This window comes from Chelon labrosus (assembly GCF_963514085.1).
Source record: "Chelon labrosus genome assembly, chromosome: 10".
In the NCBI taxonomy this organism is placed as follows: domain Eukaryota; kingdom Metazoa; phylum Chordata; class Actinopteri; order Mugiliformes; family Mugilidae; genus Chelon; species Chelon labrosus.
The window spans coordinates 8,480,950-8,625,128 of NC_140360.1; the positions used below are offsets into that span (position 1 = coordinate 8,480,950).

At 40.5% G+C, this 144,179-nt stretch overlaps 11 protein-coding genes across 13 annotated transcripts; 2 read left to right on the plus strand and 9 right to left on the minus strand.

Moving 5' to 3' along the window:
• Window positions 1–3,018: 3,018 nt before the first annotated feature.
• LOC311493783 (taste receptor type 1 member 1-like) lies at window positions 3,019–6,724 on the minus strand (the record flags this gene model as incomplete). Its single annotated transcript, XM_084552567.1, has 6 exons — window positions 3,019–4,111; window positions 4,459–4,579; window positions 4,839–5,045; window positions 5,260–5,985; window positions 6,151–6,506; window positions 6,694–6,724. The coding sequence occupies 6 exons, from the start codon at window positions 6,722–6,724 to the stop codon at window positions 3,183–3,185; spliced, it is 2,370 nt and encodes a 789-aa protein (XP_084408693.1). The 3' UTR covers window positions 3,019–3,182.
• Window positions 6,725–8,657: 1,933 nt separating this feature from the next.
• LOC311494352 (taste receptor type 1 member 1-like) lies at window positions 8,658–13,200 on the minus strand (the record flags this gene model as incomplete). The annotated part of the gene is made up of 6 exons (XM_084553351.1): window positions 12,354–13,200; window positions 11,400–11,715; window positions 10,522–11,247; window positions 10,003–10,209; window positions 9,714–9,834; window positions 8,658–9,586 (listed from the first exon to the last, which is right to left on the minus strand). The coding sequence occupies exons 1-6, from the start codon at window positions 12,548–12,550 to the stop codon at window positions 8,658–8,660; spliced, it is 2,496 nt and encodes an 831-aa protein (XP_084409477.1). The 5' UTR covers window positions 12,551–13,200.
• Window positions 13,201–14,721: 1,521 nt separating this feature from the next.
• On the minus strand, window positions 14,722–17,684 carry LOC311493784 (taste receptor type 1 member 1-like; the record flags this gene model as incomplete). Its single annotated transcript, XM_084552568.1, has 5 exons — window positions 14,722–15,652; window positions 15,797–15,917; window positions 16,119–16,325; window positions 16,452–17,177; window positions 17,340–17,684. Coding segments are annotated over 5 exons (2,328 nt in total), but the record flags the coding sequence as incomplete, so codon positions are not given.
• Window positions 17,685–21,812: 4,128 nt separating this feature from the next.
• On the minus strand, window positions 21,813–24,128 carry LOC311493785 (taste receptor type 1 member 1-like; the record flags this gene model as incomplete). Its single annotated transcript, XM_084552569.1, has 2 exons — window positions 21,813–23,045; window positions 23,972–24,128. The coding sequence occupies 2 exons, from the start codon at window positions 24,126–24,128 to the stop codon at window positions 22,117–22,119; spliced, it is 1,086 nt and encodes a 361-aa protein (XP_084408695.1). The 3' UTR covers window positions 21,813–22,116.
• An 18-nt stretch (window positions 24,129–24,146) lies between these two features.
• LOC311493786 (taste receptor type 1 member 1-like) lies at window positions 24,147–26,385 on the minus strand (the record flags this gene model as incomplete). Its single annotated transcript, XM_084552570.1, has 4 exons — window positions 24,147–24,456; window positions 24,902–25,627; window positions 25,757–26,054; window positions 26,204–26,385. The coding sequence occupies 4 exons, from the start codon at window positions 26,383–26,385 to the stop codon at window positions 24,202–24,204; spliced, it is 1,461 nt and encodes a 486-aa protein (XP_084408696.1). The 3' UTR covers window positions 24,147–24,201.
• A 3,960-nt stretch (window positions 26,386–30,345) lies between these two features.
• On the minus strand, window positions 30,346–36,121 carry LOC311493787 (taste receptor type 1 member 1-like). Its single transcript, XM_084552571.1, has 5 exons — window positions 34,376–36,121; window positions 33,527–34,252; window positions 32,484–32,690; window positions 32,282–32,402; window positions 30,346–31,364 (listed from the first exon to the last, which is right to left on the minus strand). Exons 1-5 carry the CDS (start codon window positions 34,748–34,750, stop codon window positions 30,436–30,438), a joined length of 2,358 nt encoding a protein of 785 aa, XP_084408697.1. The 5' UTR covers window positions 34,751–36,121; the 3' UTR covers window positions 30,346–30,435.
• A 178-nt stretch (window positions 36,122–36,299) lies between these two features.
• On the minus strand, window positions 36,300–42,067 carry rer1 (retention in endoplasmic reticulum sorting receptor 1). 2 transcript variants are annotated; one of them, XM_084552655.1, is made up of 8 exons: window positions 41,923–42,067; window positions 40,454–40,535; window positions 40,217–40,321; window positions 39,694–39,790; window positions 39,239–39,317; window positions 38,528–38,663; window positions 38,120–38,174; window positions 36,300–36,819 (listed from the first exon to the last, which is right to left on the minus strand). In XM_084552655.1, exons 2-8 carry the CDS (start codon window positions 40,532–40,534, stop codon window positions 36,809–36,811), a joined length of 564 nt encoding a protein of 187 aa, XP_084408781.1. In that variant the 5' UTR covers window position 40,535; window positions 41,923–42,067; the 3' UTR covers window positions 36,300–36,808. The 2 variants fall into 2 exon arrangements, with proteins under 2 accessions (XP_084408781.1, XP_084408780.1); XM_084552654.1 differs by lacking the exon at window positions 36,300–36,819 and having other exon boundaries at window positions 37,850–38,174.
• A 163-nt stretch (window positions 42,068–42,230) lies between these two features.
• Window positions 42,231–57,026, minus strand: tp73 (tumor protein p73; the record flags this gene model as incomplete). Of its 2 annotated transcripts, XM_084554053.1 has the most annotated exons (12): window positions 56,409–57,026; window positions 55,186–55,434; window positions 48,845–49,031; window positions 48,632–48,747; window positions 47,896–48,005; window positions 47,197–47,339; window positions 46,974–47,062; window positions 46,687–46,814; window positions 46,004–46,158; window positions 45,748–45,880; window positions 44,324–44,417; window positions 42,231–44,130 (listed from the first exon to the last, which is right to left on the minus strand). In XM_084554053.1, the coding sequence occupies exons 1-12, from the start codon at window positions 56,427–56,429 to the stop codon at window positions 43,729–43,731; spliced, it is 1,827 nt and encodes a 608-aa protein (XP_084410179.1). In that variant the 5' UTR covers window positions 56,430–57,026. The 2 variants fall into 2 exon arrangements, with proteins under 2 accessions (XP_084410179.1, XP_084410180.1); XM_084554054.1 differs by lacking the exons at window positions 42,231–44,130; window positions 44,324–44,417; window positions 45,748–45,880; window positions 46,004–46,158 and having other exon boundaries at window positions 46,683–46,814.
• An 8,349-nt stretch (window positions 57,027–65,375) lies between these two features.
• On the plus strand, window positions 65,376–79,226 carry wrap73 (WD repeat containing, antisense to TP73). The gene is made up of 13 exons (XM_084554056.1): window positions 65,376–65,486; window positions 66,057–66,149; window positions 66,311–66,463; window positions 67,432–67,548; window positions 74,444–74,516; window positions 75,453–75,556; window positions 76,096–76,182; window positions 76,502–76,636; window positions 77,313–77,390; window positions 77,465–77,567; window positions 77,646–77,771; window positions 77,918–78,109; window positions 78,770–79,226. The coding sequence occupies exons 2-13, from the start codon at window positions 66,081–66,083 to the stop codon at window positions 78,880–78,882; spliced, it is 1,350 nt and encodes a 449-aa protein (XP_084410182.1). The 5' UTR covers window positions 65,376–65,486; window positions 66,057–66,080; the 3' UTR covers window positions 78,883–79,226.
• Window positions 79,227–81,400: 2,174 nt separating this feature from the next.
• On the minus strand, window positions 81,401–84,409 carry tprg1l (tumor protein p63 regulated 1-like). Its single transcript, XM_084554057.1, has 6 exons — window positions 83,997–84,409; window positions 83,754–83,845; window positions 83,489–83,539; window positions 83,251–83,376; window positions 82,177–82,330; window positions 81,401–81,668 (listed from the first exon to the last, which is right to left on the minus strand). The coding sequence occupies exons 1-6, from the start codon at window positions 84,222–84,224 to the stop codon at window positions 81,474–81,476; spliced, it is 846 nt and encodes a 281-aa protein (XP_084410183.1). The 5' UTR covers window positions 84,225–84,409; the 3' UTR covers window positions 81,401–81,473.
• Window positions 84,410–122,140: 37,731 nt separating this feature from the next.
• Window positions 122,141–126,158, plus strand: LOC311493847 (complement C1q-like protein 4). The gene is made up of 5 exons (XM_084552633.1): window positions 122,141–122,555; window positions 122,634–122,705; window positions 125,302–125,385; window positions 125,478–125,609; window positions 125,716–126,158. The coding sequence occupies exons 1-5, from the start codon at window positions 122,333–122,335 to the stop codon at window positions 125,997–125,999; spliced, it is 795 nt and encodes a 264-aa protein (XP_084408759.1). The 5' UTR covers window positions 122,141–122,332; the 3' UTR covers window positions 126,000–126,158.
• Window positions 126,159–144,179: the final 18,021 nt, after the last annotated feature.

The window sequence follows — 144,179 nt, forward strand, 5'->3', positions numbered from 1 at the left end:
ACAATTATATTAGGACTAACATATAAATGATTCAGTTGTGGCAAAAACCTGTTTTGTATGGACACAGTGACCTCACCAAAATCTAATCAGGTCATCTTTGAGTCCAAATGACTTGCCTTTGATTTACCTTTCATTTAATATATACCACAACCTGGATAACTGAACTTTTTCACAGACATTTTATATCAGTTTTGAAAAATTTCCCTCAAAGCGTTCTCTGCTGGATGGTATTCAAGAACCTCTTTGAGGGCAACAGAATTGTTTAGCATGACCTCTCCAAACTTCACCCATGTTCTGGATTTTGCTTCTGCAGCCGCTGCTGCCTCTGCCTTTTTTGCCTGCTAGTACTTCTATCTATTGAGGAGTCAGGAGTACTCAGAGCATGACCTCCTGCTAGTCCTGTCTCTTTTTAAAATTAAGGATTCCAGTGGGGTCTTTTTCAACTGCATGTCCCATTCACCCCCCCAGAATATGAGAGTTCCTACAAGGGTGAAGTGAAAGACATTCGGAACAGCGACTTCTGCCAATCTTTCCCAGTATGAGTGATTGGGTCTACTGATGGAGTTTGGTACTCTGCTCATATTGGTTTGTAGAAAATTGGGTATGAAGAGTTCCTACACACCTTATCTTTGTCTTGAAAAGATATTTATTGAGTAATTCATTCTGAGTTTAACCCCAACTCATCATTGAATATAGCCTTATCATACAGCTGTTACACCATCTGCCGTACCACCCAAATCACTGTCAATTTTCTTTTGCATCTGTTTTTTTTTTTTTTTTCAATTCCCACCAACACTAGTGGGTTCAAGTGGCTGGTTAGTTTCCTCTGTATGGGGCCTGGGCTCAGACTTAGAGATGGGATGAGTGAGGTTGGCGTAGAACTGTTGCTCCCTTGCGTTGAAAGGCGCCAGTTAACATTTGGGCATCTGATGAGTTGGAGCTTGGGAGTTTACTAGAAAGACCAGCTGGGAGTAGACCCAAAGGTAGACCCAGAATTAGTTGGAGGACTGGTTGGGTAAAAACTTGGGGTTCTTCACAAGGAACTAGGATGTGTTGCAAGGGAGAGGGACGTCTGGATTTCTATGCTTAGCTGGCTTTAGATAAGCGGAGGAAAATGGCTGGATGGATGGACAGGTGGGCTGTCAACAAACCATGTTCCTTCAACACCTCATGCACATGATAGGTACTTAGTACGTATAAACGTGTTTTTTATGAGATCGAACGTGATAAAGTGACAAGCAAACAAATGCAAATGAAGTTAACCCAGAATGATTGGTTTGTGGTGAAAGGCCATCTCCTTTCACAAATGATCCCTGCACAATTTAACATTGGACCACAAAGGCTATTTGAAAGAATAGAATTTGCAATCAGCAAATGAAAGTGATAAACGTCATAGACTGTCACCTGTATTTGAATTCAGGTAACCACCTGGTGGAAGGGCGGTACTCCTTGTTTGGCTTGGTAGGAAGGGATAGGCACGCACCGAGTGAGACAGTGAACTCAATAAAAACCTTATAGTCATTGATAAAAATATAAAATAATATGCACATTAATAAAATGTACATACATATTAAAGGATAAGTATGAAAGACTGAGTTACTATAAAAGAGTAATGTACAATAAGTTGACTAATGCAGCTTACAACTGTGTTTAGGCAGTCATGGCTATGATATGTTCACACTATAACCTCAGTTACTGTGATATTTCATTATCCTATGATATGATTTCATTTCATTTTCTTTAACTTCCTAGCTCATAGTCTGTTTTCATCGGTTGATTTTCTCCCACTTATCCACCTGAAGGCTGTGATAGCTGTAGGTCCTACAAGGCATTGCCGATTGACAAGCAGCTACCCACTCGATATTTAGAAGCATTTTCAAGCCAGTTCAGATAAATAATCTCTTCCCTGTGTGTCCTTCCAAAATTGATGCAGCCAGTATCTGGCCTTAACTGGCTCTAGTACAATCCATCACTGGAACATAAGTCGAATTATAAAGGACTACTCAGATTCAGGACTAGGTTATTCCTAGATTAAATCCCTCCATGTAGCCCCATTTTTGCCCACCTGTTCATTTCACCCAGGAAATTATGTAGTTGTGTTGTAGAACACTTTTTCAGGACCAATGCACTCCAAGAAGGAGTTTCATCTGAGCCAACCTGTCCAGGTTGTACCCCACCCCTTGCCCAATGACAGCTGGGATAGGCTGCCCTCCGGAGGACAAGTGGTTACAGAAAATGAATGAATGAATCTGTAACAAAGCTGTGTGTTTCAACCTACATTTCGATGTGTACTCTTTTGCATTGCAGTATCAGACTCTGTTGATAATGCTAAACACTGATATTAAGTAAACTTAAGTCATGCAAGTACACAATTTTGGGTGCTCATGTTAGATCAGTTTTATAAGTCTAAACATCATGTTTCATGTTTTTATTGATTGCTTACAGTTATATATATTTAAACATTTGCCACAGAACTCTTAACTATATGCTTTATTATTTTTGATTCAGCAAGATTACAAACGAAATATAACACAAGATATTAACATGCCCTTTCAAAGTATAGTTTACAGTCATTTGTATTTTAACTATGTACTTAAAGCATTACATGCACAAATTCTCCATTCATAAGCCGATATATTTTCCATAGTACAAAAAAAGACATGTTTTTAATGAACATTTTGTCATGTCAGTGTTTACATGGTTGGGTGACACTGTGGATCAATAGTTTATAAAGATGTATTAACCCTCCATGACATTTTCCATAAGCTTTCTGAAGAGCGGCTTTGATTGTCAGTGTGGTGGTCAATGAATTAGCTGTAGAGACCTAAACTTTATTTTGGTGCAGGCTTTAAACTGTTTATTTCGTATTCACGTATTTAGCCTCAAGTGGCAGTTTCAGGAACTGTGGTTTTGGTACTGGCATGTTGGCTTCATTTGTCAGTACTTTGTAATAGAAACCCTGAGTGCTTTTATAAACTCAACACTCACCTTACTCCTTAGTCTACACTTATTCCTTAAGTTACGTTCACACTACAAGTGACGGAAGTTACAATACAGCTAAGCACGGCTAGCTGCACTGCTGGTGAGTTGCTAAGTTGATGAGCACTTGCTGGTGTGTCAAGTGAGATCTTCCGTTTAGACTCTGGGCTCAGTCAATAGAGAAATATAACTAGTGAAGGCAGCTACTGGCTAATTGTTTTGGTATAACTCTGAATGAGACCTTGGAAGTACTGCTGTGTGTTTTTGTGGGGTTGAAAGGCGATAATGTAACATTTTGGTAGGAAATACCACAAGAGGAAGGAGTAGAGACTGGATAGTACTGCCAGAGCATTAAGAATCTGGATGTACTTTCCACGGTAAAGGATGTACTCTGTGGCAAAGACAATCCAGGTGAAAATCAGCAGGAGGAGGCAGAAGGTTATTGTTTTAGCCTCATTGTAATTTTTTGGAAGATCTTTTCCCATGTAGGAGAAAACAAAGCATAGTGAGCACAGCAATAAAAGTAAAATGACAGAACAAGATGCTGATTTAAGATTGAAGTCACAACCAAGAATGATTTTGTCTGGGTACCACAGAGTTTCATTGTAGGGCTTGGGGGGTCCACAAGAATAGCTAATAAGAAGTAGAAAGCCCTGAATGACAAATGCAGCAGAGATGATCAGCCATTGTCCGTGATATTTCATCCACCAAATGTGGAGCTTGGGGATCTTGGCAGCTATTTTGAAAATGCAAACAATTTGAAAAGAGCGCACAACAAAACATGCTAGGCAAACAGTGTAGAACAAAAGAAAGGGAAAGTACCTTAAGACACAAAAAGCATCTGTTGGTGTACCAAAGTAAAAGAACACACTAAGACTACACAGACTGAGGCAGCCTAAAATCAGGAAGCACATTGGTCCCCCAGCAGATCTGACAACAGGTGTCTTGTAGTTGATGGCAAAAAGAAAGGATACAGCTGCTGTGAGGCCCACCAAGGCCCAGGCCCCCACCATGATCACTATGGCCTCAATGTCTGTGAACTGTATGTACTCCACCACCCGAAGATTGCATGATGTACTTCCTTCTGTGGCCCACTCTGTCTCCTTGCAGTTGATGCATGTGTAGGGATCCACTGTTGAGAGAAGGACACATCATCAGATGGTTATCTTTGATTGATAAAGCTTTTATATTGTATGTTCTCTGAAGCTCAATTTTGTTCATTTAAAACTTGCTTTAATTCCTCATAAGATTAACTACCTTAGACGCAATTGAACCAAGATGGCAGTAGTATTGCATGATGTAGATAAACGTGTATAATGTGCAGTTGAAGATAAGAAAATATTTAACAACAGACTGATTTCATTGTATTTTTATTCAGTAAGCTACATATTTCCTTAGTATGTATTTCGGTTATGGTGGAAACCATAAAAGCTTAATAAGTCTCTTCCCTTCAGCTTCTTTTCATGAGTAATAATTTACCTGTGGTGTTGACGTAGGTTCCGTTCGGACAGACTTCACAAATGAAGCAGCATTTGTGGCTTCCAGTTTGCTTTTTAGCATATCCTGCAGAACATTCTGGGGAACACAGTGAAGCCGGCGCCTGCACGAAAACAATTATTCAGCAACACATCATATATCTGTGACTGAAAAATAATATTTTGGAGGATGGAATAAAAGAGGGAACTGGTTGCATTTAAGATTGTGCCACTCGCCTGAGAAATTACACCGACTGAACGGAAACTTGATTTTGTGTCTGCCACTCTTACTAAACACACATGCATGCACCAAAACATAACAAGTCACGTATTTATCACACAGACATAAAGTAGAGTAATATTAGGTGGAAAAAAAATACTTACATCTCCATTTGTGAACCATTTAATTTTGCTGCTGTTGATGAAGGCATTGACTGCTGGGTGAAATTCATAAAAGCCAATTTCTTCTGCGTCACCACTATGATTCCAGAAAACTATAGAAAAGGATCCAAACTTGGGGTCGCCATTCTCATCAAACTGAATACTCTGGTTTAAAAGCGTAAAGTTTGACTTCATGAGTTCTTCTAGAACCTGATGTGGGTACACAAAATTGAAATGACCATTTTCAGCATTACTATTTGTGATGCCCCCCCTAAGAGGTTTAAGGTTGTGGTTTATCAGACTGTAGACTTGAAGCATCCCTTGCAACCAAGGCAAAATGTTATCACGGTATTCACTCCATAAACTTAACTGAAATGTCTAATGCAAACCCTGATTTAAAAAAATTATCACAATGCATACTTACCATGTATGGGTGCACTGTAATATTATTATTACATCTGCCTGTTCCACATTGTAAGGTTTTATGTAAGGCATGAGCGATGGCGTAAACGGCAGAATAAACCGAAAAAGAGAAAGATGGGTCCGCAGCATTGATTTGCTCAGCTCTCAGGCTGCTGCAGTTGCAGTCCTGATTGCAAAACATCTGCTGTGCTACTTCTCCACAACGAGGCTGGCTTTTGATCGAATGGATAAAATCATTGAAGCCAGGTATTGTATTCACTGGCTGAGACACCCCAAGTATAGTTCCAATATTTCTGATTCCTTTCATCTTGGGGAGCTTTTTGTTTAAAGACCATCCGTCATCTGCTATCCACACCTTGTTGGTGACATTCAGCCTTATCGCTGACTCAATGAGAGCCTCGGCATTTATGTTTAGAGCAAAAACAATAACAGCATTTATCCTCTGTGCCTCTATCTGTTTGAGCAATAAAGAGTAATTTGTTTTGTTATTGAGGCCTTTGGTGTACGCCAGGCAGATCTCTGTATTCTTAATCCTATTCCTGAACAACTCCAGGCCATCACTGCCAAAATCATTATCACTGTAAAGGAAAGCAACCCAGCGCCAGTTGAAGTTTTGCACAATGTAAAAAATTACATCTATGGTGTCTTTGTTCTGAGGGACTGTACGTAGGAAACTGGGATATTTAAATTTATTTGATAAGACAGAACTAGTTGCTCCATAATTGACCTGTTAAAAGAGCAACAGAGATATTCATTAATTTCAGTGTCAAATGTAACATTAAAAAACAAAAAACTGTTTAAATAAGGCAGTCACATTGCTAATAGCGCATACAGTAAGAGATTGGTATGTTTGGTTAAATAAAAAGGATTAACACAGCATTGGTAAATTTACCATTGGAATGAGATCCACTGTGAACAGTGGGGCCACTGTCAGAGACTGAGTGCTTGTTATAGGACCAACCACTGCTATCATTGTGGAATTACTGGATGTTTTTTCTTGTAGTTTATGTGATTCACTCCAAGGCTGAATCAAGCCATTGACTGAGAAGATTTTGAAAATTCCAGGTAAGTTATCTGTATCTGAGCAGTGGTCAAATATTTCATAGCCGAGAGACACATTTGGCAGCAGGTCGGTGGAGTTGTTGATTTGCTCTACAGAGAATCTCATCAACTGAAACATCCGATAGTTTGGGAGAAGGAATGGTTTACTGAGGATGGAGAAAAGACAGCAAGGAAGTGAGTTTAGTTCTTGTAATATATTGTAATAATTAACAACGTGACTTCAGAAACATCTATTTGCAACAACGATTTAATCCTTTAAGTGTTACTATTTGTGAAAACTCAGCTAGAAATACCATTCATCCCCAGATACAGATGTTTCACAACAATCAAAATTCAACATCACATGCAACATATTTGATAATGAAGCACTCACCTGGAGCAGTCAATGGCTTCGGGTCTGTCATGATAAAAAGGCTCACTGACATAATGGATACTGAAAAATCCTCCTATCAAATAATCTCCTTTCAGATGAAATTCTGAGGCTGGGATGGTGCATTGAGTTAAAGCATGTAGAAAGGTTCTCAGCAGACACAGAAAAACAAGAAAATGTTTCATTTTTTTGTGATTAGCATTTACCAATCTGACATCAACTCTTATGGGCTTTGCCTTACATAAGTTGTGAGACACTTATGACTATCGAGCCTCATCATTTCCATTCACAAATCAGTATGCAAAAAGCACAAAAGCAGCCGGGGTCCACGGTCCGTGAGATGCAAGGCTTCACCGTGCATAAACCCTATTAACCTATTCGTCGCGGGAGATTCCTAAATTAATCCAGTTCATATCTGTTATAAAAACTCAAATGGTGCCGTTTTTTGAAGGTTATTTGTCACATACTGTAGATCATTGCACAAACAGTGTGTAGTGAAACAATGTCACTGCTATGGACTAAGACTGTGCAGGTTATTTATTTATTTAAACATCTTATGTAAAAGGCTGATATAATAAAGAATGCACAAAATGCAGAAAAACAAAACTAAACAAAAACATTAATTTATCGCTGTGAAATGTTTGTATTGTACAGAAACAGAGCCTAAATTTGATTTATTCATCAGGTAACATTTTACCAGTACACTGAGATTACATCTGCATTTTTAAGGATAGCCCACCTAACAATGATTTTTTGTATTTACCAGTCTGATGTGAGCTCTAGTGACAACAAACCCTGCTTTTACTGAGTGATGCAATCCACCAATGTTCATTTCCATCCATTTGGGCATGCATGACTTCAGACAGTAAATGATATTCTTGTAAATGGTTGAAGGACAATTCACAAATCAGTATGCAAAAAGCAACTGAGCTGCACAACACTCTCTTTGCTGACTTCACAAGTATATCGAGTCCTTCAGTCAAAAATGTATCTGCCGTTCTTATTTTTAAGATCAATTAGTGTTTTTGACCAGTACAGATGTACAAGCTTAAGGTGCGGACACATCAAACTGGCGTCTTGTAACACAGTGTGCATAGGAAAGAGGAGAATACATGATCTCTGTCAGTTTATGTACAATGCAGGCTTCAGTTTTCCATGTCACATTTAGTGAATATAAGTTATTTGTTAGCTTCCAAACTATTCGCGATCGAGTGTAGTGGTATCAAAGATTCTGCAAATTGATCCTTCTAAGAAGAGCTTTGGCCAGAACATAATTTTGAGTTTAGGAGGACTTTAAGCCATATACATTCAAAGTCTTTCATTCAAATCAACTGTGTATGTTGAGATCATTGTGACAACACAAAACACACACACACACATTTCATTTTATTCTTTATTTAATGAGATCTTTCTGAAATTACTATGAGATTTGCAATGTAATCTTATACATTCATTAATACACAAGATTAGATGTTACAATCCCTTGTGCCAAAATCCCAGGCAAAACACATTTAGAGGCCCTGTCCAACTGAGAAACCCTAACAAACCTACAGTCATGCAATATGACGCTTAACCTACAATCTAAATAAATGTAAGTAAATGCTGCTGGCTTGTATGGCCCGCTCAGCAGCAGAGATTTTTTGTTTTTTTATATATATATAAGATTACAATGTAATCTTATATAAAAATATATCAGTGAAAGTGTCCATTTATGGTTTACATTTGATTATACGGTTATATGTTTAATCAACAACAGGAAAAAAAAAAATACACACTGTAGCTTAATATTTGGCAGACAAACATTGTCATTGCATATATCATTGCATATCATATCAAAATGCAAACTCATTACCAAATATCCCAAACACAGATTTAAATTACAAAGGACTCAAAAAGTTTGCAGAACACCTGAAACACATCAGTGTCTCTACAGAGTCTGTCTGTAGAGACATTATTAGTGGAGGCAGCTACTGGCTAATTGTTTTGGTATAACTCTGAATGAGACCTTGGAAGTACTGCTGTGTGTTTTTGTGTGGTTGAAAGACAATAATGTAACATTTTGGTAGGAAATACCACAACAGGAAAGAGTAGAGGCTGGAGAGTACTGCCATAGCATTGAGAATTTGGATGTACTTTCCACGATAAAGCATGTACACAGTGGCAAAGACAATCCAGGTGAAAATCAGCAGGAGGAGGCAAAAGGTTATTGCTTTGGCCTCATTGTAATTTTTTGGGAGATCTTTCCCCATGTAGGAGAAAACAAAGCATAGTGAGCACAGCAATAAAAGTAAAACCACAGAACCCAAGGTTGCCTTCAGATTGAAGTCACAACTAAGAATGATTTTGTCTGGGTACCACAGAGTTTCATTGTAGGGTGTGGGAGGTTCACAAGAATAGCCAATTACAAGTAGAAGGCCCTGAATGACAAATGCTGCAGTGATGATTAGCCATTGTCCGTGATATTTCATCCACCAACTATGGAGCTTGGGGATCTTGGCAGCTATTTTAAAAATGCAAACAATTTGAAAAGAGCGCACAACAAAACATGCTAGACAAACAGTGTAGAACAAAAGAAATGGAAGGAACCTTAAGACACAAAAAGCATCTGTTGGTGTACCAAAGTAAAAGAACACACTGAGACTACACAGACTGAGGCAGCCTAAAATCAGGAAACACATTGGCCCTCCAGCAGATCTGACAATAGGTGTGTTGTAGTTAATGGCAAAAAGAACAGATACAGCTACTGTGAGTCCCACAAAGGCCCAGGTCATGACCATGATCACTATGGCCCCACTGTCTGTGAATGGTATGTACTCCACCACCTGCAGATTGCATGATGTGCTGCCATCTTCAGACCATTCTGTCTCCTTGCAGTTGATGCATGTGTAGGGATCCTCTGTTTCACACAACACAGAGATAGATTGTCATAAAATGAACTTTAAAAGATTTTTTAGTTCCAGCTGGCGACTATAATGGCAGTACTGTTTTCATTCATTCCCTCCCTCTCACACATACGTACTCACCTGTGCTGTTGACATATGTTCCTTTTTGACAGATTTCACATTTGAAGCAACATCTTTGGATTCCATCTTGTTTTTTCTTGTATCCTGTGGGACATTCTGGGGAACATCGTGAAATAGGCACCTGCAAGACAATTATTCAGCAACGAAGTACTGGAAAGACGGAAACAGGCCTCAAAAAGTTGGACAGGTTTTATAAAATGCTAACATATTTATTTAACATTATAGAATCAGTGTCGCAATGCCATATCTTTTAGCACACCGCATAACATTCTTAGAAAAAGCTACTTACCTCTCCCTCTGTGAACCATTTGATTTTGCTGCTGCTGATGTTGAAATAGGCTGATGGGTGAAATTTATAAAAGCCAACCTCTTCTGCATCACCACTCTGGTTCCAGAAAACTATGGAAAAGGATCCAAACTTGGGGTCGCCATTCTCATCAAACTGAATTCTTTGGTTTAAAAGTGTAAAGTTCGACTTCTTCACCTCTGCTAGAACCTGATGTGGAGATACAAAGTCAAGATGACAAGCGAAAAGAGAGAAATTGATCCTTTTAAGCCAGTTATTTCTCTTTCACTAGACTTTTGCTGACTGGAATACTGGATCTGTATTCAGCAACATATATAAGCTTCACTTGTATAAGATGAAAGATGCAGAAGATGCGAAGTTTTATATAATATGCTGTGCTGTGTTCTATATGTTATCTGCAGTATGTGATTAGAAAACACCTACTGAACAAGTATTTGGACAAGTTGAATCTGCCAGAAAATTCACAGTTAAATGAAATGATTTGTGTATTTGTATACTTACTAAGTGTGGGTGTGCTGTAATGTCGCCATTGCATTTAACAACTCCGCACTGCAAGACATTGTGCAAGGCATGCGCAGTAGCATATACAGCAGAATACACGGGGAAGGAGAACGATGACTCTATAGAAATGACATCCTCAGCACTCAGGCTACTGCAGTTGCAAACCTGATTACAAAACATATTCTCTTCTGCACTTTCACAAAGTGTCTGGCTCTTGGTAGAATAGATAAAATCACTGAAGCCAGGTATTTTTATCACTGTCTGAGACACTCCAAGCACAGTTCCAATGTTTCTGATTCCTTCCATCTTGGAGAGCTTTTTGTTTAAGGACCAGGTGTCCCCTGCTATCCACACCTTGTTGCTGATATTCAGTTGTATTGCCAACTCAATGAGAGTTTCTGCAATCACTTTTGGAGCAAAAACAATAATGACATTTATCCTCTGTGCCTTTATGTCTTGGAACATTAGGAAGTAATTTGTGTTATATCTGAGGCCTTTGGTGTATGCCAGGCAGATCTCTGTATCCTCAATCCTTCTTTGGAATAATTCCAGTCCATCAATGCCATAATCGTTATCGCTGTAAAGGAAAGCAACCCAGCGCCAGTTGAAATGCTTTATGATCTTATAAATCACATATATGATCCCTTGATTGGGAAGCACTGTCCGTAGGAAAGAGGGAAAGCTTGCTTTCTTTGAAAGGACAGAGCTCGCAGCTCCATAACCGACCTGTTGAAATAGAAACAGAGACATTGCCACTAATTTCAGTCACAATAAACTTCATTTATAATTTTTTCACTTTTTGTAAAAATAAAACACTAGTTAATATTTAAAACATATTTTCTTGTCTATCAGGGAAAAAGGTAAAATGGTGAACTTACCACAGGAATGAGATCCATCATGAATAGTGGGGCTATGGTCAGGGTGTCAGTGCTGGAGAAAGGGCCCACCACTGCTATCAGTTTGTTCACTTGGTTGATTTTAGTCCGATTTTTGTTTGGATCCCCCCAAGGTTGGATCAAGCCGTTGACTGAGATGAGATTCAAAACTCCTGGAAAACTATGTATATCTGAGCACTGGTCAAATATGTCATAGCCAAGAGAGACATTTGGCAGCAGGTTGGTAGAGTTATTGATTTGCTCTACAGCGAATCTCATCAACTGAAATCTCTGATAGCTTGACAGACTGAAGGGTTGACTGTGAATGGAGAACATCAGAAGGATTAAAATAAATTCATACTATCAATATAATTATTAATTAAATCTCAAGGTCTCTATGGAGATGTAAATTTTGCATGAGGATTAATATGCATTTTGCAAAATTGCAACTTTTGATAATGGAGCAGTTCCATGAACTTTCAGACAAGTCAAAAGTCAAAATAGACAAAAAGAACCTAATCAAAAACATAAAAGAGACTTATTATACTTGTGCATTTATTTATTCAAGAAAATTAATCATATGTACGTATCTGTGAGTTGATAAAGTGAACCCTTGTTTTCGGTATGTGGTGTAACCTCCTAGGACAGCAATAACAGCAATTAAACATTTTTGGTAACTTCTGATCAGTTGTCTACAGCAGCTTGGAGAACTTTTAGCCCATTTCTCAGTTCAGTACTGGCTCTGTTGGTGGGTTTCCTCACATGATGTGCTAGCTTATCGTCTTTCCACAACATTTCTATTGGATGAAGATCAGGTCTTTGACTTGGTCATTCCAAAACATCAAATTTATTCTCCTTTAACCGTTCTGTTGTAGAACGACTTGTGTGCTTGGTGGTTATGTTTGTGTGTGTGGTTTATATATGCATGTGTGTGTGTCTATATGTATATAAACTAACCTGGAGCAGTCGATGGCTTCTGGTCTGTTGAGATGAAAAGGTTCGCTAACATAATGAATATCGAAAAGTCCTCCCATCAGATAATCTCCTTCCAGATGAAATTCTGAGCCTGGGACGCTACATGTAGCCAAGAGATGTAAAAAAGTTTCCAGAAGAAACAGTGAAGCAGGAAAATGCCTCATTGTTGTAGTTACCATTAACCAGTCTATTGTGAGCTCTGATGACAACAACCTGTGTTTTTATTTAAGTGATGTGACCCACCAGTGTTCATTTCCATACATTCGGGGATGCATGACTTCAGATAATAAATGGTGTCCCTGTAAATGGTTGGAGGACCATTCACAAATCAGTATGCAAAAATCAACTAAGCTGTCAAACACTCAATGTTTGATGACTTCACAGGTAAATGGAGTGCTTCAGTCAAATTTGAATCTGCTGTTCTTATTTTAAGATCAGTTGCAGGGTTTTTGGTCAATACAAACATATAAGTTTAAAGTATTGACACACCAAGCCACCATCAAAGAAAATGCCAGCAATGAAGGTTGGCCGTAACATTGCCTCATATCACTTTTGTGTGGACTATTAAATCTATTAAGTCTTGAACACACTGAAGGCAATGGCCAACTGGCAGATATTACATGTTTTGCACCTGTGTAAAAGGAAATAACCCTTGATAGCAGTGTTTGGCAGTAGTCTTTTGTATTTGAATGGAGAGAGCCGATAAAGATGTGCAAACTAAACAGCCTCCTGTGTGTGCGCTTTGAACTTCTTGTTGTAGTTTGCTTTCTCTTGTTCTGGTTTGCAAAGCTGGACTGCCAGTCAGAACGATCTCTCAGACGGACTTGTTCCACTGCTGATTGCTCATGCTGAACCAACAAGAGCCGACTGTGCAGGACACACCACCAAACCTAGGGTCTAAACCTCTCCGACATAGGTCAATGGCCAACCGACTTGGTGCTTGGTGTGTCACTGCCTTTAGATAGAAAGCCATTGCCATTACTGCACAGAACTGCAAGATTGGCAGCACATACTTTGATCAGATGAAACAATAATCAGTCAGATGGTGACCACCTTGTTTTGCATGAACTTTGCTATAGTACTACCTAACCAGACCCACCATCCGTTTTTTAGGTACGTTTTACTTGGAAGCTACGAACCCAGTTGGTAGTTTTTTACCTAATAACTATCTCTCAAACATGAAACAAAGCAATTCACAGAGCTTTCAATACTAGTTAATTTGCCAAAAAAAGTTACCTCATCAGACATGACCACACAATGAAGTCAATAAAAATAATAAATCATCTATTAAATTTAAGAATTCTGCATTAAGAGGAAATCAAGTCGATCTTTGTCACATTCTGCAGATCGTTTTATGTTGTGTGCAGTGATACACTGCCATTGCTATGGACTTGGATTAAAAGTTATTTACAAAATGAAGGCATATATCCTGAGTAAAAGGCTCATTTAACACCGAAAAGAATACATTTTAAATAAAAGCATATTAATTTATGGATGTGAACTGTTTACACTCTTAATTCTAGGATTTAAATGTTCTGAACGTATTTCAACTCTATATAGAAACACAGAAAACAGCTGACTTAGAATTAATTTACATCCCACAGATACTTGATCAGTTTGGGATATAGTGAATTTGGAGGCCAGGTCAACACCTTGTGCTGTTCTTCATGTTTCTTTGAGTTGTTCCTAAAGCATTTTTGTGTGTGTGCCTTTGTCAGGCTGCATCCTGCTGGGGATGGCTGCTGCCATCAAGGAGTGGTGGGGGTGCCTGCTCTACTCCAGGTGTGTGGTACATGTCTAAGTAACATCCACATGAATGCCATGTCCAAAAGTTTCCCAGCAGAACATTGAATTGTCACAAGATAGTCAATGTTAGTTACTTCTTCTGTCAGTGGTTTTAATGTTGTGGCTGATCGGTGTATATTCTAGACAGTACCACAGGAAAGTGTTGCCCTCATGTGGTGAGATGAGCGTTACAACAAAAAAAAAAATATTGAATGTGCTTTTTTCCCATCGACTAAGTTCTTAACAATTTAATCTTATGAGCATGCAAACAGTGTATAAGATTTCCAAGTGTACATTTAAACCATAGTGTACATATATAGATATAGATTTATGTTTTAATCACCAACAGTGAACATACAAGCTGTAGCTTAATGTTTAACACATAGTTATTGTCTCATTCATCATCTAAACATCTGAAAGGTATAGCATGAAAAAAAAAAAAAAGCATAAGAGGTATTAGTCCCAAAATGCAGACTAATTTCTAAACATCCTAAAAATAGATTTGTATGACAATGTCCCAAACCTGAAACACATCAGTTCTGCTGTCTATGTAATTAGTAAAAGCAGCTACTGGCTAATTGTTTTGGTATAACTCTGAATGAGCCCTTGGAAGTACTGCTGTGTATTTTTGTGGGGTTGAAAAATAATGATGTAACATTTTGGTAGGAAATACCACAACAGGAAAGAGTAGAGGCTGGAGAGTACTGCCATAGCATTGAGAATTTGGATGTACTTTCCGCGATAAAGCATGTACACAGTGGCAAAGACAATCCAGGTGAGGATCAGCAGGAGGAGGCAGAAAGTTATTGCTTTGGCCTCATTGTAATTTTTTGGGAGATCTTTCCCCATGTAGGAGAAAACAAAGCATAGTGAGCACAGCAATAAAAGTAAAACCATAGAACTCAAGGTTGCTTTAAGATTGAAGTCACAACTAAGAACAATTTTGTCTGGGTACCAGAGAGTTTCATTGTAGGGTGTGGGAGGTCCACAAGAATAGCCAATTACAAGTAGAAGGCTTTGAATGACAAATGCTACAGTGATGATCAGCCATTGTCCGTGATATTTCATCCACCAAATGTGGAGCTTGGGGATCTTGGCAGCTATTTTGAAAATGCAAACAATTTGGAAAGAGCGCACAACAAAACATGCTAGACAAACAGTGTAGAACAAAAGAAATGGAAGGAACCTTAAGACACAAAAAGCAACTGTTGGTGTACCAAAGTAAAAGAACACACTAAGACTACACAGATTGAGGCAGACAAAAATCAGGAAGCACATTGGTCCCCCAGCAGATCTGACAATAGGTGTGTTGTAGTTGACGGCAAAGAGAACAGACATGGCTACTGTGAGGCCCACCAAGACAGAGGCCATGACCATGATCACTATGGCCCCACTGTCTGTGAATGGTACGTACTCCACCACCCGCAGATTGCATGATGTGCTGCCATCTTCAGACCATTCTGTCTTTTTGCAGTTGATGCATGTGTAGGGATCCTCTGTTTTACACAACGCAGAAATAGATTGTCATAAAATGCACTTTAAAAGATTTGCTGTCGAGCTAATTCATTTTTTAGTTCCAGCTTGCAGCTGTAATGACAGCACTGTTTTCATTCATTCCCTACCCCTACGCAAGTACTCACCTGTGCTGTTGACGTACGTTCCGTTCGGACAGATTTCACATTTGAAGCAACATTTGTGGATTCCATCTTGTTTTTTCTTATATCCTAAAGGACATTCTGGGGAACACAGAGAAGTAGGCACCTGTACAAGACAATTATTCAGCAACAAAGTAAGAGATTAGAAAGAAACAACTGAGAGACCACAGCTTTGGACAGCTAAATTCTATATATTAGTATATACTGAGTGTATTTTCAAATATGATGAAGCGCGAAGAAGCTAAATATTTTGAACCATAGAGAGTGTTTGATATACAGCATAACATGATTACAAAAAGCTACTTACGTCTCCATTTGTGAACCATTTAATTTTGCTGCTGTTGATGTTGAAATCGACTGCGGGGTGAAATTTATAAAAGCCGATATCTTCTGCATCACCACTCTGGTTCCAGAAAACTATGGCAAACGATCCAAACTTGGGGTCGCCATTCTCATCAAACTGAATTCTTTGGTTTAAAAGCGTAAAGTTTGACTTCTTCACCTCTGCTAGTACCTGATGTGGTGATACAAAGTCAATTATTACTTTTTATTTTACACTGATTAAAATATTGCTGTGATCACAGTTATAACTCCTGTTAGGCACTTTTTCTCTAAAAAAAATTTAAATAATTTTACTTACTAAGTGTGGGTGTGCTGTAATGTTGCCATTGCATTTAACAACTCCGCACTGCAAGACATTGTGCAAGGCATGCGCAGTAGCATATACAGCAGAATACACAGAAAAGGAAAACAGTGACTCTATAGAAATGATGTCCTCAGCACTCAGGCTACTGCAGTTGCAAACCTGATTACAAAACATATTCTCTTCTGCACTTTCACAAAGTGGCTGGCTCTTGGTAGAATAGATAAAATCACTGAAGCCAGGTATTTTCATCACTGTCTGAGACACCCCAAGCACAGTTCCAATGTTTCTGATTCCTTCCATCTTGGAGAGCTTTTTGTTTAAGGACCAGGTGTCCCCTGCTATCCACACCTTGTTGCTGATATTCAGTTGTATTGCCGACTCAATGAGAGCTTCTGCCATCACTTTTAGACCAATAACAATAATGACATTTATCCTCTGTGCCTCTATCTCGCGGAATGTTAGGAAGTAATTTGTGTCATATCTGAGGCCTTTGGTGTAAGCCAGGCAGATCTCTGTATCCTTTATCCTATTTTGGAATAATTCCAGTCCATCAATGCCAAAATCATTATCGCTGTAAAGGAAAGAAACCCAGTGCCAGTTGAAGTGCTGTAAGATGTTAAAAATCACATCTATGATCCTTTTATTGGGAAGCACTGTACGTAGAAAAGAGGGAAAGGTCTTTTTCTCCGAAAGCAGAGAGCTAGCAGCTCCATAACTGATCTGTTGAAACATTAACAGAGAATTTGTTCAGTCACAGTTTCACTCAAAGATGATCTAAACGTTTAAATGATTATTTATTAATATAATTCAATACTTAGGAATTGGTTTCGTAATTTTTGTCTTTCCAGACGGAAAAGTTAAAACAGAGGGTGGTGAACTTACCACAGGAATGAGATCCATCATGAATAGTGGGGCCACGGTCAGAGCGTCAGTGCTAGTGTAAGGGCCCACCACTGCTATCACTTTGATAGCATTGCCATTGACTGAGATGAGATTCAAAATTCCTGGAAAACTATGTATATCGGAGCACTGGTCAAATATTTCATAACCAAGAGAGACATTTGGTAGCAGGTTGGTAGAGTTATTGATTTGCTCTACAGCGAATCTCATCACCTGAAATCTGTGATAGCTTGACAGACTGAAGGGTTGACTGAGAATAGAGATGGAAAAGCAGAAAGATTTAATTAAACCGTAGTCTTTAGATCTCTGTGCAGACGTGAAACAATGTTAACTGAATAGGGGTAAATGTGAGATGAGGACGAATTCTTCAAAATTACATAAAAGAGTAAAGCTCTTACATTACAGGTTTCAATTAGTCACCAACCCATTATTAAAAACTCACCTGGAGCAGTTGATGGCTTCGGGTCTGTTGAGATGAAAAGGTTCATTGACATAATGAATATCAAAAAGTCCACCCATCAGATAATCTCCTTCCAGATGAAATTCTGAGCCTGGGACACCACATGTAGACAAGGCATGTAAAAAAGTTTCGAGAAGAAACAGTGAGGAAAGAAAATGCCTCATTGTTGTAGCTACCATTAACCAGTCTGTTGTGAGCGCTTAAGAGAGTAAATGCTTGCAATAAGAATTGCCTGTTGCCAGTAAAGGCAACCATCCAGTGTTCATTTCAATCTGTCTGAGGATGCATGACTTTAGATAATACATTATGGTCTTGTAAATGGTTGGAGGACAATTCACAAATCAGTATGCAAAAAGCATCGAAACTGTCCAACACTCCAACACTGCTTGATGACTTCACATGTAAAACTCTTAGTCAAAGTAATAATCCTTTCACTCAAAAAGAAATCCGCCGTTCTTATTTTAAGATTAGTTGCAGGGTTTTGGGGCATACATACAATAAGTACGAATGCACTAGTTTGGACAGAAACCCATTGCCGTATTGAAGAAAATTGTAACCATAGCAGCACATACTTTGGTCTGATAAAACCAAAATAAAGATGGTGACCACCATGTTTTGCATGGACCTGGCTACAGCAACCTAACCACACCTGCCACATTATTGGTTTTGTTACACAAAACATTCTGGGAAGACTTTCCTGGAAATCATTTGTATCGTGCAGGCACATTCAAAACAACACTTGACACCATTTGTCGCTGTCTATCACTGGCCACAATCAGCAAGCCACAGTCTGAGGAGCTTTGAGAGTTACCAGTCAGTTAGTGGGCATGTCGGTGGTTAATTGTTGACTTCTGTGTAAGGCAGACTGCTGTCAATGCCTAAAACACATGTGTAGCTTCTAATAGTTCTTCATAGGATGCTGAATTGTCGGACCATTGTGGTGTAGCCGCAAGGGCATACCGTAAAGCCTGGCAAGATGTACTGTCGTGTGATCTTGTGAAAAAACCATAAACTCAGAGCATGCAGAGAAAAAGTATTGTGTGATGTTTGTGTAGCACTGGGATTTCAGTGTAGGGTTTTGCTGTTCACGGTACTTACTTCATGTGATTAGGTCCCTTGTCTCTTGCACAGAATACCTCAGTAGACAACACGTGTCAAGGTTCTCCTGGCTAAATGGAGAAGATGCCAAGAGCCAACTTGTCGCCCTCTAATGCCCGGTTTATACCTGTGACTCAGACCCTAATGCCATAGGTGATGCAGACCACAAGCACTGTGATTGGTGCGCTTGGTAGTATCATATTTCCTCTTAAGTATTTCCAGTTGCTTTTCTATCTCTGCAATTTTCAAATTGATTGCTTTAGATCAACAAACATGGAACACATCGAGGAAAGGTTAACTGAGGAGGTTCAGAGATACAAACATTAATATGACTCGTCTTCGGCAAACATTTCCATTTCCATTTTTGAAAGTGAAGCAGGAAGTAGAAACAAATATTAACCAGACTGGCAAAAAAGACACAGCGCCGACTAATGTTTGGGTGGCATTTTTACAGAGCGAGCCAGACTGACTATCGCACAAGCATAAATGGCTCGCACCAGTGTAGGCTACGTTCATAGGTTACGCTGTCTATAAACTGCGCTTAAGGGTCTGCATTGTAATGTTTTTGTCTGCGTTCTTTCTGCCTTGAGTGTGCGGAATAGAGCAGCGGCTGTTTATTAGGCTGGGTCTGGGCTGCTGTGTCACCTGCATCTCATCATCTCACGACTTAAAGACTTTCTACTCTTTCACTCATCGCCAGTTCTTCAGTTAACTCTGTGGTAGTTTCCTGTGAATTAGCTATTGACATTTTTTCAATTTTTCAATTCTTCTGGTCTAAAGTGATGAACGCTGCTACTACAATGATGAATATCAAAAGTCCACCTATCAGATCTCCTTCCAGCCGAAACTCTCAGTGAGTCATGGCGAAAAGAAAAAAAATCCCATGAAACACACAATTAAACTTGTCACTGCCTTTTTGTAAGTTGTGAGACACTGGTAGTGCCCAAGCCTCAGTGATAATATCCAGGCAACTGGAAATTTGAGGTGTGATAATGGCTGGATGAGAATTTACAAATCCGCATGCAAAACTCCCGGAAGTTCGTAGGATGTAAACAGACAATCCATGAATTAAATACCCAATTATTGTGCTTTCAAGCCACTTCCACACTGGTTTCACTTTTCCCAAAACAAAATCGAAGACCCAATTTATCCATTTGCTTTAGTAAAATCCCTCAGTCTCTCAATTTGCTGACTAAAATGCTACACCATTTTACAAATGAGCGCTGCATGACATAATCCTTGGCCACATAGGTAATTTGAAATACGAAAATGTACAACCACTCTGTGGATGACCGTGACAGATGGCTGTGTCACCACCGTATCTGAGGTTTAGGGGCCTTCAGCTTCCTGTGATATAGTGGTTACTAAAGGGCAGCCAGGATGTAGATAACCTACTTTACAAGATGTTGGATGGTGCTGTGAAATATTTCTGTTAAAAAAACATGTGCTCACAGGCAAACTTTAAAAGAGATTACTTGCTAATAGGTAGTGTGGGTTGTACTGTGGCATCTGATGCCTTTTGTATGTTAGTTTGACTTTCAAGAAGTAGGCATCTTTTCTCTACGGTTTTAGACCATCTCAGTCTTAGATTTCACTCCACCAATGGAACATTTTTCTGAAGTTCAAGTTCATGCTCAGAGAAGTCAAATAAATGTGGTTGATGCTTTTGTGAAAGCATAATTACAGTCTCTTCAGCATCACTAGTTGTTATGTTGACTACTACTCAAGAAATTCAGGTCACGGACCCATGTGTAGGAGTTCAGCCTTAAAAAACTTGAGTTTAATTTATTAAGTGGCACGGACCATCAATAGAAAGGGAAGCAAACTGCTGAAACTGGCTGGCAAACACTGGTTGGAGCAAGGGTAGCAAAGAGGAAAGACAGAAGAAGGAATCTGCTACCCCAAGATAGACAAAAGATTAATGGCTGGCTCACAAGTAGGTACCACAGAGGTAAACTACAGAACCGGCAACGAGTGGGAAAATAGCAGGTCCTTAAAAACAACTTCGGGCTTGATTGAATGATTGAACACAAGTGACTCATCAACTCAACCCCAGTGTAATACCCAGCAGCCGCATCTCCAAACACAGAGAAGACAAAGAACACAACAAAGCAGGTCAGCAGAGGGCGACAAGTCTCCTCTTGACAAAAATAGCCCCTGTATACCGATCAGCCACAGCATTATGACCACTACCAGGAGAAGTAAATGACATTTACCATCTTGTGACAATTCAGTGTTCTGCTGGGAAACTTTTGGACCTGGCATTCATGTGGATGTTACTTAGACATGTACCATGCACCTAGACGAAACCAGGCACCCCCACACCACAGCAATGACACTCCTTGATGGCCTATATGTTCGAAAAGAATGCTCATTTGAGATGTGAAAGTTAACCAGTTAGTGTGGAATGGCAAATTGAACCTGTTCTATTGGGTTCAAAAATCTATCTATCTATCTATCTATCTATCTGTCTATCTGTCTGTCTAAATATCTATCCTGGACATCCATCCACTAGTTCCAGTGTTAACACATCAACTTACAGTTTACAGCGATGTATCAACCTAAAATACTGAACAGAAAGCAAAACACACACAGTTCATTTTATGATTTAATCATTTTTATGGTTCTAAAAACTTAGTGCAGGTTAACTATACATGCATATTACTAAATGTTCTGAGGCTGCTAAATAACATATCATCTAGTAACATTTATGACTGTATGTTTAAAGCATAATTTATGTTGAATTTTACTGTTTTCAATCAAAATGAATTTTTATTAATTTAGTTATGCAAGTGCAAAAATACAAGTCAACACAACAAATAAAAACAACTTTCGAAGCGTACTTTTGAGAGGTTGTAGTGTTCATAAAATGATGAGATCAGCATTGTAGAAGCTATAATCTACCCCAAAAGTTAATATTAACTAGCTTGTATGTACACAGTTTTAAAATCAATTTACTGAACTTCACAAATGAATGTAAATCCCTTCAAGTTTATTTTGCCACCATCCCAAATCTGATTATAAAGGAAGAAACAAAGGTCACTGAGTCCATGAAATGAAGTTACTTTCTACAATAATCAGTACATCAGCTACATGTATAAATGTTACTTAAAAATATTACATTTATTATCTGAGTTTAAGTTGAAGATTTTTTCCAAAGAGAAAAATCACACAGGAACTGGATCCACCTAATGAAGGCAGCTACTGGCAAATTGTTTTGGTATAATTCTGAATGAGACCTTGGAAGTATTGCTGTGTGTTTTTTTGGGGTTGGAAAATAATGATGTAACATTTTGGAAGAAAATACCAAAACAGGAAAGAGTAGAGACTGGAGAGTACTGCCAGAGCGTTAATAGTTTGGATGTACTTTCCACGGTAAAGGATGTGCACTGTGGCAAAGACAATCCAGGTGAGGATCAGCAGGAGGAGGCAGAAGGTGATTGCTTTGGCTTCATTGTAATTTTTGGGAAGGTCTTTTGCCATGTAGGAGAAAACAAAGCAAAGGCTGCACAAAAACGTGAGTAACACCACAGCACCTGAGAAGGCTTTGAGACTGATGTCACAGTTGAGAATAATTCTGTCTGGGTATAGAGCTGTGTCATTATAAGGTTTGGTTGGAGTACTGGAATAGCCAATAAGAAGTAAGAGTGCCTGGATGACTAATGCTGCAGTGATGATTAGCCATTGTCCATAGTATTTCCTCCACCAAGTCTGGAGCTTTGGGATTGCGGCAGCTATTTTGAAGATGCAAACAATTTGAAAAGAGCGCACAACAAAACATGCTAGACAAACAGCGTAGAACAAAAGAAATGGCAAATATCTCAGGATACAAGAGGCAACTGTTGGTGTACCAAAGTAGAAGAACACACTAACACTACACAGAATGAGGCAGCCTAATATCAGGAAGCACATTGGTCCTCCAGCAGATTTAACAACAGGCGTGTTGTAGTTGATGGCAAAGAGAACAGATACAGCTGCTGTGAGGCCCACCAAAAGCAAGGTCGCGACCATGATCACTATAGCATCAGCTCCTGTGTATGGTATGTAATCCACCACCCGCTGGCTGCATGACGTACTTCCATCTTTAGACCATTCTGTCTCCTTGCAGTCGATGCATGTGTAGGGATCCGCTGTTTTACAGACAGTCAACAAAGTTAGTCAGACAGGGTTTAATCTGTGCTACTCTATGGTATCCTATGGGAGCTTTAAATCCTTTTTAAACATTAGACTAATTAACTGCTCTGGTGTGTGCAATGGTCAAAATGAAAATGCTTTATGCACATAAAAGTTGCAGATAAAACACAGATTTTAGCAACTAGTTTTGGAATTCCTTCCAAAACTAGTTGCATTTTTCACTATGTAGTGTGAGACATAGTGAAAAATGTAAGAGGTAAGTTCAGTACACAAACTAAACAGCACATCAGCAAAAAATAAATACTATATATCAAGGCTTTGGAAAGGTCCAGTCATGAATGAAGAGGACTGTGCACGGGAGAGGCCCTTGCAATTTGACTGATTTGGAATGTTTATGGAATGAAGAGTGGGAAAATATTCCCAATTCCTGATGTGCCTAACTGAGAGAATCTTATCCAGTCAGACTGAGTGCTGGAATGAAGATTTATGCAGCTGGGTTATCCCAAGTTTCACACTTTTTTTTCTGAAATATGTTGATTTGGTTTTCAGTGGATTTACACCCCACAGCACCTCCACTGGCCTTGCAGTGGTAGTGCATGTGTGTTTGGCTTGTGCATGTGCTTACTAATCAGCCACACAGAGACTTCAATTTACATTGCGACCCTCGAGCAACATCATAACAAGCATCATTACATATAATTATTACATTCAGTTGGCAAAGCTTCCGATATGATTTACTTTATCTATTTATCTTTCATTTTCTTTCTTCACAAATACCTGCTGTTTAACAGGGATGTGTCCAGTCAATGTGAAATTTGGGTGAAATTGTCTTTGCTCAATAACATTATGACATTACCTACCATGAAGTCAAGAATGACATTTTACCCTTTTTCTTCCTCTCATATACTGTGTAATTATTTACCTGTGCTGTTGATATAAGTTCCGTTTGAACAGATGTGACAAGTGAAGCAGCATCTGTGGATTCCATCTGGTTTCTTCTTGTGTCCTTCAAGACATTCTGGGGAACAGCGCGAAGTAGGCACCTGTACAGAGCGGTTATTTAGCAGAAAAAAACTCATTGGTTTGCACAGTTATTACTAAACAAATGTATCGTTGTGTGGATCTGTGCAGAATTGGGAAAACCAAAGTCTTTCAATCAACATGTATCGACCAAAAAAAAAAATAAATAAATCTACTTACTTTACCATCTAAGAACCATTTAATGTCGCTGTCATTGATGGAGAAACGAAACGATGGGTGAAAATGATAAACACCAACCTCCTGAGCATCACCACAGTCATTCCAAAAAACTATCGAGTAGGATCCAAAATTGGGGTCACCGTTCTCATCAAACTGAATGCTGTGGTTTAAAAGTGTGAAGTTTGACTTCTTCAGCTCTGCCAGAACCTGGTATTGACACACAAAGTTCAGATTACTTGCATGTGTTCCCAACTGGGGCGTAAGAGACATTGATTAAACAGGTTAACACTCTAGGTGGCCTTATTGAGCACACTTAACCTTCGTGATGCTGGAAGAAAAAGTAAACAGACCCATGTATTTAATAATGTGACAAACTTTCTTTGGCAGTAATGATGTCAAACGGGAAGTTTGGGCTGTTGCATTTTAGCCAACGAGGCAAAACTAAAGTAACTCAGGGCTGATTGAAAACATCTCAGATGGTGTTTCATTGATTCAATTGCAGGCTTGCTAACCCTAACCCTAATCCTAACTCCTTACAACAATTAGCCTGGGATCTGATATGCCTTTTCCAAACTACACCATGAATGTCTGATTGCTTTATTCAGAATTTCAAACAGTGTTAAATAATAAGATTAATCATTTGCATACTTACCATGTGTGGGTGTACTGTAATACTGGTATTACACCTGCCACCTCCACATTGCAAGGCATTGTGTAAGGCATGAGCGATGGCGTATACAGCAGAATAAACGGGGAAAGAGAAAGATGGGTCCGCAGCAAGGATTTTGTCAGCAGTCTGGCTACTGCAGTTGCAGATCTGATTGCAAAACATCTTTTCTTCTACATTTTCACAATGAGCCTGTGTTTTGGTTGAATAGATAAAATCACTGAAACCAGGTATGGTCATTGTTGGCTCAGAAACCCCAAGTACAGTTCCTATATTTTTGATTCCTTCCGTCTTAGGGAGCTTTTTGTTTAAAGACCATGCATCCCCTGCTATCCACACCTTGTTGGTGATATTTTGTTCAATTGCAGAACCAATGAGAGCTTCAGCAATCCATTCAGCTGCAAACACAATAATAATGCCTATCTTCTGTGTCTCTATTTGTTTTAATACAGGCCTGTAATATGTGAAAGTATTAAGGCCTTTGGTGTATGCTAGGCAGATCTCTGTGTCCTTTATCTTCCTTATAAACAATTCCAGTCCATCTTTGCCATAATCATCATCACTGTAAAGGAAAGAAACCCAGCGCCAATCAAAGTGCTTCAACATACTAACAATCACGTCTATGACGTCTTTATTTGGGTGCACCGTACGCAGGAAAGATGGAAACTGCTGTTTTCTTGAAAAGACGGAACTAGCAGCCCCATAACTGACCTGTTAAGGATAACAAAGAAAATGTTTTTCTTTCAGCAGAAATATGTTCTCAAATTTCAAGTTTAAAGTTGTATTGAAATATGCAGTACATATGTGGTAAAAATGTACCAAACAAACAGGCAGATTTACCATAGGAATGAGATCCTTCATGAAGAGTGGGGCTACAGTCAGTGTTGCAGTGCTTGTATAAATGCCCACCACTGCTACCAGTTTGGACAGATTCCTGGTTTGTTCACTCCAAGGTTGGATCAAGCCATTAACAGAAATGAGTTTCAAAACACCTGGGAAACTCTCCGTGTCTGAGCAGTGGTCAAATATTTCATAGCCGAGTGACACACCTGGCAGCAGGTCGGTCGAGTTGTTGATTTGCGCGACAGAGAATCTCATCATCTGAAATCTCCGGTAGCTTGATTCAGTTAAGTTTTGACTGTGGAGGAAGAACAGCAATACAGAATTCACACTGATCAAATGTAACTTTATATTACAAGGAATGAGATCAGTAATGTGGAAAAAGTTTTGAATGAATAATAATTCTATTTTGTTTCATGCAACAAGATTTATTTAAATGGAACTTACTCTGCGCAGTCAACGGCTTCTGGTCTAACATGATTAACGCGGTCACTGAAATGATGAATATCAAAAAGTCCACCTATCAGATAATCTCCTTCCAGCCGAAACTCTGAGACCGGGACAGTGCATTGAGTCAAAGCACGTAGAAAAGTCCCTAGCAGACAACAAAAAGCAAGAACGCGTTCCATGGCTGTAGTCAGTGTGAACTCTAATGGAGTCTTCTTCTGCCTTTTGTAACTTGTGAGACACTGGTGATGCCTGGGCCTCTGTGATCATTTCCATGCAATGGGAATGTGAGGTGTGATAATATATGGCTGTAAATGGTTGGAAGAGAATTCGCAAATCAGTATGCAAAAACCATCTAAACTGCTGATGCAGAGTTCCTGTGATGTAAACACACAATGCGTGCAAGCAAGTTTAGTGCCCTTACTGTGAACTAAAATGGAAATCCTGGAGAACTCAATGCCCTGTTTTTGCTAAATCAAGCCCTCAAGCTTTTGCTTTATAATGTGCAGCAGGTATGATAAAAACTACCAATAAAGGGGAATAATTATATATGTCTCCTTCATGGCATCCAACAGTGTGTTGTGTTTGAAAGAAACAATAAGAAGGAATAATAGCGTGTACTGACTAGACTTACAGTATAAAAGATGGACATAGACACAATGATGATTAGTTTGTGGAGTGCTGTTTTGTAGCCTCTTTTTGCCATCTTGTTTTTAAATGAAGCCAGAAGTGACCATATTTGGATCTTCAACTGTGGTAAAGTCAGAGGTTATGATCATGCATCACTCCAAAACCGATATCAACCCAGACACACTTGGGCATGTTATCTACTTAATGATAGCATAATTTCCATAAGGTTAAACAGCACCACTGAAGAGAATTTAGCTAAAGACCTTGCAGTGACAGAGTATTTCACGAGGGAAGTTGACAGTTCTTAAAGTCTACTAGAGCCACAGAGTTTTTGGAGCGAGCAACTGTTGACCATCACCTGCTGCTATATTTACATGGAAAGTAATTATTAGTATTCCATTAATAATCAGAATAATACCCACCACAATCACAATAAAAAGGGCCTGTGTCACCCCCTAAGTAGGAAGAGTGGTGGTGTACACCTTTGAAATCTGTTCCGAATGTGTTCCAATAGGAAAATATTGGTGCTTAATAACCATGAATAGATGGAACAACGAGGTGTTGCATTAAGATCTGATTTGGGCTATGCGACTGCAAGTGACCAGCTTTAGGTACATGTGTTCAGACCTAGCCTTAAACATGCGTCTCCAAATGCGTCTCCAGATCCGACCTCAGTTTCGCACATTGTGTACAAACAAACCCCGGCATCATCTGGGGTCCAGTAGAATATTTTAACAGCCAATGTCTCTAATGGATCGCTACCCCTGTCCTGGACGTGTTCACACCTGTCTTTTACATGATCAGATCTCCCCAATCGAATCTTAATGCAAAGTCTGAACAGGCCCTTGGTCAATTCTTCTATTGAGTGAACTCAATATTGTCAACATAAATTCATATTGTGCCGTTACCTTAGACTTAGACTTAATCATCCACAAGGGAAATTGCTTGGTCACAATTGCTTGGTTTCACATAAAAGAAACTTGAGAAACCCCCTCTGTAGTCTTTTTTTTTTATTATTATTATTTTTTTATTTAGAAAAACAAGCTAGGTGCTTACAAGACAAGGACAAAAACAGTGTAGAACATTGAACAAAATAAACTGTGCTAGTTGTACGTGTTGTGTTGTGTGGGTGGGTGGGTGAAGAGAAAAAAAAAATAAATAAAAATATTTAAAAAAAAAAAGAAAGAAAGAGGAAAAACAAACTAAATAAATAAATTGCAATACTAGTAAACAAAGAGTGGAGAGGGTGACAAGAATTCAATGCTATCTGTTACATTATGTTTTGCTTAATTATAATAAGATGAATAATATCTTCCATGATAAGAATTATACAGAACCTTTATCTATTAAATAGAAAGAAAAAAAAGGGGGAATAAATTAATCAATAAATAACAGTTTAGGAAAAAAACCCACAAAAAAAAAAAAAAAAGAACACGCAACAGAAGTAACAACAAATGGCTCAGTTATTCATATGTGGGGTGCTGGCGGGGTTTTGGGGAACATCCGGGACACTATAGACCCCTAAGCACATGGTTTGGAGTTGTGACCAGTATGTATAAAATGAGTCAGTCTGATTGTGTTTTATTGCTATTTGTTTTTCTGTTTCGATGTGGTCGGATAATAGGAGTAGCCACTGAGATATTGTGATTTTTGTTCTGTCCTTCCAGTTTAGGAGGATAGTCTTTTTAGCGACTGTTAAAGCGATCAATATTGGTTGTTCATACTTCAGTGGCGGTTCAACTACAGAGAGGTCTCCTAGCAGACATATAGTTGGGGAGGCTGGAATACTGCGACCTATAGCTATTGAAAGTGTATTAATAACGTTTGTCCAAAGTTTCTGAATTGGTGGGCAGAGCCAGATGGCGTGAAAGTAATCATCTATAGTGTTTGTTGTACAGTGTAAACAGATGTTATTTTCTACCATTCCCATTTTGTATAACATGTTTTGGGTGAAGTGTACTCTGTGCAAAATTTTGTATTGTATAAATTGTAGTTTGGAATTTTGTGACATTGAGAAGGTGTTATTGTAAATGCGTATCAGGTTGTGATATCATTGGTGGTTCCAAGGTCCCTTTCCCAGTCTTTTATGGTTGGCGGGAGGTTATTGTCTATGTGTATTAGGTGTTTGTATATTTTTGAAAATGTTTTCTTCTGGGTGGATAGTAATTTTATTTGATTTAACAATGGGGGTATTTGCAAAGTGTTGTTTATTATATTAATTTTCTCTTTTAGACAGCATTTTAGTTGTGAATATTGTAAAAAACGGTTACTGCCAATGTTATAATGTTGTTTTAGTATGTCATGGGGTATGAGTGTGTTGTGATCAAATATATGCTCCAAATGTGTTATTCCTGCGGTTATCCATGATTGAAAACGTAATGGCTTGTTTGTAATTTGAAAATCCGGATTGTGCCACAGTGGAGTGAGTTTATTGGGGGATATGGGATTTCCACCAAGCTGTCAGAGTCACTGCTATATATGGGTTTTTGAAACAGTTGTGTTTTTTGACTGATTGTGTAAGAAAGGGGAGATCTGATATTGATATTTCTTGACAGTCGTATTGTTCTATGTCTACCCAGGGTTGATGTGATAGCTGTGGATATTGTAACCATTTGGGTATATATTGTAGATGATTTGATAGGTGATATAATTTGAAATTTGGGGCAGCCAGTCCTCCATGGTCTCTTTGGTTTCTGCAGAGTGGAGAGTTTGATTCGTGTTTTTTTGTATTTCCAGTAGAATTTATTTATGACAGAGTCTATTGCATTAAACCATTGAGATGTGGGTTGGACTGGGGTCATTGCAAAAAGGTAGTTTATTTTAGGTAAAATGGACATTTTTACTGCTGCTATTCTTCCTATTAATGAGATGGGTAGATTGTTCCAGCGAGCAATGTCTTCTTCTATACTTTTAAGTAGTGGTGTGAAATTCAGGGAGAACAACTCTGACAGCTTGGTGGAAACGTTGATGCCAAGATACCTGATGTTACCTGTATCTGTAGTCTGGTGTAGTGGATGTGACAGATTGTCCATGATGGAGAACGGTTTGTTCAGTGTCCTCCTGTCCCTCACTGAGACAAAATGTCTCCAACTCTGTGCCGATCACATGTCAAGTCCAATTTGTCAATCCTACTGATGTCCTTTTTGCTGGTGCTGCTCCCCCAACCAACCACAGCAAAGTACAAGGCACTCGCAACAGCAGACTGGTAAAAAGTCTCCAGCAACATGCTGCAAACATTGAAAGACCTGAGCTTCCTCAGGGAGAGTCTACTCAGGCCCTTCTTGTACACAGAATCGCTGTTGTCCCTCCAGTCCAATCTGTTGTTCACATGGACAACAGACAGAGCAGTTATAAAATTAATTTACTGAACTTCACAAATGAATGTAAATCCCTCCAGGTTTATTTTGCCACCATCCCAAATCTGATTACAAGAGAAGAAACGAAGGCCACTGACTCCATGAAATGAAGTTACTTTCTACAATAATCAGTACATTAGCTACATGTCTAAATATTACTTAATTAAAAGTATTGCATTTTTCCAAAGAGACAAGTCATTATTAAAGCTTGAGTCCACAGCAACTGTATCCATCTAATGAAGGCAGCTACTGGCTAAGTGTTATGGTATAATTCTGAATGAGACCTTGGAAGTATTGCTGTGTGTTTTTATGGGGTTGGAAAATAATGATGTAACATTTTGGCAGAAAATACCAAAACAGAAAAGAGTAGATACTGGAGAGTACTGCCAGAGCGTTAATAATTTGGATGTACTTTCTACGGTAAAGGATGTGCACTGTGGCAAAGACAATCCAGGTGAGGATCAGCAGGAGGAGGCAGAAGGTGATTGCTTTGGCTTCATTGTAATTTTTGGGAAGGTCTTTTCCCATGTAGGAGAAAACGAAGCAAAGGCTGCACAAAAACGTGAATAACACCACAACACCTGAGAAGGCTTTGAGACTGATGTCACAGTTGAGAATGATTCTGTCTGGGTATAGAACTGTTTCATTATAAGGTTTGGTTGGAGTACTGGAATAGCCAATAAGAAGCAAGAGTGCCTGGATGACAAATGCTGCAGAGATGATTAGCCATTGTCCATAGTATTTCCTCCACCAAGTCTGGAGCTTTGGGATCTTGGCAGCTATTTTGAAGATGCAAACAATTTGAAAAGAGCGCACAAGAAAACATGCTAGACAAACAGCATAAAACAAAGGAAATGGAAAATATCTCAGGATACAAGAGGCAACTGTTGGTGTACCAAAGTAGAAGAACACACTAACACTACACAGAATGAGGCAGCCTAAAATCAGGAAGCACATTGGTCCTCCAGCAGATCTGACAACAGGCGTGTTGTAGTTGATGGCGAAGAGAATAGATACAGCTGCTGTGAGGCCCATCAAGAGCAAGGTCACGACCATGATCACTATAGCAGCAGCGTCTGTGTATGGTATGTAATCCACCACCCGTGGTCTGCATGACGTATTTCCACCTTCAGACCATTCTGTCTTCTTGCAGCTGATGCATGAGTAGGGATCCGCTGTTTTACAGACAGTCAACAAAGTTAGTCAGACAGGGTTTAATCTGTGCTACTCTATGGTATCCTATAGGAGCTTTAAATCCTTTTTAAACATTAGACTAATTAACTGCTCTGGTGTGTGCACTGGTCAAAATCAAAAGGCTTTATGCACATACAAGTTGCAGATAAAACACAGATTTTCACAACTAGTTTTGGAATTCCTTCCAAAACTGACGACATTTTTCACTATGCAGTGTCAGACATAGTGAAAAATGTAAGAGGTAAGTTCGGTACACAAACTAAACAGCACATCAGCAAAAAAATACTATATATGAAGGTTTTGGAAAAGTCCAGTCATGAATCAAGAGGACTGTGCACGGGAGATGCCCTTGCAATTTGACTGATTTCGAACGATTTTGAGAGTGGGAAAATATTCCCAATTGCTGATGTGCCTAACTGAGAGAATCTTATCCAGTCAGACTGAGTGCTGTTAGAAGATCCATTTAATATAGTTTCGGTGGTATGAACTTTTATGCAGCTAGGTTTTCCCAAGTTTCACACTTTTTCACTCTTTTTTTCTGAAATATGTTGATTTGGTTTTCAGCGGATTCACACCCCACAGCACCTCCACTGGCCTGCAGTGGTAGTGCACGTGTGTTTGGCTTGTGCATGTGCTTACTTAGCCTAATCAGCCACCCAGACTACAATTTACATTGCGACCCTCGAGCAACGTCATAAGAATGGCTTCTGCATATAATTATTACATTTAGTGTGCAAAGCTTCCTTTCTTTCATTTTCTTTACATCGCAAATATCTGCTGTTTAACAGGGATGTGTCCAGTCAATGTGAAATATGGGTGAAATTGACATTGGCTACCATGAAGTCCAAACTGATATTTTACCCCTTTTCTTCCTCTCATATACTGTGTAATTATTTACCTGTGCTGTTGATATAAGTTCCATTTTCACAGATGTGACAAGTGAAGCAGCATCTGTGGATTCCCTGTTGTTCCTTCTTGTATCCTTCAGGACATTCTGGGGAACAGCGTGAAGTAGGCACCTGTATAGGGCATTTATTTAGCAAAACCAAAGTCTTTCAATCACCATGTATCGACCAAAAAAAATAAAAAAATCTACTTACTTTACCATCTGGGGACCATTTAATGTCGCTATCATTGATGGAGAAACGGAACGATGGGTGAAAATCATAAACGCCGACCACCTGAGCATCACCACTGTCGTTCCAAAAAACTATTGAGTAGGATCCATAATTGGGGTCACCATTTTCATCAAACTGAATGCTGTGGTTTAAAAGGGTAAAGTTTGACTTCTTCAGCTCTGCCAGAACCTGGTATTGACACACAAAGTTCAGATTATTTGCATGTGTTCCCAACTGGGGCGTAAGAGGCATTGATTAAATAGGTCAACACTGGCGTTATTGAGCACACTCATCCTTCATGATGCTGGAAGAAAAAGTAAACAGACCCTTGTATTTAATAATGTGACAAACTTTCTTTGGCAGTAATGATGTCAAACGGGAAGTTTGGGCTGTTGCATTTTAGCCAGCGAGGCAAAAATAACTCCAGTGTTTCGTATGGCAAAATGTATGTTTCTGTCAATGGAGTATTGTGGCTTTGGACACAGACAAAATGGTTCTAAATGTAGCGTACTCTTAAACTATTTTGTGCCTTAGGCTAGCTGGATAAAAATGAATTCACTGTTTTGCTTTTTATGCCCATGTTTGGGTCTTCAAAGCACAGGCCTGCCCTATACCATCTACTGTACAGAGGTTCCGGAAGAACTTTCTGAAAGATACCTTGAATATCTTAAATTTAATTTCAACATTGGTCATTTTATTGTTTTATTTATTAAATTATTGATGGTGGGGAACTATCTGGGCCCAGAGGCAACACAACTTTTTTGTTTTCCTACTTTTTATCCTGCTATTGACATTGTGCTCCATTAAACCAAGCACTACAACTGGCATATTTTTTGATTAATGAAAAGAGACTCTCTGGGGTTATTCAGTTGCAGTTTTACTAACCCTAACCCTAACCCTAACTCCTGACAACAATTAGCCTGGGATCTGATATACCTTTTCCCAACTACACCATGAATGTCTGAATGGTTTATTCAGAATTTCAAACAGTGTTAAATGATAAGATTAATCATTTGCATACTTACCATGTGTGGGTGTACTGTAATACTGGTATTACACCTGCCACCTCCACATTGCAAGGCATTGTGTAAGGCATGAGCGATGGCGTATACAGCAGAATAAACTGGGAAAGAGAAAGATGGGTCCGCAGCAAGGATTTTGTCAGCAGTCTGGTTACTGCAGTTGCAAATCTGATTGCAAAACATCTTTTCTTCTGCATTTTCACAATGAGCCTGTGTTTTGGTTGAATAAATAAAATCACTGAAACCAGGTATGGTCATTGTTGGCTCAGAAACCCCAAGTACAGTTCCTATATTTTTGATTCCTTCCATCTTGGGTAGCTTTTTGTTTAAGGACCATGCATCCACTGCTATCCACACCTTGTTGGTGATATTTTGTTCAATTGCAGAACCAATGAGATCTTCAGCAATCCATTCAGCTGCAAACACAATAATAATGTGTATCCCCTGTGTCTGTATTTGTTTGAATACAGGCCTGTAATATGTGAAAGTATTAAGGCCTTTGGAGTATGCTAGGCAGATCTCTGTGTCCTCTATCTTCCTCATAAACAATTCCAGTCCATCTTTGCCATAATCATCATCACTGTGAAGGAAAGAAACCCAGCGCCAATCAAAATGCTTCAACATACTAACAATCACATCTATGACGTCTTTATTTGGGTGCGCCGTACGCAGGAAAGATGGAAAATTCTGTTTTCTTGAAAAGACGGAACTGGAAGCCCCATAACTGACCTGTTAAGGATAACAAAGAAAATGTTTTTCTTTCAGCAGTAAAATGTTCAAATTTCAAGTTTAAAGTTGTATTGAAATATGCAGTACATATGTGGTAACAATGTACCAAACAGGCAGATTTACCATAGGAATGAGATCCTTCATGAAGAGTGGGGCTACAGTCATTGTTGCAGTGCTTGTATAAATGCCCACCACTGCTACCAGTTTGGACAGATTCCTGGTTTGTTCACTCCAAGGTTGGATCAAGCCATTAACAGAAATGAGTTTCAAAACACCTGGGAAATTCTCCGTGTCTGAGCAGTGGTCAAATATTTCATAGCCGAGTGACACACCTGGCAGCAGGTCGGTCGAGTTGTTGATTTGCGCGACAGAGAATCTCATCATCTGAAATCTCCGGTAGCTTGATTCAGTTAAGTTTTGACTATGGAGGAAGAACAGCAATACAGAATTCACACTGATCAAATGTAACTTTATGTTACAAGGAATGAGATTAGTCATGTGGAAAAAGTTTTGAATGAATAATAATTCTATTTTCTTTCATGCAATAAGATTTATTTAAATGGAACTTACTCTGCGCAGTCAATGGCTTCTGGTCTAACACGATCAACGCGGCCACTGAAATGATGAATATCAAAAAGTCCACCTATCAGATAATCTCCTTCCAGCCGAAACTCTGAGACCGGGACAGTGAATTGAGTCAAAGCACGTAGAAAAGTCCCTAGTAGACACCAAAAAGCAAGAACGCGTTCCATGGCTGTAGTCAGTGTGAACTCTAATGGAGTCTTCTTCTGCCTTTTGTAACTTGTGAGACACTGGTGATACCTGGGCCTCTGTGATCATTTCCACACAACTGTAATGTGAGGCGTAATAATACATGGCTGTAAATGGTTGGAAGAGAATTCGCAAATCAGTATGCAAAAACCATCTATACTGCTGTTTAATGATTAATGTTTAATGCCCCTACTGTGAACTAAAATGGAAATCCTGGAGAACTCAATGCCCTGTTTTTGCTAAATCAAGCCCTCAAGCTTTTGATTTATAATGTGTAGCAGGTATGATTAAAAACTACCAATAAAGGGGAATAATTATATATGTCTCCTTCATGGCATCCAACAGTGTGTTTGAAAGAAACAATAAGAAGGACTACTACTGACTAGACTTACAGTATAAAAGATGGACATAGACACAGTGATGATTAGTTTGTGGAGTGCTGTTTTGTAGCCTCTTGTTGCCATCTTGTTTTTAATGAAGCCAGAAGTGACCATATTTGGATCTTCAACTGTTGTAAAGTCAGAGATTATGATCATGCATCACTCCAAAACAGATATCAACCCAGACAAACTCATGCATGTTATTTACTTAATGATAGCATAATTTCCATAAGGAACAACAGCACCACTGAAGAGAATTTAGCCAATGACCTTGCAGTGATGAGGGAAGTTGACCATTTTTAAATGGGAGTCTCTAACTCTGCAGATCACATGTCCAGCCTTTCGGATCAATTTGTCAATCCTACTGATGTTCTTTTTGCTGGTGCTGCTCCCCCAACAAACCACAGTTTGTCCAGGGTCTACCCTGCCTCTCACTCTCTGGACAGGTTGCCAGTCTATCGCAGGGCTAACACAGAGAGAAAGACAACCATTCACACTCACATGCACACCTACGGCCAATTTATAATCACCAATTCGAACCTGGGACCTTCGCACTGTGAGGCATCAGTGCTAACCACCTCGCCACTGTGCTGCCCACTGAACATCTCAACAGATTGTTTTCTGCTGGGTCCAAGAAAACCAATTCGCAGGGATCTGATTAGAATCATTTTAACTGGGTTTAAGAAATTGTGTTATTGTGCTTTTAAGCCTCATTCAGATTGGCATCTGTTTTCACACCCAGTGGCTGCATTCATCTTTCATAATGTAGTGTATATGGTCTAACTGGAGTAAATAGAAACATATAGGACACCATATTTTTTTATTTATTTATTCATTTTAATTTTTATTTTCAGTCAGATTCAGATTCTCCCCCATGAATAACTACAAAACATGAAGCCAACACACGGATGTACTGTTCGAAGGGACGAGCCTCTTTAATAGCATTTGGAGTGAAAAAATTACACTTAAGTTATTAAAATCAAGTTTTTGTTTATAACTGTAGCACAAGAAAATAATGACATGCAACGTAAAACATATATTTCATCAGATCTAGAACCCAATTAACCAGGTTTGCTTTCATTAAATTTCAAATGAAATGAATTTAAATACTTGGAAACAGTATGGTGGTTGGATGAAAACAAAATAATCTAAAAAAAAAAAAATTATATTTAAAATATATATATATAATATATACACACAAATCTAGACAACCCTTTGAGACTCACTTTTTTTTTCTTTACAGGACAATGGTTTGATCCCTTACTACAGAGCTGATCAATTTAGTAACGACAGATTCCCAGCATTCTGATAGAAAACAAAAATCAACAGGTTCATAGAAAAGAATGTGTGATCTCCACCCACTTCATCCATTTGTTATAATAAAAGCTCTCAATCTCTGTTTTTCTTATGTTTCCTCTGCAAAAGAAAGAGAACAACAGTTTGCGTGGAATGACTATATTTATCAGAACTTTTTTCAAAGCAAACACAGATCATAAAAGGACGACAACAGCTAGTCTACACAAATCAAACGGACCTTAAGTCTCTGAAACACGGATGGGTAGATGTTTCAAAGAGAAAAGGCGGTCGGGGTAAACTCGCTCTGCCTGACCGTTATCTCAGATAATGTTGTGAGCTGAAACTTGAATACTGGCTGTGCTCTTTAAAGACACAATATGTCCACGTTAAATGATGAAAAACAAAATCTGAGGTAAAGAAAATCCTGTCACTTTGAGCTAAATACCCAACCCTCCCCCCACACCCAACATGATTTTAAAAATTTCGTCTATAGAGGTGGTCAGCAACACAGAACCCCATTTGTTAAACCCTTTTAGACATCAGACTACAGGAGTAGACTAAATTAGTTGAGGTAAGCGGCATCCTCCTTGATTTATGCATTCAATTAGGTTGGTTCAAATGATAATCAGATAATACAAATACATTAGTAGCCAATTTAAGAGAAACAATCAAACATCATTTCTGATGAGAGTAGCCATTTAATTCTGACAGGATGTTTTTCTGCCCGTCATGAATGCATCTTCAAGTGAAATGTGACCAGTTTCTCGTCTAGTACAGAGGACAACTGCCTGAGACACTTCTAAGTCGGCACATTTTTATCACAACAAATGATTCAACTTGAAGACGTTCGTCAGATTTCCCCTTCCGTCTAATCATGTCCTTTCGTTACTAACTTTCCTGTCTTACAATATGTAACTGGTTACAAATAAGAGCAAACAATATATTAATCAAAAGTAGGCAGACATGGGAGAGGAAGATGTCGTGGAATCACATTCATTGAAAAAAAATAATAAAAAAAAAAATCACAATTTTCACTTCCATGTGGTTCTTGGATGACTTTATACTTACCCAATGGCGTTAAAAAGGCAAAACTGAGTCTAATACTAAATAAACACAAACCAATCCTCGAAGAAAAAAGAAAAAAAAAAAAAAAAAAAAAAGGACAAAGGCAATATTCCCAGACTAATTTGATCCGTGCTGCTTAAGCCCTCATCCAACACCGTGAACCATGGATCAAAACTTGTATTTTTTTCTTTCATGTTACGTTTTAATGTTACTGTCCAGCTTACAAAAAAAGAAAAATAAATCTCTAACCCTCGTCACTCCCCATTAGCTGTGACCAATCAATTTTCAATGAGACGGAGAGGAAGGGCAAGTGTGAGTTTTTAACTAGCAAAAGGTTTCCCTGTGTCTTCCTTGCCTTTGTATGTCCTCTTCCCGTGTGTGAAGGGTAGGTATCTGTACTTGATCATATGCTAGAGGAGGTGGGGAAGAAAAAGAAAAAGAAAATTAGGAACAGGTTTTTCTTGAGTTTGTGCAAACTATATAAAAAAAAAGAACCCATACGATTAAGTTCTACAGCGAAAGATTATCAGTGTGCTCTTAGAACAAGGTATTTGGCATTTGGATTTCAAAATAAAACGTGTACAACAGATAAAGGCAGAACACAATTACAGTAAATATGTAAATACATGCAGAGAGGAACAGGAACTTTTTAAAGGGTTTTGTGTGACAAAACGCTTTTGGATGGAGTGCAGTGTTTGCGAGATAACAAGCACAGCTACAGTGTCAATGAATGCAGTGCACGTGTAGATCTGTCCGGGTTTACCTTAATCTGCCTCTTCATGGTGATGCAAAAGAGCATGATGAAGTACATTACAAGTATAGGCCAGAACACTGGCACGTTGAAGGCATCGAAAAATGTGCAAATCATGGCGATGACGATGCCTTTTGTCGCCGAGTGCCTGAAAAGAAAAAAAATAACACAACCTCAGTTATGACACTGTAGAATAATTCACATCTCTAACTCTGTCATTTCCTCAGTTTGTCATGTACAATATTCTCTGGCTGTATTATATACTCAGTAGACAGCTCATTAGGTACAGTTATGAAAACTAAGGCACTGTAATATAACCGTCATGCACTGACAGAGATGTTGCTCCAACTGTGGTTTCCTTTTGTACGCTGTGGTTTATAGTACTACTAAATCTTCTTGTGCTGTTTCAACATAAACTGAACATTAGAACAGTCATGAAGGGGGATGTAGTGCAGGACTGTTATTTTAGAATGAATTCATTTCCATCAGTTTACCTAATGTTTTGTCGGTGGAGTGCAAGATCATGTCGGGTAACAAACAAATGCACAAGGATTAATTTAACCCAATGTCTTTGTTTTATGCTAAAACGCATCATCCTTTTTCCAAATAAGCGCTGCATGACTGCATTAATCTTTGGCCACACGGGTCGCATGAAAGAACAGCATTTGCAATCACTCTATGGATGTGGGTGACACAAGGTGAGACCATGAGCTAGACTCTCACCAGAATTTGAATTCAGGCAACCTCCTGATGAAAGGGCGGAACTCCTCGTTCTGCTTGGTTGGAAGGGATGGGCCCTCATCTGCAGAAACAGGTCAAAGCGTGATATTTACGTTTTTCATATTCACATAAGGAAGACTTATTTAGGTCACATGTAAAAACCTATTCTATCTCAGTGTAAAGTTGCACACTTTCAACCACATGGCTTTTTTTAAAGGTCAACTCCATTTTGAAATACATAAATGTACAGCATTGTTCAGATAACTTGACAAAGAGATAACAAGTTGATGACTACCAGTGTTGTAAAAGCCTGCTTCATGACAACCAGTTTTACTTTGAGCTTTGATGGAGTTGATATTGAACACAGTTGTAATTAATCAAAAGCCTAAAGGACCAGGGCGAGTGCATCGACATAAAGAAAACAAACAAAAATAAAACACTGTTCTGAGTCAACTTGCCTTCGTCAAGCAGTGAGGGATCCACTTTTGGCGATAGAAAAGCAATGAACAGGTTGAGATGGTAGATTCCCAAAGCATATGTTACTATATACCAACCCTAAAAAGCAGCAAATAAAAAATAATAATGTTAAAAGACATTCTCGAAAGCCAGAAAACACGAGTTAATCTTTGTTAGTGCATAAACGTTCAGTGCATGCATAAATTAGACAAAAGTAATCACACAAAAGACAGATAAGCCACATATATGAACCATGTTATTCAAACACCTAAACCACGGAGTATCACCCCCTTCAAAACCAATCAACAAAGATGTACAGTCCTCTTGGGGTGTCCACTAAGCCAATCTTTCACCTTGGATAAAAAAAATCAGCAAAATCCAAAAACAACGATGCATAAATATAATACAATCCAGTTCATCAACAGTATTACTTGTGTTATAGCCATTTAAAAACTCTTGCTGGTTATAATTTTTTGGACCTGGCTGAGGAATATAATGAAAAAGAAAGCTGAATTAAACAATTACCTGTAGTATGTACACTCTGATCATGTAGATAGCAGTAAGTAGTAGAGTGGCCGCCCATCGCACTGCATAGAATGGTGTCGACTTGTCTAGCCATGACTGATAGACCTGTTTGGGAAAATACAAAAGAGACGAGGCCATCAGAGGAAGAGACCGTCGCTCATAAGCAAACAAGACGAACTGCAGAGATTGTTTCACTTTCAGTCCATGCCTACTACTAAGATTACTGGAAAGCTTTACCTGTCCGATCCTCGTGAAAAAGGCAGCAACTACAGATGGTTTCCCATGGATTGAATCCCCAACACTGTCCCCTTCTGACATTCTGAAAATTGAGACAAGAAGTGTAGTTAAGCATGACTAAAACTGACTTTATCAGGAAGCATAAGATGGGACGCATCGTCCAATCTAGCATCCCCCACCCTCCCACTACTACAAAAGGAGTATTACAATAGTCTGCTCCAGCTTTTTATTTATTTATTTATTTTTAACGAAGGTACTAAAAAATAACCCACCTAATAAGATTAATTGTGTGAGACTGTGACTAATTGTGGAATGTGCCCTGTACAAGAAACTAGCCATACCTAAGGGTTAAGAGCTGATTCCGGGTTCATTTTCTGTGTTATGTACTCTTTAAACAGCGATGAAGTAAGTCTAGATAAATAGCTGCCCAACGATAACCGCGTTAGGCTGGTAAAATAAGGAAATCTGTGCAAGAAACGGCTCTGAATGAAATCCACGTAGCTGGATAACCGATGTGGTGGAAATGGTCTTAATAACAAAAAATCAACAATGCTTCTCATATAATAAGCTACCCAGGTATTTTGGTGATCTAAATCTAGAAACGGGTCCAGGATAAGTCTATTTATTCTTAGGCCGGTTGCCCACCCAAACTAAAATGCTGCCGATTGAAGCTTAGGGGGTCCAGTTTTTGATCGCCGATCACCAAGCCGTGTCGCCGCAGCGAACAACAGCACGTTTAACGATGACTTTTGATGTGTGATCGTTGCTTTAAAAAACGAAAGATCGCATAGAACTGTTAGTGGTTGTAACTAGCTAACATTAGCTGAACAACTAAGACTGAGGCAGTCAGGAAGGCATCCAGCGCGTCATATATATAAGAAAACGGGTAGATTTGTAAACTAGAACATGGCTACAATCTAATGATAATACGTTGCCAGCTATCATTAACGTTTTATCTGCGATATTATTTTAAATTCTTCGCACTAGCTTACATATTAGCCCGAGAAACGTAACATTACCCTTTGGCCCGTGTTTCCGCTTTTGTGGGTTATGTAGTTTTTGAAGTGATTCACTTAACTCTTATCGGCCATTAATTGAATTTAGGTAACTACATTTCCCACAACGCCAACGAAACTCGCGTTAAAGCGTGGGGAATGCGTTTGTAGTTCATCAAGCTCTCTCTTTTTATTGTACGCTTAGTCTATCATGGCACAACGAAACTACAAAACCCGGCAGTGATGTCGAGGACTTGACAACTCACTTCCGGTGATACGGTACTACGTTGCCAACGGCTCCACAGCTAACGAGCTAGCACGGTTGGAAATCCAAACTATTCACTATCTGACACGCTCATATTTACTGAATAATACCATTCCTTTCAAGTGTTTTCCTTATTTACAAGACACGTCTGTGTTTCTCGGTTGTATTTGCAGTTGCAGCGAAAATAATCAATGACAGTTCTTTCTTACCTGATATGGCCGCTGTGTCACTACCCGGCTCTACCTAGCTAGCTAAACTAGCCACTTCTCGTGCAAACTGGTGTGAACACGTCAGTACTTCCGCGAGGTTTCGGGTTTACGCCAGGCAGTGTAGTAGAGCCCCGAGCGCACGATGCAAGACATTACTATAACAAAAATAAATTATATTTCTATACACGTCCCATTAAATGTGACCTTATATCATTTTAAAAAATGAAACCTAACCCTATCCGAAAGTCAAAAAACCTTCTTTTACTTTCATTAAGAGAGACAATGAGGAAGTCAAATGTTTTAGTCCGTTTAATCCATGATTTTAACAAAAACACTGAACAACTAGTTAACATCGATGAACAGCAATACATAGGTACACGTCTTAATCTTTACAAAAATGATAACAAAAAAAAAAAAACTCACCAGAATATTAAAACAAAGCACAATCTTTTTATTTACACCGTGGCAATGCATAATACTGATAATCCTAATATATTTAACCTTTAAAGCATTAAAGTGCTCTTTCTCTGACCAGTTAGTGGGTGGTACGTGAAATGTGTGTTTCTTTGTGAGAGGGCGTTAGAAAATGGCTTCAAGTCAGGGTACGGTTATTGTCATGGTACAAAGTCAAGTACATACTACGAACAAATCTTGACACCATATACTAGAATCGAACCATGATCAATCGTGCTGGATGGCAAGCTAGAAAGAAAACTGGAATGTTGCTAATAAATATCTACAAACAAGTGCCATGGAGATACGGTACACAGTTAACTATGATCAGTATATGAGGACCTTGCCCTGCAAGGTTTATCAAAATACACAGAGAAGGACAAAAATGCTACTGTCTCATCTAGTGTCTTGATAAACAGGGACTTGTTCTTAATTTATTATTCCAAATCTAAGATATCCCTGCTATTATGATATAATACTGCTTGTGACATTTTGTTTCTCACCTTTGTTTTGCAATGTGTACCTATACAAGAATTAACACCGTTTTTTTCTACGACTTCATAAAAAGTAGAAGTAATGCCTAATATTTGATAATACGTGTCGATGCACACACTATAAATGCCAAAGCCCAATAAACAATTTGCTACAGTCAAATGAGCTGATAAAGGTATACTGAACTAGAGGTCATCACATTATCACGGCCGTCAAAAATACACATGACTGTGTCCCCGAAAGCCTTGCGTTTGATTTCCTATTGAATTCTCTATACGTGGTTTAAACAAGAGATACATAATTTTGAATCTAAATACTAATTTTTCAACCACGTCTAGTCCAAAACATTTACAAGATGCGGTATGTACATTTGTACAAGGGAAGGAAAACGGAAAGAAAAAAATAAATAAGCTGAGATCTAATGTTTTGTATCCAAATACAAAATGGATGCTAGCAAGCTGATAGTGGTCTGTTTTTTGTTTTTTTTTCATTTGTGCGATTGTGCACATTATCTTGTAAATTAATATAAAAAGAAAAATAAGTCATGTATTATTGCACAGTGCACCCAGACAACATTTCTCTGCGCTTGTCAGAGACCCAGAAAGTATAGTCCAGACCATGTGTGCGAAGCATTGCCTTGACAATGCTGTTGTCACTGTGGTATTTGCTACCTGAGACATGATTTGTGTCATGCCATGTTCAGTCTGCTAGGTGGAACAACTGTTCAAGAAAAATTATACACACTGCAAAGCACTGACTAAATTATGACAGCACGTTTAAAGACCCCATCCACATGGTTTGACTCTGCACTCGGCTGATGCTGACAATATCTCGGAGAGCATCCTAAGATTCTTTTCTCTCTCAGTGAACGTCACTGTCCATGAATTCCTCCTTGATGGAGTGCTTGTTACACGACACCTTGCAGTCAGGCATGTCGAAACCAAAGTCAGACCACTCATCAGCGCCTGCTGCCATCCCTGACGGTCCGACAACACCGGACCTGTTGGGGATGGTGATGGTGTGGCGGACACGGAAGTGCACAGCCTCCATGACGCGCTGGCGTTGCAGCTCCCCGCCCGCCGCCCCGATGGCTGCGATGGCGGAGGCGGCCATGTTGCTGCTGGAGCGGAGCAGCTGCTGGCCGTGGTAGTCGTGGTGATGAGACGAGGTGGGCAGCTGCAGCTGAGCACCCTGTTTCATGTCCTGCAGACCTCGCCAGATGACATGGCGGGACTGCTCTGGTATCTTCAGTGCACCTAAATCCTGGTGAAGGCATTGGAGTTTAAGAACATAATAAGAAACTCTCATCAGACTTCACGTGCATCCTTATGCAATTACATATAGATTTTAAAAAAAAAGTTTTGGAGCATGCTCATCGAGGATTCATTATTATTATTATTATTTGCTCTTTCTCCTTTCTTTCCTTTTTATGAAGCTGTAAGTGCAGAGTGGTTACCTCCATGGTGAGAGTTTGGAGATGGTAGACAGACTGGAGGCCTTGGGAGGTGAAGTACTCAATGAAGTTCTGACAGCCCAGACTGGTGAGAAAACTGTATGGGGAGAAAAGCAGGGCTGCTTAGACCACAGCTACAAAGCTACGAGACTAAAATACAAACTTCTTTGTGCTTGAGTAGAATAAATAATACTATTATAATATTGTCAGCATGCAGAACTGTCATGTGTCGTTATCTCACTATGTACCCAAGCGTTTACGGTTTATCCCACAGCTGAGTGAGTGATTTAGAGCACAGGTCTAGCCTTGTGTGTATAGAAACTCTACATCTTGGTAGTTCAGTGGAAGTAAAATCGTAAGCATGCATTTATATTAATTAATGATTCATAAGGCCATTCTTGCTTTGGTGAAGAACCTTTATTATAAATACATGAAATGTTTAAGTTTTGGTAACATACAATGTAACTGGAAAAAATAAGCTAACTGTACAAGTTCTAGAAAACAGTCTAGAAAACAAAAGGACCGACAAAGTTTGCTGTATCAAAAAAATGTTAAATTTGGACTGCACGATATCTTGTAAAAGCTTTTTTTTAAAAAACAAAAAAACAAAAGAAATAAACAAGGACACAGTTTTTAAATTAAATAGAGACATTTGTTCTGACGAAAATTTGCAGCAGATGGCTGTAAACACAGTTAAGGATTTGAGATTTACACACACTTTTGGCTTTTTTGGGGGTGGGGGTGGATTAAACAAATCCTCTGGCAGCCATAGTGGAGGTCCACAACGCTTCAGTAGCTTAGCTGTACTGGCAGGGCAAAAGGACACGACTCATGTCCTGTTTTAATAGGAGCTGATCAACGCATCGGATTTAGACTCTTTGCATATACAGCCAGTAGATAGCTCATTCGAGAACACTACTTGCTTTGTCTTTGTTAGTGATGCAGTAATACTGAGGACAGGACTGTTTTTATATTTTAGTGGCCACACTTTCTTCGTTTTTCTTTTCTGACTTAAAGGACTCCTACAACACATCCTTTCCGCCTATTGCGCTTTTTTCCAGTTCAGATTTGTGCAGACGTTATTTCCACGCTGCCCATTCTCCAGTGGACCTTCATTATGGCACCACCTAAGCGTGCTCAGAAATCTGTGATGCATTTGCAAGCCTTTACAAAGCAGCCGTAATCAAGCTGTCCTGTGTAAAACAGTTCAGTCTACACACAAGTTGCGGCAAAAGTGACAATTAAACCAAACAAACGAGGAAATAAAAAATAACAAATTGACAGAATTTACGCGAACACGGCCGAACAAAGTGGCTGATTTGGATTCAGCGTGCCACTAATTTGCGTTTAACCCAACGAGTGCATCTGAGTGTCTGCTGGCCTTTTACAAGAAGATAAAGAAGGAGTGTCATTGGAGGGTGAGGTACCTGACGAGGCTGGGGTCAGGGTTATACGGAGGGGGTGGGCTGCAGTGGGAAGCAGATACTATATTCTGACTGCTGTGGCCGCCGTTCATTTCGCCATTGGCCTGCATGTGGTTGCTGTTGAGCATGTTTGAACCTGCGAGAGATGGAGACGAATAAAGCAATGAGCTGCAGGCTAAGAAGGAAAAAGAAGAACTGCCGTGGCCTACTTTCAAATGGGTTTGAAACGTGGGGCGTTGTGAGTGAACATATTACTCACCCATATGAGCCATGGAGGGAGGGGCAGAGGGATGTTGGTGTTGGTGGTTCTGCTGCCCCAACAGCTGGTTGACTGGTTTGTTGAGGCCTCCGTGCTGATGCAGCTTGTTCATGTTGGGCAGTGGAGAATATGAGGTGGGGGAGGCTATGTGGCTTCTAGTGACGACAAAAGAATGAGGCAGAGATTAGAGAAAAGTGTGTGTCTGAGTGTTACAGATGAGGTTTAATGAAGTGAAGGAAGACGCTAAATTCTCAGAGAAGAGAAATTAACTTGTTTGTGTGTATGTGAACAGACTGATCAGAGTTTTTCATTCAAAATTTATTTAGAGCATTTATGCGCCCAAGTATCCGTGTGTTTGTGCATACACCAATCGGGCATAACATTATGACCACCTTCCTAGTATTGTGTAGGTCTCCCTTGTGCCTCCAAAACAGTTGTGACTGATCAGAGAATGGACTTGGGCCTTCTGAGGGTGTCTGGTAACGGGATGTTGTTAGTGGGGGGGCTTTGGGTCTTATTGGTTGAGGGGAGGGGCCTCTGCAGACCATCCCACAGATACTTGATCAGTTTGGGATCTAGTGAATTTGGAGGCCAGGTCAACACCTTGTGCTGTTTCTCATGTTTTTTTGTTAAGCTGGATCGGTGTATATGTGTGTGTGTGTGTGTGTACCCGAGTGACTCACGGTCTCTGCAGCAGCTGCTGCTGTGTTTGTTGTCTGTAGGAGTCCACCAGGGGCTGTGGCACCAGTTCCATCAGCTCCAGGCTGTCTTTAATCTTCATCAGCAGCTCAAAGTTCTCACGACCACGAACCTACAAAACAAACGCAACACATGCAGTCAGTCAGGGAGGAGAGGTTGGTGAGTCTTTCTTTGTTTTTACGTTCATTTTTGATAGTTTAAAGTGATGCAACACATGCCTTAAGTATATTGCTATTGAATTTAAATGTATGAGTATGTGAAAGGCTCTTACAGGAATATAGTAAATCTCTTCTTCTCCATGCCGCCTCTTCCTCATGTTCATATTTGGACTGGGAATATTTGGTGGACTCTGTTTGAAGTCTGCGGACAACAAAAATACAATTCACAATCTCATTCTCTCAGACAACAAACCGTGACGCACCATACTACCACAACTAAAAATGTGTTAGCCCCGTGCCACTGTGTCATGTGTCATCCGGTTTCATTCTACTCACTGCGCTTGTTGGCACTGCCATTCTTGGCCACGCTCTCATTCAGGGCCTGCTGTTCCCTAAAGTGGTCCTCATCAGCTTTGCGGTCTCGACCGGGACATGCACATATCCGACCTTCGAACGACCTCCTGCCCAACACCTGGCCACTGCACAGATCATTTAAGATAGAAAATTTACCAACCAAGAAAATAAGGAAAAAAAATCTAATAATATCTGTGCGTAACATCTGTGGAAGCTGTGAATATCTCATAAGTAGATTTCCCAGGACGTAGTTTGCAAGAGTTGCTAGTGAGAGGGAGGAATGCTTCTCCTCCTCCGATGGAATCTCTCCAAAATGAATATCACCTGGAGCGGAATGTAAAGGTTGGCATTTTTCAGAATAATTGTCCTGCTGCAGGCGGTGTGGCCTGAGAAAATAACGTTTGTGCGAGTTGTGTTCTTATTATTAGAGTATGAGTCTGGTAACACGACATTTGCATTTCATTATGGCGCGTGTTCAAACTCATACAGAGAAAAAAAACTGGATCGTCCTACAACCGATCACAGCCATTTTGTTGTGAACAAATTCAACTCGGTTCCCACTGGAGCTGTTCCAGACCAAATATCTACCAATTTGTGGGCGGGGAACTAAAACAAAGCAAGTGTCAAAGAGCTAAGAACGTCTAAGTGGGTGTGTGTATGACTTATGAATAACTGACTTACTCTCTGGTTTCCAAAGTGATGATGATGAGGATGGGTCGCCTGTTCATGCCGCCCACACAGCTGCTGTTGCACATAAAATTATACAGGATGGTGGTGAACTCGGTCCCCACCTGGAAAGCAAAACAATGGAGGACTTAAACGTTGTTGGTTTAGCCTACCTGACGATTATCAAGGAATGTCAGGACTTCTGTTGCTGTTATATTTTTGTTTTTTATTCCCCCCCCAAGACACCAATTCACCACCAGAGAGCAGTGTTGCAGTGCACTTCGATGCAAGGCGAGCCAGCTGTGCGTTTCATTACCCTCATCAGGTGCAATCGCAGACGTGGTGATTCTTGTGCCTGTTTGGACTTGCCCGGCATCTTTATTTATAGATAGCTGCTCTGATGTACTTCACTGAAATTGACAGATTCTGTGGAATTGTCTCAGGTGATCAATAGTGTGTCTTGTTTTCACTCTCTCTTACAGATATCTGTCAGATACTGAGAATCGCACAACCATTAACATTTATGCCATGGCTTTCTCCACGCCTGGGTTTATTTAACATCAGCTTGACTTTCTTTTTTTATATACTGGTGTAGGTTTAAAAAAAAAATGCAAATCAACAAGGATTCAGTTGATTGACTTCTCTGTGGAAATTGTAATTGCCACATTCACTGTAGACCTTTATTTCTGGTCCCTAGGGTGGCTAACCCAATGCACGGTGTGCCTCTATGATGCACAGATGAACAACCAACCTGCGGAGACTCATACGGCACAAAGACACTCTGCCGGCCTGTGACAGCATCATCAACATACTGGCAGAGGTTATTCCCCTCCACTCGGATCAGGTGACTGGCAGGGGCTGCTTGACCTGAGGAGGTAATGATGAAAAGCAAGGTGAGCTTTGTTTGTGCTTAAAGGGCAACATAAAAAGTAAAGTAAAAATCATTCCGGCTCGTCGGTCGTACCATCATTGAAGTCGCGCCCCAGTTCGTGGTTGGGGCATCGCTTGACCACCTCCGTGACGTGCTCCGCCTTCTTGTAGACGGGCATGGCTCTGATGATGCTGCCATGCGGAGGAGAGGAGGACAGCTTGATCTGGATCGGACATGTTTTGGCAATCTGACAGTAGAGCTTCTTCAGCAAGGGAGAGTACTGTGTAGGAAAAGAATACAGGCGGCCAATTAAAAGGAGTCATTAGAACTTGAACATGAAAAATTTATTGAAATTATAGGAGCATCACAGTCGATGATTCTTTAAAGTTCTGGCTTAAAAAAATGCTGTTGTGTTTACATTTCCACGCCCAGTTTCAAGGAATTCATCCCTCTCCTTGCATGCTAATCATTAAATGTATGCATTCTGCAGATTTTTCCGTCCAGAGAATCTGCAAAATCCATAATGACTGTAACATGATCTCAGTTAGTTAGCCAGCATGTCAGAATTTCTTCTCAGGAAGTGTTTTGATCTCAAACACTGTTCTCAAAAGCAAAAATAATGTTGCAGGTGGTGGGTTTATTGTTTCAGAATCATGTAATTTTGAGCCAATAAATCCTCTATCGACGAGGCATACTGAAAGAAAAGAATAGAGTACAAGGTGGACAAATGAAGAGCTGGGTGATGGCATGATGACGGAAGAGTCAGGTGTGACCAGAGGAAGCCGTGATAACATGAGAGTAAATTGGGTCACATTAAGAAGAGGAGAGGGTGAATGGAAAGGGAAAACACACGAGGACCGTAAAACAGTCAGCGTCTGCGTTGTAAAGGTAATTACTGTGTTATCAGATGGAATAAATGATTATAATCCAGCAGACTGGGTGTGAGGGTTGTGATGTGAGATGTTGCAGATAAAAAGTGGAAGTTCAAAAGGACAGACTGGAAACTAAAATGATTGTGTCTATGTGTATCCACCAGCTGACAAAAAAAAAGTAAATGCAAACGTAAATTAACTACAATAAAAATGTTTGGTGCAGCAATCTAACAAGTCAGTCATTTAGGTCTAATTAAATTAAATGAAAATCTGCTGATAAGTGTGTGTGTGTGTGTATGGGTGTGTGTGAGAGAGACAGAGCTAATACAGACGCTTTCGAGGACATGACGGGAAATGGAGCGGCCTTAACATGCCCCGACACAACCGCAAAATTTTAAAAATATTTCCTTTGGAAATCAAAATCTAAGTCTGTTCAGTCCTGTGTGGACTTGTTATAATGGTGCCGCAATACAAAGGTAACAGCGCACCCTATATGGCAGACATACAGAGCAGACAGCTCAGCATTTATGATGCAGCGATGGAAAAAAAAAAAAACAAATGAGAGGAATTTTTCCTTTTTTGTATTTTTTTATAGATGGGAGAAATCAACACAACAGCAGAGAGAGAGAGAGAGAGAGACTGATGAATGGCTTCAATCGTACCCAGGTTGTATTTGGAGAAGTTAATCAAATGTCACGCTTTTGAGATCCGTGCATACTTTGTATACTTTGGTATACTTTGAGTTTAATCCTGAACCCCGTTATTAGCTAAACGTGCCAAATATCACTCTGTATTGATCATTTCAGTTTCAAGAATTTTAGAAGCGTATGTGCACGTCTGCTTTTGCCCATTTCTGCAAAGTGCCATCTCACTAATCTTAAGCAGCTTTTACTCAGCCTGTAAAAGCAGCAGGAAAATCTCACGTTTAACTGGAGAAACTTTCCAAAGATTCCAAGAGGTGGGCATTTTGGAGCCAGAGAAGGTCTGAAATAAGATGCTATTTGAGTTGCATTATGAGAAATACACTGAATATCATTGCCGGGACCTTAAAGCATTTGCTACTGAGTCGTGAGGAGAAAATATAATTTGGCAAAATCCCTGAATAATGTGGCAGCTACACTGAACCATGCACAGTCTGTCTGTGCTGCATCTTTCTTCAAGGGGAGATGACATGGCATTCAAGGCCAAACTGGAACTGTTGGGGCAGCGAGTGGACGGGAGCATGTTAGCGGAGATTTTGGAAAAGACTGAGGCTAGACCATCTTCAGCTGGTACACGGTCACTGGCTTTGTCGGATGGTCAGGATTTGACCATTATTTCAAGCAGCAGGTTACCCAAAAAATTAAAATCAATTGATCTGTGACGCTATTTGTGAATGACCAGGCAACATCCATGACAGTGCAGGAACGAAATCAACTGATGCTTAAAATGTGCGTTTGTCTCTGCAATATACGGTACTTGGTTGGACGTAAGGAACACGGGATATCTCCCATAACCCCATGACGCGACCGTCTTGTTGGAGGGGAAACAAGCCCAGAGATACTGGTGAGTTGTAAGGTTTTTACATGTTTATGAAAGGAAAATGAGTCCTGTGTGTTTCCAAACACGATTGTATAATGCTAGTGACTAAAACAAGCAGCAACCCCTGGGGCTGAAAACACTGGGGAGCCAAAAACTGCAGTACCTGGAATTGCCACCCACACTGAGCTTTAAAACCCTTCTTTATAATCCTTTGGGCGAGGTCACGGAGGGTTCTCTGTGTACGGTCAATGGACTAAATTAACAACACATCGTCTTATATTAAACTGGTCTGCAGTGCAAGAAAGACGGACCCTGGTCTGTGCGAGTTGACTTTCAGGCGATCCTTTTGGAATATCTATGCGAGTTAATACTTCCATCCATCCAATCAGCCATCCATGCATCATTCAACCCTTCCTTCCATGCCTCTACATGGTGGACCAGTGGAGGCAGGTTCTGACAGGCTCCTGGAGACAAGGTGATAATTGCCAGTCCGTCATTCACGCGCACAAGCAGCAACTTGCCCGCTGCAAATTCGCTTAACAAATATCAAATAAGTTTATGCAGATTCACACACACACACACACACACCCACACACACACAAGCGCATAGAGCTGACATGCACTATTCATCCTGCACATAGTCCACACAGTCTAATCTGGCTTTCTATACAGTCTGTAATTATACTGGATTTCAAATCAGAGCAGAAACGAGAATCTCCCACTTTCTTAGGTAATTGCTGTTTTGTCGATTTTCACAAACTTAAAGTGTTTGGGGTTGGTGGAACCATTTGAGACTCTCAAGATGTGACTGCCAGTCACCGCACACTCAGTGACTCTGATTTACAGCACTGGCACTGTCCGTGGAGATAAAGCTTCACTCTTTTAGACAGCGTGGTGTACACAGTGTTACTGTACGCAGAGTGTTACGGGACACACAGCAGAATAGAGCGTGTTTAACTTATTAGCTCCTGGATTGATAGCACCCCAGTCTGGAACACTTCCTGACCAGCGTTGTTATGGACAATGTACACTGTTGTACAAGGATAAAATTAGTTACGGTATCCGTTTTGAAGGCTGTTTATTAACCTCTTAATCGCCTGGGTGACTATAAATGCCCTTGTGTATTCGGTCTGAATCTCAGTCATGCAAGGTGATTTCAACAGGAATGAATTCATATATTTCTCTTGTGCACTGTCACTGATAAAACACATCTGCGTGCGTGAAAAACCTTCCTCATCAAGTGCGTTTTCCCAGATTCGAAGCTTGGCAGGAGGACTGGAGGTGATGTGGCCGTGGATGATGCGCGGTGAAAGGAAGGGAGGGATGCAACGTGCGGGACGTGTTGGGACCTGTGTCCTAACGGAGAGAGGCTAATAGCTGGGAAGAGCAGCTTCTGACGAGCTGCCGTGCGGTGCATGCTCGAGCCTGCAGCCCCAGCGCATCACACTCCTGACACGTAGTGTACGCACACACACACACACACACAGATACACACACATGCGCGCGCACATACACACATCAGCTAAAGTCTGAGTGTATGGAAAGAGGTCTTATTATTTGACAATGCTGAGGTGTTAGATCTCATTTCCAGCCATGGTGACGCTTGCCTGCATCCAAGCCAAGGAATCATCTTCAAGGGGCAAGAGAGCGACAGAGTTTCAGAGCTATTATCACTAATGCGCTGTGTCTTGATTAGACAAGAAAGGGTTACCAGACTAGCTTAACGTGGGCTTGGGTGGACTTATCTATGTGGAAACTGAGTGTCTTGTCTTCTCTTCTCTATGTATTTCTTTCGTAAGTCATTAGTTGCCAACTGCAGAAGATGGGATTTAATGAGGAGTGACTGATGCAACAGGCAGCTACCTTTCTCGTAATCTCTCAAAGCACAATGCATGCCACCCGCTCTTAGTGGGAGACAGATGGATGGGAAGCGGGGCGGCTACACAACTGATTATAGTCAATATGCCCCTATGGCACTCGGCATTCCCCGTTGCCTGAGGCCGCAAAGAATCAGCAAGAAACCAAGGTGAGTCAGTCTGGTCCACACAGTCATCCCTTTTCTTCCCCCCAGCATGTTCAAACCTGGATATTTAACTGAATCCAGCATAAATACACACACCCATATGTACATGCACATTAGACACACACACACAAATCCTCGTGCAGCCCTAATGTAATCTTTGGGCAATTCCCTTCCCCATCAGAAGAAACGCGTTCATTCCGAGTGGCATGGCCATGATCTCCTTTCTTTTCACATCTAACGCCCTGCTGACATGATCTGAGCCCTCAAAAGACATTTTGCCTCAGAGCTCAAGCGTAGCCTGGCCAGCATTTATGCACACTGCTGCTTTTCGTCCCTTACTTTTACCTGCATTTAAAAAAAAAAAAAAAAAACATTAGAAACATCTGTTAGACTTATAATAGTACAAGATCCTATTCATAAATCACTTAAACGTACTTGTGGCCTCTTAGACTCAGGCGTGCAAGAAAAAACAAAGCATTACCGCAAACTCCATAAATGCTCTGAGCAATCACCCGGTCTCTCTCTCTCTCCTTCGCTCTCCTTCTAATCCATCCGGTTTAATGGTAGCAGAGGCATCTAAATAATCACAGGTTTCCTCGCAATCCCTTTTCTGCTGCCTCATTATCTGTATTATGAGTCGTGTGACAGTCAAGCACTACTTCGCCTCTTCTCTGGCAAAAAAAACTCAAACAAATCGTTATCGTGAAAAGTCACGCATGCAAACCAAAGCCAAAAATAAGGAAAAATAAAAAAAGTGAAGATCTGTTAGCTGGCTCGTTTAAATTCAAAGTATTTGGGCACAATCAGACTAAACTAAAGGGACATCAGGGAGAATATATCAGTCAGTTTAACTGGAATTGCAGCTGTAAGTATAAATAAAATAACTTTTTCTTGTCATATTTTGGGAATTTCATTTTGTTGCCGTAACTACTTTGAGGAACAGCAGCTGATATCCGATCTGTGCTTTCCTGAGCGAGAGAGCGGAAGTGAGACAAAGGAGATGATAGACACATTTCAGGAGAGGACAGGGAGAAACTTTAGGCGCCAGAGGTGACAGCCGTGAGTGTGTCCTAAGAAGGAGAAGGAAGACAGACACAGAGGGAAAGAAAAGCTGCAGGTCAAAGACCACCGCTCTAACGTCCAGGGAGGGGATCTCCTTACATCACAGAGGGCTGAGTAAAGGAGCTCACCACGCATGGTTACTCCCGGCAAACACAGCCGCCCGCGGAGGAGCTTATTCTATCACAGACGCGCAGTGAGCGAAGAGCAGTTTGTCTCTCGTTTCTCTTGTTTCAGGGAGGTCAACTGTGTGACAGTCGGAGGCGACACCTCTCCAGCGGGAGGCTTCTCATCGGGTCATGACAAATTATGCGGCTCCCGTTTCACCTGTCTCTCAACGCCCACGCATCTCAAGGTGCTCGTGTGTGGCGCATTCACTCCTTGAGTAAATTCCCTTAATATTACACACAGCCGCCATTACTGTAGATGTCATGAAGCATGTTCCCGATTGTTGAAATATAGTTGCCAGTAATCAAGACAACATCGGTGTTTGACAAGCGGGTTTTGAGTTTTTGTTACATTTTCATCCGAATTGCTAGATTACACATTAATCGGAATAACACCTGACACTAATATTGAATCGTGTGCTTGAAAGGTAATGTTTTCGTCGGGAAGGCTCGTGGGATTGCTTAGACAAAAAGTCTCCAAAAAGCTGGCACAGATCAAACCTTCTTTGTTGCATTCATCACGCACATTTGACTAAAAGGGATGAAACATGATGAATCACTAAATCTTGCGCTACTTTCGCTTGTACGCTGCACGCCTGCACATGTGCTGGCTTGAGTCAGTGTGTGTGAAAGAGTGTCTTTCTGTGTGTGTGTGTGTGCTTTTATGTGTGCAAGGTAGCAGCTTAGAAACATGGATAGCTTGAAAGATAACAAATGAAAAGACAGAGATACACACTTGCACACACAAACACAGTCATTGCTGGCCAGAGCCGCAAAAGTGAGTGTACTCACGGTCCATGTGGCAGATTTGGCGGTGCTGGACTGCTGGAAGGACACCTGGAAGGCGTGCGGCCCGGGGTAGTCGGTGTTGGAAGGGATGGCCGGGGCTGGCGACAGGCCCTCAAAGGTGGAATTGGGCTGGGAGTAGGGCGAGGGGGTGGGCACGGCCGACGAAGAGGCGTTCTCTGAGCTGTAGGGGCTGGCGGACGTCGCACGGCTCCCCAGGCTCTCCATGCTGCTGCTCAGCAAGTTGTACTGGGACTGGGGAGAGGAGAAGAGGGAGGAAAATGAGCAAGGTGAAGACGGAGGGAGGAGAGAGGAGGAGGGAGGACACAGGTAGAGGTGCCAGAGAGACAGGGGCTCGGAGGCTTAAACGTAGGTCGGGTTACACTGAGAAGGGAGTGCTGTGTGAGCGTGTGTGTGATGCTGCGCGAGTGTGGCCGCCTGTGTAACTGTCTCGTCCGCAATCGATGCTGGACACATTTCGTGTGATTTACTTGACAATCTTCACAAGTTGCAGGAATACAAGTTGACTGTGTGTTTGAGTGAAGGAGTGTGAGTGAGTGAGTGAGTGAGTGAGTGAGTGAGTGAGTGGCAGCTGAAGTGAAGTCCCCCCCTGCACAGAAGCTTCCTTGGGGCTGTTTGGGGCAAGATGTCAAACAGACATAATCTGTGCTCTGCCTAATTGCCTGCCATTCCTTTCTTTTCCTCGGTTTGAGAAGAGGGAAGATTTGAAGCGCCGGTGTTGAGTGTGATGACACGCTTGTCAAAGTTAATGTTTTCTGTGATGCCGATACACATAGCTGCAAACAAACTCAAGAGCTGCTGCAGCTGCTGCAGAAGGAAATGCTTATTTTCTGTGATTAACTGTTACACTATGTGAACAAAAACACACAAAAAAAGGCAGAAAACACAAAGCAGCAACTGCAGTCATCCATCTGACCACCCTCAGCTCATTAACATCCAACATTTACTTTCTTTGTAACCAGCTTCCAACCAATAAAACACCAGTTGATTCAGACATGACATGACAAGACAAACTGACCAATATGTAAAATGTAAAATAGTCTCCATTAATAATGTCAAAAATGTTTTCTCAGATTTATGCCGGCTGCAAACGACTAAATAAATCCAATCAGTGTCAAGTAATTTACTCTGATGCAAGTTTCACATTGAAATAGCCACTTCACACACACCCAGTAACACAGCGGAGCAGACAAAAACAAAGTCTTTACCTTCTTCTTCACGTAGTACATCCTCTAGTGTTTAGGTCTCATTTGTCTAATCCTCAGTCAGTCAGACGTCCAAACACAGCAAAGCAAAGAGAGCGCAGGACCATAGCCAAAACCACAGAGTTCAAGCAAGGTGTGCATCAGTGGACGCGGCGCACACTCACACGCGGGCAGACGCATGTACCGCCAGGACCGTGGGGGGAAAGAAAAGGTGAGGACTGGCGTGGAGGGAGAGAAGCGATAGACTGACACGGAGGGAGCAGAAGCGGAGAGGGAAAGAGGGATGGGAACCCAAAAAATGGTACGACATTCTAATTATGGCATGCCCGGACATAGACGGCAATGCCGGGGCGCATGTACACACACGCTCCAAAACACCTTGTGAAGGCCTGCACTAAGTAAACACTGTCTGGTCTGACTGAAGAGTGAGACAGACAGATAGAGAGAAAGAGAGAAAGAGGCAAGAAGGAAAACACATGAAAGAACAAGAGAGCAAGGGTCAGTCCCTCCTCACCACTCCGTTAGGGTTTATCAATAGAGCAATAAATCAGCAGCTGGGGCCAAACATCCTTAAGGACACAGAATATTAGATAGAAAACAGCATCCATTGGGTGAATATAGCTGTTGTTTTTTTTTTTTAAACTTGCTCAAAATTCAAATTTCACCCAAGAACATACAGACTACTCCAACTCACTTACACTCGGTTAGGCTTATTTTCTCTTCTTATATTCACATTCAACGTACAAAACATTATTAAACCTGCAACAGACTCATTTTAACACCTCAGCTCTGCTTTGTGTTTTAAATTTCAGATGCTAACATCTAAAGAGATGAAAAAAAAATTAATTTACTAAAATCACATAGAAAAATAGTAGGAGGCACTGATGCATACATTTAATGATACAGGGAGTCAAGAAAGGCAGTCAGGATCCCTCGTAAGGGTCCAATTTCAAACTAAATTGTTTTAAATAAAGACAAATAAAAACTGAAACCGGTAAACCCACTCCAGAAATCACTGAAATGAAAACAAAACAAGCGAGAAACATGCAAAACTAGAAAAGCTCTGAAAGTTGCACAAGGACGTGTAAACCCCATGTGTGCAGTTTAAAGCAAACGTAAAGGTCAACGTCCAAGACTTCATGCAAACTGTGTAGGTGAAATGAGGATGCACGCATGCGTGGGTGTGTGTGGATCCATACGCTGACTCTACCTCAGATGCACCGCTGCATGTTACTGAGGTTACAACTGGGTTCAGGACGACTAACGTCACACAACAGCTATGCTCTGGACATGCTTGAAACATTCCCGCCAAAATGCACGTATCACGTCCGTTGGAAGCACTCCTGAGATAAATTCACCCCAATGATTCACCAAAAATTAATATGCCAATCACTGTGGAGGCTGCTGTGCTCTGATACTCGTTTTCTCGTGGTCGGCGCATGAAAGAGTTGTGACCTCTCCCTAATATCTGGCAGTTTGCTACCTTTAAATCTTCCATTTAACAGGTATTATCAAAGGGGCTTTTCAGACACAAGAGAAGCCCAGGTGTATGCATCTACAAGAGAAAGCACTTGACACACACACACACACACGCTGTGACACTCACAGGTGTGCTCGGTCTCAATGCCTAAACTCAATCCGCAACAAGTTGAAACAGAGCTAAAACCTCTGCTGCCAGTGTGTGAGCAAACATGTGTGTGAGTGTGTGCCTGCATGTATGTGTTTACGCTTCCTATCCCGGTATCATTTGATGTCCCCTATGGGCAGCCATCCTGGTAGCTGCCACTCACAGCCAAGCGTTTAAAGCCATTTAGAAGCCTAGATAAGCCAGCCGCAGCAACCTTCACTTGTCAAGATGAGTGATAACAGACTCGGGATGTGGAGAGAGTATCAACCTCTTGATGTTTCCTCGCGGCCACTTTATTACGACAAACTCCGCGGCAGTGTCGCTTCCTTTAAACACAAACCGCACTTTATCGCACGGCCCTGTTGAAGTAAGACACAGGCATGTCAGAATCTAAAATGTGTCCCGGGCGAATGAATGGTATCGTATGAAGAGTGGAGCATGTCTAAACGACTTCAGCTATGTTAAATAGAGGTGAGGACGAGGGGAGGTAATGGGTGGAGTGGTGTGTACGGAGGCTGCCCCCTGTTGGGAATACTTGGCAAAGTGCATTCGCTGGATATGCAGTGCAGCTCATTTTCAAGTCAAGATAAACATGAAGAATAATTATTGTTTATGGATTTAAAGGTAAAAGAAAATCATAGTGATTCCTGAATATTTAATGATTAAAGTCAGAGGACAGTTAAGCAAGTCTGAAACAGCATTTTGTGGTATGATTAGTCAGTGTGCATCATCTGAGAGTCCCGCTTCTGCTTCCTCATCCGAATGAATGAAGCTGTTAATTTGATAAAACTGCAAAATAAATCGTTTTGAATCACGAGCACACAAGTTCAGATCGACAATACCATGGTGGCAGCATGCACAACTCTCAAATGGCACAATCAGTCACAAGCATCTTCACCCATTAAAATTTTTTTAAACTTATTCATCCACTACCAGACCACAATATGTTCAAACAATCTGAATGTGCAACACCATTAAAAACCCACAGTTGCTCACTTACCACATCACACAGCATCTTAAGGCTCCTGAATTATAAGAGGTAATTTCTACGCTGTTACTGCCCCTCATCGGACTTACACTCCCCCGTGGTCACTTAAGAGGCGAGCTCTCCGCGGCCAGGTGATCCCACTGTGGAGGTGGACATGACAGAGGGCTTGGGAGACGTCCTGCCTCTATTCTCCTCCACTTGGTCCCCTTGCTTGACTGGGCCTTCCCTACTTGCCCTGCATCTAACAACAAACCCTAACTCCGCCTCCTTTTTTTTTTTTATACTGATATGACTATTCATTAACCAGCCAGGCAGGCCCAGGCATGCCCAATTAAAGATTAGATTTGACCCATACTCCAGACAGGAAAGGGAAGGAAGCATAGGTGTGGTTGAGAGAGAGACTTCCAAGAAAAACAAAGATAGATTGCGAGAGAAAATGAGAGCAAGATGAACTATATTGGTGACGTCGTGGTTGTGAGATGAGACGAGAAACTGTTGCTCAATTATACAAATTATTATGAATATTTTTATTTAAAAACTTTCCGTGGATGTGGAGTTCAGCAGGTGCCTACACCTGTTAACATATGTGCATGCTTGTTAATGCACGGGTACGGGCCCAGATGGCTCTGCAGCGGAGCAGCAAGGGGTCTAGGCTTGGGATTTAATGAGTCCTCCCCCAACACACACACACAAACACACCACTTCACAGTCCCCACAGGCCGCTCAGCAGGGATATAGAGCGAGGGAAAGAGCTGCAGAGGAGAGGGAAACTACGAGAGGGAATCTCCTCTACAACTGGAGGGAAAAAGTAAGATGCAAAAAAAGACCGAAAAGATGCCTGAGTGTGTGTGTGAGTGTTGTGTGTGTTCACAGATAATCTAGCAGATCTCATCACAAGCAATCATACGGCACAAATGACAATGGAACTATATCCAGGGGACCCCCCAAAAATGAGGAAAAGGCTTGGAATAAATGTTTAAATATTATTAATGCTGTCAATATGCAAATTAATTGTTTGTGCTGTCAGATTATTTGAACTGACAAACAGAATTTCTCACTGGATTAATAATCTATCTATCTATCTATCTATCTATCTATCTATCTATCTATCTATCTATCTATCCATCTATCTATCTATCTGTCTATCCGTCTATCTGTCTATCTATCCAATCAACTCCAAAAATGACAAGCGTGTCCCAGGTTCCTCATCCTTTCCCTTGTTGTCTGCACTTCTTGCAGCACTTTTGTGCATTTGCTGTTTTCTCATTTTGCTTCTGTTCTTTACTATTTGCGTGTGTGTTTTCTCGCGGTGAAGAAACACTCCTCCAGGTTTCCGAAACGTGTTGCAGCTTCTCAGAAGAAAACCAAACAAAAAAAACTTGACCACAGCTTGAAACGCGAGCTTGTGTCCTTACCATCACATTGTCGTTCATGTCTCTCATGTGGTAGACGTCCATGGAGACCTCCGCAGTGTTGCAGTGGTTCCCCGGGGTGCTGGTGGAAGGCCCCGGGTGTTCACCTGGCTGGCTGCCCGGGGGGAGCTCGAAATAGGTGCTGTCTGGCTCCCTGTGAACACACAGTAACATGGATGCAAGTTGATCAGAGAGGGGTGAGTGTGTCTTTGTGTCACGTAGCACAGAGCCAGATGACAGATATCTGAATAGTTTAAAATAAAAGCAAATAGACGTTATAGTGAAAACCTTTAAATTAAGGATGCTTTATTTCAGAATAAACTGATATTTACAAAATGAAAGAACCCCCCCCAATATGACCACCAGAACAAAACACCTTGCTAAAGAATTGCTTAGTTCCTTATGCATGAACCATCAAATGAAAAGTCTTGCATCCGCACACAAGAAAATCTAGTATATTATACATATTTTATATTTTTATTATATTTTAATCCCAAATTTTATCCAGTATAAAAAAAAGACTTTTACTTCTGTGCCAAGCAGACTACTGGTATTAAAATTAAGCTGACTTTATTCTAAGTTGCTCATGATAACAACACTCACAGGGAGCTCCACAGGTGCTCGAAGGTGCCTCCTTCAGTGGACTGGGACATCTTAGAGGATGGGTAGTCTGGTGAAGGACAGATCACTCTGCAGCGCAAACACAAAGCAGATTTCTAAATCTTTGTCATTTAAAACGAGAGACGAGAACTGATCAGATAATTAAATACAGGCCAACGCTCGACATGCTTTAAAAAAATGAAATAAAATCCAAACAACTACTACATAAGATAACAGATAAGCCTTTATTGCAACTGTATAAGGATAAGATAATGTTTTATTGAACCCGGAGGATAAATGTAGTTGTTAGAGAGAGCAAAAGTTAGATAAGAAAAAATAATTATCCAAGAATAACTATATTATGGGTGCAAACATATTTACAGTCGCTGTACGAGGCTTAAGTAACTAACTAACTACTGTATGGTTAAATAAGGTGGTTAAAAAAAAGTGGCGGAGGCTGAATATGCATAAGGACATATCAGGAATAATGACAAACTCCAATAGGAGAATTGCTTTTAAAAACAAATATTGGAGAGAGATGTGCAGTATTTGAGTATGAATATACTGCACTTGAGAAAAGCTCACAATAATTGCACGGAATGAAATGTTAAAATGATAAATAAATACCATTCCTCAGATATAAACAGATATATTGTCCAGAGGATTTCAGTACAACTAGATTAAGAGTGCTACATCTGAAATGACAGCCAAATATTCAGTCAATAAGAACAAAAAAAGACAGACCACATGTATAAGAAGTCAATAAATAATATTAAACGTCAATAAATAATGCAAATTGTGAATAATGTAGGTTAAGGAGATAATAAGTAAGTGAAATATTGCACTAAGGCTGCAGAGAAAGATTTTGATCTGTCGTGATAGCCTTCGAGCCAGAGGGAAGCAGAAAGAACAGGTAATGTCCTGGATTAATTAGTCCATACATAGTCACTTTATCTGCTCCCCCTAAAAAATAGGATAAGAAGTTCCAAACACACACAAACACACACATTCAGCCAGGTGTGATCACACTAATGTAGTCCCAGCGAGGTGGCGCAGTATCAGGGGGCCTGCGTGCCCGGGCCTGCCCGACTCATCACCGTCTCACTCCGAGGGGAAGCTTCTCCTCCTCCTCCTCCTCCTCCTCCTCCTCATATTCTGAACACATCGTCCGCCTCTGTAAAAAGCACCTGCACTACAATTCTAAGATGGGTTCAGACATTACGGAGTTGCCGCAGCAAATAGCGAGCATCACTGCAGATAAACCCGAGTAGATGCGGACTATTTAACCTCTGCAGAACTGTCACAGCTTCATCCAGCTGCAGTAAACTCGGTGTCTTGTTTTGGCACAGCAGACCATGATGCTGGGGGATGAAGACACGGTCTTCAAATTTTAGAAAATGTGCTCTCCAAGGCCACATCCGCGCATATTTGTAGGCCTTAAGTGTAAAACATTCCGAGCCGTCAAATAAATCCGCGTTTGTAACAACTGGACTGCAGACCTACCGCATAAGTGGACAAAGGGATGACTTGAGTTTCCATTTTTATCTCCACTTTGATAATGCTGAGGATCGCATCCAATGCACAATTCTCTCGGGCATATTTGTTCCTACTCAAGTTTGTTGTATAAACAGTTGCGCACCACAGAAGCGTCTCATCTCCTTAGTAACCCCTCTGCAGGACTGCGCAAGAAAAAAAAAAAAACTGTGGCAAAGGTGCATGCTGAAAGATGCATGCTGCACCAAATGAACAGATGCAAGCCCTTTAATGGTTACAGTGTGGCTGCAGATTGATGGATTTCAAAATCTAACATCGAACTTGCGCAAAGTGAGTCAGGTTAAGTTCAATCTGTACTGTAACCTTATCTCGACATGACACGGGTTTCACTTTGGTCTGAATCGATTGAAGATATGCAGCTCAGTAAACATCTCAAGCGATGTTACTGCTACTCAACAGAAGCTGTTTTCTCTTATTTAAATCGATCATTTGGTCGTAGATAAGCATTTAATCTTGCTTAATAAACTTTTGTTTCAAGTCACATGATCCATTTTACTTGACATCAACGCAGTGGCCTGCAGCACTCACAGGCGCATTTGGAGCTGCTGAGCGCGCATCAGGTGTGTGGCTGCAGGTTCGCGCTGCTCCTGAGGTGCCTGCCGCCGCAGAAAGCAGCTCCCACTCCCGACTAGTCCCTCAGCGCCGCCTCGTCAGATCCCAGATCAGCTTTGTGTGTTTGCACAGGGGACCTGACAAAGTGTCACTGCAGGGCGAGCAGCAGAAAATATGGTGCTGGAAGAGCTCTCCTCCGCACTTTGTGCAGCTTAATTGGGATTCCACCTGGAGACAGACCTCTTTATCACTTAGCCCGCACCACAGGGAAGAAGCTCACACTTTTTATTTAATAGAAACGGAACTTTTGGGTTCATTTCTCATATTTTGGGTGTTAGATGTTCAGGTATTGTTAGACACAACGGTAAAAGCCGTATAACTGTGTTCTCAAATCAAATCAAACAATCAAGACGCGCTGAATAGTGACTTCAAATTGGAACAAAAATGTGATGTGATGTGATCTTTGATAAGCGTTTGGGGGAAAATATTGATTGAAACCAGAGCTCTGGCTTAAACATGTTTATTTCTAGACTATTTAAATATAAAAGCATTAACAATGACTATCCCTAAGAAGAACGGCCTCTGCTGGTTCATCGTCACACCTTCCATTCACATTTACCATCGTGCGTCTGTGATATTCACCTGTCTCTATTTGGTGTCTCCACTCCCCGGTTACAGCACCATGACAACACACATACATGCACACTGGCTTCCCAGGGGCCACTTTATGCAATAAATACACGGTCCCAGCTGAGGAGAAATTAATTTTAAAATTGTTTATAGATTCTATCCTCCTCATAGGCCCGAGTGAAATGGTTCATTTGAGAAATCAGAGAGTGGTCGACGCCGGTTGATCCGGGTCTCGCTCGATATTTCTTCTTAAATTCTCCACAGAGAAATGTATTAAAATAATACCAATATGTACTAAAAAATAAGTGGCTAAGTATATTTTTTATATACACGACTGAGCCATTTATAAATGTTAATGAAAAAATGAAAACAAGAATGAAACTGAGCTATATTAAAATAATAAGAAAATAATAATAATGACCAAATAAACTGGACTAAATAAGATAAATAGATACTACAGTGCATATGTCTGCAAGGATTATTTATAGGGCCTATATTTAAATGTATTGTTTTATTATTATTATTATAAGGCCTGCATTAACTATACACTCAAAAATATAAAATAAAACAGATAACAAATCATTTCTAGGTAATAATAATAAAGATAACCACAGAGATTTCAAAAGACTGACATTTTTTTTTTTATATTTAAAACGTAACCTAACCTTTGTTTTTTTTTGCTAGTAGTCTTGCTTTATAATATTGTTTACTATAGCCTATATTTTACAAAATAAATACTGACAAAACAGGCCTGGGGATGACTGAAAAATCATACTACATCAGTTAATAACCAAATAATTTATCTCATTAAACATAGACGTACCTGAAGGTTACTCTTATTCCAATCCAAACACCCAGGAATTATGTTGCGCCGAGCACCTGTCTGTTTGTTATCGAACATGCCAAGAGAGTGACCCTCCATACAAAAACAAAACAGTAGAAACCAGAAAAAAAATAATAAATCGACCGACTTTAGGTATGATAACAGTTGCCGGAGGTGATTGACTTTTCGGAGAAGCAAAATTGACCGCGAGGAAACAAGGGGAAATCTGCATTTGCATGCAGTTCAGAGAAGTGTGAGCCTTGCTGAGGGAGACCGACAGAGGAGGAGGTGAAGCGTTTTTTGCGCTGGGAGAAGCAGGGAGGCGGTAGCGCGGTTTGGCCGCACACAAGCGGGAAACCGTCTCCAGAAAAAAAAAAAAAAAAAAAAAAAAAAATGTTGGGGGATGTAAAAACTTAAATTGTTGCGTATTTAAACTTCAAGTCGGATTTGTTTGAGTAGGCTACAAATTCCATTTAACGATTAAGAATTAAATAAACATACAATGGGAATTGGAATTTCACTTTGAAACATACATATAAACATATATATCACGAATATAAACTAAACTTAAAGATTATTTCTCTATAATAAAGAAATACATCGTTGCCTATTGGTCTGTATTGATTTTGTACGCGCGTATACATTGACACGCAGGGAAAAACAAGCGAAACAAAGTAATGAACTACATTTCCCAGAAGGCTAAAAAACGCCGTAGGCAGACGCTGATTGGACAGCACCGTTATGTCGTCATCCGTTCATACAAACACACTAGCAACAGTTATCAACAGAGTGTGTCCTGCAGGCAGTCATGTAGAAGGGGGGAAAAAACTTTTGTATTAATTGCATGTGGGACTTTTCACTCTTCTAAATTTAATCGACAGTACTGACTGAAGAAGTAAGTGTTTCCTCTGATAGTAAGGATTTTAGCTAACGTTACCTGCTTGTAGCGTCCTATGCTAGCGGTGAGCGAGCTCACTAACAACTAGTTTGACAGCTAACTCAACCGTTAGCATGTAACGCTTACTTCGTTTATCTCTTTCGGTTAAATGTATTGTTGAAAAAGAGGAGATTATGGCAATGGGCAATTGATACAAGTGGTTTTTAAGTTGTTTATTGCGTCGCTTTATTTTGCTCCTGTTGCTTCTTGTAATAGCGAGTCAGTTAGCTAGGCTAAGTTAGCCACCTGTAGCTCATTCTTCCTGTTATAAGGTTGTGTTCTGAAACGGACTAAATACGTTTTTAAGTTGTAACGACTCCTTCTTTTATGAAAGAATACATCTTTATGTGTATGCAGTAAGTCTATCATGTAAAGGGTATTTATTTGTTGGACTTCTGGTGCCATCACGTGTTAGTACTTGGATACTACATCTGTTGAGATCCGTAAGCTTTGGGCCCTAACTGCACATTACATGCAGTTAAATAGCTATCATAATACATTTTTGAATTTGGACGTTTTCTTGCACAGGAACAGCAGTCAAGATAAGTTAAAATGAATTTCTCCGAGGTCTTCAAGCAATCCAATCAACTTTGCAAAGTTTCCCCAGATGGAAAGTACTTGGTGAGTATGTGAGTTGCATGATTCTTGATTTAATCTTTAAGGTTTAGTGTAACACATCAGAATTAATGCTTTTTTTTTTAAATTCCCACTGTTAAATTACTACTTTCATGTGAAGTAGGTCTTTTAATTCCTGGTGATTTTTCTCTGGCGGCACTCCTCAGGCCACCTGCGTGCAGTACAGGCTGGTGGTGCGAGATGTGAGCACCTTGCAGATCCTGCAGCTCTACACCTGCCTGGATCAAATATCCCACATGGACTGGTCGTCTGACTCTCTCTTTATCCTCTGTGCTATGTACAAGAGAGGGCTAGTACAGGTGAGTTACGAGAAGGGGGACGACCTGTAGTGTGCATGAATGTGAACAAGCTGCTAGTTTTGTACTTTTAGTAGTTATATCATTAATTATTAATTACTTTTGAACTGATTCTTGCCTTCCTTCATGGAGTATCAGCATATATTAACTACTTAGTGAAGTGCAGGATAACACTGAATAACCTTTATAATGCCAATCATTCAACAACCTGCCCTAAATTTAGAAATGAATCAGTCATTGATTAATTAAATGCAAATTTCTCTGTAAAAACAAATGTTCTTTATCTTGTAGTGTTTTGTATTTTAGGAAATTAAATAAAATTTTACTTAAATATTGTGCTTTAGATATGTCCTGATTAAAGAGACAATCGCGTTTGTTTCTTATTTCACACCTGTGTGAAACAAGTGTTAGTTGGTGTTATTCCTTCAATACTTTAAACAGTATTTTACAACTTAATAGATATTTAAATACCTAAATATGAATGTGTTCACAAGCGTTTTCATTTTGTCCTTACCAATGAATCACACAGGGTACATCAATGTGGGTACTAACGAAATAGCTTTATGTATGTATTGTGAAACTGCCGAAACCCAGGGGCTGCTATTTGAAATTAAATTCACTATTCACCACAAAAGAAGTATATAAGAAGAAGAACAGCCTTTTCAGCATTAACAACAAAAATGACCTACTTTTGGATTTGTTTTCATGCTTTTATTATTCAAAGTAACAAACAGAAATGACCATAAATAATGTTAGTACTGTACTGTATTTGTCAAGTCAGTTTCATGGGCATCATAGCACAAGTAGCTTACCTTTGAAGTGGTATCCAGCGCCAGTCTTTCATGGTTTCTGATGGTTAAGCGTTGCTCTTCAAAATCAAGTCGAGGAAGATAAAAGGTGTGTGCGCCAAGATGTCATCAGTAACGGTGAATTCTATCAATCTCTTGTCTTCTCTCTGTCTCTTTCTTCAGGTGTGGTCTCTTGAACAACCGGACTGGCACTGTAAGATTGACGAGGGCTCAATAGGACTAGTCTCCTCGCGCTGGAGTCCAGACGGACGTCACATTCTCAACACCACTGAGTTCCATGTAAGTGTGAAGTCGGTCCGTGCATGTGTGCGTGCATTCATGCACATGGAAGTGTGTTTATACATATGCTTGTCTGGTTTCAACTGTTGCTGGCTCGCAGGGAAGGGGGGACCTGAAAATAGCCAGACACCAGAGCCTTTCTTGACCGCCCCTACACCATCCCACCTGCTGCATGTATTCAGCCTGATTTCATAGCTCCCCTCCTGTTAGCGTCCTGTCATACATGGGTCTCAAGTGCCTCTGGAGCATGGTCGCAATGTGTATGTGCCCTTCTGATCTAGGTCTGGTATTTTCTTTGGCAGCAAGTCCTTTTAATAATGTTCAGTTAGTCATAAAAAAAAATATAACAATAGTAAAGTTAACTGCAGTGAAGGAAAATATGGTACACCCGAACCAGAACCAGAGCAGTGATGTAACAAAGTTTTATATGAAGCTCCTGGAATGGTGCTGTTAATGGACCTCGTGATTTTTGAGGCTGTTGCAGGTATATTAATCAGTAGTATTTACTGTTACTGTATATCAGACAGTAAAAAAAAATCCGATAACCTGAACATTTAACATAAATTGTTATTTAAAATAAACCAAGGTATACTCTTTCCTAAGTGGTTGTACTTTTTACAGCTTGTAAAACCTTCGGGGTAAATTTACGTGATCGGGATACTGTTTCTGAATTTATTCTCACTTAGCTTGACGTAACATCTGTCTGTAATAAACTATTCCTCATAAACTATACATATATCTATGTGTGTTAGAATAGGCCTGGACTGCAATAGTGAGTTCTTCTGAGTTGTGACTTTAAGAAATATACAGTACACACAGAAAGCAGTGAATAAACTTTGATCAAAGCTTCGGATGCATCAGATACAACGGTGGATCAAATCTGGCATTACTGTAATTATGTTGAGTTTTTTTCCAGCTTAATTTTAGAAAAATAGAATTATAATTCAGTAATTAATTATAATAAATTAGTGGAAATAGTGGACACCACACTATTGTTCCTTATACATAAGAATGGTGCATGCAGCAGATAGATGTCATGACATTAATTTAAATAATGTTTGTGCAATTCCTAGGAGAGTTGGGAGATGTTGTAGTTTAACGCAAGTCTGCAAAGCTAAACCCAGACCAGTACAAGATGTCTTTGGATGTGTTCTGTGCCTCACAATTCCTGTTTCATATTCACTACATGCTAAGCATGTGTTGTAATGGGTTAGGAGATATTGTATAGCAGCTATCCTCAAGCCATGTGGAGTATGACAGAGGCACCGTGGTGGGTTCAGTCCGTCATGTTGAACCTGATTCCAGGAATCACTTGACAGGTGCTGTGGTCAAACTCACGACTGTGTCTGGTCTGGAGAAGGGTGCAGGGAGTGCAAGCGTCTGTAGCATGACCGCTTTGTGTCTGTCTGCGTCTTTAAAAAAATAAAAAAAATAAAAAAAAACTTGGCAAAGAATGCAGTTTGTTTCCCTGAGGAGATGAGGCATTTGTATAGAGCAGTGCTGCTTAGGTCTGAGTGCAGACTGCCTTGGAATCTTATGTTCGAGCACATGCAGGGGAAATTCCCAGTGATCAGTATTAATATATACACTCACCAGACAGTTCATCAGGTACACGAGTGACAACACACCCATTATTATGTAACTTAACGTGTCTGGCATGAAATCTTACTTTCATGAAGGGTATGGTATTCAGAATTTATCATCTATCTGTTTAATTGCATGTTTGCTTATTTTTTTTTGATGTACGTCATAGCGAAATGGAGGTTTGAGACTTGGTCCGACAAAGCAAGCTGTTTGATGACTTTGGTCATGAATAATACATAAAAAGTGCATTTTATTGACATTTATTTATGTAGTAATGAGCAGATTTATTTATATGCAGAGTTTGTGTGTCTTCTCTTTGAAGCAACATTTATTTTCAGTTATTTTCAATTTAATCACAATAGAAAGACTTTTGAGAACAGTAGTGCTTTACTGTTGCAGTCTCTGAAAAATTATATACAGGCTCTAGACTGCGTGCACAAGTGTCTTTTTTTTTCTTAGCAATGTGAACAGCACAGACCACATGGATACTGATCTTTTCGATTCAGAGTGAAGCCACTTCTAAAAGTGTAAATGCTGATGTTAGTGGGCTCCGTTTGCTGTTTGGGACATCTTGTACTTTTTCATGCACGGTTCAATTCATGAATGTCATCAGTTCACACTTAAATTTGATATTGGATGCATTTAAAAATTGATGAATAACAAAACAAAATCTGGATCTGAGCAATAAAATCTAAATAGAGTGCACAATAATGACACTCTACTTCATTTAATAGGTCTAACATTGAAGTTGCACTGAAAATGGATTGAATAAACACACAAAGAACTGACTTCTGTTCATGTAAATCACTTCTAATCAGTCTTTCTTGTAAACAGCACTGAGAATTCACTGGACCTACCAGGCAATAGTTTGCAAGTCTTGATATCATATCTTAATATACAGCACAGGACATTACTTTTCATTCATACGTAGCCCAGGGAATGGCTTGTATTGTCTAGCAAACAGTTTTGCATTCCTTCTGAACATTTGCTATGTTGGTTCACTCCAGTTATAAAACACTAGTACTTCAGGGAAGACTCTCCAGTAGAAAGGAGACGATACATTTATTGCTCATTACTCATTTTAAAAGGCTGATATCAGACAGTGTTTAGCTACGCCTTGTGACCACAGCAGCAGCTGCTCTGTCTGGCTTGTAACAGGCGAAACTGTGGATGGATATGGTTATTGTTTGGATGCTGTGGTCACTCAGTAATGTCATTGTCTCGGTCAGACTTGTGCATTAAAAAAACACTGCAATTACTCCCTTCTCTCATCACTGGCTAAATATAAGCAGGAGGTTCGAGTAGTGTTTTCTGAGCATCCTTCCGTAGAGGTTGCAAAACCAATTTAACAAAAGGAAAAGTAGGCACTTGTTATAACATTGCCAAGGAGCCCACTGAACTTACCTTCACCCCAACCCAAGATTTCATTAAGGCAGTGCCAGTCGGGTGTTCGTGTCAGGCTTGAATTTCAGCCTCACTCATAAACAGCCTGCTATATTAACTTGTTTAAGGACAGCTGCTTGTGGTGTGGATCATGCCTCTGTGTATGTGTTTGTCTGTAAATCTGCTTAGTTGGCTGGCTGTGTATGTGTCTAGCTGTCTTTGTTTTTTTTTTGTCCTTCTTAAACCCAACCAGAAACATCCAACTCACTCAGCATCTTTAAGTGTCTTTAATTTGTAGGAATACAATTATTTTAATATCTCTCAGCTGACTCTGTGGAAGTAGGAAAGTGACAGTGAGTGTATTGGTCTCTGGTGCTAACCTTTTATGTGCAGTCAGTGGTGCTAACAGAGCTTTAATGGGCAACCCTAGACTGAAAAGTAATGCGCACCGCTATTCCAGTCGGCTAGGAATTCTGTGATATGTGAAATGCGGTTCTTTAAACGCTTCCAGGTATGTCAGTTTTTAGCTACTTTGTTTTTGCAGAAGTTACAAGACAACTGTCACAGATTTAATGGACAGTCACGTTGCTGAAACCTAGCCTGTGTATTACGAGACTTCATGCAAGTCGTCTCCTATCTGAATTCCAATCATTTATCTTAGGACCTCACAAAATGCCACTCACACATCCACATTAATCCTCCTTTACCAACAGAGGGGGGGATGAACCGGGGGAGGGTGGAAAAACTCCAGCCAAGGCCATTGCTGAGCTTGACTTCTCTAATGGTTTTTACATTGTTGGGATCAGATTAGCAGTAGCATTCTTGGCTGGTGCAGCCGGAGCCCGCTAAAGTGTAGCATTGTTGGCGACAATGCTACTGGGCTGAACTGTAAATGTAGGCAGCTGATTGAGTGCAACATGGGACAATAGCGCAACCATACCATATGTGGGATGTGAGAGGCTCCAGTTCCTTGGTAGAATCATGAGGCTGTAACAGGAGAAATAGGCTATATTGGTGTAGAGATAGCTTTCTATGTGGAATGCCCAACGTCTAATCCTCTGCTGACAGACAGGCCTACATGGCATCAAAAGCACTTTCCCATTCTCTTGCACTCGCTTCGGCATGCAGAAAGAATTGCTGATGGATAGGTTTTATTCCAGGTTGCTGTCAGTATATAGTCTACATCTGATCACAGTTATCGTATCATGTTGCCCACAAGCGGTCCTATTGGGAATGTTCCCTAATTCTGTGGTTTTCTTGTTGTGGTTACTTGCTAATAGATACTACTGTAAATTGATGTTGTGGTAAAAACATGCCTCAATTGCTTTGATTTGCAGCATCTTAAGAAGATTGGCTTGTCATAACATGGAGAGTGAGGTCTCAAAGGCTTTTTACAACCACCATATTGTGAAGTTTAATTTGGAGATTCCCACTCATTTGTTTTGTATGAAGGGACTATAGGTTACTTACCCTGTAATGGACATGACCAAAACCAAAAATGGATATACTGATCATCATTTACAGCTATGCTAACCCAGCACCAAACCATGATGGATAAACAGCAGCTGTTGTAGTACAGTTTTGCCTTTTCACACCACCCTCAAGTCATTCCCTAGCTGCTGCTCACCTTTGGTGAGGATACTTCATCTAAAGGGTAGCTTTACCAACTAAGGATCTAGTTGCGAGGCACCCCACATGGAAAAGCATTTCCCACCTATTTTCCTCATGCTACTCTTCCTCCAGCCAGTTTAAAGTTACACTGCCTTCGGGTCGTGATCTCCCCGCATCCCCTATGTGGTGGGTTCAAGGCATCTAAGCAGTGTAAGTGTGTTTGTGTTTGAGCAGTGTTGATATTGGTTACCATGGAGCCATGGCTGAGGGGATGTCCAAGAAGCGTGCACTGAGGTGTTATTACAGGACCTGCACAGCTGGATGTCTTGACCAAACAGGAGGATAGACACTTCAGCCCAGTTAGGTGACAGACTTCGCCCAGTTCAAATGTCTGTCTGGACGCTATGATGAAAGCCTCATCGCTTCAGTGGCTTTAGCCCGGCACATTCTCAAATGCAAAGCAAAAATACAGCATTATCGGTGCGCTCGAACTTTACTGCCAGAAATATTGTTTGAAGATTAATATATTGCTGTTGTTTTCTCCATTCAGAATATCTGGCTATGATGGTGCTCAGAATTCCTCTAAATTTTACTTAAAAGACTTTGGAAGTGAAAAGAAATAATGGTGCAATGCCATTTTACACCAAAACCATGGTTTCAAACAACCACATTTTTTGTTCAACCTGTAATTTGTTTCTTTAACAGTCCAAGTTGACCAGTGCAGTATTGTTCAAAAAATACATTTTGCTTTAAGGCTTAATGAGACACATTCTTACTTAATACAAAAATGTTCTTTATTTTCTTTATTAAAACTATGTCATCAGTAACTACGACTGTGTTTTCAACATACAGTGCTAGCAAGATGGATGAACACTTGAAGCAGCTCTGAAACATGATGTTTTTCAGCTTATACTTATGTGAGCAACTTTATTTGGACTAAGTCAGACGTCATCTTTGAAAACATCAACCTGCTGCACATGGTCTTCTATATAGTGTGAAAAGCTTTACTGATATGAAACCTCCCTTCACGCTTAAGTCTTACTTTAAAAGTGTGAAAACTAACCATGCTTGCAGTTTGAAGTCCTTCTAGCAATTTTCACATTGTCCAAAAACACTAGTTCATTTTAATTGAAATAATTTGCTTTTTTCTCCTAAGCCCTAGCAATCACATGGCAGGGCTGCACCCATATTATACTGTATTATTACAGTCATTACAGATATATTATTAGCCATATTATAGTTTTATATAGGCTGTTTAATGCAGCTCTCTACTGGTGAACTATAAACTACAAAACTATTGAACGTGAATATTAATATAACGTAATATAATGTAATATACTATAATATAATATAATATAAACCACATTCTAAGAAGGTCATCCATTGAATTTGAATCATTTTTGATAAGTTACTCAGTGGAACTGGAGCACCGACTCACACTGTGAATACATTAACACCCTTGCGGTTGTATAGCAGTACAACACTATCTAACACTGTCCCAAAGACTGTCTGGAGCTCCTTTATCTTGAAGAGTTACATACAACATATCAAGCTGTTCCTTAGGTCAACATATGCTGCAGTGCTGGCAGAGTGCCTTTGTTGGCACGACTCTCGCTGAAGTGACACTGGAGGGTATTTAAGTATCAACACATGTGCTGTCTTTGTCATTCCACCTTGTGGTCAGATAGTTATTCTTTGGCGCTGCTTCTCATTTGTGTGAATACATACAGCATGCTGGCTGCACAACTTGCTGTTAATTTGTCACACTTGTAGCAGACGCGTCTAACATTACACCTCGGCTAATAAACGGACCGGTTCCATTTTCCTGCCATGTGTTGAGATGTTGTTTTGTTTTTTGTTTTTTTTTTTCATATGTGCTCACATCTCAATTTAATCAGTATAACCTCTTTCAGTGCCTGTCAGTGACTGCAACGCTTCGGCTTTCATTCCCTGTGGAAGTACACTTATAGACAACACTCCACACTTGGCCATACCGTGCCGTCATTCTAACGACGGATGGATTTTTTTGTCACTGTCTCGTATGCCTCACAGAGATTTACCTCTTCAGAAACATAAGGCGGTCTGTCCACAGTCATTAAAGTGCACAGGGTGCTTGCTAGCGTGCTCTGTACTCTTGATCTTCATAGCTGATAGACACATCTTTAGGTGTAGAGGGGTGCTTAGAGACCGCTGTTATAGGTTTCTGTCAACATCCAGAACCATATCTGTCATGGTTTTCTTATAGATCACCATTTCATTATTTTGCATGGCTATAATTCATTGTTTCATTCCCTTCTGTGCTCTGTTGTCTTAACAGCTGAGAGTCACCGTCTGGTCGCTGTGCACCAAAGCCGTTTCTTACATTAAGTATCCCAAAGCATGTCAGAAGGGTAAGTAGGAGAATAACACTATGAGCGTATATGTAGATCATACCAGAGTACCTGAGGACACGGCCAGCAGAGTGCCTTGGCGTGCCTCATGAATCACATGCCGTTCTTTACCTTGTGGCACAGCCCGGGATAGGTGGCCAAACTATGGTCCTCTCTGCTGACAGCTGTGCCCCTCTTCAGTAAATGGGGCATGCTCCTCATAACAGACCTGTCAGCAACTAGTGGAAAAATGATTGTCTGTGACTCTCCCCATTTTCCACATGCAATTCTATGCCCCTCGGCGACCTGCGCATCTACAGAGCTGTCATATAAATAATATGGCCATGATAGTTGCATACCACAGACTTGATGGTGCCAAAGAATCGAATAATTACACTGAATGGAATGCATAGCAAGCCCCGAGGTTATATATACAGTTATGAACAGGCAATTGCCTGTTCTACCAGCCAATACATAAGGATGTTTTGAAGATGAATATTTTTCATTGTGTTTGGATTAAATAGCTTGATTGTTGATTACATTAGAAACTTAATAAATTATTATGTGCACCTTATTTCTGTAACTTTTAAAGAATGATCTAGTTGTGCTCCGAAAAGCATTTTTGCAGCTGATGGATTGCTTGTTTTTCTACTTGAGTTTCTCAGGAACACTGACAGCCGATAGTTGATACTCACGCGCAACACACAAAAGCAGAAGAAATATAGTCCTGGCTACCTGTGGAATAAAATAAATATTGTGTCCAGAACACCAAATTTGAAAATAAATTAAAATATCACCTGTAATTTGTTCAAATTATAACTTTTTCTTCTTAAACCACTTTAAGAAGGAATCTGCCAGCTGCCCTGCTTTCTGGATTATTTTTTTTTTTATATAGTCTGCCTTAACTGTTAGTTTCCTATAATACTGTAACTCTCTCCCGTCATCTTTCACCCACAGGTATAGATTTCAGCAGAGACGGATGCTACATGGCTTTGGCTGAACGCCGTGACTGCAAAGACTACGTTAGCATATTTGTGTGTGACGACTGGCATCTACTCAGGGTAAGTGCCGCATGTCGTCTAATTTATGTTTTGGTACTTACGCCATTTAGATTTAGAAACCTTCATTTAGATAAACACCGATAGACCAAATGATAATGGCCACCATCCTTTTACACTATTCTCTGCCCTCTGTTGGGTGGATTGCACAGGGAAACTGCTGTATAGTATCTGGCACCCTTTAAGTCCTGAAAGTTGCAAGGTGGCACTTTTACAGATTCAGTTTGTCATCTGGGAAAGTTTTAGGTCAGGACAAGCAGTATAACATGATGTCTCACCATTTTTGTCTAGGTAGGTGGCAGACAGCAGCTGGATTCTCAGAGCCAAGAGCGTGGAATAGATTATATGGTTTACAGAGCGGAGAGAGTTATAAAATTTACTTTAAAAGAATTCACAGCATGGCATATGCCTCATCTATAGTACTACTACATCTCCAGATATTACTTATAGACACATTAAGAGAAAAGAATGTGTTTTTTCTGTTAACGTAAAGTCTTAATTATTTTATTTTCAAATGTAATGTCACTTTTGTTTTTTAACAGCATTTTGAGACTGAGACACAAGACCTGGCTGGATTGGAGTGGTCTCCCAATGGCTGTGTGCTGGCAGTGTGGGACAGCTGTCTGGAGGTTAGTACGTCGCCTTAAATATGTAGGATACGGCAGTAGAATGAGATGCATCATAGATCACCACGCAAGGCACACACATAGAGACTGAAACACCTGGCTAAGAATAATCAGTTCACTATGGGACCACAGCCACATGTCATTATTAAAGCAGACTTTAAAGCCTGTTGATATCTTGGACGTGTGTGAGAAGACGGTGCTTTATAGATGTCCTGAAGGTAAATTCACAAGTTATAAATGTACATGAGAAAGTGACAAATACTGCATAACATGCTTTATACTGTAAATAGCACTGATTTATGTGTGTTTATCCTCTCCGCAGTACAAGGTGTTGCTGTATTCTTTGGACGGTCGCTTGCTCTCAACTTACAGTGCCTATGAATGGTCACTGGGCATCAAGTCTGTGTCCTGGAGTCCTAGCAGTCAGTTCCTGGCCATTGGCAGCTTTGATGAGAAAGTATGGACAGTCTCTCTCTCTCAAAAAAAAAAGAAGATTTTTGCTTGTCAAACTCCTTAGCTTTAGATTATTTTCCATTTTTAAATTTAAAGTTTTCAGTACAACATATTAGCTTAGCATAGCCAGATACAAATCAGAAGATGAGTCTGATTTGGATTTCATTATGGGGCATGTTTAAACCAATGCAAAGGGGAAAAAAACTTGGATAGTCCTAACAAATTCAGCTCCACGGCGCTCAGATGAGGTGCATGACTATGTCACTGTTACTTCTCTGTCCATCACCACATAAAGCCCTCCCCAAATGATTCGATTGGCCCGGCACATTTTTCATGTCTTTTTTGTCAGCATAGTGAGTTCCCAACTGAGCAACCCCAGACCCACTTTCCATTTAAAAAAAATAAAATAAAATTGCAGGCTAGGGAAGTCAGGCTGGTTTTTATATCAACGTGTTTTATCCAATCCCCTCTAGAGCCTCACACAATTTGTTTCACATACGTAGTAACGCCTCCCAATGCCTGTAAACAGACTGATGTGTCAAATTATTCCCCTTTAAGAAATCGTTTTTTTCATTTCTGCAGATCCAAAGTATTAGAAAATTTGATTTGTGTCCTGAATAGAATTAGTTTTTGTTTAACGGGTGCATCATTACAAAGTGACTTTCATACCTTCCTGTCAGGTTCGCATCCTCAATCACATCACATGGAAGAAAATCACGCAGTTTGAGCACCCTGCAACCATCGACAACACTAAAGCTGTGAGTGTTATTCAGCCTTCACAACATTGTAGTTATGCCGTTTATTGTTTATTCACTCTGTGTTGTCTTTCCAGACTGTGTATAAGGAAGTGGAGAGAAGGCCAACGGTCGGCAGTGACGAACTGTCGCTGCACAACGTCACAATTGGCAGCTCCCTCTTCAACACCCAGAGCAAATGTACGTCAGCTTTCTTTGACTGAATTTTGACTGGTTACCTTCAGTTTTGTCTAATTACAAACTTGTTGCCTCGTCCAGATGAGATCTGCCCACTGCCCGTTCAAATTCCTGTGGTTAAACCAGACCCAGACCGAGCCAACCCCAAGATTGGCGTCTCTGTTTTGGCATTCAGCTCAGACAGTCGTTATCTAGCCACCAAAAATGGTGAGACTCTTATCGTTTGTCTTAATGGTATTGTTTATCTATAGCAACACCTATAGCAGCACCTATTTTTGCTCCAGTTCTAGTATTTCATGTCTTAACAGGATGAGAGAAGCTTAGATCGTGTATGAGCTCTTCTCTCTCCATAGACAACATGGCCACTGCTGTGTGGGTGTGGGACATGCAGAAGATGAGCCTGGAGGCTGTGCTGGAGCAGACATCAGGTGTACGCTGCTTTCAGTGGGACCCCAGGCACCCCCGGTTGGCACTGTGCACAGGCAACACCAAACTCTATCTCTGGTCCCCAGGAGGATGTGTTTCTGTTCAAGTCCCCACTGAAGGTAACGTGTTTGAGACTGTAAAGTAGCCGGAGTACACATATCATTTTTATGTAAGCAGCACAAGGTAGCTCTTGCGTCGCTGGCAGCAAGACATCAGTATTTCGGATTTAAAGATTATTAAGACATTAAACACTAAAATTATGTAATATGATATTAGATTGATCCCAATGAAGTGCTTACTGTTTATTTTTTCTTAATTTCTTCTTTGAGTTTGACTGCTACGAAGGAAGATATACTATACATCAGTAGGCACTAAAATAGAGCAAGCATGCATTCAAAAATAAGTGTAGTAAAAGAAAACACAAAATTAAACCAATGAACAGCGTTGGATTGAACAAAACAATGCAAATTTTCCTGGGTACACCTGCACCGTTTTCCACTGTAGTTGATTTTATCTCTTCATTGATTGATGCATCTGCTCCATGCGTCCTTGTCATATTTATCACTGAAGATATTTCCGTACATTTGGAGTCGAAGTTTGGTGCAGATCAGATGCCTGCTGGTGGTTGTGCTTGAGAGATATGAATTTAACTGTAGTAGTCAAGTGTAGTAACAAGTACTGTTTGTTTGTAAATTGCAAATAACAAGAACTTTTTGTAGGGTTACAATACACACAGTGTGTACATGCGCTGCCTTAACAGTCCCCCTCTTTTTCTCCAGGTGGTTTCCAGGTCCAGTCCCTAAACTGGCACTGCAGTGGAGAGTCTCTGATCCTGCTCGGAAAGGATCAGCTGTGTTTGTGCTACATGGACACGGAGCAGGAAGACAAGTAGCACACACAGAAACACATTCCTCGACAACAGCTGGATTATTGTACAATCTTGTTTAGCTAGACACACTCGTGCTAAGGTGATGGACCAATGTAAACACTCCGTTAAGGTTGCTTAGCAGGCGTTTAATGTGCTCAGTGCAGGTAACTGGGACGTGCTTTTCCTTGTCAAACTAAACATGACGTTCTTCCTGTGGGACTCATTTTTTTTTTATAAATATAAGTTCTCAGTAATACAACCTGAAGCACTAGTTGCAAACACTGTGAGAATGTAAAGGTTTACAAAACTTTAGAGATGTCAATGTACTTTTAGTGTCACTATTTTGTATGAAACTATAATTATTTTGAATAAATATTTGTCATAAATAACGCTCCTTGAGATGAGTTACTACAATATTTCGGTTCATCCAAAAGCATTTGTGTGTCAGACTGTTGTGGTGCTGAAAACAGTCTTCACAAAAACTTGTGTTTGTGGCGTTTAATGAGCAAAGACGTGAGACAGTTTTTTTTTTTCTTCAAAGTGTAATTTTAAAGCGGTTCTTCATGACACAAGTTGCATTACCTTCAACCTGCATGTGCTGCATCATTACTCATAGAAATAATAGCTGTTACCCGCTATGACCAAACTGAAACGTAGTAGGAATCCAAACAATAAATCAACAGGCCGTACTAAATATATTAGGACTGTGTTAGCTGGCCTCAAGGCATCGTCTGTCTGTGTGCTAGCCCATTTATATCAGCTTCAATCACTTAGCTGCGGTCCTTGACATTATAGATGTCACCCAAACGCACGTCTGTATCAACAACCAGAGCTGCAGCCCCGAACAAAACATGTAGGCATTCGTTATTTTCCACTGCGGCTGCTCTGCTGCAAATATCAGGAAGCCTTCACACGTCCCTAAAGTTCAACTCCCTAAATAAAACACTCCAGAACTGGCAATGAGATATTCATTTTCTAGAAGCATTTATGAGTAAACTGCATTAAAATCACTAAATAAATAAAACAACCAAATATGTACAAATTCACTCAGGATATACTTTAAAAAAAAAAAAAAACATCTGTCATGCAAACTCGGCGTGCAGGGAACATGCTCAAGACAGACCAGAAAAAGTCATTTTGGGACGCAATTTGTCAGCATTGTTGAGCGTGGACATATTGTCTGTAACCTTTGGTTGGACGATAAAGAAATGACCTAAATCTCTTTCGTTGTTGTAAACATACAGTATGTGGTTAATGAAAAGCTTCGTCTGCATGTATTTCATTTCGTGTCATGTTGTCTGCCGTTTAATGCAGATGAGTGCAAATGTACGCCTAAAACGAACGCAAGTTGCAGGCAATTAAGGCAATTTACAAACAAACATGAAGACATGGTTTACAGGTTCACATTGCATAAAACATCTGTGACATATAAGAGCGCGTCTGCAATAGTAGCTAATGCAGCTCTGCAAGCGGTACAGCCCATAGACAGGATAAAGATGGACGGCTGAACGGCTCCTCAAAAGTGAAGCAGAAGCAAGTAGAGCTCCCCCTGGTGGCTGGCTGCAGTATAGGTCATAAGCTCCACCCCCTTAATGTTAGTGGATGGGACTTGGGCCAAAATAAAACACTAAAATACACGTAAAATAATTTTTTTTCAAGAATGGTTTCTGTCATTTTACGTAGTTAATACAGGATAAGTTTTGTTTTAGTTAGCAGTGTATAATCCAACATTTCAGCGCCAGTGTCCCTGGGAAAATAGCGTCAGTTTGGCCAATGCAAGGACGTGTTCACGTTGTCCATATTTATACAGTCTATGGTACAGCCCCTCCATACACTTGAGCAAAAATATCATTTAAGTAAATATAAACATGGGGAATAAAACATGGCAGCACTGATCAAGCATTAGGGATGATGAAAAGTGAACTCCTCCTATAATTTGTGACAGTAGCTGAGCCCAGAGCTTTTCAGCGCAGCAGTCCAGTCCAATCCTGTCCTGCTGCAGTTTCCCTACTATAACATACACTACAGTAATCATGTGACGTTACCATTAAGCTCAATCCATCAGCTGCTCTTCCATACCAAGAAGCTACGCTATGGCTCTGTGTTCTGAACAAAGCAATTCTTCGTTTCTAACCATATCGTGTATCAAATATGGAACATGTTCATGGCTAATGTTATGCTTTCACTGCTCTCAAAGCACATATATAATCATTTAACCTTAAATGTCACATTAGTTTAGACAATATGCCATTAAGCTGTTAAACAGGAAGCATGAGACTACAAGATGGTCAGTGTAAAGTAAGTTCTCTGTCCTCTATCTCCTGCCTATGTCACACGGTTATACCCTCCTGAAGGGAGGCCTAAGTCCTGTCAGATCTCTGTTTGATGACAAGCAACTGGGGACACAAAAAAAACAAACAACAGTCCATGCAGCTCATCATTTACCTACAGAAGGCTGACCACTCGCCTGTGACACCAACCTAACGAGGTGCGTACATCTCACGGGCTCAACTTACACACACAGTTTGCACATAACGCCGTAGCTTCCTTCAGACAGTGCAGTGTAACACAGACACATGGGTTGAACTCTTGTAATTGAGAGGAACTGAGTGGATTTAGAAGCCGATCTTGCCCCGTGTCATGGAGTAGCCCAACTTGGCTTCATTGTTGATGAAAGACATAATCCCCAGATAGGTTTCGATGAGCAGGGGTCTTTCCAGGATCAGGACGCCGTTGGCGCGGCCGGGGATGGGGTGCTCCTTGTGGGCCTTCTTCACTGCCTGCACCAGCTGGGTCCGGAAGTTGTCCAACTTGGGAATAAGAGAAGAAGAACATGAAACCAGAACAGAACAAGCCTTCAAACATTTCTTTACATAATACAGAATTAGTGTCTAGAATGAAGTCTCCTAATGTTGGTCTCAACTGTGAAATAATGGATACAGCTGAATTAGTTCCATTTAGCTCTGAATGAGAAAATACTCCCAGTAAATTGCCCCGGGTGGTGTTGTTGCCTTGCCAATAAGAAAAAAAAAAGCCACACAACTTTGAAAAGAACTTTTCAACCTCTTATCTACACTGATTTAATTTGTATGAATAACCATCATTCTCTCAAGGGATGAATTACGTCTTTAAGGCAGCAGCAGCAATCAGCCTGTTGTTTTCAGCTGGCCTCTGACTGCAGTGGTCAACACAAAACACGCCTCTCATTTCAAGCTTTAAATGCTCATTTGTTTTCGTTTTTAACAAAGTCAAGTGATATAATAGGTGAATTGCTCAAAACTAACGTCTAGCCTGTTTTTGTTGTTGAAGGGATCGTACCTGGCAGAGAGTGGCCACCTTCTCATCAGCGTGGGCCATGGGATGTTCTGTGAAGGTGGAGTAGGGCAAGTCTGTGGACCAGGGGTTCCAGCGGTTTAAGAACGAAGCCCGCGGACGTTTGTCCCACTGGACACGGATCCCGTAGCCCTCTCTTCTGTAAGACGGCACAGCAGCGTAAGAACAGGGTCACGTCTTCACTCTGGTCAAGCTGAGCTTTCATGTTTTTGTTTTTTTTTAGTTCTTCCCTTACTTTATTTGTATTTCACAGCTCTCAGTCCTTTTGGAAACATTTCTATTTACGCAGTTAAGTCAATGTACACTCACCTGCCAATTCATTAGGTACAATTATGAAAGTAACTGCATTCTTATATAACAGTCCTGCAGTAAATGCTCCTTCATGACTGTTCTAATGTGCAGCTATTGAAACTGTAAGAAATGTGGTAATTCAACTGATTTTTTTTTTTTTTTTTTTTAAAGGATATAGCCTATTAAGATGGGGTGGACAAAATAATAGAAACATGTGCTGATACACCCCTATATTACCACAAACCACAGCCTCCATAACTTCCATCAAGATAAGATTTAGTGCAGGATTGTTATATTAGAACTACTGTACCTAATGAACTGGCAAGTGTGTATTTTTTTTGATGAGACGCACTATGTCTGTCATTTTAGCAGTTTGCTTGAACACATTCATGTTATAGTTACACAATGATTATGGCCTCAAAGGACACGGACTCCAGACATTTTACCTGCTTAACTGATAAAGAATTAATTAATACATATCCATATTAAACAGCTTTTGAAACAATTGCTCAATTTCCTTTGGCCCCTTAAAGAAGGGACGTCCAATAATAGGATCTGACTATTAATCAACATTTTATTAATCATATATTAACATTAAATAACAATATTATTATTAATGATGTAGGTTTTACAACTAAAACTATAAATTCCTTGCTGCAATGTTTTACTGATTACTTCACATGCACTACTGGACTGGATACATGTTTCTAACACTTCAATAAGCATAAATAACCATTTGCTGTTCAGGACTAAAAGGCGTTGACGTACTTGTTGAGGGACTTGGGTGGGAACTCAAACTCTCCCACTGAGATGGTGTCCACGGCGTTGAGGGAGATCCTGATCACTTGCTGACACAGCAGGTTAATGAAGTCGTACTTGCACACCAGCAGGGACCTGATCACACAAAATAAAAGACCGTGTCAGCGGACAAGTGTCAGACGTCCAAAGCTACGGGCAGGCAGCAGAACATTTCCTCAGGTCAGAAAAACACACTTTTTAAACTCACCTGTCAGTTATAAGCACAAGCCTCTCCTTCTCATTGTTCCAGTGGTCAATTCTGTGGAAGCACCAAATAAAATAAATAACTTTTAGACTGTTGCAAAGCAGATGATGATACACAGCTTTAATAAAGAGCTGGCTAAATGCAAGTAAATATAATCCCAGCTAGTATGCAGCCTGCAGCTGAGGTGCATGCATAGAGTTAACCCCGCAGTGCATGCAGCATATTTATGCCATGATCAAACACAGCTACATGTTGGTGGTCTACTCACTCGGTTAGCAGCCAGACGCTCTGCACCTCTCCATCCTCAGATGGAAGCGCCACGCTCCGGATGTCGCTCACAGCCTGCTCAATGGCACCTGGCTGAGATCAGCATCACACGACTGTCAGTCATCAGCGTTATCTGACAGAGGCCAGCGGATGTGCAGCTGTCTTAACAATAACAACGCACCGCACTGACTACTAGCGTTTGCGCGTATCCTTAGAGCCTGAGCGTTTACACGGAACAACTTACCCTGAACACGAAGTAGTCCTTGACTTTCGCCTGCATCGTGGGGTTGTGCACATGAAAGGGCGTCAGCGTTTGTAACGGGGGGCAGCAGGCCACGGAGGCTGCGTGTCCGAGGCTTCGCTCGGCCTCCGGGGGCGTGAAGGCAACCTCGACCCCCTCCTCGGCATCTGCGGGGTGGAGAACCGCAGCGCCCGGGCTCTCCGGCTCCATGGTGTCGTTCAGCTGAAGCATGGCGGAGGCAACGCTGTTCCAGGAGCTTCCCGACTTACTGCGCCGACTGTTAGATTAGAAAATGTCCTTCCGAGGATGCAGACTCACCCATTGCGCACGACGAATAATGTTTTGATTGTGGGGGGCATCGAGGAAGTAGTTCCCTCTTGCTTCACTTCCCCCCTTTGATTTCCTTCCTCTTAAAGGGACACAGTGTCTTTAACCTAGCTCATAATAGAAACAGGTGTTTGGCGTGGATGAGCTCATTTTATAGTCACCAGTAAAATAATCTCAGTCAGGATATTAATCTGACTATATAATCATGTAATCATAATGTCTCCACACATCATTAGCCTGCTCCAGTGTTTTATTGGCCCAGATTAAAATAAGGTTAATCCACTATCTGTCTGTTTGTTTTGTTCAGCCTAGCTTCAACATAGTCTATCCTTGAAGGTCAAGCCTTTGTATATTACATAATCAGAGCTAGTGTGGAATCTCTTAAATTTTCAGGGATGAAGACTGTATAGCCTTAGAGGTGCACAGTCAGGACGGTTAAACCAAGCAATTGTTTGGGGCCTCTTGGGAAAAACAAAATGAGAAAGGTGGGCCCAGATAGATAACCTTTGGCACAGTCAGCTGTGAGTCTGGTAACACATTTATCGTTACAGGGTGTGTTTCTACCAAGAGAAGGAAGTTGCATATGTGCAATTGCATAGTCCTTCAACCAATCAGTGCCATTCATTTAGTTGGAAACTAGTTCATCTCCACACACACACACACACACACACAGATGAAAAAAGCCCACCTGAACAATTCAACAGGCCCAGCAGATCTTTGCCAGCACATAATCCGTGACTCCAGAAAAGTTGGGCAGAGGAAGTCAGGCAACCTTTCAGGCCGAAGACAAACCTATGAAAACCCTACAGTCACCCCAACCGTCAGGACAAATAAATGTTTTATGCCTTTAGTGCCGTCCACTCTATCTACTAATCTCTATATATACTCTATAAACTCTATCAAGGAAGGTGATGATTAGCCATTAAATATTCAGGTGCGCAATACATCATAAACCTTTTGAGTGTCTTGACATACTTTCACTTTATGATTATGATGACAAAGTAGGTCAATAACAATTGACCAAAGATCACCAGCAGATCTTTGCCAGAGCATAATCCGTGAATCAGAAAAGCAGGCCCCGATTGTGTCAACCCCCGGGTCCTGAGGACTTGCGCTTCACAGCTGTCTGGCATCCTGCACTTCATCTTCAACCTGAGTCTGAAGCTGGAAAGGATGCCGGTGCTATGGAAAACATCCTGTGTAGTGCCGGTGCCCAAGAAGCCCGTCCCATCTGGCCTCAACGACTTCAGACCGGTTGCACTGACGTCATGTTATGAAGGTCCTGGAGAGACTCATCCTGGCTCAGCTGAGACCCCTGGTGGCCCCTGTCTTGGACCCTCTTCAGTTTGCGTATCAGCCTCATGTTGGTGTGGATGATGCTGTCATCTACCTGCTGCACCGTCCTCACTCTCACCCTGTCATGGTGGGAAGGGCTCTGTGAGGATCATGTTCTTTGATTTCTCCAGTGCTTTTAACACCATTCAGCCCTCTCTGATGAGTGAGAAGCTGCTCAGGATGGGTGTCAGCTCCTCCATTGTCTCCTGGATTGCTGATTACTTGTCTGACAGGCCCCGGTTTGTGCGGCTGGGTGGCTCCCTGTCTGATACTGTTGTCAGTAATATGTTCACCCTTTACACCTCTGATTTCCAGTACAGCTCTGGGTCCCTCCACCTGCAGAAGTTCTCTGATGACTCTGCAGTGGTTGGGTGTATTAGTGATGGACATGAGGATGAGTACAGGACACTGATCGGAGACTTTGTGGAGTGGTCCCAGGCAAACCACCTACTCCTGAATGTGGACAAGACCAAGAAGCTGGTCATTGACTTCAGGAGGAAGAGGACACCAGCAGTGCCCATCACCATCTAGGGCCTGGTTGTGGAAGTAGTGGACCAATATAAGTACCTGGGAGTCCACATGAATAGCAGACTGGACTGGAGGGACAGCAGTGATGCTGGGTACAATAAGGGACTGAGTAGACTCTACTTCCTGAAGAAGCTTAGGTCTTTTAACGTATGCAGCAAGTTGCTGGAGATTTTCTACCAGTCTGTTGTTGCAAGCACCCTGTACTTTACTGTGGTTTGTTGTGGGAGCAGCACCAGCAAAAAGGACATAAGTGGGATCGACAAATTGATCCGAAAGGCTGGTCATGTGATTGGCAGTTAGTTGGAGACGTTTGTCTCAGTGAGGGACAAGAGGACTCACCTTTCTGTAACAGATAACTCTGTGTTATTCATGTTAATGGACACTACTGCGCCTTACACCTTACCCTGTGTATATAATATATATTCTTTTGTCTCTATTTCTTGTACATTTGTCCATATGCTAATATGCTAATTTGTATAGTTTTTCTAATACTATTTTTATTTTATTTTACTAGATTTTATTTTGATTATTTTATTTTATTTAATCTTTCTTTTATCTGTGGTTCTTAAGAGTGCTTTTTTTTTTTTTTTATGTTCAACTAAGCTACTGTGACCAAGCAATTTCCCTTGTGGATGAATAAAGTTTATCTAAGTCTAAGTTGGGCTGACGAAGTCAGGCCATCTTTAAGGCCGAAGACAAACCTATGAAAACTCTACAGTCCATCAACAATAATCCACAACCCCCTCTAATTGCCCCCCTTAAATCTACCCAGTGACATTTAGCTAGTTTGGACTGGGGAAATCTCACATGTCTGTATTTGTCTGGGGCCCCACAGCAGCTAGGATCACCACTGTCTAAACTAAACATATTAGTATTAGTGTCAGAACAGTTGAATGTGTTTTTAATTATGCCTCTAGTGTCATCCACTCTATCCACTAATCTCTATCTTTATCTCTATCTATACTCTATAAACTCTTTTGACTATAATTGTATTATAATATTTTTTCTGCTTGTTAATTTTTTAAATTCTCATTATTCTCAAGTGCATAGTACGTTTACTGCACCACTTAATAATGTCTCTCTGAGCCTCTGAAGCAGAAGCCACAAGTAAAGCACAGATTAGATTTGCAAGCAAAAATAAAAGACAGATGTACTCATTACCTCCTTGAATTTAAACATCATTAAAAACATTCTTCATCAATACATTTCCATGCAAACATGTTAATTCTGGCCAACATAATCAGAGTATCTCAGTTATGTAAGGCTGAAATATCCTCCTGACTACCAGTAGTTGTAAACCTGAATATCTCCCATCCACTGCGTTCTACTGAATTAACTCCTATTGCTATCTACAGAGGACATTTAGGGCAGTGATACCAAATATGAAAGGGTGGGGCTTTGGTAACTTTCTCTTTCTCATTAAGGAAAATATCATCCAGTTATATGATATCTTAAAAATCAAAACTTTTTTTCAGTATTCTAATTACCTTACAAAGACTGAGGAATTTAAAAAAAGTGTGATTTGACTGGTTTCATGGTAGTCTGGAGGATATAACTAAATAACGTAACAGTCGCCTCTAGTGGAGGCTCTTGGTAGCAACAAGCCATAGATGCAGATCATTACAAACTGTTCAAGAGGTTGTGGTGCAAGACTGTGCTAAAAATAAGATGATAAACCAACTTCATCTGTAAACAAAGACATCTCTCTGCGAGATGATGTGGTCAGTGTTGGTCTTCAGTCTATCCATGATTTGATGCTGTGAAAGCAAACATTTCTACACATTTTCTGTAGTTCTGGTACCACGTCCTCCACTGTTGAATGTTTCTTCACCATGCTACCAAGTAAGCAATGTCCCACTGGAATCTTGAGACTCAGCCATAGTTGGACAATAGCTGGAAGTTGATTTACTAAATAGTATCTGATCAATAGATTACAGTGTCACCTAAGCACTGCTTCGATGGAAAGATTCAAGCTTAAATAGCTTAAACTGAAACACTGATACTTTATTTTAGTTGGACTTCCCCTGGATGCTCTGACTGAGGAGGTAGCTTTAATATGACAAGTCTGAAATAACAACTGTTATCATCTGCACTTGCTTCAGATAAGAAAAACAACTTCTGGTAATAATTGATCACCTACAGTTAAGACACTATTTAAGGCTGGGCTCAACACAAACTAGAAAATTCATCTTCATAGGCAGACACTTTGTGAACAAGATGGCAAAGTTTTACCCATTGTTCCTGCTGATCTGCTGTGTCTCTTCAACTCAGCTTCAAACAGAGTCTGACAGTGACATTACTCCACAATTACGGCAAACTGATAATAGCTCTGAAAACCGACAAACCTGTACAAGTGACATCCATGCTCTGCTGAGAGAGATGAGCGCCTTGTTGGGAGGACTGAAGGTGGAGGTGACGCACTTACAGAAAGAGAACGAAGGTACAATAGTCTGTAATTTAGAAGTATGATACTGAAATGTTTGCAAAGAATGTGTCTTACCATGTGTTCATTTTTTAGCTCAAGCAGCTAAATTGAGAGAACTGGAGCTGCAAAAGACTGAGTTGGACAAGCTGAAGCAACAGTACCAAGGTAAATCAGCTATACTCATTCATTCATTATCTGTGTGTAATAATACATAATGTTTGTCTTTTAGAGGGGGCATATCCCGGCAGTCATTGGGTTAGAGACAGGGTACACTCCGGTCAGGTCGCCAGTCACAGAAAAGATCTAACACTGAAAGACAGAACAATCATTCACACTCACCTATGGCTAATTTCAAAACACCAATTAACCTAAAATTAATGTCTTTGGACTGTGGCTGGAAGTCGGAGCACCCAGCAGAGGGAGAACATGCAAACTCCAAACAGAAAAGCGCCAGCTGGTGGGTTCAAACCCAGAACCACCTTGTGTCACATCAGAATTACACATTATTCGACCACTTACACATTGAAATTGTCAATATGTCTGTGAAGATTCTCATTCATAGAGTTTATGGTATTGTTCAAACACTTGTTGGGTTTCTTGAAGACGTGTCGGCACTCATCCATATACCTTCTTCTGTTCTAAATGACTGACGGAGAATTGGACCCTACCAGTCATTTAGATCTGAAGAAGCCACTTGGATAAGCAGTTAAACATCTTCAAGAAAGTCCAACAAGTCCAGTCTTCTGAGGTGTCAGTGCTAACCACTACACAACTGTACCGTAGCAACAGTTGTGTCACATCAAAATCAAGGAACACACAGAAGTTATCATTCTATACAGTAATAGCACAGAATTGGATGACTAGTAGTGGATAGGAAATTAGAGGGCAAGAGCTCTGAGCCAGAGAAAAGAAAGTGGAGGATGCGAGAGAGGAGAGAGAAGAAATAAGGAGGACATGTGTTTGGTGCATCGTCCCCCAGCAGCCTAGGCCTATAGCAGCATAACTAAGGGATGGTTTAGTCCAGCCCTAACTATAAGCTTGATCAAAAAGGAAAGTCTTAAGCCTGACCTCATTTATTCATTATCTGTACATGTTTGTCTGTTAGATGGGGGCCTACCAGTCATTAGGTTAGAGACAGGGTACATTCCAGACAGGTCGCCAGTCACAGAATAGGACTAACACAGAAAAACAGAACAATCATTCACACTCACCTATGGCTAATTTCAAAACACCAATTAACCTAACATTAATGTCTTTGGACTGTGGCTGGAAGTTGGAGCACACGGCAGAGGGAGAACACTCCAAACAGAAAAGCACCAGCTGGTGGGTTCAAACCCAGAACCACCTTGTGTCACATCAGAATTACACATTATTCGACCACTTACACATTGAAATTGTCAATATGTCTGTGAAGATTCTCATTCATAGAGTTTATGGTATTGTTCAAACACTTGTTGGGTTTCTTGAAGACGTGTCGGCACTCATCCATATACCTTCTTCTGTTCTAAATGACTGACGGAGAATTGGACCCTACCAGTCATTTAGATCTGAAGAAGCCACTTGGATAAGCAGTTAAACATCTTCAAGAAAGTCCAACAAGTCCAGTCTCCTTTGTTTAGGCTCTAAATGTATTTGCAAATGTATTTACTGTTCCTTCTGGACAGTACTGAAACAATATCCAGGTTTTCAGTTACTAAAGCAAACCTTCAGGTGAAAATAATTGATGATGAAATACTTCAAACAATGATTACTTACACAAGAGACCATAGTTTATTTCATGCTGCTACTTTTTGGATTAATTTTAGGACAGGAAGGAGAACTGATAAACCTTAAAGCCAGAACCAACATCACAGAAAACCATGTGGAGCTGCAAAAGACTGAGCTGGACAAGCTGAAGCAACAGTACCAAGGTAAATGAGCAACACTCATTCATTATCTGTAAATGTTTGTCTTCTAGAGGGAAGCCTATCCCAACAGTCACTGGGTTAGAGACGGGGTACAGTCTGGAGAGGTCGCCAGTCTATCACAGGGCTAATACACAAAGACAAAAACAACCATTCATACTCACATGCACACCTATGGCTAATATAGAAACACCAATTAACATTAATGTCTGTGGACTGTGGCAGGAAGTCAGAGCACATGGCAAAGGGAGACCATGCAAATTCCAAACAGAAAAGAGCCAGCTGGCGGGTTCAAACTACACAACGATGCTGTAGCAACAGTCATGTTACATCGCATTATTTGACCCATTACAAACTGTCTGTCTCTGAAGATTCTCAGTCATAGAGCTCATGGTATTGTTCAAACACTTGTTGGGTTTCTTGAAGACGTGTCACCACTCACCCATATATCATGTTCAGTTCTAAATGGCTGGCGGAGAATTGGGGAACCCAAACTCCCTACCAGTCATTGAGATCTGAAGAAGCCACTTGGTGGTGAAACGTCTTCAAGAAAGTCCAACAGTCCAGTTTCCTTTGTTTAGACTCTCAATGTATTTACAAGGGATATGGCATAGTTCTTCTGGACAGTACTGAAACTATATCCAGGCTTTCAGTTACTAAAGCAAACCTCCTTCCTGACCTTCTTAGGACAGGAAGGAGAACTGATGAACCTTAAAGCCAGGACCAACATCACAGAAAACCATGTGGAGGCTCTGAAGAAAGCAGGGGAAGGTTTGTGAATTTAGAAACAAGCTCTTTATAGCAACAATCCACTCACTGTCACATCAGTCACTGACTGTGATATGAGTATGTTTGTCTCTCTCTCAGTGAAACAAGTGGCTTTCTCAGCCTCTCTGCTGGATTCAGGTGAAGGAACCACTGGACCATTCAACGCATTCACAACTCTGGTTTTCAGACACGTTGTTACAAATATTGGAAATGCCTACAGCCCTAATACAGGTTCTTCAAATACATAGATTTAAGCAATATGATTATTTTCTTTTTGCAATATTGACAGCAATTCTTCTTTTACATTTACTGAAGAAAACAAAAATGTGTCTTTCAGGTTTTTTCATTGCACCAGTGAGAGGCGCCTACCACTTTGAGTTCTACATTGGTGCACATGGACATAATTCACATGGTTCCGCTGCAGTGCTGGTCAGGAATGGAGAACATGTTTTTTCGGCATATGAAAATCAGCCTTCTGGTTTTGGGAGTAGTTCTAATGGTGTCACGTTGCTATTAGAGGTTGGAGATGTTGTGTTTGTGCGCTTGTGGGTAAACTCAAGGATTTTTGACAATGAAAATCACCACAGTACCTTCAGTGGTCATCTGCTTTTCGCCATGTGAGCAGAACAACCCATTTTGTCTTCATCTACTTCATACGATAGCTGTACATGCAGTGTATATTGTGGAGGAAATTTCTCTTGAAATCAAAGAAATCAGAAGACTGTGGTCACAGCACAGACAAGGAACAAAGCAGAGAGAGTGACTAATGAGCAAAGAATACACAATGTACATCTGTTTTATACTTCATATCTACTGGGTGTCACATTACTCCCTCCCTGACACCGACCACTGAAAGAACACAATACAGAAATGTGCAGAACATAAAACATGACTCAACCAATGGTAAAGCAGCATCTAAGCGATGTCTGTTGATTTTATGAAACATTTCCATTACAATATCTTTTTACTTACTGATACTGCGTGTAAGAACATTTTTTTTCCATCTGCATCAGTCTCTGGGTTTGCAGAGTGTTTTTGTTAACATTTGATTAGGTAAGTGCAGTAATTCATGAGAAAACTGTAGAAATGTTTGACCTCCTTCTACCCTTGAACACTCTTTTGTATCTGTGTCTGGACACTACAGGAACACTGTACCAGTACTTCACTAAGTCTCCTTTGTCCTGTTAATGAAACCTGGATGACAAAACTTTGCAGTAACCAGAATTTGTACATATTCTGCTGTATATTATATTGTTTGTATTATTGTTCACTTACATTATCATGTGGACATTTATCTAACACATGGTAAACTTTGGTTCTAAATATAAATATCTCCTTATAATAATAACAATAATAATAATAATAATAATAATAATACCTTTATTTATATAGCATCTTTAAAAACAGCGTTTACAAAGTGCTTTGACAGTCAAGCATGAATAAAATACTCAGGCAAAATAAGAAAAACCAACAAAATTTAGAAGACAATAAAAAGCAATTTAAAAATTAACATAAACAACCACATCACAAAAATAAAATAAAATAAAACACAGTGAAATAGAAAGACTTCATTAAAATTAAAAGTTAAAAAAAAGAAAGTTAAAAAGACAAACCTCACAAACCTCCGCAAGTCTATAAAAATGAGTTTTAAGAAGTGATATAAAGGAATTCACTGATTGTGCAAGCCTTATGTCCTCAGGCAGGGCGTCGGTCACCTTTAGTTTTGAGCCTCGACCTTGGAACAGCCAGAAGGGAACCGCCTGAGGATCTAAGGCTGCGGGCTGGCTTGTAAGGTGTCAATAACGCTGATATGTAACTTGGAGCCAGCCCCTGACGTGCTTTAAAAGTGATCAGTAAAATCTTAAAATTAATTCTAAAACGAACAGGGAGCCAGTGAAGAGAAGCTAAAATCGGTGTAATGTGCTGTCGTCTTTTAAAACCAGTAAGAAGCCTAGCTGCTGCATTTTGCACAAGTTGGAGGCGAGAGAGTGATTTCTGATTAATGCTAGAGAGAAGTGAGTTACAGTAGTCTAATCTGGAGAATATTAGTGCATGTATAACTTTTTCTAAATCGGAGCGGGAAATTATTTTTTTGATTCTGGAGATGGTTTTGAATTGAAGGAAACAAGACTGAACTACTTTATTGAAATGTTTTTCGAAGCTGAGGTTTGAATCAAAAATGACTCCTAAATTACGGGCAGTGGGCATTACGCAGTTGGCATAGGGACCAAGAGAGGTTAGAATGGAGCTGGTGTGGATGGGAGGATTAAACAATATGATTTCTGATTTTGAGTTGATGAGTTTCAGGAGATTTTGTGCCATCCAGCAGTTCACATCACTAAGACAGTCTAAAACAACAGCTAGGCTTCCAGGATCAGCAGGTCTCGGAGGGAGGTATATCTGTGTGTCATCTGCATAGCAATGAAAAGAAACATTGTGGTGTTCAATTATATGGCCAAGACGGAGCATATAAATAGAAAATAAAATTGGACCTAAAATTGAACCTTGCGGTACACCACAGGTGATGTGAGCTGACGAAGAAGAATAATTACCTGTGGTGACCGAGAACGTTCTTTCTAAAAGATATCTCAGCCCCCACACCACTTCCATCCTTGTTCACAGCCTTGTCACCTCCCGCCTTGACTACTGTAACTCTCTCCTCTTCGGCCTCCCCCACACATCCCTCCATAAGCTTCAAATGGTCCAGAATTCAGCTGCTCGCATCATCACCAAAACCCCTTCGTTTCACCACATTATCCCCGTACTCCAGCATCTCCACTGGCTCCCAGTCAAATCCAGGATTGACTTCAAGATTCTTCTCCACACCTTCAAGGCCATACATAACCTCGCCCCTCCTTATCTCTCTGATCTCCTCCACATTGTCACCCCCTCCCGCTCCCTCAGATCCTCCTCCTCCTCTATCCACCTCTCTGTGCCCTCAGCCCGCCTCAGTACCATGGGGAGCAGAGCCTTCAGCTGCTCTGCTCCCCAACTCTGGAACTCACTCCCACTGGACATCCGAAACATCGACTCTTTCCCTATCTTCAAATCCAGACTCAAAACCCACCTGTTCCAGAAAGCTTACTCCCCGTGACTGCACTGTTCCATTTTTTATTTATTTTTTCTGCTCTGTCTTGTTTTGTGTCCTTGTGTCTTGTAAAGTGTCCTTGTGTGTCTTGAAAGGCGCTTATAAATTAAATGTATTAATAACCTATAAATAACGACAAGTCCAAATGTTTCCCTTTGTTTTAGTGCAAAGAAGAACAAGTACATTATGAAAATGTCTACATTTAATGAGATATCCTTTTACAATACATTTTATGAACAACCTAGGATTTCTTTAAAAAAATTAAAGTGCAATTTTATTGCTGTCTGACATTTAGTTCTGGATGTTGTGTTCTGTTCTCTACTCTGACTAAAACAGTAGATAAATCAGGAATAGCAAGTTACTTCTGTAGCACTCTGTTTTTTTGGCACAAATTCAGGCTGCAGGCCAGATTAGATCCTCTGGCGGGACGGTTTTGGCCCGTGGACCATATGTTTGACACCCCTGGTATAGTCCTTCAACCAATCAGAGCCATTCATTTAGTTGGAAACTAATTCATCTCCACACACACAGATGAATAAAGCCTATCTAAACAATGTGACAGGCCATCAACAATAATCCACAACCCCCTCTAATTGTCCCCCTTCAATCTACCCAACGACATTTAGCAAGTTTGGACTAGGAAAAATTGATGTCTTTTACATTGTTATATAATCATTCAGAATATCTTTAATCCAGATCAGTGCTACAAACTATTTCCTGTCTTTTGACTATAATTGTATTTCAATATTTTTTCTGCGTGTTCATTTTTTAAATTCTCATGATTCTCAAGTGCATAGTACGTTTACTGCACCACTTAATAATGTCTGTCTGAGCTTCTGAAGCAGAAGCCACAAGTAAAGCACAGATTAGATTTGTAAGCAAAAATAAAAGACAGATGTACTCATTACCTCCTGGAATTTAAACATCATTAAAAACATTCTTCATCAATACATTTCCATGATAATGTGTTAATTTCGGCCAACATAATCAGAGTATCTCAGTTCAGTAAGGCTGAAATATCCTCCTGACTACCAGTAGCTCAAATTTGTCCTCTGTGGAGGACATTTGTAAACCTGAATATCTCCCACCCACTGCACACTACTGAATTAATTCCTATTGCTATCTACAGAGGACATTCAGGGGAGTGATACCAAATGTGAAGGGGTGGGGCTTTGGTAACTTTATCTTTCACATTAAGGAAAATGTCATGCAGTTATATGATATCTTAAAAATAAGTATTCCAATTACCTTACAAAGATTGAGGAATTAAAAAAAAAAAAGTGATTGGACAAGATTTTGTTTTCCTGGTAGTCTGGAGGATATAACTAAATAACGTAACAGTCCCCTCTAGTGGAGACTCTTGGTAGCAACAAGCTATACATGCAGATCATGACAAACTGTTCAAAAAGTTGTGGTGCAAGACTGTGCTAAACATAAGATGGAAAAAAAAAAACAACATCAGCTGTAAACAAAGACCTCTCTAAAGGAAATGCTTTGTTACCATGCTACAGTGTTGATGAATGCTGCGAATACTTATTCCTTTACTTTCAGTACTTACTTACATAGATTATGACCCAGTGTATAATTTACCTGAGACTGGTTGTCATGACTGTTTCTCTTGCACAGTGCTTGTGCAGTTTAGCTGCACCTGCACTCTTGATTTCTTACAATTATTAACTAGTTTGCCTGTTAAAGTATGATTGGTTATCACTCATTTTTATGGCATTTGTTACAAATTACAAGTACAGAGTTTCAGTTTTTTATGTTCCTCCCACCTCTCTTTGCTTTGGAGGAACATGAAAGCACTAAATACCTGGGAATGCATAACGATAACGATGACCTCACTAAAAGAACACCTTAATCACCTTAATAAAGAAGGCCTGTCAAAGACTATATTTTCTGATGAGGTTTAAGTAGGTTTGCCTGGGTACTGCAGTCCTCACAGCATGTGCCACTTTGTTGTATGGAAATTGCTCAGATGCAGACAAGAAGCGTCTGCAGCGGGTATGTAAGTCCACAGAGAAATCTAGGACAGAGAGAGAGAAGGTGGCTGCAAATCAACAATTTGCTGGGGAATTTCATTGTCAAAGTTATGAGACCTTTAGCTGCGGTAAACAGAAAAGGCTTCGGAGAAATACCACATTTCTAAACTATGCTAAACTATCCTTTAACAGCTGTGTAGTACTATTAAACTGTGTCAGTTTATATAGGCTAATCATATCTGTAATGCACACAATTGATAAGCACATGTTTTTATGTTCAGTTCTGTTGTATTCTATTAGTTGACATTGTTGCTGTGGTTGTAGAGCGTATTTTTTTGTCCTTGATGTCAGTGAATGTACCATGCAAGAGATGGAAGTTATGGTAGAGCTGAGAGTTTGCTGAGCGTGAGCCGCATATTAGAAGATGAGATGAATGAATATCTTTTTACTTACTGATACTGCGTGTAAGAACATTTTTTTCCCCATCTGCATCAGTCTCTGGATTTGCAGTGTTTATGTTAACATTTGATTAGGTAAGTGCCGTAATTCATGAGAAAACTGTAGAAATAACAGTGGACCTCCTTCTAACTTTGAACACTCTTTTGTGTCTGTATGTGGACACTACAGGAACACTGTACCAGTACTTCACCGACTCTCCTTTGTCCTGTTAATGAAACTTGGATGACAAAGCTTTGCAGTAACCAGAATTTGTACATATTCTGCCATATATTATATTGTTTGCAATGTCATGTGGACATTTATCTAACACATGGTAAACTTTGGTTCTAAATATAAATATCTGCTTATTGTTAGCAAAGCCGTCACAAAAACTGGATTCAAATATTCCGTGGGAAGAAAAAATCAAGGAGATGGCTTTGGTTGCAAAATTAAGCGAGGTTTTATTTACAAAAAACGTGAAAAATAACTGAAACTTGTTTCGGCAAACATTACATGAGACCATCATCCCTTGAGCATCATCCTCCAACTCCCCTCCTATGGCCTTGGTGGCCAGAGGTTTTATACCTTCAGTCCCTCCCTCTGGACCAACCATTAGCTACAATAATCAATTTACTTCTCCTGAACTCAATATGATAACATAACAAACATTATTTCTACAGACGACCATGATGATTCTGCTACTCTGTAGGAAAAAACACGAATATGACAAAAGTGAAAATATATTGTATACTCTAAACTAAGTGTGGTAATGTGTGTTATTTAATTGACCTGTAAGTGGTGTGTGCACTTCAACGAAATTATTGGATGTGAGTGTGAATTTTATTCTTCAACATCATGTGCTAATGTCATCATGAGTTTCTTACAAAGACAGATAGATAGTGTGGAGGTACAGTAGTGTGTAAAGGTAGTACAAGGAAGACTGTTGTGTTTACAGTGTTTCAATATAATGTAACGTACCATCTTACAGCATTATTTACAGATAATGTAACTTAGCTTAGTATTTACTCTTCAAGATGGAAAAACACATTTAAATTACAGAGATGATGCTCATTATTTCTTTTTTACTGCCCTACATTACTTTATATGAATTCTACAATACAAACACAACAAAGGTAGTTTGGGGTATTGCAGTGCTCACACACATTGTATTAACTTACTAGAGTACTGGACTCTTTAAGACCAGATGACAGATGGTGGTCCAAGAGGAAAAGCTAAGGAGTCATGAATGTCTTGTGTCAAATCATCGTTCAACAGCTGTTGAAACATTATAGTTAAAAATACAATTAAAACCACTAAAGAGTCTGTCTTTATGAACTCTCTAACAGCTGATCACAATATTTGCAGAACAGTGAGGTGGAGAAACTGAAGGGAAAGGAACTGTGCGGTGATATCGGTGCCTCTGATCATGTATTGTGTCCAGTAAATCATAAAAATTAAGCTAATAAATTAATTTAAAAGCTTAGTATATTTTTCTAAGCTTGATGTATTGATCTAGAGATGGTCAGTGCTGGTCTTCAGTCTATCCATGATTTGATGCTGTGAAAGCAAATCTTTCTACACATTTCCTGTAGTTCTGGTACCATGTCTTTCACTTTTTAATGTTTCATCACTGTGCTACCAAGTAAGCAATGTCCCACTGGAGCCTTGAGTTCCATAGGAAGTTGATTTACTTAAACAAGCATCTGATCAGTAGATCACAGAGTCATCTGTGCACTGCTTCAGTGGAAAGATTCAACTAAAGGAAATCTGACCTTTGGTACAGAAGAGTTGTTACAATTAGGAATAACTTATAAACATGACTAATCTAAAATAACAACTGTTATCTCCTGTACATATTTCAGATAAGAAGAAAGTAATAATTAATCACCTACAGTCAAGACACTATTTAGGGCTGGGCTCAACACAAACACACTAGAAAATTCATCTTCATAGACGGACACTTAGCGAGCAAGGATGGCAGAGTTTTTCCCATTGTTCCTGCTGATCTGCTGTGTCTCTTCAGCTCAGCTTCTAACACAGTCCGACAACGACATTATTCCACAATTACAGGAAACTGAATCCCAAGGTAGTAGCTTTGAAAACCAACAAACCTCTACAAATGACATCCATGCCGTGCTGAGAGAGATGAGCGCCTTGTTGGGAGGACTGAAGGTGGAGGTGACGCACTTACAGAAAGAGAATGAAGGTAAAGTAGTCTGTAATTTAGAAGTAAGACAGCTTTGAAGCACTGAAATGTTTGCAAAGAATGTGTTTTACCGTGTGTTCATTTTTTAACTCAAGCAGCTAAATTGACAAGCTGAAGCAATAGTACCAAGGTAAACTAGATGATCGCAAGGGGTCCATGCACTGGCAAAGTCGTCCCCGAGCGGGATGCAGAGGCATAAGTCACTAGTAGTGCCCCCTATAGACCATATTGCATGAAGCTTGGTGGGTTTGTAAGGAGTCATCCACAGATTATTATTGTCAAATTTGAAGCAGATGACCGTGGTGGTTTGTGAGATATAAACATGTAGTCGTTGTAGCGGCTCCTACAGCCCGAATTTCACGAAACTTGGCATGATTGTACGTAACCGTAAAAATGAATTAGCCATTAACTTTGTAATCAATAACCTTAATTCTAACCATTATTATTAATAATAAATCGCAACAAAATCAATAGGGATCCTGCAACTTCGTTTGCACGGACCCTATACTCATTCAATCATTCATTATCTGTAGATGTTGGTCTTTTAGAGGGGGCCTATCCCGGCAGTCATTGGGTTAGAGTTAGGTGAGTATGAATGATTTTTCTATCTTTCTGTGTTAGCCCTTTTCTGTGACTGGCGACCTGCTTGGAGTGTTCCCTGTCTCTCACCCATTGACTTCTAGGATAGTCCACGAACCAGAGGGTTAGCGGTTCGATCCTCAAAATGTGTCACGTGCCAAAGTGTCCTTGAGCAAGACACTGAACCCCCAGCACTGGTGTGTGAATGTTTGTGTGCTTGTGTGACCGAACGGGTAGATGCGTCTGTGACTGTAAAAAGAGCTTTGAGTACAAACAGGTAAAAAAGCGCTACAATAATGGCCCCATAATATAAAAGCAAGGCCTTTCATCCAAATAGCTTCTTCTGTTCTTTGGGGAACCCAGAAGCAGTTAAACATCTTCTCAATATGTATTTACAAGGGAATAGTATCTTCTGGACAGTACTGAAACAATGTCCAGGTTTTCAGTTACTAAACCAAACCTTCAGGTGAAAATAATTGATGAAGAAATACTTCAATCAATGATTATTTACACCAGAGACCATGGTTTATTACATGCTGCTACTTTTTGGATTCATTTTAGAACAGAAAGAAGAACTGATGAACCTTAAAGCCAGAACCGTCATCACAGAAAACCATGTAGAGGCTCTGAAGACAGCAGGGGAAGGTTTGTAGATTTAGAAACAAGCCCTTTATAGCAACAGTCCACTCGCTGTAACATCAGTCACTGTAATATGAATATGTTTGTCTCTCTCTCTCAGTGAAACAAGTGGCTTTCTCAGCCTCTCTGCTGGATTCAGGTTCTGGAACGACTGGACCATTCAACTCATTCACAACTCTGGTTTTCAGACATGTGGTTACAAATATTGGAAATGCCTACAGCCCTAATACAGGTACTTCAAATACACAGATTTAAACAATATGATTATTTTCTTTTTGCAGTATTGACAGCAATTCTTCTTTTACTTTACTTTAAAACAAAAATGTGTCTTCCAGGTTTTTTCATTGCACCAGTGAGAGGCGCCTACCACTTTGAGTTCTACATTGGTGCACATGGACATAATTCACATCCTTCAGCTGCAACGCTGGTCAGGAATGGAGAGCATTTTTTTTCGGCATATGAACATCAGCCTTCTGGTTATGGCAGTAGTTCTAATGGTGCCACATTGCTATTAGAGGTTGGAGATGTTGTGTTTTTGCACTCAGGGATAAACACAAGGATTTATGACAATGGAAATCACCATAGTACCTTCAGTGGTCATCTGCTTTTCGCCATGTGAGCAGAACAACCCATTTTGTTTTCATCTACTTCATACGATAGTTGCACATGCAGTGTATATTGTGGAGGAAATTTCTCTTGAAATCAAAGAAATCAGAAGACTGTGGTCACAGCACAGAAAGAGTGGCTAATGAGAACAGAATACGCAATGTACATCTGTTTTATACTTCATATCTACTTGGTGTCACATTATTCCCTCCCTGACACCGACCACTGAAAGAACACAATACAGAAATGTGCAGAACATAAAACATGACTCAACCAATGGTAAAGCAGCGTCTTAGCAATGTCTGTGATTTCATGAAACATTTCCATTACAATATCTTTTTTCTTACTGATGCTATTTGTAAAAACATTTATTTTTTTTCCATCTGCATCAGTCTCTGGATTTGCAGAGTGTTTTTGTTGAACACTCTTTTGTGTCTCTATCTGAACACTACAGGAACACTGTACCAGTACTTCACCAACTCTCCTTTATCCTGTTAATGAAACCTGGATGACAAAGCTTTACAGTAACCAGAATTTGTACATATTCTGCTGTATATTATATTGTTTGTATTATTGTTCTCCTACATTATCATGTGGACATTTATCTAACACATGGTAAACTTTGGTTCTAAATATAAATATCTCCTTATTGTTAGCAGAGCACTAAATACATTTATCGTAGTTGTTTGGCACTAATAAAAATGATCTGAGTGTCTTTTTTATGGTTAAACAAATGTCACTAGTTTTGTGTGTGTGTGGCTTTGTATTGTTTTATTTTTAACTTTCAGTTTGAAACGCATTTGTCATCATGAGGCTCTTACAAAGAGAGCGAGATAGTGTGAAGGTACAGTAGTGTGTAAAGGCAGTAGAACGAAAACTGTTGTGTTTACAGTGTTTCTATATGATGTAGCATACTATCTTACAGCATTACTTACAGATAATGATAATGATAACTTAGTAAAACACACTTAAATTATAGAGATGATGTTCATTATTTCTTATTTACTGCCCTATACTTCCAATGAATTAGACAATACAGTCATTCATTAATCTTCTAATTATACAATACAAACACAAGAAATGTAGATTGGAGTATTACTGTGCTAACAAACAGTATACTAATGCACTACAGTACTGGACCCTTTCAGACCAGATGACAGATGATGGTTGGTCTGGAGATGATAATAATAATAATAACTTTATTTATATAGCACTTTTAAAAACAGGGTTTACAAAGTGCTTTGACAAACAAAGCAGAACAAATAAAAGGAACACAGTTAAATTAAAACTCAAAACTTAAAACTTAAAGAGTAAAACGAAGACGACATCACAAAAAGGCGAGTCTATAAAATTGAGTTTTAAGAAGTGATTTAAAAGAGGTTACTGATTCTGCAAGCCTTATCTCCTCAGGTAGGTCGTTCCAAAGCCGAGGGGCAATAACAGAAAAAGCTCGGTCACCTTTAGATTTAAGCCTTGACTTTGGAACCACCAGGAGGCCCCCACCCGAGGATCTAAGGCTGCGAACTGGCTCATATGGGGTCAACATTTCTGTTATATAGCGTGGAGCCAGGCCAAGACGAGCTTTAAAAGTGATCAGTAAAATCTTAAAATCAATTCTAAAACGAACGGGAGCCAATGGAGAGAAGCTAAAACTGGGGTGATGTGATGTCGTCTGTTAAAACCTGTGAGAAGCCTGGCTGCTGCGTTCTGGACCAGTTGGAGGCGGGAGAGAGACTTTTGATTTATGCCGGAAAGGAGGGAGTTACAGTAGTCTAGTCTAGAGAAAATTAATGCATGAATAACTTTTTCCAAGTCAGAATGAGACAGTATAGGTTTAATTTTGGAGATGATTCTGAGTTGGAGGTAGCAGGACTGGACAACTGTTTTAATCTGTTTGTCGAAGGTGAGATCTGAATCAAATATGACTCCCAGATTTCTGGTAGCGGGTTTAATGTTAGTGGAGAGTGGACCAAGGCTATTTGTAATGAGGTTGGTGTCTGTGTTTGGGGGACTGAACAAGATGATTTCTGATTTTGACTTGTTAAGTTGAAGAAAGTTTTGTGCCATCCAACAGTTAATATCATTGAGGCAGTCTAAGACAGCAGCTAGGCTTCTCGGGTCATGCGGTCTCAGCGGAAGGTATATCTGTGTGTCGTCTGCATAGCAATGGAAAGAGACGTTGTGTTGTTGGATGATGTGGCCTAGTGGAAGCATGTAAATAGAAAATAAAATTGGACCTAAAACTGAACCCTGCGGTACACCACAGGTTATTTGAGCTGTAGATGATGTATAATTACCTATGGTGACCGCAAAGGTTCTCTCTAAAAGGTAAAAATGAAACCAACTAAGCGCAGTATCCTTGATGCCAACCCAGGTTCTGAGGCGGTCAATTAAAATGTCATGATCTACAGTGTCAAATGCGGCACTGAGGTCTAAAAGTATTAAAATTGCACTTTCTCCTCTGTCGACTGTTAAAAGCAGGTCATTTGTTACCTTAAGGAGGGCAGTTTCTGGACTATGTAAAGCTCTGAAACCTGATTGAAACTTCTCAAAGATGTTATTATGACACATAAATGCAAAAAGCTGCGATGAAACCACCTTTTCTAAAACTTTGGATAAAAACTGAAGTCTGGAAATTGGTCTAAAATTGCTAAGAGCAGACGGATCAAGGTTTGGTTTCTTTAAAAGAGGTGGTCAGTGTTGGTCTTCAGTCTATCCATGATTTAATGCTGTGAAAGCAAATCTTTCTACACATTTTCTGTAGTTCTGGTACCACGTCCTCCACTATTTAATGTTTCTTCACCATGCTACCAAGTAAGCAATGTCCCACTGGAATCTTGAGACTCAGCCATAGTTAGACAATAGCTGGAAGTTGATTTACTAAAAAGTATCTGATCAATAGATTACAGTGTCACCTGAGCACTGCTTCGATGGAAAGACTCAAGCTTAAATAGCTAAACTGAAACACTGATACTTTATTTTAGTTGGACTTCCCCTGGATGCTCTGACTAAGGATGTAGCTTTAATATGACAAGTCTGAAATAACAACTGTTATCATCTGCACTTGCTTCAGATAAGAAAAACAACTTCTGGCAATAATTGATCACCTACAGTCAAGACACTATTTAAGGCTGGGCTCAACACAAACTGGAAAATTCATCTTCATAGACGGACACTTTGCGAACAAGGATGGCAAAGTTTTACCCATTGTTCCTGCTGATCTGCTGTGTCTCTTCAACTCAGCTTCAAACAGAATCTGACAAGGACATTATTCCACAATTACGGCAAACTGATAATAGCTCTGAAAACCAACAGACCTGTACAAGTGACATCCATACTGTGCTGAGAGAGATGAGCGCCTTGCTGGGAGGACTGAAAGTGGAGGTGACGCACTTACAGAAAGAGAACGAAGGTACAGTAGTCTGTAATTCAGAAGCATGATACTGAAATGTTTGCAAAGAATGTGTCTTACCATGTGTTAATTTTTTAGCTCAAGCAGCTAAATTGAGATAACTGGAGCTGCAAAAGACTGAGTTGGACAAGCTGAAGCAACAGTACCAAGGTAAATGAGATATACTCATTCATTCATTATCTGTAGATGTTTGTCTGTTAGAGGGGGGCCTACCAGTCATTAGATTAGAGACAGGGTACACTCCGGACAGGTTGCCAGTCACAGAATAGGACTAACACAGAAAAACAGAACAATCATTCACACTCACCTATGGCTAATTTCAAAACACCAATTAACCTAACTTTAATGTCTTTGGACTGTGGAAGTCGGAGCACCTGGCAGAGGGAGAACATGCAAACTCCAAAGAGAAAAGCGCCAGCTGGTGGGTTCAAACCCAGAACCACCTTATTCGACCCATTACACATTGAAATTGTCAATATGTCTGTGAAGATTCTCATTCATAGAGTTTATGGTATTGTTCAAACACTTGTTGGATTTCTTGAAGATGTGTCACCACTCATCCATATATCTTCTTCTGTTCTAAATGACTGGCGGAGAATTGGACCCTACAGTCATTTAGATCTGAAGAAGCCACTTGGATAAGCAGTTAAACATCTTCAAGAAAGTCCAACAAGTCCAGTCTCCTTTGTTTAGACTCTAAAAGTATTTACAAGGGATATGACATAGTTCTTCTGGACAGTACTGAAACAATATCCAGGTTTTCAGTTACAAAAGCAAACCTTCAGATGAAAATAACTGATGACGAAATACTTAAATCAATGATTATTTACACCAGAGACCATGTTTTATTTCATGCTGCTACTTTTTGGATTCATTTCAGGACAGGAAGGAGAGCTGATGAACCTTAAAGCCAGGACCAACATCACAGAAAACCGTGTGGAGGCTCTGAATAAAGCAGGGGAAGGTTTGTGAATTTAGAAACAAGCTCTTTATAGCGACAATCCACTCACTGTCACATCAGTCACTGACTGTGATATGAGTATGTTTGTCTCTCTCTCAGTGAAACAAGTGGCTTTCTGAGCTTCTCTGCTGGACTCAGGTGAAGGAACCACTGGACCTATACATATACATCTGGATCACATGGTATTGGCACGCGAAATACACATTCATTTTTGCACAGTTGAACATGTTCATCTTCAACAGAGGAAAGGAAGTCTCTGGTCCCATAGAGTTGAGGTAATGCATACATCACATTAGGCCGACCGCTGGGGACGTTGGTGTTTTTTGATGGTCTGATGGTGTGTGCATTCCAGACCTGTGCAGTATCATCCAACTCATCCTGTTAAAAAGAATAAAAAGGAAAATACAAATACGATTAGGAAGAACAGTACATACATACACACTTAAATATAGCACTAAATTATGACATCCACCTTCCTGTTCCTCCTCATTTTTCCTTCCTCTCCTCTCCCTCCCCTGACCTCCTTCCTGTCGCCTTCTCTCTTCCTCACTCCTATTCATACTCCTCCCATTTCACTCACATACCCACCTCCCGCACATATGAAAACACGGTTATGCATAAACTCACCTGAATGAGTCCCATGCAACAAAACTGAAGGATGGCCTTGTCAGAAGCCCACCGTCAGAGAAGTCATTATCTCTGAGGTCTGCAAACAAGGACAACCAGAACTCCACACACTGGCTGCGAAGAAAATTCCACCAATATTCTATTCTTTGGTTGGCGGTGCTTGGCCCCTCCAAGTAACTGTCAGCGGTGCCGTCTGGAGGAATGGGGACGACGAACCTCTGGAAATCTCACACAGCCATTTTCAGTGCCAAGATCGCCCCTAACAACTCTGGGGCAGCCCCCAAAACGTTGCACTGCTTCAGTGTAATAGCCTCCAATCAGCTTCGGGTCACTGTTTGTCGTGTACGCTTTAAGCCAGATTATTTTTCTAGAGAAACCATCAATGCTTCCATTGATGCAGAAGCCATATGGCTTCAGTTTATCATACGAGTCCACATGCCAGATGAAGTTCGGCCCTTTTGAGAAGTAGGCTACCTCCGTCTTCTTAGGCGTCCTGCTTTTCTCAATGCGACTCCAGTCGTCGGATACTGCGGTAAAGCCAGCCTCCACTTCGGCGAACACGGTCAAGCCAGCCCCCACGTTGTTTTGCGCTTTGTCCTTATTAGAAGCGTTACGGTAAACGCGTGCAAAAACAGCCCTTCAAAATAAAAGGATCATTCATGCAAGCTGTCAATCAGTAAATGGTGAACTAATTGTGTCAAATTAATTTATAATGTTTAAATGAAATATAACATTTAAAGAAAACTGCTCGTTTCCACAAGCTAATTCCTCTTCCCCCTGATAGTAGACACCCTCAGGATGTCACCCAGGAAATATCAGGCCATTCTGATTTGGAATTTCAAAATAAAGGCCTCTTAAATTGTTTTATATTTAACATATTTGCCAGACCATGTCAGATTGCAATTAAAACAAAACTGCCTGTTTCCACAGACTCATTCTACCTCCCCCTGATATTGGACACCCTCAGGATGTCACCCAGGAAATATCAGGCCATTCTGATTTGGAATTTCAAAATAAAGGCCTGTTAAATTATCTAATATTTTTCAACTTTTTACATAATTTTAAATAGAAATAAAAACAAAACTGCCTGTTTCCACAGACTAATTCCACTTCCCCCTGATAGCAGACACCCTCAGAATGTCACCCAGGAAATATCAGGCCATTCTGATTTGGAATTTCAAAATAATGGCCTCTTAAATTGTTTTATATTTTACATATTTGCCAAACCATTTCAGATTGAAATTAAAACAAAACTGTCTGTTTCCACAGACTCATTCCACTTCCCCCTGATGTTGGACACCCTCAGGATGTCACCCAGGAAATATCAGGTCATTTTGATTTGGAATTTCGCAATAAAGGCCCATTAAACTTCTTTATATTTTAAATATTTGCCAAACCATTTCAGATTGCAATAAAAATAAAACTGCCTGTTTCCACAGACTAATTACACTTCAAACACACTTCAAACTGATAGTATCCCACCTCAGGATGTCAAATAGGAAATTTGGTCATTATACACAGTACAATGAGATTTAACAAGCAGCTCAATAAAAGTCCACACATAATTAGCACAATATAAAAGACTATACACTAAAAATATATAAATACACAGTAAAAAACACAGACCGACAGACAGAATATTTGGGTACAGACTTGACTCCAAAGAGCGACTGAATGAGTATTGAGCGATGGAGGTAGTTTATGTCTGATGGTGCAGTGGCCAGTGCAGAGATATGAACGCCGAGGAATTTGAAGGACTCCACATGCTCTACACATTCACCGTTGATGTACAGGGGGGAGGGGGCGGCTCTGTTCCGCCTGAAGTCCAGGATGAGTTCCTTAGTCTTGGTGATGTTTAGTGCCAAGTTGTTTGATGCACACCACTCCTCCAGTTTCAGGACCTCATCTCTGTAGGCCGCCTCATTTCCCCCCCATGATCATCCCCACTACCGTTGTGTCATCAGCAAATTTGACAATGATGTTATCTGGGTCGGATGTGTAGAGGGAGTAGTGGACTCAGCACACAGCCCTGGGGAGAGGCAGTGCTGAGAGTGCGGGGGGAGGAGACGAAGTGAGGACCCAGTTTCACCTGCACCCAGCAAAGAAAGTTATCTTGAACAAATGCCAAGAACAAGTGGTTATTCACTGAAATATATAACCTACATTTATCAGTTGTAGTTCTTGGAAAAAAATATATCTAATGAGATATAAAAGTAAAAGTGTCTCTTAAAGCTCTGACCCTTGAATTAGTGCAATAATTTAACTTTAGCCTACTACTTTTACAACATTATTTACCAACAACATAAAGTGAAGCATAGTCTCCATAGGCTGCAGAAGCATAGGTGTCCTAACTTCTTCTAATTCCAACAAGCTTTTCATTTATTGGGCAATGTCTTCTTTCTTGCAGTGCCAGAATCTCACCTCTTTTTAACCTCAGACTGTCACAATGATGTATCATTCTTTCAGTTTTAACCTGAATATACAAGACATTTTTGATTTTCCCAATGATCAACGCATACCGAACTGAACCGAAAACTGTAACCACAAAACCGTGAACCGAACCGAACCGTGGATTTTGTGAACCGTTCCACCCCTAGTTATTATTAATACATGAAAAATCAAAATTGCTGGTTCCACTGCACTTCATGTCAATATAAACAATCTCAACATTTCAACACCACACATTTTCCTAACAGTCAATGCCAGTTTGAAATAACCTCTGATGAAGCAAATGAGGGTGCAGTACTTGCTCCGTCCATTCTAAAGTCTTCATCATCTCAGGATCTACTTCATGTCTGGAGCCGTCAATGAAACAGCGGAAGATTAATCAACTTAAGTCTCACTATCATTGTATCTTTTTGCGGAAGGACCCCCTCGAAAATGAGATGATTCATCTCAAGGGGCTATCCTGAATAAATAAATAAAATAAATAAATTTTCAAGGTAAGAATACCAACTCCTCATGTATATTACCATGTCTACGACTTAAGCATGATAATTTCGATAAACATCACATATTTCTCTAAAATTAGGCTTAAAATATTCAGTCTGCATAACCATCACCATCAAATTATGTGCAGCAGGAAATAAAAGAGCTCCTAATCATACTAAAAAAAGGAAGAAGAAACAAAAAAAAGAGGTTCATTCGGATATTTTTGTCAGTTTGTAGACCTAATGCCCAATCTGTCTGTTTTATCTGTGATGTGTGATCCCATTATTCTTACCTTCAAACACAATTGTACATGATCTTTCAGCGTTTGGATGCTACTGATGCAACTGGACACACCTATTCATGGGTTTCATCAGGTCCCTTTCCACAGGTGTTTTAATCAAGCACCATGCAGTCTACATTCATAATCTAGGTGCTTGATTTTAAACACCTGTGGAAAGGGACCTGGTGAAACCCATGAATAGCTGAATTTAATTTGACTGGGTCAGCTATCATAACGGTTGTCATGGTGGCAGGCACGAGCGAATTTTTACCACCGTTTCCAGGGCAACGCCAAACTTTTTCCATTTGCAGGGCTGCTTTCAGTTCTCTCCCCTCTCTCTCATACTCCTTACACTCCATCATAACATGCTGTACTGACTCATGTCGGTCACAGGTTCTACATCTGCCCGTAGGATGTTTCCCTGTTATGTGTAGTGTGCCATGGGCTCTATGCACAGCTCCACTACTTCCTGAACTTAATGCTCTGACTGTTGTGACTACTCAGACACACCTGGACTAATCAATTTGTCCAATGCTGCTCCTTTATTTCCTGCAAAACAGGAAATAAAGGAGCAGCATTAAGTTCAGGAAGTAGTGGAGCTGTGCATAGAACCCATTACGACCTGTGCGCTAGCCTAAGGCGGGTGATGATGCAGGCTTCCTCTAATTACTGCTCAGTGTAAACCCATTTAATCCCAAATTTTTCATGTGCCATTAGCAAATAATAAATCTTTTTTTTTTTTTTTTTAATTATTATGTAAACATAGGTGAAAGTGTGTTTTACAGTCAGCCACAATTGTGACTGGTGGGATAATATGCATACTAATTTTAAATATCTATCAAAGCTATCAAATTCTTTATATTCCAACTTTTTTTTTTTTTTTTTTTTTTTTACTGTTACCAGTGCCAGCATACATAACAAAAACAAAAAGACACCTATAAACATTACCATTGTCACTCTTGTGCAACATTTAAGACATGCATATTGTAATTTTGTTGTCGGATTTACATTTTAATGCAACATAGCTTTAGTGTAATTTTCATTTTACCATTGTAAATGACATTTTTTAGAGCAATATTGACCCTGTTCGCTAAACATAGGGGTCACTCAGAGTAGAGGTATCCTGCATAACCTCAGTCTTACTTTTGTTCAGGTTCAAATGTAATTTCAAAAGACATAAAACCAACATGACTACAAAATGTACATTTTAACAAATTTGATGCAAGCTTTTAAAACAAATTTTTAAGAAAATTCATGAATTGCTCATCTTGCCAACCCTTATTTGTCACTGAGCCATGTATGTATGAAACTTCCTTTCAACAATTTGTGTGTAGAAGAGGTGGTGGCTGCTTATGAGTGCATTGTTCAGGGACCATGCAAAGATGGGCCCACACCACTTCTTGGACCTGACTGAGATTTGGTACCTTGAAACCTGCAGATTGATTGAATGTTTAGATTTTATATTTGACCACCTGGGACAAAGAACCTTGGTTCATCTGTCTGGACCCTGCATGGGCAAACTCTTCCACAAAGGGCCGTGTTACTGTAGGTTTTTGTTCCAACCAGTCAAGAGCACACAGTTCTATCTACAACCTACTGTCTGAAGACTGAGATCAGTTAATGAAATGATGAAAGTCTGGTGTGCTGCTGCTTGGTTGGAACAAAAACCTGCAGCCACACGGCCCTTTGTGGAAGAGTTTGCCCATGGCTGCTGAGGAGAGGGATTTGCCTCTTCACCAACAGTGGGTGAAAGTGGAGTAGTGATGAGAGGGAAGTTGTTATCCCTGATAACATTGTTTCTTACATAATTTTTTTTGCCTGTCATTCAACAGCCTGGCTGGCAATTAGCCTGTCTCACCCTTGTAGTCCACATCACAGTCAATGGGGACAGTCTCTATTTCACTTTGAGAAATAACTGAAATGCTTTAGGGTCAGTAAGGTCCAACATATATTGTATTTGATTCCATTTAAAAAAAAAAAAAAGAACAGAGTAGAAAGTTAGCTACTTAGACTGTTATCCCACCGGTTACTATTGTTGCCATCAACAGTTTTACTCATTCTGTGATCACACTAAACACAGTTGAGTGATTGTAGATGCATATGTCAATACTAGACACCTTAAAGATGATGCGTCCCAAAAATTTTGTCTCATCTTTGTCAACCTTCTTTACCGACCTTCCTTGTCGGGGCTTTGATGCAGCCATCTTGCTCGGATGGTGCAACCAGGAAATAATCAACTCTGATCATGTAACAATTTACACTAAACATATGAAACCGCACATATGTGATCAGGAGGGTGTCTTGCTTCAGCATTTTTTGGAAATATGTTGATATTCCATTTACTAACATTTTTAGGGCCTTTCAACTGGAAATATTTTTTATGGTCACTTTTGTGACCAATGGGATTAAATGGGTTAAAGGCTGCATAGTGCTGCAGTCAACACAAAGGCACAGCATGTTATATAGCTAATAATAATAATAATAATAATAATAATAATATCTATATAGCACTTTTTATACAAAACGTCCATCTCAAGGTGCTTTGCCAAGGAGTGGCTAGATGGTGTTTTTGCATGGTGGCCACCGTACAACAATAAAGCTGCGCTTCTCAGGAGCATAAAGGCCAGGGAGGCCCCACAGCCAGAGAAAGGATGGACACGGCACGAAGTTCGAGTCTTATACGAATCAGGTAATCTGAAAAACTAAATATACAGTTTGTAGAACACATAAAATCCAAATCTATAAGCATAATTTATTAACATTACAGAAGCACTTCTTCAAAAAAACGCTTATTTATTTTGCTAACCCTAACCTTAACCCCTAACTACACATTTAGAACATTTTCAAATCTCTCAATCAAAAATACTGACTGGGCCGTCTTATCTCAGTCTGTGGGTTAGTAGGCAGTCCAATTACCAAACAGTGGAAATATGACTTTTTCATAGTATGTCCCCTCTAATATCCCCCACAGACATACTGGACAAGATTGTTCAGAAATGGACAACCTCTTGTGAGACGTCTGATTTAAATTCAGATATGGAGGGAGAGAAAAGAACGAGGTAGGTTGTCATTCTTACTTAAGAGTGAGAATTAAGTACCAGGGAAGCTTGCAGTCCACAACAGGATAGTTCTGTTTGACATTGATAGCCCTCCAAGATATGTGACTTTGTTCTCAGTACCACCAAATTCCATAATCATAGGGCACACATTCAAACACAAATACAGGGATGTATATAATAATGTTTAAGTAGTAAGTAGTCATTAGACTAATCTGTAAAACAGTTACATAGTGGTTTTATTTCAGATTTATCTAATTTGCAAAATAAATGTTGTACACATACTAGAAATGTGCTGCCACTGAATTATAACATGTATTTTCATATAATACCATGTAACAGTATATAAATTAGGGTATTTGCCATGCAACTGAAATGCTTTTCATATTGTCTGCTCAGTCCTCCTATTGTTTAAATTTGCAGAAAAAGGACAAGGCCACATTGGTGGAAAGACGATGGGGATCAGGACAGTGATGACAATTTTTCAATGAAGAAAAAGGCTTTGATTCAGTTGCCATCACCTCCTACACCCCCAACCCCTCCAACACTGACAGCTATGGCCAAAAATAACAGTAAGTGGTATCTACTGCAATAGTTCCTAGTTCTTGACCACAAAACCAAAACAAAACCAACGTTTCGACCGCGATGGTCTTCGTCAGGGACGACGAATGTGTCACACCCTGACGAAGACCATCACGGTCGAAACATTGGTTTTGTTCATACAATCTTATTAAATCATTTTGCATCTAAGGCTACGAGCGTGCTACATACATTCTCCTCTCTTAATTTGTCTCACGTTTTGTGAGCACCTCATCTATGCCGGTGTGCACTCTCCTCCCCCCTAAGGACTGGCTGTTTCACACTGACCTGCAACCTTAGGCCTGTAAGACACGCATAAAAAAATATTTTTGATTGGGGTATTAATTGTCAATGTAGCAGAGACTCTAGAGGGACAAATTTCCCTTCGTCAGACAGTAGTAAGGACCAAAAAAGAGAGAGAAGTCAAGACATGACAAAAATGAACTGCTATCCATGCACTGATATCACAACCAACAACCATGTCTTTTGTAAAGTGATTTATGATTTGTTATTTGTTCTTCACCTGTGATTAGTTCCAACATTAGTTTCAAAGCCACAGCTGACCAAGAAGAGAAGGCCTGCAGGAATGCAAAGCTCCAGTAAGTTTAAGTACACTCAAATCATCACACATATTGAATTTTATATTTTAAATACTCATAACAACATGGCATTTAATCATGTCACAGAAACAGCTGAAACTTCATAGTGACTCTTGAGCCAGAAAGTAAAACATTAAGAGCAACTCTACTATGTCTATTAGCAGGTTCAACTCTACCTGGGAAGAGGCAGGCTGTTGTCAGGACGACCCACAAAAGTAAGACGCTTTGTGATTTTCGTGGCGTGGATTCCCATTTTAAGTGATCTGGGGTCTCATTTATAAAATTGTGCGTAGGATCATTACTAAAAATGTACGCACGCCCAAAAGCCAAGTTTTGTGTGCGCCAAAAAATATTCAGGTTTATAAAACCGTGCGCACGCACACGGTTTCTACAAGTGTGCACAGCTGAATCGGCTTCACGTCGCGCCCCGACTAGGGCTTCAACTAACGACTATTTTAATAGTCGACTAGTCACCGACTATTGAAACGATTAGTCGGCTAATCGGATAATTATTAAACTTTTCTTAAATTTAGCATGAGGTTGCTGTAATTATGTGGCAAATGATAATAAACACAAGAAAGATGGGTACTTCAATAAGTTTTGGTACACAAGGTACATTTGGTAGACAAGACAAATAAACATAAGTTTGTCTTTTGTTTATTAAAGGTGCAGAAGGTAACATTAATAAAAGTAACTTCTTGTGATATTTCCTAAAACTGTCTCTATGCCCAGGCAGTAAGACATGAGACTTGTAATCTGTGAAAAAAAGCAGCTCCATTGGTCCCACCTACTGCCTCTACTGCGATTTGCAAGAATCCACCGCGCCCGAGACAAAACAACCAATCAGAGCCAGAGCAGCGTCTGACGGAGTGTCTGCCATCTGTCAATCACTCCTCACATACACGTTGTGACCCGCCCCTCCCTCCGCTCATGCTGCCGGCTGCCGCTCTGTCAGAACAGCTCTGTGAGCAGCGACGGAGCAACAGCCACCCGCAAAGGAGAAACTGCAGATACTGCCGCTGCCAACAACAGCATATACGGCTAGGACAACAAAAAGTGCAACATAAAATCGTCACGGTTTTATCCACTAACCTCTTTCCTTCATCATTATACTTGACAGGGAAGCCAAAATGCTCCCATACAGGGGATTTAAATGATGCGGTGCGTTCAAGCTCCTCCGTTCCTTCGCTCGCCATGACCATGTGATCTGAGTAGTCACAACGGTCAGACACACCTGGATTAATCAGTTTGTCCAACAATAGGCGCGTTCGACTTCATGCAGATCTGTGCAGATCTGACTTGACGTGATGCATGCTGGGTTGTTATGGCCATAGACCTCGAATATGATTGGTTAAAATTAACTTGTTCAACCCAGCATGCATCACGTCAAGTCAGATCTGCACAGATCTGCATGAAGTCGAACACGCCTAATGTAAGACAGGAAATAAAGGAGCTGCCTTAAGTTCAGGAAGTAGTGGAGCTGTGCATAGAGCCCATTCCCCTTTTCCTCCAAACCATGCGTACGCATGGGTCAGAGTTAGGGCTGCGCATATTCTCCTGTCAAGTCTGTTTTTTATAGATCACAACGTTGGCGTGGGAAGTCACATACGCCACTTTCAGGCCCCATTTGGTGCGTACGCAACGGTTATAAATGAGACCCTGGCCCCCAGAACCTTTTAAAAGATGCTGCTTCACACCAATTATTTAATTGTATCTGTTGTACTTGAAAATAACAGATTCAGTAAAAATAATAGAAAATGTTAAGATTAAAACGAATAATAATTCAAATAACCACACATACAAGACCTATTCCAAGGTGACACAATTGTTAATTTTACGTAACAGATATAAAACAGGGTTTTTGTGTGAGGGGCTTGTTATAACGAAACTGATTTACACATCACTACCTGTATTAACAGCCCCTAGTCCACCTCGAAACAGGCAGACAGGGTTGACAACCAGGCCAACCTGCCAGGGTGAGACCACAATCAGTTCATAGTAGAAAAACTACATCCTTTTTGGTCAAATGATGCACAACTGCAATAATGGCAATAATTTGTGACAACTTTTCTCTTACAGATCTGAGTCAAACCCAAGACATCTTCCAAGGTGAGACGAGTTATTACAGAAAACAGAAAGGGTTATGGGTGAGGGATTTAACTGCTATGCTTCACTGCTTGACTTGTTATGACAAGCGTAATTTCAAACATCATTACCTGTATTAACAGCCGCTAGTCCACCTCGAGCCCGGCAGGAAGGGCCTGCACACAGGCCAACCTACCAGGGTGAGATCACAATGAGTTAATAGTAGAGGTTATGTCCTTTTTTTTGTCAACTGATGCACAGCTCTTTTGGCAATAATGGATGACACGTTTGCCTTTACAGATCTGAGTCAATCTCAAGACCTCTTCCAAGGTGACACAAGAGTTATTACAGAAATTAACAAGGGTTATGTGTGAGGAGTTCAACTGCTTTAATTGCTAGTCTTGCTATGGCAAAACTGATTTACACATCATTACCTGTATTAACAGCCGCTAGTCCACCCCGAGCCCGGCAGGAAGGGTCTACACACAGGCCAACCTACCAGGGTGAGATCACAATGAGTTAATAGTAGAGATTATGTCCTTTTTTTTGTCAAATGATGCACAGCTCTTTTGGCAATAATTTGTGACACCTTTTCTCTTACAGATCTGAGTCAAACCCAAGACCTCTTCCAAGGTGACACAAGAGTTATTACAGAAATTAACAAGGGTTATGTGTGAGGAAATAAACTGCTATAATTGTTAGGCTTGCTATGGCAAAACTGGTTTACACATCATTACCTGTATTAACAGCCGCTAGTCTAACTCCAGCCCGGCAGGAAGGGTCTGCACACAGGCCAACCTACCACAGTAAGACCACAATGACTTCATAGTAGAAATTAAATCCTCCATGGTCAAATGATGCACAACTCTTTTGGCAATAATGTGACAAGTTTTCCCTTATAGTTAAGTCAAATCATAGACCTTTTCAAAGGTGACACATCAAAAAGGGTTTTGTGTGCTGAACTCAACTGCTTTAATTGTGCGTAATTTTTCATCATTACCTTTTTTAATAGCCACCACTCCACCTCAAGACATGCAGGCAAAGTCCACACCCAGGCCACAATCAAGCTATCAGGGTAAGCTCACAATGACTTCATTTAAATTAGGTAACATTGCCCCCTATCTATGCAAATGAACATCATTGCAAACCAGTTGCACACAAAGTCCAATTCACAAATGCCAACGCTAATATACCCACACACAATTATAGTGACAATATTTGCCTCTACAGAGAGGTGGTGCAAACTGAAGTGCATTTATAAGGGCTGTCACGCCAAACTTTGACATTAGCGCCTATCAACATTTTAATGAATACATACAGTAATGTTGTGAGAGAAAGTTTCAGACCCATACTTAGAAGTATGGGCTTAGCCTCATCTTAGATTAACCATGGACAGCAGTAAAAATAAAATAAAATAAAATGGCGAAGGCAAAGGATCTTGAAGGATGTGGTCTGAAGCCTAAACATACCTTCAAAGTTCTGTAAAAGGGTTTGCTGCACATTTTACTTCATTGCTATTTAAAGGCTGTTCTTGAGATGGGCCCTTCGGTGCTTTTCAGTGTTTCCTTTTTCTCCCCCTCTTCAAATTATTTCACAGTCTGAAGGTTTGTGTCTTAAAAACCAACAAGACTGACAGACTGGGGTATTAAATACCAAATATGTTTAGGAATGCACAATACAATGCATGCGTACATGCTCCCATCGGTCAAGACTTGTATCTTGTACATATGTATCTTACAATTAAGTTTTTTTTCCTCTCTGCTATTTGTCCTGCTTGTGGGGTCTTGGCAGAAAAGGCAGCAACTTTGTCACATGGATAAATGCAGTCAAACGTAAAAAGGTCCAATTACTTATTCACTGTATGGGCATGTTTGCACTGGAATATCAGTAGCACAATATCTTTTGTGAATTGGACCTTAAAACAGGGTAATAGCAGGGGCAAATGATGCACAATTCCTGATTCCTGAATTGATGGATGCATTTCACTCTTTGTGAATTCACCCCTTTGTCAAAGGGTGCACAGCTCTTTTAGCAAAATTGTGTCGCACATTAGCCCATACAAATCTAAGTCAATCTCAGGACCCTTGTGTCCTCTAAGGTGACACAAGGGTTATTTTTTTGCAACAGAAATTAAAAAGGGTTATGACTCAACCGTTATGTTTGATTGCTTGACTTGTTTGTGACTAAACTGATTTACACATAATTACCTGTATTACCAGCTCCTAGTCCACCTCGAGACAGGCAGGCAGGGTCGACATCCAGGCCAACCTGCCAGGGTAAGACCACAATCAGTTCATAGTAGAAATGAACTCATTTTTTTAATCAAATGATGTACAACTGTTTTGGCAATAATGTGTGACACGCTTGACTGTAACAGGGATGCTGTTACAGTCTGTTCATTCTTCGGTTGTTTTTTTTTTATTTTGCCATTGAAATAGGCCATCACCTTCCAAAATAATTTGCCTAGCCACAGAAAATTAATTTTGTCCTGTATTATTAACGCTACTCCTGTTTCTGGGCTTGGTATTGGCAAAGTGACTTTAAAGAGACACTGGCAGAGTTACTTAAGTTTTTTTTTTTTTGTTTTAGTTTCCTTAAGTTTGGTTTAGTTTCTAACCTTAGGAGCCTACAACGAGTCACAGTAAAACATGCTTTTTTTTTTTTTTTTTTGCCATAACTAGAACATTTTTAACATTTTTTGTATAAACGGTTTTAACTTGAGAAAATTAAAAATCTAAATGGATTATTATTTTATTATTTTTTTTAGTGTGACAGTGAAGAAACATTTACATCCTGCTCTGTAAACGAGGGCGCGATCAGCGGCAGCTTTGCGCAAGCGCCATTTGTTTGCAGTGCCGTGGGTCTCCTCTCTGCTCTGACTGCTGCTACGCGGGGCTGCTGTGAGACTGACCGCCTGTGAGTGCTTTGGCACGGGGGAGGGGCTCACGGCAGCACCCGCTGCTTGTTGAGGACAGTAACTGAACCGATATATGCCAAGAGGATTTGAAAGTGCTGGATTTAGGCAATTTAGGCAGCGTTGGCAACGGTGCAGACAGTGCAAACTGCGCATGCGCGCCCGCTTCTGAGAGAGTGCCGTTCAGGTGCCCCTGCTTCAGGAAATGAGCAGTATCACTGAGTTTTTCGGTAATCAGTTGCGGTAATCAATCACGGTTTTAACGATAATTAAAATTTGAAACGGTAGTACTAACCGTCGGGAATTTTACCGCGGTTTATCGTCATACCGGTAATCGTTACATCCCTAATATATATATATATTAATATTAATTTACCTTAATCACTCCATTACTGCTTTTGTTCAAACAGCTGTTGAAAGAGCTGTACTGGAAGCCCTCAGCGAGGTGCAGCTCCAGCTCCAGCACCTCACTGCCCTGGTCCAAAGCCTGCAGGCGGAGGGGAGGCCGCAGTTTGCCCCTGAAGGACCCCTGCCCCATGAGGACATTGACATTCAGCTTCCCCTCCAGTCCCTTGGAGAACTGGATGAACTTGAGGGGAAGCTGAATAACGCTGAAAACAAAAACAAGCTGGTAATGAAACTAACATGCGTCCTGTGTGTGTGTGTATATATAGTACTTGGTCAATCACAGACACACCTTACCATTCATCTGTAGGGAAGCACTGAGGCACAGAAGTATTTCTGGGAATCCATTCTGAAGGACAAAAATATCATTAATTGGATGTATAAGAATGTGATTAAATCTACACAACTTGCACACATTATTAATGCTGCGGCTTTGAGTAACAGACATCTAAGTACACCAGCTCTCATTCTGATCACCAAACTTTTTTTTTCTCTCACAGGTGTCAATGCTGTCTCTGAGCGGGGGGCAAACACTTAAAAAAATGATATGGAGGGTATGCCAGAAAGTGTTTGCCCCCCATCTGGCTGTCCAGCTGAACTGGTGCGGCCGTGGACAGAAGAGAGGAGTGAAGAACTCCAGAGTCAGAGACCTCATAATATGTAAGTAGGACTGCCTACAAACACAATAAAAGACACAAGGCAACACATAAGTCATATTAAATCCTTATGTAGCTACATGTCTAATCAAGTTAAAGATTTTTACACTTTTAACACTGGCAGGCAGTTTGAGGTGACATGAAACCTGGGAGTCTTTTTTTGGTGCTGAGATCAAAATAAAGTTACTTGACAGCCAACTAACACACTAGCAAGTGATTCATATTGTTATAAAATGGAGCATGGCGTTAGTTATTAAGCGGGATGCGTCCGATTGTAACGTTTATCTATTTTATCCCAAATGTTTCCCAGACATGAACATATCCAAATCATGTGTCATTAGTAAAAATCAATAATTTTTTTTTTTGTTTTTGTTTTTTAAATTTTCATGGAAAAGTGGTTGAAAAAGTGTGTGACCGCTGGGATAATGTGTTGTGCAGTGAATTAAAGTATTTCTCCCATGTAGGCTAATCATCAAAATTATTTTATATTCCAGCAGAGTTATTAACATATATGCATGTGTATTAATAAAAATATTATAAGGACAATTGGGACAAACTGACACAATTTTCTACTAAATTTAAAATAATTACCTGTCTCTAGCAACGCAAGTAACCGTTAGAAAACAGTCCTCAGTCTTGACCAAGTAGCCTAGCCTACCTACCACGTGTTGTCAATCAGCAGGAAATTGCTTGTTCCGTATAATTACAGCATAAAACGAGGTTTAAAATACTAACATTTTGAAACTGTGCTCATCTGTGGGTTGCTGATGCATTACATTGCAATAAAAACTTACCTTAATATCCTTATATTTCCAGCATCAGCACTGCGCAACGGAGCCCATCGTTGCTCTGAGGCAGAGGTCGAGAAGATCCTGCAGGAGTGGCTCCGTCTGGCCAATGACCGGCTCCACCCAAGGAGGCGTTAGTTTTTTTTTTTTTTTTTTGCTGTTGTTATAAATAAAAATAAATCGATGCACCTATCTATGTGTATTTGTCAGTTCTTTATATTATATATTATGAATAATAATAATAATAAAAATAGCAATAATAATATAGGCTATATAGGCCTATTATTCATATTACCATATTGGCAAAGGTTATATAAGGGCTCTGTAAAGCACAAATTAAGTAGGCAATGTGTAGGATAGGCGGCGTAGACCCGTAGCATGAAGATCGCGCAGAGAGCGCTGGAACGTCGGCGGAGCAGCGGTAAGCGACGTCGTCGCGACGTCCTGTCAATGGGCAAACTACAGGGCTCTCAAGTTTTGAACTGAGTTCAGAGTGAGATTTTGGCGGCGATGTCAGGTTGGGGGCGGGGGGTGGGTTCATCTGATAAATGACATAAATTGCTTATCAATTATATGGTATTACACAATTTAGCCCCCTAGGAAAGATATTTCTGCAACTAAGTGCAGCACTGAGCACTCATCATGGAGGGAGGTGAATGCTAGCTAGCTCCTGCATGAGCCTTCAAGCAAAGCTCCAAAGCTCAGTTTTTTTCTTCTATCTTACGTTGATAATGCCCTTCCTTAGAAGTTGATTTTCCATCCCACCACTCCAACCAAGCTCCACTATACAGGTTCCAACACTTTTTTCACTTGCGGGCTACTTTTACAATGACCAAGTCAAAGTGATCTATCCGTATATATATATATATATATATATATATATATATATATGTGTACATATATTTATTTATTTTTGTCATATTAATTGTTGCTACAGTGTTAAAATCTCTATCCATCTTTGTTTTTAATTTTATCAAGAAAAACTTGTGCACTGTGCCTTTACAAAAGCGCTGTCTCTTTAAGAAAGACGGTAGTCTCTTGAGCTGTTGAAGTTGTGCGTGGCTGTGGATGTGTGCCGCTAAACTGAGGGTATTGCAAATGTAAAGTAAAAATAAATAAAGAAAAACCGTTGTCTTGCTGTTTGTTTTGGAGTTGAAATGGATAAATGTTTCAGACTAAAATCTTAAATAAATAAATAAATAAATAAATAAATAAATAAATGGCACGCGATCTACCCGTACTGTCATCGCGATCTACCAGTCGATCGCAATCGACGTAATGAGCACCCTGCCTTACATTTTAGGCCAAGTGTACAAGAGGTGTACAGTTATCGCGAGGCTAGAGACAGAGCTCAGATTGGGAATATTTTTTTTTTTTTGTGACTCGAGCGATGTGACGGTCCTTTTCTCAGCGAGCGTCTGAAGCAGGAAAATCTAAATCTTGCCAGGATACAGCAATTCTATTATGTTATATTTTATCTTTTATTTAGTTTAGGAGCTATATTCTTTTTATTTGATTGGCTGGTGCGTTAAGGCGCCTCTGAACTCTACGGGAACGCGTTTGATTAAGACATATTCTATTGTTTCAAAAAATAGCGGCGCAGCTTGGTGCGCGTTATCCTGGTAATTTATCTGCGTGAGAAATACAAAGTGTGGCGTGTGAGCGTGTGAACGGGTTGAAATGCGTGTGTCTCACGCCCAATGCGTGAGACTTGAGAGCCCTGAACTATCTCTGTGCTACACAGCATCTACGTTTCCCCATGCGTCGCACTTACGGCGGCGCTACGTCGCTGTGCTGTGTGGCTTGTTGTAACACGGGTATAAATTCCGGTAACTCCAAAGCTTCTATTTCGTCGGCAACAACGAATGCAAACACCGCGAGATCCGCCATTGTTTACAGGAAGTTGACCGTGTCCGACTTGTCTGCAGCATTGACTGTATATACTAGGTCTGCAGCCGTTTTATGCTCCACCCCTACAGTCGGCGTAAGATCACGCTGACGTAAGCAAGTCAGACTCAGACAGGCGCAGACAAGTCGAACGCGCCTAGTTTTGCGAGATACCGAGAAAAAGTTTTGCGAGATCTTATCATCTGCACTTGCTTCAGATAAGAAAAACAACTTCTGGTAATAACTGATCTCCTACAGTTAAGACACTATTTAAGGCTGGGCTCAACACAAACTGGAAAATTCATCTTCATAGATGAACACTTTGTGAACAAGGATGGCAAAGTTTTACCCATTGTTCCTGCTGATCTGCTGTGTCTCTTCAACTCAGCTTCAAACAGAATCTGACAAGGACATTATTCCACAATTACGGCAAACTGATAATAGCTCTGAAAACCAACAAACCTGTACAAGTGACATCCATGCTGTGCTGAGAGAGATGAGCGCCTTGTTTGGAGGACTGAAGGTGGAGGTGACATACTTACAGAAAGAGAACGAAGGTACAGTAGGCTGTAATTTAGAAGCATGATACTGAAATGTTTGCAAAGAATGTGTCTCACCATGTGTTAATTTTTTAGCTCAAGCAGCTAAATTGAGAGAACTGGAGCTGCAAAAGACTGAGTTGGACAAGCTGAAGCAACAGTACCAAGGTAAATGAGATATACTCATTCATTATCTGTACATGTTTGTCTTTTAGAGTGGCCTATCCTGGGAGTCATTAGGTTAGAGCAGGGGTCGGCAACCCGCGGCTCCATAGCACTCGCCTAGTGGCTCCCTGGAGCTTTTTCAAAAATGTGTGAAAATGGAAAAAGAATTAATTTTTGGGGCTTTTTTTGATTTTACACAATCTTTCCAACAAAAAAAAATACTACGCTAATAAATAATAATTTAACTCATAATTTTTTTAATAAATGTTAGTTCGTTTCCATTTCTCTTTTCCATGTAAAGTGCCAATGGAAGATAAATTTTATTTTTTGGTACGCCATCTTTTTGGAATAAATTGTTTAGGGGGAAAACCTGACACAAACATTCTTATGCTGTAAAAATTTATGTAATAAATACCGAATTTCAGAATTGCCAAATAGCAGAATTGCGTCATAGCCTGCAACACACAGTGCAGCACGGTGACAGGCGGGTGTATGGAATTAGAACGCTGCCATAAATCGTGCGCGCGCAATGAGACTCGCGCGAGCGCAAATCAAACATCCACGAGCGCAAATCAAACATCCGCGAGAGCAATGAGACTCGCGCGAGCGTATGGAATTAGAACGCTGCCATAAATCGTGCGCGCGCAATGAGACTCGCGCGAGCGCAAATCAAACATCCGCGAGCGCAAATCAAACATCCGCGAGCGCAAATCAAACATCCGCGAGCACAATGAGACTCGCGCGAGTGCAAATCAAACATCCCCCCCGAGCGCTTTTCCAAGCACTCGCGAGCTATTTTGTATCCTGTATCCTAGTAGTGTTGCCGTACCCTGCTGTTCAACTGGCCAATACGCTCAACCAATTATATTCGGGGATACAATGGTGATTGGCATGCCCCCAGGCCCGTCCCCCTCACTGACAAAAACGCCCACTAAAAGAAATAACTCGCACGCGAGCAGGGGACAGTTTTCCGCGCGAGGAGAGGAGAGTTTCGCGAGCGAGCAGGGGAAAGTTTTGCGAGCGGACTCTGCACGCGCGCGAGCTGTTTTTCTCCTCGCAGGCTACAATATTGCTCCAGGGGGCATAGATACAGGATACAAAATAGCTCGCGAGTGCTTGGAAAAGCGCTCGGGGGGGAAAAATGCGCGCGCGGATGTTTGATTTGCGCTCGCGGATGTTTGATTTGCGCTCGCGCGAGTCTCATTTATCTCGCACGATTTATGGCAGCGTTCTAATTCCATACGGGTGGCTGTTGTAAATAAACGGGGGTGATAGGCCATGGATCCCAAAGGCAAAAAGAGAAAGACTGCTGATCTGTATCTGTATTTCTATTTCTTGTATTTCTATAATTTAATCAATGCAACAAAACATAAAACATCAATATTGTAATGGAAGTTAAACTTGAAGCACCAAATATCGTACAGCAGCGTAGTCACGTGGTGCGTCATTCTCTCCAGGATGCGCTCCAGGGAAAATAAACATTTAATCATTAATGCTCATTTTGTATTTGTACCTTACTTAGTCATTTTAATAGTAGGCTTATATAGCTAATATACTGACAGCCTATGTTGCCTTCATATTAGGCTTATACAGGGGTGTAGATCCGATGTCAGGGATGGGGGGGACACAAAAGTGATTTTTGTTTTTTGTCGGTATGCAACTCATACCATGGCACCATACAAATAATTTCTTTTTAGATGTGAATCTAAAATGTGAAGAATGTGAAGTCTGAAAATACATTTGTTCAATTTCGAATAATTTTTATTGGGGGGGACAATTCATGTTTTTCACAAATTGGGGGGGGACATGTCCCCCCCCCGGATCTGCACCCATGGGCTTATATAAGGCTTTTAATTTTTTCCGGCTCCAGACAGGTATGGTTTCTGTTTTTTTGGGCCAATATGCCTCTTTGAACATTTTGGGTTGCCGACCCCTGGGTTAGAGACAGGGTACACTCCAGACGGGTCGCCAGTCACAGAAAAGGACTAACACAGAAAAACAGAACAATCATTCACACTCACCTATGGCTAATTTCAAAACACCAATTAACCTAACTTTAATGTCTTTGGACTGTGGCTGGAAGTTGGAGCACCTGGCAGAGGGAGAACATGCAAACTACAGAGAAGAGAAAAGCGCCAGCTGGTGGGTTCAAACCCAGAACCACCTTATTTGACCCATTACACATTGAAATTGTCAATATGTCTGTGAAAATTCTCAGTCATAGAGTTTATGGTATTGTTCAAACACTTGTTTGGTTTCTTGAAGACGTGTCGCCACTCATACATATATCTTCTTCTGTTCTAAATGACTGGCGGAGAATTGGACCCTACAGTCATTTAGATCTGAAGAAGCCACTTGGATAAGCAGTTAAACATCTAAAAGAAAGTCCAACAAGTTCAATTTCCTTTGTTTAGGCTCTAAATGTATTTACAAATGTATTTACTGTTCTTCTGGACAGTACTGAAACAATATCCACGTTTTCAATTACTAAAGCAAACCTTCAGGTGAAAATAATTGATGAAGAAATACTTCAATCAAAGATTATTTACACAAGAGACCATAGTTTATTTCATGCTGCTACTTTTTGGATTCATTTTAGGACAGGAAGAAGAACTGATAAACCTTAAAGCCAGAACCAACATCACAGAAAACCATGTGGAGGCTCTGAAGAGAGCAGGGGAAGGTTTGTGAATTTAGAAACAAGCTCTTTATAGCAACAGTCCACTCGCTGTAACATCAGTAACTGTAATATGAGTATGTTTGTCTCTCTCTCAGTGAAACAAGTGGCTTTCTCAGCCTCTCTGCTGGATTCAGGTGAAGGACACACTGGACCATTCAATGCACACACAACTCTGGTTTTCAGACACGTTGTTACAAATATTGGAAATGCCTACAGCCCTAATACAGGTACTTCAAATACACAGATTTAAACAATATGATTATTTTCTTTTTGCAATATTGACAGCAATTCTTCTTTTACATTTACTGAAGAAAATAAAAATGTGTCTTCCAGGTTTTTTCAATGCACCAGTGAGAGGCGCCTACCACTTTGAGTTCTACATTGGTGCATATGGACATAATTCACATGGTTCAGCTGCAGTGCTGGTCAGGAATGGAGAGCATGTTTTTGCGGCCAATGAAAATCAGCCTTCTGGTTATGGGAGTAGTTCTAATGGTGCCACGTTGTTATTAGAGGTTGGAGATGTTGTGTTTTTGCGCTTGTGGACAAACTCAAGGATTTATGACAATGAAAATCACCATAGTACCTTCAGTGGTCATCTGCTTTTCACCATGTAAGCAGAACAATTCATTTTGTCTTCATCTACTTCATACGATAGCTGTACATGCAGTGTATATTGTGGTGGAAATTTCTCTTGAAATCATAAGACTGTGTGTTAGAGAATAATTTCTCTTCCCTATGGATAGTTTGTGTGGTAAATGTGTGATTACTTCTGGCGTCAGTTATCTGCCCTATTTTCTCTCTGAGGAACATACCGAGACCAAGGTCCCTCTTTTGGCGTCTTCAATCGCACTCTCTGGGGGATACTTTGCATTACAGGCATAGCTGTAGAATTAGATGATAATGCCCTCCGCCACTGTCAATTTGTATTTCCTAGCTGGTGTGAATCCTTATCTTCATGTTTCCAATTGGATGCCAACACATCATCCATTTGCTGCCTGGGCTTTGCTTGCTAGTATAAAAATCTGAGCTTTACTGTTTGTCCCTTAGAATTGAGGTGGAACTCATGCACTTATATTGTGATGACGAAGCTTCTGTTCTCCTCGCATACGAGCCCAAATAAACTCCTTCAGGCATAAGACATACAGGACTCTGGTGCTTCTTCTTCTTCATCGGCATCACCGCAAATTCCTCCCTAACACTGTGGTCACAGCACAGACAAGGAACAAAGCAGACAGAGTGGCTAATGAGAACAGAATACACAATGTACATCTGTTTTATACTTCATATCTACTGGAGGTCACATTATTCCCTCCCTGACACCGACCACTGAAAGAACACAATACAGAAATGTGCAGAACATAAAACATGACTCAACCAATGGTAAAGCAGCATCTAAGCTGAGCATCTAGAAGAGTTGAGCACCTGAAAGAGTGGCAGCAGGTCACAGTAGCTCCGTGATTCTTACTTTTTAAGCTATTTTTGTGTGTTCCTTCGATCTTTTTTTTTTTTTTTTTTCAAACTTATTCTTGAATCCTATGCCAAAAAACAATCACCATGTTTTTTGGCCGCTTTTGTCTTTTTAAGCTGCTTTTTTTTCGTTTTTTCTGGACTTTCAGTGTTGAGCTGTAGCGCAAGAGTGACCGTCCTTTCGTGTAGGCTATACACGAGAGCAACTGCTAGCGCTGTCCAGACCCCCTGCGTTGTCCAGAGTGAGGCCTGAGATTCCCGAGGAACTTAGGAAGAAGTGCCGGGGATGCCGTGCTGGAGCGAAAGTGAAAGAGCGGAGACGGAAGTTCAAACCAGCGGTACCATCTGTCCTTATGGGGAACGTGAGGTCTCTGGTGAATAAGATGGACGAACTGTGTGAGCTTGTTAGGACCCAGAGGGAGTAGCTACGCTGTGAGCAGTATTTTGTGTATTACGGAGACCTGGCTGCACGCGAACTTCCCGGACCACAGTGCGTCTACCCTTAGGAAAAAGTAGTATACTTGAAGTTTATTTTATTAAGTATACTTGAGTATAAGTATAAGTATAGTAAGTATACTACAGACCATGTACTTGTAGTGTACTAGAAAGTATACTTATTTAATACTTCTTCCGGCTAAATTGGAACGTTTTAAGTATACTTTAAGTATACTTTTATAAACTAAAATGTAGACTAGAAGTACATACCTAGTACACTAGCAGTATATAGGCGAGTGTACTTGTAGTGTACTAGAAAGTATACTAATTTAATACTTCTTCCGGCTAAATTGGAACGTTTTAAGTATACTTTAAGTATACTTTTATAAACTAAAATGTAGACTAGAAGTACATACCTAGTACACTAGCAGTATATAAATGAGTGTACTTGTGGTATACTTAGAGTATACGTTTATAAACTAAAAAATGAACTAGAAGTATATAACTAGTACAGTAGTAGTATATTGAAGAGTGTATTTGTGGTATACATAAAGTATACTTTTATAAACTAAAATGTGGACTAGAAGTATATACCTAGTACACTAGTAGTATATAGATGAGTGTACTTGTGGTATACTTGAAAGAGTACTTTTGTAAACTTAAAATTACCTTATAAAGTATACCTAAAGTATACTTTTATAAACTTTAAAATGTTCCCATTTAGTCCGTAGAAGTATTAAATTAGTATAATTTCTAGTACACTACAAGTACATGGTCTGTAGTATACTTCCTATACCTATACTTATACTCAAGCATACTTAATAAAATGAACTTCAAGCATACTACTTTTTACTAAGGGTAAGTATGAACTATGAAAAACAGAATTTTTTGGCATTTTACTAGTTTACTTGTCGTTATACTACAAGTATACTTGTAGCATACTATTTATATACTTGAAATATACTTCTTAAAGTATTCTTAAAGTTTACCCATACTGTGTGTACACTAGACTGCAATGTATTTACAAAATCACAAGACAGAATGTTGAGAACAAGTTATATATTTATAGAACATACCATACAGTGTATTTACAAATACCTGCTTAAATATGCGCATTTCAAAAACAAAGAGCTTCTATAAAATCAAGTCCTTCTTTGCTGTTCACATTTACATGTAAAAATGTGTAAACAAAATGTCTCCAACTTAGAACTGAAATCCTTCCTTGTCAAAAGAAAAAGGTAAAAGAAAAGTGTTATTTATTATTTTTGGTTCCAAAGACGTGCACTTTGGAACCAAAAATAATAAATACCTTGACAGAAACGAAAACGTTACTTTTATAACTTCTCTTCAGCTACTTGCTTGGCATAGCTTATATTGTTGCATTTCTTCTTCTGATTGGTCTCACATCGTGCATGGTGGTGTCGGGGAACTTGGCCTGGACATGGACTGTGAGGGAAAAAACACAAAACATTACTTCAGTGTTATTTTTATTCACCATCCACAATTAACACACTTGTTAAAGAGGCATGAAGGATGGTTTATCAGGTACATTTCTGAACTTAAATGCGATCAGGAAAAAAAACTCTATAGAGGGAATGCACATACATCACACCTAAATCAGCTAGACCAGGGATGGGCAACTTAAATGATGGAGGGGGCCACAATTTTTCATCAACACTACCAGAGGGCCACATTGGACCGCACACTTAACCATATATGATAAAACTGCCATTTTAAATATGTTTGTGTATGTATGTATGTATGTATGTATTTAGTTTATAAAAGTATACTTTAAGTATACCACAAATACACTCTTCAATATGCTACTACTGTACTAGTTATATACTTCTAGTTCGTTTTTTAGTTTATAAAAGTATACTTAAAGTATACTTTAAACGTTCCAATTTAGCCGGAAGAAGTATTAAATTAGTATGCCTTCTAGTACACTACAAGTACATGGTCTGTAGTATACTTACTATACTTATACTTATACTCAAGTATACTTAATAAAATGAACTTCAAGTATACTACTTTCTGCTAAGGGTAGCCTAGCTAGCACAAAGCCTCAATCTCCCAGCTGGACAGTCAATCAACTAGAAACCCAGCACAGACAGGATGGAAAGGGAGAGAGACACTAGCAGGCAGCGAGTCTTCAACAGCAGTGCAGTAAGTTTTTCCACTGTCTATTAGGCTAGTGAGTAGCTTCAACAGTGTAGACCAGTCTGATCTCTCGATGATGTATATATATGATAAATGATAAAACTGCCATTTTAAATATGTTTGTGTATGTATGTATGTATGTATGTATGTATGTATGTATGTATGTATGTATGTGTGTGTGTGTGTGTGTGTGTGTGTATACACACACACATATATATATACACGCACACATGTGTTTATTGAAGCAAACAAAAATAACCACTTAGTTATTTTTTTTAGTGCAAAGGGCTCTTGAAAATAAAACATACAAATTACCATCCTCTTCAAGGATGGCAGAAACCTGCAGAACATCAAACATTAATTGCAAGAACTTATTTGTGATTTTTTACACTAAGAAAGAGTTGAACATTTTCCCAGTATACCCACTCTACCTCACCACTATCAGTCGTGGGCACTGGTAAAAAGTCGCTGTTGTTTGTGTACTTTTGATTTAAGGTCCGCTACAATAGCAGCCCTTGCAGCTTCAGTATACTTCTCGTATTTAACTTTGTGCAACGTGTTGTAGCGGCAACTTAAATTGAAATCTTTCATGGCAGATAACGTCTCTAAGCAGAAGCACATAGGTTTGCTTTTAAATTCTGTGAACAGATAATCTTCTTCCCATTTCACCTGAAACACACACGATTTTCTCCGCTCTTAGCCACGGCTCAACGCCTCTTCTTCACTGGTAGAGAAGACCCGGTGGAAGCACGAGGCGGCGTCTGCATTAGAGGCGCCATCTAGTGGCCAACTGTGTCATTACAACTGATTCAGTGCCGCAGAGGACACATTTTTATAATTATCAAAAATTAATCTAAAGGCCACTTCGAGTGAGGTCGCGGGCCGTGTGCGGTCCCCGGGCCGCCAGTTGTCCATCCCTGATCTAGACTGAATATGACAGAGTGGTAACTGATGGAAAACAATGGGCAGCATGCCGGCGGTGACGTCACGTGCAAACAACTGGGCTATGACAAAGTGACAGATTAAATCAATGCTAGGTTAACTGGGAAGAAATAAAAGGCAACAACTTACCACCAAACATTAAAACCTTTGCTGGGAAAAAGGCTGGACCGTCTGACTTTTCTCTGCCTTTAATGTTCCACTTCACCTCCATGTCGTTTTCTCCTTCTTTCCTTGTTGAGAACGGGACCGTTGTTTTTTCTTTGGAGAACAAGATCGTTACCTGCAGCGGTGGACGCCAGTTTGAAACTAGGCTCCCATTGGCTGCCAGGTAGGGAGGCGGGAACATGGACCGGAAGTGCAAGGCGCGACCGTACAGTTTATGTGCGCGACACTGTGACAGCGAGAGCTGGAGAAGCTTCTGAATTAGCTCATTAGAGCTAACATGGAGAAACGTCGTAGACCTTATAAAAGACATTTGGATGATTACACAGCAGAGACTTCAAGGACTACCAAGTACAGATGGAAAGTAAAAGTAAGTAACAGATAATGATCATGATGTCTAAGATCAGAACACAGCAGCTTGCTGCTTACAGTACAGCAGAGCTTTATGTTCAACACAGTTGGTTGAATATTCCATTCCATTACTTTCCACAGGCTGCTGGTGATGTGAGGTTAGCTCCAAGATTATCTTGTGTCTAGCTTTACATTAAATGACCGTTTCCAGTTGCATATTTATGTTCAACTGGTTTGATATGTAAGAAAAATCATCATCAGTTGAAAATGTCAGACTAAAATATGTTTTATTTTAGTTTATTTGGGGACTATATAAATTACTAGTTGCATTAATTTATAATACGTTTAGTTGAGCAACTTTGATTGAATTCATCAATTTGTAGCCTAGTTTTATATATATATATATATAGTACAAATATTTATAGTAATTTAAGGCGAAATGTTGAATCTGGTTTTATTTTCAAAGGTAATTGCTACCCATGCACTATGTACAATCTCATTTGGAGGCATCTTCCCAAAACATGTTGGGATGATTTTATGTTAAAAATGCACTCAGTATTAGCAGAGAACGTCTAATATGGGGAGAAGTTCCACTCTCACTGAACTTCCGGGTTCTGAACTGTTGCAGTTCCACTCTGATTCCATATGAGGGCGCTCTCAGGACGAGTGCAGAATGAATGGCGGTCTATGGAGCAGTACCAGGGGCGGATGGTGTATAGGGGCGATTTGGGCGACGCCCTACCAGCTGGGAGAAAGAGGATTTTTTTTTTACAAATTCTATCACAGAAAAAGTAGTTTTCAGTGGTCTAGACATATTATCTGTCATCAGAATCGTCAGGTTCAAGTCGCGTTTCAAATGGTCCCGCCTCTCTGGGCGAATTCATCAACGTGGAAAATCGCCCCAGCTTCTCCCATTGACTCTCATGTTAAAACTTTTTTTTTCGGAAAATGAGCCTTCAATGCATTTTCAATGAGGATTTGGGGCTCGCCCTGACGCGCTTGAGTCATACGTAACTGAGCAAAGAGATGGCTGCTTGATTGGACAATTCATCAATCAATCACGTCCATCAGGAAGCATTCGCGCAATTTTCGTCGGTCGGCTGAATTGACTGTATATACTAGGTCGGCTGTGGAGAAGAAAAGGATGAAGGAGTTGGGACCCGACTGTCCGGACTTAAACATTTCGCAGCAGGCTACTGATCGTGGGAGGAGGACATACACAAGGAGCTTCACCTCAAACGTGTATGCTAAACGGCTTTTTTTGTTTCCCCTGCGTGCTGTTTCAAAGTCCCGGGACAGAGATGTTATGGACTACAACGGGGATGAAGGACTTAAAACTAGGGCCGGGACTTTAACTTGTTAATTAAGATTAATTAATTACACAAAAATAACGGGTTAATCATTTTTTACGCATTTTAATCACACTTATTTTTGCACCGCGGAACGTTTCTCACTGGATGAGTTCGGCGGACCGATTATACTGTAGCACCAACTAGCGTCATTACTTCAGACTACAAACCACAGTGAACATGAACGAAGAAGCTGATGAGACCGCTTTGGTTGGCCCCTTGGATGGGAAATTTCAGTCATTATTCAATGGTATACTAAAAATCCATATGAAAAAATAACTGTTCTCAGGTCAAATATTTATATGCGATTAAAATGTTTGATGTATTAGCATTTTTAAACTTGCTGGATTTTACAAGGCAAATAAATTAAGTTAAAACTTAGTTCCATGGCCCCATTTGTCTTTGTAAGGAGATGTTCTATTTTGTCTTTATTATTTTGTCAGAATGCACCAGAATGCTTAGTTTGTACGTGAAAATCACAAAAATCTACTGGGGGAGGATGCCCCCAGAGCCCCCTACAGGGGTTTGATTTACAAACTTTGCGCCCCCCCTAATACAAAATTCACCAGCCGCCACTGAGCAGTACCCCTCAAAATCCACTTTTCTCAGGATATAATTTTTTGTGCAGTAATTTGAATATTGAATTTGAAAGGAGATGCAAAGAAATTACACACTGCTGGGTGTTAGATTTTTTAGAGTCACTTATTTTGCTTTAAAAAGTATTTTAAAATGTCAATGACGTCATACACATCGTACGACCAGATACTGCTTTACGGCAATCCTTCAGCCACTGCTTTGGTGCTTTCGCGCTCTGCACTTTCTTTTCTCTCGAGGCATGGACAACACAGCTGACACGGGTAAGTAATCGTGCTAGAAGAGTTTCTGTTTCGTTGTTTTAAAAGACCGGGCCGAAAAAAAAAAAACTTGGGCGAAAAAGTCCGTCTTAACATTCTGGTCCCGCTTCGGATGCCACGATGCCGTCAAGCGGGATCTGGTCGTAATTAGTCATTCACTGACCAATCAGCGTTCATTAGCACAATGCTAGCGTGTTATGGGCAACAACAACTCAACCTGTAAGAAAACGAAAGGACATAAGTTCTCGTTCATTCAACTTTTGACCTATAACCCATGTTGAACTTGCAAAACCTACAATCAAATCTGAGATTTCTCAACGACAATCGGGTGAAAGAGACACATTTAGCCGTTTAGCTCCATAGAGTCCCATTCATGTTGCACTCATGGCGATCGCCCCCAGTGGAAATCTGGTGGAACTGCAACCACAATTCGTTACAATGGGACTTAATAGAGAGTGGGAAGGCTCTCCGTAGACGGGCTCTGGTATTAGCCTGGGTGTTCCCATACTGCTTTGCGCGCGATTTCATTCTCGCTGCAAAAGCAGTCTCAGAGAACGTCTAATATGGGATCCGTAGATGGGCTCTGGCAGTCTGGAAACCATCGCCCATATTTTCTCCTGAGATAGGGAACCAATCACAGAACGGGGGGGCAGCAAGACGATGACGACGTCTATGCGCGACACCGAAGCTTGTAGTGTGTTAATCCAACATGGCAGCGGACCTAACGTTACCGTTCGATGCAGCCTTAGACAGTGTTTTAAGTAGCTTAGAACGCAAGTTTATTTAAAAAAAAAGAGCAACGTTTGGCGTTGAAAGACTTCATTGCCAAGAAGCATAGAAATAAACACTAGAAGTCGCGTTGAGCCTCTTGGAATGGGTCGATACGGCCGCCATCTTGGTACAGGGGTTCAGTCGTTTGACTACGCATTTTCACAGTGTGAAAGCGAGGGAAGATGCCGGACTTTTGTGCTGCATATGGCTATACACTATAACAACTTTCAGTCATACTGATACTACGGCACCAGGCCGGTATTTAGTTATATGCTACTACTACATTGTGTGATTTTTACAAACTTGTGCAAGCAGCCTCACCATACCTGCCAACATTGAACTATGAAAAAGAGGGAGATTTTCTGGGGAAGCGGAAATGTGCTACAACGTACGTCCCGAAATGACTCTACAGCTTCTTGGAGGCAAATATGTGTAATTTTATTCGCAATAAAATACAATATATTATACATACAATAATAACAGAAAACCTTGCTGTCAAAAATTTATGTTTAAACCACACACATACTAATATAAATGTGCATTATTAATTGTAACTGAAGAAAACCAAACATATTTCGTTTGTGAATTAAAATTGAAAATAGCAATTTCCAGTCTGTAGAGCACTTGCGTTAAGTTAAATTAATGGAATAGGTTGTTTTGTAACATTTTTGTAAGGCCTGACTAGGACTTTGAATGGTAACGCATTGTGTTATTCTGTATTGTATGTATTTACATTGTTCCGCACAATCGGAGTTTGTGTTTATTTGAGTTTATTTGAGTGGAAAAATTGAATTATGTCCATTAGATTTTGAACGTAAAACAGGTTATGTTAACAAAAACCTATTATTTTATTTTATTCTGACATTCGTAACGAAACAAGAAAAAAGAAAATAAACTCGCCGATTTAAGGTATTTTAATTACGTGTACATGCCTTGTCCCCGATTGACGTTCGTCATATAGAAGCTGCATTCCCCTGTACCAAGATGGCGGTTCTGTTGACGCATTCGTTCCAATAGACCGTGGTAGTCAACGCGACTTCTAGTGTTTATTTCTATGGCCAAGAAGGATGTGTTTGCTCTGCTACCAACAGGCTTTGGCTATGAATCGCGCGCAAGGCAGCATGGGAATTACCAGGCGCATTTGATAGACATTCGTAGCGCCCAATAAACGGCTCTAGGCATTTGTAAAACCACGCCTCAAATACGAGAAAATGAACACGTAGTTTCCAGACCAGCATCTCATTGAGATGTGCAGTCGCGTCAGCCAGGCTAACTCAGTATACTCATGGGGAATGAAATGACTTGAGTAATTATTGACATTCATTTTTGAACACCCCACCTTTCCGGGACAGGACAGAACTACAGGACAACACACAAGATGACATGAGTCGGCCTATTGTTTCCCACAGAGAAGTTAGAGATGATGTCAACAGTAGGCGCTCCTCCACACCTAGGCTTTTGGATACTGCCTTTCAACAGGTAAATACACAATGACACAGTTTGTCCATGTTATTACAGACATCCAATCTTGAAATATGTCAGGACATCTTCTGTTGCCAGGATACATTCCACCATGTATCTGGGTAACTTTCTTATCCTGCTTGATTGAATTTTAAGAATCTTCACTAAACTGTGCTGTCAGCTCCTCTGGTAGCTATAATCATTACCACATGTCATATGCCACGTCACTGATTTATATAATATTCATCAGAGGGCTTCCAGTGACACCCTCAAAAAGTGTCAACAGTGCACACATGTAGTTTACTGTACATGTAGTTAGAGGTTTGCTGTAATAGTTGAGTGCATTCATACCATCTAACAGACAGTTTATCTTAATTGTGGTACATTTTGATCTATCCTCTAGTCTAACCCAAGTGTAGACGAATGACAACATTGTCAGCACAAGGCAAAAGCTACAGTAAACCACCTGCACAATTTCAGTCATCGTTTTATTAACTACATTTTTCATTCTCTTTCCTTGGTTCACATGTAGAATGATAATAAAGATAACCAAATCAACACAGAAGAACACTGGAGTAACGATTCCAACAGTGAAGAAGATGATGATGAAGTCAACGCTGAGAACCCTACCACAAGCAAACTGGATGTGGACATTTCAGACTAAAAAAGAGATACAACAGTGCTGTATCCTTGAAAGATGATATGTTTAGTTTAGTTAATGACTTGGTTATTTTTAAACAAATGTCTTGACATCAAATTTCTGCTTTTTGTTCATGTGCCAAACTATGTTGCGTTTTAGTTGAGGTTCATACTGAATGAGACAGGCCTGTATGTAAAGATTCACAGTACAAAGTACTTTATATATGAGAATAAAACAAAACAAAACTGTTAATGCTGTGTGGCCTGACATGATTAAAACTAAATGTGTTCTTGTTGAAACAGATGATGATGTGTACTTAACACCATTGCCAAACTCTTATGAAAGGGACTAGAACTTGATCAATAAAGTCAAGTCAACGTTTCTGTTGTTGTGTATGTTTTTAAGGTACATAAAGATAATGCTAGTGAACACACATACCATTTACTGTAAACTTTTGAAGTCCAGCACTATATGATCTTGAACATGTAAGTTTCTAACAGGGGTAATACCTCAAATTGTGTAGTGGAAAAAAATGTTATTCTGCTAAATTAAATATATGATCAAGTCAATGACTTGATCTTATTCTGTACTTGGACTAAGATATACTAAGATATACTAAGTATTAGTACTTTGCGGCAGAAAGTAGTAAAAAGTATACCAAAGTACAAGTATAAGCTTTAGTCTTAAAGTATAAGTGTAAGTCTTAGTATATATATACTTAGACTTAGACTTTTCTTTATACTTTTCAGTATAAGCCAAGTATACTTCACTATACTATTCTTAAGTATATGAAATATAGTATATAAAAAGTAAACTTCAAGTATACTACCTCAATTTTAGTATAAAATAAGTATACTTGTAGTACACTTGAATAAACTTCATTTTGCTAAGGGATGTTTAGGAACTAATTGGGTTTACATGAACCACGTGACAGCCATAGCGGTGACATCAAAGAGTGTCGCAACTCTGTCTCTCTAAGAGGTGGAAGGCTGCTCGAGGGGTGTGGCGATGGTGGCGATGACATCATCGTATGCGTTTCTCTCCGTTTTTGTCTGTCCACACAGAAACGCAAGAGGTGCGTTTTCGAATTTTTCCACCCTGGGACCGGGTTTCAAAAAAGTGCGTTTTAGGGCTATGCGTTTACAGGATTCGTGTGGACGATCGGCCAAAACGATGCAAAACATGTGCGTTTACACCAAAAAGCGTTTCTATGTGGACGGCCCCTTACAGTGCTCGCAGAGCAGTGAAGGAGGCAAATCACCGCTACGGACAAAGACTGGAGAAACTGATGGGACAGTCTGATTCCAGGGGACTGTGGCAGGGACTACGTACAATCACGGACTACAAAGCAGCACCAACCCCCCGGTGAGTGCCGACGCCTCTCTGGCTGACGAACTGAACAACTTTTTTGCACGCTTTGAGTCGGGAAACCGACTGCCTGCTGCGTTCCCAGCCGGAGGGGAGGACACAATTACTGTGACGGAGCGCGACGTGAGGAGGGTGTTTAAAAGTGTTAACACTAGGAAAGCGGCTGGACCAGACGGGATTAGTGGGCGTGTCCTCAAAACCTGCGCTGATCAGCTGGCACCTCTGTTCACAGTGATATTCAACCTCTCACTCAGACAGTGTGTGATCCCAACCTGCTTCAAGAAGTCCACAATAGTCCCTGTCCCAAAGAAACCACACCCCAGCAACTCCAATGACTTGTGGCCCATAGCCCTTACATCTGTGGTGATGAAATGTTTTGAAAGACTGATCAAGACATTCATCACTTCCACACTGCCCGCCACTCTGGATCCACTACAGTTTGCATACCGGCCGGACAGATCCACAGATGATGCCATAAACCTCCTCCTCCACAAGACCCTCTCCCACGTGGACACTGGTAAGGGAAACTATGCGAGAGTACTGTTTGTTGATTACAGCTCAGCATTCAATACCATAGTCCCCTCCAGACTGGCTGCTAAGCTGCATGACCTGGGCCTGGACTCCTCCCTGTGCAGGTGGGTCACCACACTTCAGCCCCCCTGACTCTCAACACTGGATCCCCCCAGGGCTGTGTGCTCAGCCCTCTGCTGTACTCGCTGTACACACACGACTGCGAGGCCACTTCAGACTCCAACATCATCATCAAGTTTGCTGACGACACCGCTGTTGTAGGACTAATCTCCCACAACGACGAGACAGCCTACAGGAGGGATGTGTCCCACCTGGAGGACTGGTGCAGGGAGAACCACCTCCTGCTGAACGTCAGCAAAACAAAGGAACTGATTGTGGACTTCAGCAGGAGACAGCAGAGGGACTTCCATCCACTTATTATCTGTGGCTCTGAGGTGGAAAGAGTGGACACTTTCAGATACCTGGGAGTGACCATCTCACAGGACCTGTCATGGACTCATCTGAACATCATCGTGAAGAAGGCCAGACAGCTTCTCTACCTTCTCAGACGCCTCAGAGACTTTAAGCTCCCTCTCAAGGCGCTCAGAAACTTTTACACCTGCACCATCGAAAGCATCTTGTGTGGGAGCATCACCACCTGGATGGGAAATTGTACCAGGCAGGACTTCCTGGCCCTCAAGAGGGTGGTCTGTTCAGCGGAGCGGACCATCAGAACCCCCCTCCCCAACCTGCAGGACATTTACACCAAACGTTGCAGGTTAAGGGCCACAAAGATCCTGAAACAGCCCAGTCAACCCAGACACTCTCTCTTCTCTCTACTGCCATCAGGACGGCGTTTCCGATGCCTGAGGACAAAGACTGAGAGGCTGAAGAAGAGTTTTTATCCCCATGCCATCCGCCTGCTCAACTCTGAGCCTTAACTGGACTTAAATATCACTGCACTTTATTCATGTAGCTGCTTAATACTGTAAATTTATGTACATATACAACTACCCCCCCCCCCCCCCCCAAGTTTACCAGTCTATATTGTTATTCAGTCTATATTATTATTATTATTATTTATTTATTTATTTATTTTTTGATATATATATATTTAAATTCTCTATCGGTGTACATTACACTTATATAGCTTACCTTGTTTGCAAACTACTGTTTACTGTAGTACTTATATATATATATATATATTTTACTACTGGCTGCACAACAATACATTTCACTGTGCATTGTAGGACAGTTAGGAGGTGGAGTGAGGAGGCTAGCGACGCTCTGCAGGACTGCTTTGATACCACCAACTGGGACGTGCTCTGCCAGCCCCATGGGAATGACATTGACAGCATGACAGACTGCATCATGGACTATATAAACTTCTGTGAGGATACAGTAATCCCTACAAGGACTGTCCGCTGTTATCCAAACAACAAGCCCTGGATCACCAGCCAGCTGAAGGATCTGCTGAACAAGAAGAAGCAGGCCTTCAGATCTGGAGATAAGGATGAGTTGAAGAGGATACAGTGGCAACTCAAGGTCCAGCTGAGGGAGTGTAACCTCTGGACCCCCTGCTGGCCCTCCACCCCCCACCACTCCAGTCTTTACACCCCCCCAGAGGGCCAGTCAACAACTCACCACTGATCCCTTCCTGCCTATCACCTCTGCTCTCCCCCGTACTCCCACCCCCACTGAGAAGACCAGCCCTATGACTGTGACGCCTGGCCAGGTGAGAAGACAGCTGGATAGAGTCAAACAAGGCAAGACAGCAGGCCCCGATCGTGTCAACCCCCGGGTCCTGAGGACTTGCGCTTCACAGCTGTCTGGCATCCTGCACTTCATCTTCAACCTGAGTCTGAAGCTGGAAAAGATACCGGTGCTATGGAAAACATCCTGTGTAGTGCCGGTGCCCAAGAAGCCCATCCCATCTGGCCTCAACGACTTCAGACCGGTTGCACTGACGTAACATGTCATGAAGGTCCTGGAGAGACTCGTCCTGGCTCAGCTCAGACCCCTGGTGACCCCTGTCTTGGACCCTCTTCAGTTTGCGCATCAGCCTCATGTTGGTGTGGATGATGCTGTCATCTACCTGCTGCACCGTGCTCATTCTCACCTGGATGGTGGGAAGGGCTCTGTGAGGATCATGTTCTTTGATTTCTCCAGTGCTTCTAACACCTTTCAGCCCTTTCTGATGAGTGAGAAGCTGCTCAGGATGGGTGTCAGCTCTTCCATTGTTTCCTGGATTACTGATTACTTGTCTGACAGGCCCCAGTTTGTGCAGCTGGGGGGCTCCCTGTCTGATACTGTTGTCAGTAGTGTGGGGGCACCACAGGGGACTGTCCTGTCTACATTTCTGTTCACCCTTTACACCTCTGATTTCCAGTACAGCTCTGGGTCCTGCCACCTGCAGAAGTTCTCTGATGACTCTGCAGTGGTTGGGTGTATTAGAGATGGACGGGAGGTGGAGTACAGGACACTGATCGCGGACTTTGTGGAGTGGTCCCAGACAAACCACCTACTCCTGAATGTGGACAACACCAAGGAGCTGGTCATTGACTTCAGGAAGAAGAGGACACCAGTGGAGCCCATCACCATCCAGGGTCTGGAGGTGGAAGTAGTGGACCATTATAAGTACCTGGGAGTCCACATGAACAGCAGACTGGACTGGAGGGACAACAGTGATGCTGTGTACAAGAAGGGACTGAGTAGACTCTACTTCCTGAAGAAGCTTAGGTCTTTTAACGTATGCAGCAAGTTGCTGGAGATTTTCTACCAGTCTGTTGTTGCGAGTGCCCTGTACTTTGCTGTGGTTTGTTGGGGGAGCAGCACCAGCAAAAAGGACATAAGTAGGATCGACAAATTGATCCGAAAGGCTGGTCATGTGATTGGCAGTAAGTTGGAGACGTTTGTCTCAGTGATAGACAGGAGGACACTGGACAAACTGCTTTCCATCATGGACAATCCGTCACATCCACTTCACCAGACTATAGAGGGGCAGTGGAGCTCATTCTCCAACAGGCTGATCCAGCTCCGCTCCCACACTGAACGCTACAGGATGTCATTCATACCATTCTCTGTCCAGCTGTACAACAACTCACCTTTCTGTGACGGATAACTCCATGTTATTAATGGTAATGGACACTATTGTGGGCGGCACAGTGGCCTCACAGCAAGGTCACCGGTTCGAATCCATGGGCCGGCTGGCCTTTCTGTGTGGAGTTTGCATGTTCTCCCTGTGTCTGCGTGGGTTCTCTCCGGGTACTCCGGCTTCCTCCCACCATCCAAAGACATGCTCATTAGGTTAATTGGTGATTCTAAATTGGCCGTAGGTGTGCATGTGAGTGTGAATGGTTGTCTGTCTCTGTGTGTGGCACTGCGATGGACTGGCGACCTGTCCAGGGTGTACCCTTGCCTCTCGCCCGATGACAGCTGGGATAGGCTCCAGCAGACCCCCGTGACCCTTAACAATACTAAACGGGTATAGAAGATGAATGAATGAATGAATGACACTATTGCACCTTACACCTTACCCTGTATATATAATTTATATTCTTCCTTCTCTATTTCTTGTACATTTGTTCATATGCTAATATGATAATTTGTACGTTTTTGCTTATACTATTTCTATTTTATCTTACTAGATTTTAATCTACTTATTTTTTATTTCTATTTTATTTTATTTAATCTTTTCTTTTTATCTGAGTGTGTTTTTTTATGTACAACTAAGCTACTGTGACCAAGCAATTTCCCTTGTGGATCAATAAAGTTAATCTAGGTCTAAGTCTAAGCGATGTCTGTTGATTTTTTGAAACATTTCCATTACAATATCTTTTTACTTATATAGAATAGAAATAGAAAATAAAATTGGACCTAAAATTGAACCTTGCGGTACACCACTGGTGATGTGAGCTGACGAAGAAGAAGAATTACCTGTGGTGACCGAGAAGGTTCTTTCTAAAATAAAAATGTAAATGTAAATGTAAATGTACTTTATTTATATAGCACCTTACATCGACCGATAGGTGAACCAAGGTGCTTTACAACAGATTAAACAACGATTTAAAACAACACACCGGAAAACAAGTACAGTAGTAAAACAAAGCTAAAAAAAGAAAATAAAAACAATAAATGAGAGGATAAAAAAGTAAAATAAAAATAGAATAAAAATAAATAAAATAAATATAAAAGTGTCACCACACTACTGGGTATTAAAAGCCATTTTAAAAAGATGCGTTTTAAGTCTTGATTTAAAAAGGCCCAGGTCAGTAATAATACGCATCTCACTGGGGAGCTTATTCCAGAGCTTAGGTCCAGAAACTGAAAAGGCTCGGTCTCCCCAGTGTTTAAGTTTTGACCTGGGCACTTCCAACATAAGTTGATTGGACGACCTCAAAGTTCTACTGTTATCGCGAATGGTCAGCATCTCAGATAGGTAAGATGGGGCGAGGCCGTTAAGAGCTTTAAAAACAAACATTAAAAGTTTAAAATGAATTCTAAAATGGACCGGGAGCCAGTGGAGGGAATAGAGAATCGGAGTTATGTGCTCTCGTTTTTTAGTGCTCGTTAACAGACGGGCAGCTGCATTTTGGACAAGTTGAAGACAGCCAACAGAAGACTGGGAGACACAAGTATACAAGGCATTGCAGTAGTCCAGTCTGGAGCTTATTAGAGCGTGAATAGCCTTCTCGAGGTCATGACGGTTTAAAAAGGATTTTATCTTTGCCAGAAGGCGCAGTTGAAAAAAACTCAACTTGACAACATTGCCAATTTGTTTGTCGAATTTCAAAGAACTATCAAAAATCACTCCTAAGTTTCTTACCGTCTGACTGGCAGTTGAAGGCCAGGTACCAAATCCATTAGACACAGATTCTCCAAACACAATATATTCAGTTTTATCTTCATTTAAGTGCAGAAAATTTTGGGCGAACCACTGTTTAATGTCCGCAATGCAGTCTTCACAAGACCAGGCCCTACAGCGTTAAAAACCAGTTTCAGCACTCTAGCAGGAACAATATCCAGTGGGCAATTTGTAGGCTTCAAGGATTTCACTATGTCACCAAGGGAGGAGAAAGAAACTAACTCAAGCTCCTCAAACATAGCAGAATGAGCTGGGGCAACAGAAAAATCCCTATTAAAACCTTTCCTGGTACTCTGTCTGACAGAATCAACCTTGTCAACAAAGAAGTGGAGAAAATTTTCACAGGTGGTAGTTGAGACATTAGCCAGAGCAGAACTAGGTGGGTTTACAAAAGAATTAATTGTAGTGAATAGGACCCTGGGACAGTGACTGCTGCTAGAAATTATATCAGAGAGATACTGAGATTTTGCCTCCCGTAGGGCCCTCTGGCAATCAGCAAGACAGGCACGCAACATTTCTAGAGAGACATGCAGTTTGTCCTTTTTCCATCTCCTTTCAGCCTGCCTGCAATGTTGCCTAATGGCACGAGTATTGTCATTGATCCAGGGATCCGTTCTTGGTTTGGCCGATTTATGCCGAAAATCTCAGAGCAGGTGGAGTGGAAGGAAGAAAGAATATTGTCTGGACAGATAGGAGAAACCATGCCGTTCAAGGCAAAAAACTGCGAGTCCCTGAATGCAGCAGTGAATTCATCTGCTGTGGTGGAAGTGATGATGCGACGCTGGCACGATGGAGCAAAAGACTTTCTGGCTGGCGGGGGGGGGGGGGGGGGCTGGGGCTGGGGCTGGGGCTGTAGTATATTCAAAAACAATAGGAAAATGATCTGAGATGGCAGTCTCAGAGATTTCTTTAAGGGAAATTGAAAGCCCAAGAGAAATGATGAGATCCAAGGTGTGCCCGAGATGGTGTGTAGGTTTATCCACTGATTGAAATAAGTTAAAAGTTTCTAAAAGTCTTTTAAAATCAGTGGCTAATTGGTCGGACGGACAACAAACATGAACATTAATATCCCCACAAATCAAGAGTTTGTCATATTTTGGAAGAATGTCTGCCTATCTTTTTGTTATGGCAGCCCTCAGTAGATTAGTCAGGTATTCATCACACAGGATGTGGAGTTTTATTGTGAAGGGGTGACCGGAAGCGTTGTGGTGGTTGCCGAGAAAACTTGACAGATGTGGAGAGAAATAAAGTTCGGCACTGTTGCCGCTGAAGACGGCCATTCGTGTCCGTTTGTTGTTTTATTATTCACCCAGTATAGGCGTCCTGAATACTCGGTCACATTGGTGGCAGCGGTGGGATTTTCCCTACGTGGATAACAAGAATTAACGACCGCCGAAACAGTTCGCCGAAGTTTAGCTAAGTGGCTAGCTACCGTCAGCATCATTAGCTTAGCTGCTCAA

Bases quoted from the DNA above. Each gene is read 5' to 3' on its own strand.
- rer1 (XM_084552654.1), bottom strand. From the start codon at position 40,534: ATGTCAGAAGGGGACAGTGTTGGGGATTCAATCCATGGGAAACCATCT. The intron at 39,791-40,216 runs GTAATTGTTTAA...GCTGCTTTTTAG, and splicing joins TCAGAGTGTACATACTACAG to GGTTGGTATATAGTAACATA. The intron at 39,318-39,693 runs GCAAGTTGACTC...CTGTTTCTGCAG, and splicing joins TCCCTCACTGCTTGACGAAG to ATGAGGGCCCATCCCTTCCA.
- LOC311493847 (XM_084552633.1), top strand. From the start codon at position 122,333: ATGGCAAAGTTTTACCCATTGTTCCTGCTGATCTGCTGTGTCTCTTCA. The intron at 125,386-125,477 runs GTTTGTGAATTT...TCTCTCTCTCAG, and splicing joins TCTGAAGAGAGCAGGGGAAG to TGAAACAAGTGGCTTTCTCA. The intron at 125,610-125,715 runs GTACTTCAAATA...TGTGTCTTCCAG, and splicing joins TGCCTACAGCCCTAATACAG to GTTTTTTCAATGCACCAGTG.
- wrap73 (XM_084554056.1), top strand. From the start codon at position 66,081: ATGAATTTCTCCGAGGTCTTCAAGCAATCCAATCAACTTTGCAAAGTT. The intron at 66,150-66,310 runs GTGAGTATGTGA...GGCACTCCTCAG, and splicing joins CCCCAGATGGAAAGTACTTG to GCCACCTGCGTGCAGTACAG. The intron at 75,557-76,095 runs GTAAGTGCCGCA...GTTTTTTAACAG, and splicing joins ACGACTGGCATCTACTCAGG to CATTTTGAGACTGAGACACA.
- tprg1l (XM_084554057.1), bottom strand. From the start codon at position 84,224: ATGCTTCAGCTGAACGACACCATGGAGCCGGAGAGCCCGGGCGCTGCG. The intron at 83,540-83,753 runs GTGAGTAGACCA...GTGCTTCCACAG, and splicing joins AGCGTCTGGCTGCTAACCGA to AATTGACCACTGGAACAATG. The intron at 81,669-82,176 runs GTACGATCCCTT...CTTATTCCCAAG, and splicing joins AGGTGGCCACTCTCTGCCAG to TTGGACAACTTCCGGACCCA.
- LOC311493787 (XM_084552571.1), bottom strand. From the start codon at position 34,750: ATGACTAATCTCATTCCTTGTAACATAAAGTTACATTTGATCAGTGTG. The intron at 32,691-33,526 runs GTAAGTATGCAA...TGTCAATACCAG, and splicing joins TTACAGTACACCCACACATG to GTTCTGGCAGAGCTGAAGAA. The intron at 31,365-32,281 runs GTAAATAATTAC...TCTGTAAAACAG, and splicing joins AACTTATATCAACAGCACAG to CGGATCCCTACTCATGCATC.